This window comes from Dama dama, chromosome 11 (genome assembly GCF_033118175.1).
Source record: "Dama dama isolate Ldn47 chromosome 11, ASM3311817v1, whole genome shotgun sequence".
Lineage (NCBI taxonomy): Eukaryota > Metazoa > Chordata > Mammalia > Artiodactyla > Cervidae > Dama > Dama dama.
Window position 1 is genome coordinate 38801428 of NC_083691.1, and position 144179 is coordinate 38945606.

The window sequence follows — 144179 nt, forward strand, 5'->3', positions numbered from 1 at the left end:
TTCCATCCCCAAGGTCTAAGCTCAGTTCTAAAGGGCATGTTTTCTTTTCTGCAAATGTGGTTATCCCTATTAACAGTAATGGGTGTTATATGTGAATGTGCAGAAGACTCTGTACCCCTAAGTTTTTCCCAAATGTGAATTTCATGAGGCCAAATTAAACACAGTTTGGCTCTTTGGCTCTGTCCTCCTCTGTGTTCAGATAAATGTTGATACTCGAATAAGACTCTCGGTGATGAAATGCCAACACATGTGGCTTCTGCATCTGTCATCTAGAGGATGTGCCTTTAAAAATGGATTCCTTTCTTTGTTTAATTCTTGGCCTGGTAAACCATTGTAACCCTGCAAGGGAAGTGAGGTGAGGAGATATTTCTTAACAGTCTTTTTCTGCCCTGACATCAGACAACTTGTGCTAGTGATATTCTGAAATGCTTGCACCCTAGGCTACCTCCATTGATTCGATCAGTATCAGATACTCTGACGTCATGAAGTGAAAAATCGGCATTAAAAATAATCAACTGAAATACGAATAACAAACTGTTGAAGAGGAGACAGCCAGTTCTGGAGGACTTGACTCCACTCGCTTAGAAGTGTTAACCAATGCCAAATAAGCCGAAATAAGAGGCAGCCTTGTTTGTGTAGTAGTTAATAGGCCCCAGAGGGGAAAGGGACAGCTCAATGAAACAACCTTGCCTACTTTTTTTCTTAGGTTCTTTACTCTGTTTCACCTAACTCATGATTTAGAAAGGTCTCTAAAATGTGGTGGTTGTAAGAACATCAATGGGCCAAGGATCATAAAATACATGTTAACAACTTTGATCTTGTGGCCTATAAAGCTATCTATGGAAGCAATGGCATTTCACGTGTGTTTAAACTCAGTAATTTCTGCATAAGAAGGACTTTACTGACATTTGTAAACTCTTTGCCAGAAAAAGTGTGGAAAATAATAGGATTAATAGTGAGCCAAAGACTTCCATTTCTTCTGAAATTATTTTTAAGGATGTAAACAACTTACTCCCTTCTTTGCTGGTGCTAACCTACAAAACACAAAAAATCAACTGGTGGTTATTTTTTCCTGACTCTTGGCCTCAATCCCTGGATCAGGAGATAATACAAAGCAGTTCAACTGGTTTTGCCTTGTTTGAGAAACTAAAATGAAAATCTCAGGGGTTATTTATTTTAACCCGCAAATAGGAAAGAAAGTGGTCTGTCAGAAAAAGTCATAAAGAGAATTTTCCAAATGTGTGGACCTTTTTAACTTTGTACCAATCTTAAAAAAAAAATTTTTTTTTTAGAAAATATTTTTTATTGTGTTTGTTTTTTTGTTTTTTTTTTTAAATGGGTCTCTCTAGTTGCAACCGGACCCTTTAGGTTTTACTTCTCATCTTTCAGCTACTGGCATGTCATAATCTAGTCTAGGGAATGACTGCCTAAATTACTACATCCATAAATATATTCTAGTGGAAAACATTTGCAAGGCTTATTTTCAGAAGTACACTGAAGTACCTCGACATTGACTCCTAGCTCATAATACCAAATTCAATTCTATTTTTCTGTATCATAGTCAACAATTTCTAGGTGTTATTTTAAACATAGCAACTCCAAAAGTATGACAGAAAAGAGTTAAATGGGTGCTACATAAACCAATCTTGCGATTCATTATGGAAAAAGAAATACCTAGTGATGGTGACATCCATTTTTCGTACCAACCAATACTGATGACCAAGCAACCTCTGGTATCTACTCTTGGCTAAGATAAGTGATATTTTTGAAAACAAAATTTGGACAAATGTATGTTTTTCTGACTCGTGACACATTTGATCTCTTTCTGTTTTTTAAAAGTCATAAATCAGACTCTAGTTGTCAGAGTTTTAGCTTTTGAAGAAGAAATAGCATAAGGTATTTATTGATCAAAGCTAACTGAGTCAAAGCTATAATGGCTAATTTTGGCTCATTCCTCAGTTCAGTTCAGTTCAGTTGCTCAGTCGTGTCCAACTCTTTGCGACCCCATGAATCGCAGCATGCCAGGCCTCCCTCTCTATCACCAACTCCTGGAGTTTACTCAAACTCATGTCCATCGAGTCGGTAATGCCATCCAGCCATCTCACCCTCTGTCGTCCCCTTCTCCTCCTGTCCCCAATCCTTCCCAGCATCAGGGTCTTTTCCAGAGTCAACTCTTCTCATGAGGTGGCCAAAGTATTGGAGTTTTGGCTTCAGCATCAGTCATTCCAATGAACACCCAGGACTGATCTCCTTTAGGATGGACTGTTTGGATTTCCTTGCAGTCCAAGGGACTCTCAAGAGTCTTCTCCAACACCACAGTTCAAAAGCATCAATTCTTCAGCGCTCAGCTTTCTTCACAGTCCAGCTCTCACATCCATACATGACCACTGGAAAAACCATAGCCTTGACTAGACGGACCTTTGTTGGCTCATTCCTAGGACTCTTCTAACTACAAATTGCTTGGTTAAACCACTAAATGTGCTTTGTTAACTGAAAGTTTGAATAAGCAGTTGTGTATATATTGCATTATCAATTATAAAGCCTTCTAGTCTCGCTTCCCTGGTGGCTCAGAGGATAAAGAATTTGCCTGCAATGCAGGAGACCCAGGTTCGATCCCTGGATTGGGAAGATCTCCTGGAGTAACCCACTCCAGTATTCTTGCCTAGAGAATCCCATGGACAAAGGAGCCCAGCAGGTTACAGTCTATAGGGTTGCAAAAGAGTCGGACATGACTGAGTGACTTGACTTCACTTCTATACTAGTCACTGGTTGATCACTGAGAGGGGTATCTGTATTTCAGTCAATAAATCTTTACTGAGTGCCCTATAAACACTCACAGAAGAAATTATAAAATAATCTGTGAACTACCTTACAATGTTGAGACAAAATAAAAGTAAAAACACAATAAATGTATAAATCCCTTATCAGCTTAAGGAGAAAAATCTTTTATCTTCCTTGTTCCTTTTGATCTTTACTTTTTTTTATTAAATTCCATTTTAAATCCATTTATAGGAATAATTTGAAATTTACTAAGTAAATTTAGATCTCAGACTTGGAAGTGTTAGTACAACCAACACATGATTTGTGATTGCATGTCCTGGAAACAGCTAACATCTTTGAGAGTCTCAGGAGGACACCCAAACCACTCTCCCTCAACTCTATCAACCTAAATAGAAGCAGAAATGTTTGTATATATGACGAATGAGTCTCTTCTTAAGTTGTGACACATAAGGCTCTGATTCCAACCTCCTGGGTTCCCTTTTCTGGCTGGGTGACTTCTTCCACATATCCCCAGGATAAGTTGCTTGGTCTCATGGAATCTTCGTCTTCCTGCCTGTTAAAGGGGGAGGAAGCATGATAATGCTTTTACCACAGGGTGTTGGTAAAAATTAATGACTATTTATAATATACTCCATTAACGTCCTCAGGTAATTCATAACACAGAATTTATAAGGCACTTGATCACTGCTTAAAGTTTTAAAAACTGTCCTTGGTTTTTCAACTCAAGCAAAAAATGTAACAAATCTTTATACTTCAAACAGTAGGATTAAGCGTAGGAACATTTGGCTTCCCTAGGAACAATTATTTTCCTGAGGTGAAAAATATTAGCATGCTACAAAAGCTTATTTCCTCAGCTTTAGACTATGAATAGAGTAGCTTTCATCTGTAGTTGATAAAAGTCAAAGGAAGAAGGGGTTTTTTTGTTTTTTTTTTTTAATAAAACCCACTTTAATAGCTGCCATCTTTGGGGATGTTTTCCACTCCTCACTATTGAAAAGGAATTGGTTCATCTATTTTATAGTGATTTAATTTTAGCACTTAAAGGAAACCCGAGGGGTCATTTCCTGGTTGCCATCTCCTGCCTGGAAATAATGCTGTTGAACACCTACCCTGCACCTGCTTGGGGCTTCCCTGTAGCTCAGACGGTAAAGAATCCACCTGCAATGCAGGAGACCCCAGTTCAAGCCCTGGGCGGGAAAGATCCTCTGGAGAAAAGAATGGGAACACACTCCAGTACTCTTCTCTGGAGAAATCTATGGACAGAGGAGACTGGCAGGGTACAGCCCATGGGGTCGCAAAGAGTTGGACACAACTGAGAGACTAACACTACTACCTCTGCAAAGCCACATTCTCATATTACAGATGAGGAAACTGAGGCGTGGTGAACTTAAATAACAAGGCAGATTGAAACTCACGCCCCTGGACAGTCCATGCTCTTTCCACAACCCCAAAAAGCTGCCTCCATGAGGTTATACCTAAAGTTTGGCCCCCCAACCTATTCTGCACGATGTCTGTTTCTTCTCTTTTTCTCACCTCTCTCCAAACTTAAAAATTAACTAAGATATTCTAACAGAACTTCAATCTCATTCCTAGAGGGCTCAAAAGCATTCTTAAATCATTTGGTAAGTTATTTTGAAAGATAGGTAGTTTAAAATAACTTTTAAAAGACACTTTTATAAAGTTTTATGGAAGGGGGAAAAGTTACCTTTATCCCTTCTTGAGAATTTACTTAGTTCATTCAGTAATTTTCTTATGCCAAATCAAAATGCATGTTATATTATCAAAACCTTTAAACTTTCTACTGAAGCATAATATACATTTAGAAGTGAAGTACATTTAACTTCTGAAATGTTTAAAATCCATCCCATCTTTACCTAGTGAAGACAAGATGCCATTTAACATCTCAGAGAAATGTACCTAAGTAACAATGAACTCTAATAATATATAAATTAGCTCATATTCCTAAGAGTGCTTTGAAAGGTTAAGCTCATTATTTAAATTAAGGCATTACTGGTAAAGGATTATAATTATGATGATCATTTAAATGATAATGTATTTTCTGATGCCTTTAGACAGCAGGTAAGACAAGATTAAGATAATAAAAAAAATTATAGATACCCTACACACTATCACTATCTTTAATGACTAACAATAAATACAATGTATGAATATGTATGAAATCTACCTCCACAAAAATTGCTGATTATTGGAATGATAGGGCCTTAAAGTCCAGAAGTACCTAAGAATTTGAATAGCAATTGAACGAAGTTAATTTGAAGTAGATATTTATCTTTATCCTTTTATTTTGACTCATATTCCTATTTAACATTCACTGATAATTAAATGGATGGAGATCCCTTATCAAACTCACATTAATCACTATTCTAAGCTGGTAAATATGAGACTCCCGATTATGGAGGCTCAGTGATGCTCCTGGGCTGGGAACATATATTCATTGAAATATTACCAATAAACAGAGGTCTTTTATAGTAGTTGATTGCATTCCTCTTATCTCTAGACAATGAATCAACTCAGCCCTACCTTTAACTTAAATAGGAGGACATAGGCACCAGATATCCTGCCCTATGCCAAGCTCAAATTAAACAAAAACAAAATAGCCTTTTCCCCTACACCTTGGAAGATTGGCCTGGACTTAATCCCATTCTCAATGTCTGTTGTGGCAGGTACAACATCTGAGCAGCCCTCTGGGTACCAGTCTCAGCTGCACAGGTCCCTTCTGGTCCTGGGGCTCTGGCCCCATTAGTAGAAAACCCCCGAGGAGATCCCCTGAGGGCCTGAATTCAGCTTTTGTCTGCCTGGCGAAAAAACAAAATTCTTCTCTAACAATTCCCCTAAGATTTCCCCCAGGGAGTAACATATGACACTAAATCAACTCAATTTGAAGGACAAGTTAGCTAGATGAGAAAGAAAACAATGTTCCATAAATTTAGTGACTGAAACCTCCGAGTTTAACCTGCTATTAGAAGTTGATTAATTATACTCACAGCACTAAATTATGGCTACAATATTTCAGGAAAAAAAATCATATTTTTAAAAAGTTTCAAATGTAAATGCAGGTATTTAAAAGAAAATAAAACTTTTTTATTTAAGAGCTTTGTTGAGAGTAGCTTATTTATGAAATGAACAGTCCACTATAATGGCATTTAAATCATTTGATTTTCTAACTTCTCTTTAGAGTTGAAAATTTTACAGTTTCAGTTCTCCCCAAAATTTATTGAGATAGAAATAAATTTAAAGGTCTTCATTTTATAGACATTATATGGTCCCAGAACTTATAAAATAAAACAAATAACCAATTCAAAAGAGAAGTTGTAGGGTGAGGGGTAGAGAGAAATTAGAATTGATCCATTGGTCTCATAATACATTCTCCTGCTAAATCAGACAGGAATTCTAGGTCAGCAGATAAAAAGCTATTCCTATTTCCCTCATAAACGCTTGCTGTCACTTTAACAGATCCCATGGTGAGAAAGTGCTTTCAGGTATCCAAAATCAGTGATAAAGAACAAGGGGTCATTATCTACATAGAAACACTGTACTTTTGGTACAATTAACTCAAAAAATAAAATTCACAAAGCAACTAAAAACAGGTAAACAGAAAGTCTGTATGAATCCATTTCAGACATGAAGTCTCTTTACTAATTCAAAAAGTACTGGTCTTCTCTGTCCTTCCAACATTTACTTGATCTCTTTGACTTACCTAGTTACATAACTGATTCTGTGACTTGTAAACAAACAGCCGCATTGCTTGACAATTCTGGATCTGTGGGTTTGTACTGCTGTTTCCCTGTGGAGGTTGAGAGCTGCATAATGATTTATTCTTCCCCGCCCCTGCCTTCTTTTCCTATTTTGCTCCCCCCTCTTTTTTTTTTTTTTTTTTTGTCAAAGTAGGTTAAAAAAAAAATCCATGTGAACTGGGTGTAAGAACAAATCCTGGTGCTATAAGACTGAGGCCACCAATTTAAATACCCTAGGTGCAAGAAATGCAAAATGTGAGGGTCTCATACTCAGATGAGCTTCCCAGAAGGAGATTACTAATAGTCTTTTTCAGCATCTCCTGGACTCCAAACCATGTGCATTTGTACAAGGCAGCTTTGATTTCCCTAGTTTCCCACGCATGAAGCTCTCAAAGCTTCAAAGAGAGCTCTGCATGCAAGAGATACATGGGGGTGTAGTTCAGGAGGAGAATGTGGGTGAATTAACATTCGAGTCTGTTCTTTAATTCCTGTGCTATGTTCCAGTGGTGTGCCCCAGTTATAACATTGACTGCCAGCAAATTAGAAGCTTTCTATTTTGGTAATTAGACTTAATCAATTACCTGGAATTAAAACACACCTAAGTCCACCATAAAGAAGTGAAATTTTAGATTGGTTCCTAGGTCGTGGATTCAGTTTATTTTTGATAGTGTAGATTAAGTACAGTTTATACTAGAGTATGTGTGCCAGGCACACACTGGTACTTTGTGTCACTGATGGAATCGTCAGGAAACATTTTCATTGCATAATAATTTAATGCAGATAAAATAAATACAGAATAATTGAGAATTTTGTTTTTAAAAAATCTAGAAATTTATGCAGGTTGAAGTGAAGGAAGACAACAGAGCCTTTAACTACCTTAAGTGAGTACATGAAATTTTAACTAATTCTCCTTTTGTGTGTGCTATTTTTAGGAGACACAAAATATTTATTTCTAAATATTTTCAAACTGTTTTCTCTCCCATTTATCACCTGCTCTTCTAGTAGTATGGGCTTTGTAAATTATTTCTATGCCAAAGATTCTCTTGGGACATTAGAGTCTAATCTACTAGTAGACTTTCTTCCTTAAAAAAGCTTCAGGAAGTATTTTATTAGCTGAATCAGGGCAGAGATAAACATCTTTTGAAACTGCAAAAGCCTTCTTTGAATGCTGTCTTTGGAAGTTTAGTCTTTTTCCATGAATGTGATCAATGGATATTTAGTGATCAATGGATATTTGATGAGTTCTTCATTAATTTATTTTTAATTTTATACCATTTTCTATAGGTTACCTTCCAACAGTGTTCTTTATAAGAAATGTACCTTTACCCCTTTTAAAAATCATTTTGTCATAGGAACTTTTTTTTCTATCAGTATATTCTCAAGCTTTAGTTTTTAAATATATTTTCATGTGTGTATCCTGAGTAAGAATGCCTGGATTCTCTCTGACTTCAATTCATGTGATCCTGGTTGAAATGAAAGTGGCAGGTCTCAATTTTGCAGCCACTGAAATGAGATTCTAAGGAGAAATAGTTGCTGAGCCCAAGAAATGAAGAGGAGCCTCTTTGTTTCTCTCGGAGGCTGCAGTTGGAGCTTGCAGGGCTTTGTTCTGGCAGGTTCACAAGGTCTGTTAGGAACAATGGAAGCACAGACCTTTAGAACTGGAAGGAAAGATGAATAGCCCTCATCAAGTCTAAACTCTTCATGTTAGAGATGTGAAAATGCATCCCAGATGGGGATTGTGATGTTTTCTACTTTTCTTTTTCTGAAGCCATTTTTTTTTCCATTTATTTTTATTAGTTGCAGGCTAATTACTTTACATTATTGTAGTGGTTTTTGCCATACACTGACATGAATCAGCCACAGATTTACATGTGTTTCCCCATCCCGATCCCCCCTCCCGCCTCCCTCCCCATCCCATCCCTCTGGGTCTTCCCAGTGCACCAGCCCTGAGCACTTGTCTCATACATCCAACCTGGGCTGGTGATCTGTTTCACCCTTGATAGTATACTTGTTTCAATGCTGTTCTCTCAGAACATCCCACCCTCACCTTCTCCCACAGAGTCTAAAAGTCTGTTCTGTATACCTGTGTCTCTTTTTCTGTTTTGCATATAGGGTTATCGTTACCATCTTTTAAAACTCCATATATATGCGTTAGTATACTGTATTGGTGTTTATCTTTCTGGCTTACTTCACTCTGTATAATGGGCTCCAGTTTCATCCATTTCATTAGAACTGATTCAAATGAATTTTTTTAATGGCTGAGTAATATTCCATAGTATGTATGTACCACAGCTTCCTTATCCATTCATCTGCTGATGGGCATCTAGGTTGCTTCCATGTCCTGGCTATTATAAACAGTGCTGCGATGAACACTGGGGTGCACGTGTCTCTTTCAGATCTGGTTTCCTTGGTGTGTATGCCCAGGAGTGGGATTGCTGGGTCATTCATTTGAACAATATTTATACCCTGCTAAAGCACATGGAACCCAAAATTTGTTGTGATTACTCCATCCACATGATGGAGGAATTGGAGGGAAGGGGAATTTTGCTTTCCTGAAAAAATTAAGCAAATACCGAGCAAAATATAGGACAAAACTTAAGGACGTGGGTCTTATGGACACCAACTTCCATATTAATATGATTTAATAAATAATGAATCACTCTCTGATTTACTTTATATAATCACAAAATCCAAGGATGAAATATAAAAAATAAATCAGTATTATGGAGGACTGAAGCAAGGAAACCATGGCTGGGTCTAAAATGAAAACAAGATGGTTTAAAAATTCACTTTCTTTCTTCATATGTCTGCTTCCTGTGTATCTTAGAAACACATTTATTCAATTTATAAACAAGGTTGTAATTTTTTTAAGCTTGCTGTTACATATGATTATCTAATAAGTAGAAACACTAGTTGAGAAGACAAGGGAGAGGATTATATTTCTGCCATTTCTACACAATAACCTGAAGCATTCCAAATATGAAAAAAGTTATGAATATTTCCAAATGTCTCCATGATTTGACTATTTTTACAAAGTCAAAGAAATTAGATCATTGTCTTTTCCTTTACCTCAACTTCTGGGCTTGCTCTCTGACAGACTGGTGGCTCAAGTCATTGGTAGCTTTAGTATGTCCTCTGGGATGATTTTTTATGAATTGGGAATTGACTTTTGTTTAAATATGGTTCTTAGGCCTATGGTTGGGGCCCTGGAACCAATGTTATCAGAGCTCTCCAAAGCCTAGTGTGTTACATGAATATAAAGAGTCGGTGAGGCAGACTTAACCGTTGCCGGAGTTGGGGGAAAATTGGGGAAGAGATAGGGAGTTTGGGACGGACATATACATATTTCCATATCCAAAATGGATAACCAACAAGGTCCTACTGTATAGTGCAAGGAACTCTGCTCAATATTATATGGCAGCCTGGATAGCAAGGGAGTTTGGTGGAGGATGGAAACATGTTCTATATATGACTGCGTCCCTTTGCTGTCCACTTGAAACTATCACATTGTTAACAGCTACATGTGGAAGTTTCTCTGTTGTGTCTGACTTTGCCACGCCATGGACTACAGCCCACTGCAGCCCACTGTCGTCCACCATGCCCCTCTGTCTGTGGAATTCTCCAGGCTAGAATGCTGGAGTGGGTTGCCATTCTCTTCCCCAGGAGATCTTCCCCACCCAAAGATCAAATCTGTCTCCCACTTTGCAAGCAGATTCTTTACTGCCTGAGCCATCAGGAAGCCCATTAACAGCTATACCCCAATATACAATAAAAAGTTAAAAGAAAAGAGTTGGTGAGGGAACTAGTTACAAAAAAACTAGATGCCCATCAGCAGATGAATGGATAAGGAAGCTGTGGTACATATACACAATGGAATATTACTCAGCCATTAAAAAGAATTCATTTGAACCAGTCCTAATGAGATGGATGAAGCTGGAGCCCATTATACAGAGTGAAGTAAGCCAGAAAGATAAAGAACATTACAACATACTATCACATATATATGGAATTTAGAAAGGTGATAACGATAACCCTATATGCAAAACAGAAAAAGAGACACAGAAATACAGAACAGACTTTTGAACTTTGTGGGAGAATGTGAGGGTGGGATATTTCAAAAGAACAGCATGTATACTATCTATGGTGAAACAGATCACCAGCCCAGGTGGGATGCATGAGACAAGTGCTCCGGCCTGGTGCACTGGGAAGACCCAGAGGAATCGGGTGGAGAGGGAGGTGGGAGGGGGGATCGGGATTGGGAATACATGTAAATCCATGGCTGATTCATATCAATGTATGACAAAACCCACTGGAAAAAAAAAATAATAATAATAAAAAAAAACAGCATGATTCTATTTTAACTTTTATAGTAGTATAGTTGATTTACAATGTTGTGTTATTTTCTACTGTACAACAAAGTACATTATTTATATATATATATCACCACTAATTTTAGATTCTTTTTCCATATAGGTCATTACAGAGTACTGAGTAGAGTTCCCTGTGCTATATAGTAGGTCCTTATTAGTTACCTATATTATATAAAGTAGTATGTGTGCACATATACATATATATGTCAATCCTAATCTCCCAATTTAGCACCCCCTTTCCCCTCGGTAACCATAAGTTGGTGGCTCAAATGGTAAAGAAGCTGCCTGCAATGCACGAAACCCAGGTTCAATCCCTGTGTTGGGAAGATCCCTTGAAGAAGGGAAATTTGTTTTCTACATCTTTAACCCTATTTCTGTTTTGTAAATAAGTTCATTTGCATCATTTTTTTTTAGATTCCACATATAAGCAACATCATATATGTTTTTCTCTAATTTCACTAGTATGACAGCCTCTCGGTCCATCAATGGTGCTGCAAACAGCATTATTTCATTCTTTTTCGTGGCTGAGTAATATTCCATTCTCTCTTTCTTTCTCTCTCCCTTCCCCCCCACCCCATGTATATATGTATACAGGCTTCCCTGTTAGTTCAGTGGTAAAGAATCTGCTACCAATGCAGGAGACACAGGTTTAGTTCCCATGTTGGGAAGAGTCCCTGTAAAATAGAGTTTCAAGCCACTCCAGTATTCTTGCTGGAAAATGCCATGGACAGAGGAACCTGGTGGGCTACTGACCATGGGGTCACAAAGAGCTAGACACGACTGAGTGACTAACACACACACACACAAATATGTATATATATATCACATCTTCTTTATTCATTGGTTGATGGATTATTTCCATGTCTTGACTATTGTAAACAGTCCTGCAATGAACACTTCAGTGCATGTATCCTTTTGGATTATGGTTTTCTCCAGATATATGTCCAGGAGTGGGCTTGCTGGATCATATGGTAGTTCTATTTCTAGTTTTTTCAGGAACCTCCATACTGTTCTCCATAGTGATTGTACCAATTTACATTTCCACCAATATTGGAGGGTTTTCTTTTCTTGATGACACCGTCTCTAGCATCTAGATCCTATTTTATTTTAAAAAGAAAATCAAATATATAAAAATGATGCATGTGTTCATACACACACACACACACAGTCACACAGGAATACACCATGGTTATACACCAAACGGCAGTATAACACAGTGGTGAAAAGCTTGAGTTTGGAATCACACAGATCTGAGTTCTACTTCCAGGCCCAGCACTTAATCTCTACTCTTCTTAGATGCATGAAATAATTTTCAGTCAACTAAGAAGATTGAAAAATATGAGTTTCAAAGTGCTTAAATTTGAGTCTTTATGAATTGCTCATACCCATCCCCATGTTCCTCCAGTAATACCTTCGATTCTCTATGCCCTGCTAACCAGTCAAGCTCAGATCCCTCTTTGCTTCTCCAACAGCCAATACTGGAGCACTCTGTTGGGGTTCAAAGTTCTTAAACTAGTGTTTATAGTGCCTAATCCTTCCACCCACCACTGTGTAAACATCCTGAAGTCCCTGTCTATTTACTCTATCACAAGAACACGTGCATTTCAAACACTGGTTGATTTGGTTCTGCTGAGCCCCCTCTCTTGATCTCAACCCCCTAAGTTCTTTCTCTTACACACACACATTTGGAGCACCAGGATCACTTTGCCGTCATCCTTCAAAGACCAGTCTTTTCCTCAAAGCACCTGGTAAAGGCAAACAATGAATTTCAACATCTCTGGTGTCCAGGATTAATGAGGTTTTCTTCCACACTGAAAACATCCATTACTAATCAGATCTTGAACATGCACATATTTAGGTAACTTAAAATGACTACTACTGTACAAAAAGTTTTCATTTCATCCTTTATCCTATATCATTAAGAAGAGTTTCTTGTATTGCTGCAGAACTTAGGAAAGGTACAAATGAGAGATATAGTCACAGTTTAAAAAGACCATAGGGTTCCAGACTGCTCTGTTAGAAGGGAGCCTTTCTTCCACAGTGTCAAGATTGTTTGATAGTGAATAGCAGATTAAAACATATCCTGGTAATAGGGTTCCAGACTGCTCTGTTAGAAGGGAGCCTTTCTTCCACAGTGTCAAGATTGTTTGATAGTGAATAGCAGATTAAAACATATCCTGGTAATAGGGTTCCAGACTGCTCTGTTAGAAGGGAGCCTTTCTTCCACAGTGTCAAGATTGTTTGATAGTGAATAGCAGATTAAAACATATCCTGGTAATAGGGTTCCAGACTGCTCTGTTAGAAGGAAGCCTTTCTTCCACAGTGTCAAGATTGTTTGATAGTGAATAGCAGATTAAAACATATCCTGGTAGGTTGTGTTCTTACTTTGCAGTTTATTCAACTGCATGACAGACAGAAGGAGGTTCTGTTCAGTCATAGCCAAGTATTTACCCAGCATTTAGACATTGCCATCAATTACTTTCTGTAACCTGCTTTCTGCAAATAACACCACCCTTTGGCTCTGGGTGGATACATTCTAATTGCTAATCTTAGTGTTTTATAGAATCCTATAAAAGGAAACAAGGGGCATTAGGGACTGAGTGTGGGTTAGAAGAGAGTGTGAAATGAGTCTATCAAAGCTCAGAGCTTGAGATTAATGTAGAAGCAAGAAAAGAGGGGTGGTGATCAGAATGAGTACAGTTAGAAGGTGGATTTCTGGGTGGACCTGAGTGCAATTGTTGTGCTGGACCAAAGGCTCTACTGTTTGCTCATTGTGTCACTCTTCACTGTTCCCCATTGCTCTTTGCAGAGTCCTTTTGTTTCTAGGCAAACTATGTCTAAGGTTACTGATGCTGACACTGGAAAAGGATACAAGTTCTATTAATCGTAAATGCTTTGATAGTGAATGAGAGACTTCGCTTAAGTAATTAATAATTATAGTGGTGCCTCGGAACTAATATGAGCAGCTATTTAAGAAAAACAATGGAAAAAGCTACTTGAGACTAACTAAACCCAATCATCATTCACAAAATTTGTGTCTAAGGTAGAATGGGCCCTGAAACTCTATTGCTTCTGGGCAAAGGTTGTCTGCTTGTATGCTAACATTTCTCTTCCTTTTGATTTGTCACACAGAGTAGTTAGTATTTTATGATGACCTGAAGATGCTCTTTAGAATCACAGAAAACACAGGATTCACTGGATGGAACTTATTCCCCAAACATTTCAGCCTTACTCAAAAGTACAACTTTTTAACGAAAACACCTTCTTAGAAATACAGTCGACTTCCCCAATCTGACAAAATGCATAAAATACATCTACATTGCCATTTCCTGCTGTGATCTTGAGAACTTTAGCACTGGTGCAATTTGCTAATTTTATAGAACAAGTTCTATTTACAGTATTATAAATGTCATGTATCTCATACATGTTTATAAATTCTTTTCAAAGGAGGAAATTACTTTTTAAAAAGCATACTCATTTATTTTAGTGATACAACCTTGAATATGCAGGCATGGTTCATTTACTGAATATTATTTTAAATATTATAAATTTACAATATTATATTTTATATTTTTATTTGCACAAGTATATTTCTTTAAAATTTGCCTTTTGGTTAGTCTTACATTTTCTGGAAGAACAGCATTATAGAGAATATGCTAGTGAAAAATTCAAATTTGGTTCCAACCAATTTGCCCTGCAAAGACAAATTTCTATGAAGCTGGTATAACTAGTCAATTCTTTTTTTTTTAAAGATATTTCTATTTTAAAATATTGCACAAGAACTCATTCCAACAGAAAAACACAATGAGAATTAACTACCCAGCATGGATCTTGGGCTCATGACTATATTTAGTTATGATGTTACTTTTGTTGAAGCAAATCGTTTTCATGTATTCATGCAATTGTAAATGTAGAGGAGCTTTGTTACAGTTACCTATATGTATAAATAAAAGGCTGGTTTAATCTTCTGCCATTTATCTTACTTAGGATACCATGGAGAGAAAGAAAATGTGATATAAATTTTTGTAAAATGTTTTGAGTAGTGTGTACTTGATAGAGAAAAAACATAAAGCAATGTGTATCTCACATATACATTTTATAACCATATACACATAGATTTTATAACCATATACATTGTATAGGCTATGTGTGCAACTGATACATAATGCAAAATAATACAGTGGACCCTAGATCATTGACATATTCAGAAGATATCTTCAGTTGTTTTCAGCCTCTGAAGATTTCAGTTTTTGGTTGTGTATATAGTTCATTACGTGTCTTTGATGCAACATTTTCATATGCTACCTTCCTCTTCATTGAAGAATATGATTGAGAGATAAGGTCAAATAAAATTCTGAATGAATTGAATTTGCTATTCAATAGAAAACAGAGTTAAGTAGTTACTGTCAAGTCAGCATTAATTAACCTATTCTCTGTAAGTAAAGAGTGGTTGGTAATTTACTAGATAGTCTACCTTCCAATCTAACCATTGAATGTATACTCTATAATGTTTTGCATGGGAGGGATAGATTATATGAAAAAAGTTCTTAATTAACTAGAAGATATTTATATATTAAAGGTGCTAACTTTTAAATTATCATTCATATGTTATTTCTCTCCCATATTCAGAATGGGAAAATAATCTTTAAAAATGCCACAAACCTAGTCAAAACATGATAAGGGGATAATATCCTTCACATACAGAAAGTTTTTATAAATCACTAAAAATGACCAATTTCCCCAAGAAAAGTGAGCAATGAACAGGTAAGTCACAGGAATATATTCTCAGCATTTGAGTTAAAAGATCAAAATTTAAGAAAAATGTTCAATATTACTAGTAAACCAAGAAATACAAATTATAATGAGGCGCCAGTTTAAAAAAAAAAACTCTACATTTAAAAGAAATATCAATACAATTTATACTGCTGTTGAGAAATGTGCATTGCTGGTGGGAAATCTACAAAATTTCTTGAGAGTAATTGGAGTCTTTCTCTGTCTCTGTCTCTCTACGTACATGTAATATAAAGTCTTTAAAATGTTTATACCCTTTGGTTCTATAACTCCACTACTATGAATGTATCCTAAAAAAAAAAAAATCAGAAATGTGCACAAAGATTTTACAAAAGTGTTTAATATATAATGTAATAGGAAAAACTGAAAACAACCAAAATCAAAACTAAGTTATAGGAGATTCTTAGTTAAATAAATTATGGCATACATTAACATTACTGAACACATATAAGTTGAAAATCATATTCTTGAAGAATATGTACAGATGGGAGAAACATTTCCAAAATATTAAGTAGAAGATTATAAGACAGTAGGTCCCAATTATACACATATATTTTAGTATACATTATATATATTTATAATTATATATTTTATATTATATATACATAGAAAAAAGATTGGATACACATCCAAATATAAACAATAATTATCTTTTGCTGACATAACTACAGATCATTTTCCTGTTTTGAAATTTTCTGTATGTAAAACATTTTCCATAACCTTGCTACTGATCCAGTGGTTTTCCTCCAAGGGCCCTTTAGAATTAAGCTCTTCCATTTATGTCATTAAACAATTGCCCAGTGTCCAGAGTCAGACAAAAGAGAGAACCAGGCTTCCTCAAAAGTGAGACATTCAGAGTAGTTCCCTCTAGTGGAAACAATGGCAGTGAAGGACTGGTTACAAATGCCTAATACTGAGCTTCAGTGTTCCCCACTCTGCACACACCCATCTAGAAAATGCCAGGCTAAGCTAAGCACCAATTTATGGCTTACCATCATGAGGGTATGGCTTTCTCTTAATGGCACTGTAATGGCATCGCATTGCCTCTTCACTCCCCCAGAGAAGTCAGGGGGACCTCTGAGATCTGCCATCTTATAAACAACTAATTCCTAGTACCTGTAGTTATAATCTACAAAATATCGTTCCCTTTTCTTGGGGTTAGTCTGATCCTGGTGTGCATACCTTTTCATATATCAGATGGGTTAAGTCAATGAATGGATATTTTATGCCGAATCAATCTTTTTTTGTTTTGCTAGTTTATTTATTTCCTTTCCTTTGGAAGCCAAGGTTTGTCTTGAAAATTCCCTGAGAAAACCCCTGATGACTGAAAGAAGAGGATTCAGTTTGCTGCACTCTCAAACTCCTGATTCAGCACTAAGGAATGTTATTTTTAGATGGAATATAAAACTGAAACCCTGATCCCTTATTTATTAAAGATCTCTTAGGAATCTTTGTGAGATGACAGGCTTACTACTTTATCTCTTACACATTCTCTTTGCATTTTAAAACTTCTCTATAGTATCCTGAGTGCTACGTGAAGTCTACATTAATGTTGTGGGTAAAATACAGAAACCAGATTATAGTAAAAAATAAAACTCTTTAGTGAAAACAAAGTATATTAACTATTAGTTCTATGCAGTTGCTAAAAATATTTTTGTAACTTTAAAATTTTTAGTATGTTTGTTGCAATATAGTTAGATGTTGAAAAAGCTATATTAAACATTTTAATATAGAATACATGCATTTTAGTAAAAGTACTGACAATAAACTTTAAATGTTTTTATTTTTTAGTCTCTCTTTCTAATATATTCACATACACAGGGTTTTTTTTTTTTCCTGAGATTTGTCCATTCTCATTTGTTCCAATATACATTTTGGTTTTTTTTAGTGTCTATTACTTGTTTGTTCAAATGCCAAGGGCATCTAAACTAGCTTCAATTAACTTGTTGTATTTGAAATTTGCTTACCCTCATAACAAACAAACATATGTTAGTGGTTGGTGGTGCATATTCTCAGGTAAAGGACTTGATCAATAGAGAGCTGTTCAATAGTACTTCTGTGGTGTCAACACGGTAGCCACAAGTATACAGCTATCAACCACTTGAAATATAGCTAATGAGACAGAAGAACTAAATTTTAATTTTATTCAATTTTAATTAATTTAAATGTAAACAGCCACAAGTGGCTGGAGGCTACCAAACTACACAACACAAACTTAGGTTTAAACAACTATCCAAAATTCATCAACAGAAAACTCGTAAGTCATAGAAGTGGACTGGAGTCAGAGGTAGGATTAGAACTAGGGTCTCACTTGAGTGTTACACACAGTCTCCTGTGAAGCACATGTGGATTATGTGAGTGTATAAGTATATACGTGAGTCAACAAGTATGACAAACAGGTCTTCTCTAGTGTTATATCTGTTTTTCGTTTAAATCATTTTTTTCTGATACACTTAGTGTAAATACTGTTTGAAAAGTGAAGTCGCTCAGTCGTGTCCGACTCTCTGCGACCCCATGGACTGCAGTCCACCAGGCTCCTCTGTCCATGGGATTTTCCAGGTAAGAGTACTGGAGTGGGTTGCTATTTCCTTCTCCAGGGGATCTTCCCGACCCAGGGATCGAACCTGGGTCTCCCGCACTGTAGGCAGATGCTTTTACCGTCTGAGCCACCGGGGAAGTAAAAAATGCTATAATGTAAATACTCTTGTAAACTAGTAAAATGTAAAATACTGTAACAGCTTTTCCTTGGTTTTCATTTTTATGTGCAAGAGACCAAAGAAATGAGAATTCTAACTCAGAAAGACTATTTTAAGACACATTCTAGCACATCTCAATGGATATATATGAATGTAAACCAGCAGCCTGTGCTACTCCATCTGACTTGGTCCTCTCTGACAACACTGCTGAACCACTCCTTTCTCCTGAAAACCCGTCCTTTGGCTTCCTGAGCATCTGTGCTGGATCTCCTGCCCTTCGGTCTAGTTCATTTTTGTTTCTGTCATTACTTTCTCTTTTAGCCACTTAGATGTAGATGTTACCTTGATTCTGCCCTTGGTCTGGCCCTGTTGCTTCTATGCTGTTTTCTGACCTTTCTCTCATGGTTTCAACTGTTATCCTTATGCAGGTAATTACTCAATTATCATGTACTTACTCAATTATAATGTACTTATCATATAGAAAAATCATCAGTTTAGAAATATAATAAAGCTCATCATGTAAAAAGTGTTAATGCATTGCCTTCAAAAACACTGAATTTTTCCTTCAACACATGGAATTAGATGTGGATTTAAGAGGTTCAGGAATAAATCTCAGGAAGTTCCTTCACCAACCCCCCCCCCCCCTTTCCTTTTTGGTCCCGTATATAACACAAAAGTGATTTATATAGCCAATTTACTGAATAAGTTTTGGAAACTTTCCCAATTAAGGAATATTTCTAACCTGTGTTTCATCTGAAAAGTAAATTACAGATTTTGAACAGACTCAATATTATTAATTCTCTTATGGTAATTCGAAAAGTTGCATACAATTCCATAGTTTTAAAACTAGTTATGTGTAGAATTTTTAAAAAACATCCACCCAGCACTTGGTACACATTTCTCCCAAATTCATTAATTCACAAAGCTATATATATTTTAAGAGCATTGATTTCTATCATTGTGTTTTTAATAGCAAATACAGAGTTTCAGTTACATTATAAGTAGGCTTTTGTAGGAAGGCCATTGTTTACAGAATTCTTTATAAAATCATTTCTATGGAGAGATGAGTTTCCAAGATAGAACTTGGAATCCTTGGTTCCTACCTTCTCTGCTTAGCAAGAAGGGAACTAGCCACTACCCTGCCAACTCAGGTGCCAAAGAATCTTCCCTCAACCACACCATGGAGCAGGGGGCTACCTGGCATCCCTGCTTTCTTCTTGGTATAAAAAGAGATTCTAGGAAGGAAAGTGATTTTTTCCCCATGCAACCTCGGTGCTCACAGCAACGAGAATTTTATATGAAACTGGATGATGGAAAGGTACAAAATATTCTTAAATCTTGGCTTCTTGAGCTGGGACATGTATGGTTTTATTTAGGAGTGGAGGTAGATGTTTCCTCTGTGTTAACAGATGTGTACTAAAAAGGAACAGACATTATTTAAAAGTTGTTTTGATTTTTTTCAACTGGCATTTTCTTCCCATGTATGAGTATAAAGTTAAATGAGTATAAAAGTTAAACCATTTAACTTTATGTTGACCACACCGTCATTCAACATAATCGTGAATGGCAGTGCATATTTTGGGGTAATACTGCACAGGAATGTCTTAAACAACTATAGAAATGGTAATCAGCTCTTCTGCCACTCTTATATATGACATATAAGGAAATGACCACAATCAGACCTTTATCAGACCACAATCAGACCAGAAATCCAGGTAGATTTCTGGATATCATAATGACCTTGATGAAATTACCTGTGATATAGCTAACTTCGGAAAGATAACTGCAGAGACACTGAAGTCTAAACCTGTTGTGCAAATATGACTGCAAGCATTACTCTTTTTCTTAAAACCTCAAAAAAATTTTCTACTTAGCTTTATAAAATCCAAACTCATCTCTTTCCACTCAGTAATCAAACTTCTCCAGACTTCTCTGTTTCTCTCAATAGCACCACTATTTTCTGTCATCAAACTAAAACTATAATGGTCATCTTTAATTTCCCCTCTTCTTATTCCCTACATTGGTTAAATTGCATAGTTAGTCCATTTTTACTCCATGTCTTTCCTATTGATCCCTTCCTTTTCTCCACTATTGATACTTCTCCTGACCTCATGCTATCTTACCATTCCTGTAACTGGTATCTCTGTCTTAAGTGTCTCTCCCTCCGACTTACCTCCATAATATTCCCCAACAAATCATCTTTTAGATGCTAAGTTTTCTAGGAAATAATAATCCACTTATTAGATATGTCCTTTCCCCTGTGTGCTTTTGGCAGGACCACTAGGTACCTGTTCCCTTAGTAAAAAACAAGAAGACTGATTACAATACTTTCTATTTTGACCTCAGGGGAAAAACCTGGACGATAAAAGTGCATTTTGGCTTTACCTCTCTTAATGAATTCAGAATAATCTGTTTCAGAGTCAGAGATGCTACCAGTTTGTATATTACGCAGTATATACAAAACTGGGAGAATATAAGTGGTGAATTCCGGTAAATTTGCAAGATGCCAAGAAACAAGTGAACTGGCCTTGGTTTCTTGCTTTTGTTAGTCACAAAGCCTAGCCAATCTTTCACAGCTCTGAACTCTTAAATTTCTGATTTAAGTTCACAATAGATATTTGTTGAATGATTATAGCCTACATTGGTACAAATCATGACAAAATTATGGGTCACTTTGAATCTATTGCATCCCATATAGCTCAAATTCTTTCTCAGTATTTAATCCTCAGTCAAAATGATAATTTCATTTTCACTAAATGTATCCGAGGGACACACAAATGCAGTTACAGTGATGATCTCTGAGAGGCTGAGTTGAGGGGGAGGAATTTTTAAAATACTGTTCTTTTAAAAAGTGAGCTTGTCTTAATTTTATGATGAAAAACTAATTAAAATTAATATACCTAGCAAACATAAATGACAATATACCTCAGGGATTTCCCTCTGTTTTGGAATAGCAACACATCTAAGGCAAGAGTTATTAACAGATTAAACGGTGGAAGAAACAGGGTTATTTCTTGGCCCTTCCTTCATACATTTGCTATGTGATACAGCCTGTCATCAAAGTTACTTTTCCGTATTTACCCTGAAACGGAAACACAGTAGTTTTTAAAAGAAGAGGAGGGGACGAAGGGTGAGTCGCACATCTCCAGGGCACATCACTGAGGTTCTATTACAAATGATGAATGTTTATCACATAGAAAAATGATTAGCGCGTAAGAATAAAACCCATGTAAGGAGCTTTAGCAGACTGCCTTTAAAAATACTATAGCTTTTAATAAAACTATTGAAAAGAATTTGTTCATTAGGAGTTTCTGACCACTCAGTAAACATCTCTCTCTCTCTCTCTCACACACACACACACACACACACACACACACACACACACACGAGATTATCAAGAGTTGAAAAGGAGTAACTGGTTAAAACTGTTGCAAATTGCTTCCATCATTATCCTTAATCACACCTCTCCTGGCAGCTCTTTTTCTTTTTCCCTGAACATAACTTTCCTCCTTAGGCTTTTCTGGATTCCACGTCCCACCGCAGTCCGAATTTTCTGAGAACAGTAATTACCACTAAAGTGAATACAGCCCTACTAAAGGGACAAGTGGGCAATCGGTCTTTCAACGTTTCACCAAAACACTGCCGCGTCAAAAAGGTAGCCTGGAGGGTTTCAGGAAAAGCCAGAGCCCTTCCTGCCAGAAGGGCTTCGCGGCAGCCTCTCTACCGTCCGTTTCGTTGACTGCACGCCTCCTCCTGTCTTCCCAACCCGGCTCCTGACTGCCAACCTATATAGGAGTGTGGGCCTGCGGGCGTTGCACCTGGGTGACAAGTGTCTAGATGCGACATGCATTCTGAAGGGCATCCAAGCCACCACACTGATGCAAAGATACCTGTCTTCAGGCGCAAACTGGTTCCCTCTAGCCCCAGGGCCGGGGTTGGCCTCTTTTTGGTGAAGAGTCTGGGTGTTCCGACCTTAAGGCCGCTCATCTGTTCCTCCTCTCCTACGAGGTTTTCACGCCCGGGCCCAAGGCCCCCTGTGGCCAGGCTCGCGCACCCCTCGCACTTCCTCCCTCACAGGGAACCCTCGTATTTCCTCGTTTCCCCCTCTCGGCTCAGCCTCCCCTTCTTTCACCCCCTCCACCCCGCCCGCCTCCAGCCACATGACAGGAAGGGCTCCACCACGCGACGTCACTGACGTCCGCGCCCCCGCCCCCGCGCTCCCCCCGCCCTGCACGCAGGGGGCGGCCGGCGCGCTCCGCGCTCCCCAACCAGAGCTCGCCAGAGCGCCGCCGCGGCCGCCGCCGAGCGGGTGCGCGGGTTCCCGGATGTGCGGCGCTCGCGGAAGCCCCGCCCCCGCCGCCGGCTCCGCGCGCGCCCCCGCCCTCCGCCCCGCGCGCCGCTGCGCTCCGCTGCGCTCCGCTTTCCCCTCCCTCTCCTGCCCTCCCCCTTTTTCGTGCCTTGAGGTTGCGGGTCAGTGCGAGCCACTGCAGTGAGTCCGTCACGGCTCCGGTGCGGGCGCGAGCACGAGTGCGAGGCTGCAGCCCCAAAGCCGTTTGGCCCCCTTCTCCCCCGCCTCCCCCCCTGCTCGGTCTCTCCCCACTTCTCGCCGTGTCTCCTCCCGCGCTCTCCGTCTCTGAATCTCGACCTTAATTTCTCTTCTCCCCGCCAGCTCCCGCGTGTCCAGTCACCCCGGCCGGCGCGCTCCCCGCGGCGCCGCCTGCCCTCCCCCAGCCTGAACCCCCCCTTCCCCCGCGGGCGTCCCGAGGGCCGCAGCCGCCCCAGCCGAGCGTAGCTGGGCCGCCGCCGCCGCCGCCACTGCCGCCGCCGCTGCTTCCTGCGGGAGCCCGTCAGAGCGCCGACACTCTTCTCTGCGCGAGCGAGCCGCCGACCGCCCAGCAAAATGGTGAGCTCGCCGCTTCCCCACGCACCATCGCTCCCCGCCCGCCGCTTCCAGGGGCGAGGGCGGGGGCGAGCCCCGACGCCCCCGGGCGGCTTCCCCCGGTGGAAAATTCGAGAGACCCGAGAAAGCCCCAGCGGCCCGGGGGCGACGGGCGGCGGATTGACAGCCCGGCGGGGCCCCCGCGCCCGCCCCCGGGCCTCCGCGGGGCGCCCCTCCACCCCTCCCCCCCACCCCGCGCCCCTGGGATTCCGCCCGGGCCTCGACCCCCAGCCACCCCGGCCGTCCGCCCGGGACTGTCCCCAGATCGGCCCGCTTTCCCTCTCTCCGGACCCTCCTCCACGTGGAGCCCCCCCTCTCACCCCCAGACTCACTCTCCCAAGTTCGGGGAGATTCCGGAATCCTACGGCAATCATAGGTGGCGAATGGCTCTTTATATAAGACCCACTTTCTCTCCAGGGCCGCTCTCTATCCCACTCCCACTCTATTTTGAAGCAGCGAGTCTTGGCAGGAATCCTGCCACTTACTTCCCCCCTCTCTCGTTAGTGTTTATTTCACTGCTGTTTGCAACCTTACGAGGCTTTTTTTTTTTTTTTCCCTTCGCTGCTGGTTTTCTCTTTGCAGTGGCGAACCGGAAAGGTCCAAGGTGTAGATTCATGAACATAGTGTAGCTCGGATTGTGATAAACGGGTATACTTGTTTTTAACAGTGCTTACAGACTGCCAAGGGTTTCTCGTTTTCTTTGTTACCATCGTAAGTCTCTCCGGTGCTGGTTGTTTTTGAATCATGGCGATTTAAATTTGTCTTTCCTTACCCTCACATTAATCCCTAGGTAGAACTCGCTGCTGTAGTGTTTCCGACCGACGCTAGGGGTGTGTCTCCCGCCTCTGTCACTGTAGCCAAGAAATCAACGACGCCCTTTTAGCCTGTTACCCTACCGGTTCTCTCGCTCCGGCTAGCCCGTGGAGTTTTCTCTTTGTAATCAAGAATTGCATGCAGAGTAGAAAAAGTTTGCAGTGCTTTTTCATATAGATCAGATATCCGAACAGGTGATTTGGTCGTTAGGCTATTTCTAAAAGTTTTTGAACAGTTGTCCGAAGATTATTCCTACTGATTGCTAGGCGTTGAGTAATGTCTTACAGCTTTTAATTGTATTGTATTTCATCTTGTATGTAAAATTTAAGTATTTCAAAATAGCGTGGTGGGTGAGTGAAGAAATTCTGTGGACTGCAACTTGAGATAAGTTTAGTGTGATTGAGGGGGAAGAAAGTGACAGTAGTCGAGTAAGTCAGCTTTTATTTAAAAAACAGGACAAGTGATTAAGTGCACCTATTGTGTGTGTGCTTAGTCATGTGGGACTCTGCGACCTCATGGATTATAGCCCACCAGGCTCCCTCTGTTCATGGGATTTTCAGGGCAAGGATACTGGAGTGGGGTTGCCATTCTCTTCTCCAGAATCTTCCCAACACGGGGATCGAACCCTCGTCTTCTGCATTGGCAGGCGGATTTTTTACCACTGAGCCATCTGGGAAGCCGCAAGTGCACCTATTAGTGTCCTTAAAATTCAGATTAGGAGCAGACTTAAATGTTTGGTGATTTTGATATGTGGAGGAGGTTTTTCCTTGCCAACTTGGGAGGCAGCTTCGAGGCGATTTTGGCCTTCAAAGTCAAAACTTAGGTTTTTCCAGACTGCTACAAAAACAAGTTATATCAGACCCATTCATAGTACAGTCTTTTTTTTTTTTTTGGCATAATCTTTTGGAGTTATGAATTGTGCTTTAGTGCTTTAATACAGCTTCCTTATAGATGTGTTTTACCCGAGGGTCCAGATCTTGAAGATCTTTTTCAGTGTTTTTTTACCTCTATTTATAAACGATACGTTTTGAGGAACAAAGACCTAGTCTTGTTTATGTAGTGTATAGGAGAATGATCTGACTTCCAAATAGTTCTTTTCCCTTCTGTGGTGCATCCTCCCCCGCCTCCCCCCTCCTTTTTTTTTTCCTTGAACTACAGTCAGAATTTGGGAAATCCTCTTTTAGCTTTTAAATTTATCTTCAATGTTAGTGTTTCTTTATCTTTCAAAAGTGTTTTAAACTTCCCATAGGATATTTTTTTCTTCCAGGTCATTATTTCCCTCTTTCCAGTTTCCTTTTTAGTATTTATTTTCTGGTTCGCTCTTGGCTCTTTTTTCTGCCGTCCTCTTAATACCATTTCAGGGCATAATTTGTCATGACAGTGGCTCCTCAACTTTTAAGATTGTGTTGGTCTGCTGAGTATAGCACTGGTTCGAAAGTGTCAAGCCTGTACCTCAATTGTGCCTTACGGAGTATTGATTAGCTCAAATAAATAGGAGGTTTTGGAGTGATCTGGTTCATTTTCTTGTTAATTGAGCATGTAGTTCTGAAAACTTTCACTGTCTTTGGAAAATCTTTGTAATTTCTCTTGAGTATCATGGACATACTTGGATTTTTGTCAATAGATTTTAATTTGTGAGTTAGTGGTTAATTCAGGTAAGGGGAAAGCACAGAGGCTTAGAGATTGGATTGAACCTATCAAGACTCTCTTGACAGGTATTAATTTTAGTTGCTACCTTAAAAGTAGCCAACTTATTTTTTACCTGTTGTATCTTTCCCTCTCTTCATCATCTTTGTTTGACTCTTAAAATGTTGAGCAAGTGGGCTGAAAATTATGCATGTCTCCCATATAAAATAGTGGGTACTGAGCTCCTAAGAATTTTTCTTGAATCATAAATGATCAGTTTTCTGTGATTACATAAATGAATGTATATTTATTGAAATAACTGGATGTCATCACAATTTTTTCTGTAGGTAGTTATGTATAGTTTTAGAGTTACTGAAATGTATAGTTTAGTGTTACTGAAATGCTGAGGTAGAATAAGAATAAAATAATCAAATAGAATACTTGTTTGAGTGAGTGAAAGTTGCTCAGTCGTGTCCAACACTGCTTGTTTAGATGGGTATAATTGAAAACAGTCTCAGTTTTGAAGGAGTAAACTTTGTAAGGGCATTTTTAGAAACTAGTTAACTTTTCATTTATCAGAGGTGGTTTTTACTTGTTCTTAGTGTAATTCAGAAATATGACCAGGTTTTTGGTTGGGATAGGTAATACAGATTTTGTTTTAGATGCATAAATGAACATACTGTATAAATAATTAGCTATTCTTTTAAATTTTGTTTCTTAGGGTAAACTTATATTTCCTAAGTGACCTTTTTATATTTTTGTGTTTTTTAAACTTTTTATTAAAATTATCTCCACTATCTGTGATGAGAGCCTGAAGCATATTTATTGCTGTCTGCAATAACTGCAGTTGGGGTTGTACACAGGGTATTTTAGTTCGGATTCTCTGACCAAGAAAGGCTACTTGGAGAAAAAAGGCAAGCAACCTGCCTTATGGCCAGCAGAATTAAAATTCAAAACAATCATAAAGAGAAAATTTCTCCACTTGCTGTGTCCCATAGTTGTTTAAAAAAATAAAAAGGTTCAGAGTACAAGGTAAAGAAGCTGACTAAGGGTCAGTCAGCAATAAGAGGGACAGATAAGTGTGGGAGGATCAGGCGTCTGTCATAGGTAGTCAGGCAAGCAAAAAGGACAGAGCAGTGTAAGAAGTCAGCTTGGGCCAGGAGGATTAAGCGACTCAGACTGTGGGCTCAGAGTCTGGGCAGTCAGCGGGGATTCATTCACATCAACAAATGCTTGTCGATTTCATCTGCTCTTCACTGGTGACTGTGCTAGGTTGTGGAGAATATTAAAATGATTAAGGCAGCTTTCCTTCCATCGTTTAAATGGAGAGTGGAAGACAACTGCCAATAGGTGTGGAAAAAAAATTAGCATTCATTACCATATGAATCATGTACACAAGGCTGGATACAAATAAAGAGCAAGATCACTTTCTGTGGGATTAGGGAACGTTTTATGAAGAAGATGACAGTTGGGCTGGGTCTAAAAAGATTATTTGGGTTGCAGTAGTCAGAGATGGATGCAGCTGGGAAAAGGGTTTAAATTCTGGAGTGAGGAAGAGACAACATATATTTGGAGCTCTGACACTCAAGATGTGATTCCTGTATTAGCTGTATCAGCATCATCTGGAAAGTTGTTAGGTCCCACGCTGAACCAGCTGAATCTAGAACTCCGGGGTGGGGCCAAGTAGTCTAGATTTATATTGCCTTCTGGGTAATTCTGATCTATGCTAAATTTTGAGAGCCACCATTTAGAGAATGGTTCAGTGGTAAAGAATCTGCCTGCCAATGCAGGAGATATGGGTTCAGTCCCTGGGTTGAGAAGATCCTCTGGAGAAGAAATTGGCAACCCACTCCAGTATTCTTGCCTGGGAAATACCATGGACAGAGGAGCCTGGCGGGCTACAGTCCATGGGGTCACAGAAGAGTTGGACACGACTTAACAACAATTTAGAGAGTAATGTTGTTGTTGTTCAGTCTCTCAGTTGTGTCCGACTCTTTGCCACCCCATGGACTGCAGCATGCCAGGCCTCTTTGTCCCTCACCATCTCCAGGAGTTGACCCAAGTTCATGCCCATTGAATCAGTGATGCCATCCAATCATCTCATCCTCTGTCATCCCCCGCCCCTGCCTTCAACCTTTCCCAGCATCAGGGTCTTTTCCAGTGAGTCGGCTCTTAGCATCAAGTAGCCAAAGTAGTGGAGCTTCAACTTCAGCATCAGTCCTTCTAGGACTGGAGCTTGAAGTCAAGTGGGCCTTATGAAGCACTACTACCAATAATGCTAGTGGAAGTGATAGAATTCCAGCTGAGCTATTTAAAATATTAAAGATGATGGTGTTAAAGAGCTGCACTCAATATGTCAGCAAATTTGGAAAACCCGCCAGTGGCCACAGAACTGGAAAAGGTCAGTTTTCATCCCAGTTCTAAAGAAGAGTCGTGCTAAAGAATGTTCAGACTACCAGACAGTTGCACTCACTTCCCATGCTGGTAAGGTTATGCTCAAAATCCTTCAAGCTAGTCCTCAGCAGTACTTGAATCAAGAACTTCCAGATGTGCAAGCTGGGTTTAGAAAAGGCAGAGGAATCAGAGAACAACTTGGAATGTATTTATTTGACTTTTAGCTGGGTATCTGTTAATATTTCTAACATTGACTATATAAACAGAAGACATAATTGTAGTTTTGGGAACTTAATCAACTGGGTGAACAAGACAAGTGTTACACAGTGTAATGTGTGTTAACAGATTAAACACAGGGTGCTGTAAGAGCACGTGGTAGGACAGAGGTGTAATCCAAACTATTGGGGACTGAGTGGAGAGATGAATGTCACTCAGAGAAAGCTTCTTGAAAGAGATGGTGCCTGAGCTGAGTCTTAAAAGAATGAACATCTAGCCAGTGGAAAAGGCACTCTAGGTAGAAAGCTTTATGGTTAAAGACACCGAGGTATGACTATCCAGGCCTGAAGTTCAGCATGGCTGTTAGGGTGGCATGGAGAAAGAGGGTGGTCAGGCAGCCGGAGGCAGGGTTATTGAAGGGTTTGCTTAACACATGCAGGAGGTAAGTTTTTTTTTTTTTTTTTTTTCTTAAAGCCTGTGGAAGCTATTGTTTTTAAGTAGGAGAATAACATTATCTCATTCACATTTTTAGAAAGATGAATTTGATGGTCTGGGGATAAAATAGGAAAGATGAAAGTAGACATGGTGACCAGTTAAAAAGTTAACTGCAGTCACATGAGAAATAAGGACCTCAAAGAATGTAGTAGCAGTGTAGGTGGAGAGACGAGACCAGGTATGAGACACATTTAGAGGGTAGAAGGTATTACTTGGTGTCTTAGTTTATGGGGAAGGAAAGGGGTGAATCCTGCTGGGGCTTCTGGCTTGGGTGACTGGGTAGATAATAGTGCCAGCCACTCTGCGGTATTTATCAAGCCTCTGTGTACTTGATTAAGATTTGATTCTAAGGATATACTAGAATGCTATCCCATCCTAAAGAAACTTCCAATTTGCTGTAATGACCGTTGTTTCATCTCTAGTCTTCTTTTATTGTTTGGTAAATAATGCTTAGAATGCTGTGTTGCAAGATTCTAAGTTCAGTAGAATAGAGTGCTGTGAAATATTAACAGTGCTTGCTGCAGAGATACCATGGCCTAGGAGATAGCAGAATGAACTTGACAGCCTGGAGGCAGAAAGAGGTAGCATATGTGTGAGCAGTGATTCTCAAAATAAGGATCCTGAACCAGCAGCATGGGCATCATCTGGGACCTTGTTAGAAATGTGGATTTTCTGTCTAGGAGAAACAGGAGAAGGAGATTGGGAGGAGTGATGATGATTTCTACTTAGGACACAGTGAATTTAAAGTAGTCATGGGTCACCTGGGTGGATATGGCTAACAGGCTATATTGGGATGTAGAAAAGAAATTGGGCTTTTATTAAAGATTTGAGTGTTAGTTGTATTTGTTTTAGGTAGTAGTTGAAGTCATGAAGCTGAATGATAGCCTATAGATCTTTTTGTGTAGTCGCTAAGTTGTGTCTGACTCTTTATGACCCCCATGGACTACAGCCCACCAGACTCCTCTGTCCATGGGATTTCCCAGGCAAGAATACTGGAGTGGATTCCCATTTCCTTCTCCAGGGGATCGTCCCGACCCAGGGATTGAACCTGGATCTCCCACATTGGCAGGCAGATTCTTCACCACTGAGCCACCAGGGAAGCCTAATCCTATAGAGAAAGAATATAAAACGATGAAGAGGACAGACCCTAAAGAACACTGCATTTAATAGCAGATGAACCTGTGGATGTTGTCTGAGAATAAATAAGGCAGAGAGATAGTTGGAAAATGAGAGTATTGATGTCACATTTGAAGGAGTCAGCAGTGTGTAGATTTTGCAGAGATCAGGAAAGAGAAGAACTGAGAAGTATCTTTTGGAGGGAGCCGGCAAGTTCTGGTGACTTTGGCAATAGTATTAGAAAAAAACAACGTTTTGTGCTGGTGGCGAGGAAAACTAGGATGCTGTGAGTTGAGGAATAAATGGGTAGCCAGAGACTGAAAATAGACTATTCTTTAATGCTTGATTTATGGGGAAACGATGAAAGTCAGAAAATTTAGGTTTGAGGAAGAATTTATTTTTAGGGTTAAGGGAATGAACCAGGAAAGAAGGAGCAGTTAAAGATTCAAAGGGAAAAGTTGGAATTCTTAATGTTTTGAGGGCCCCAGGGAGGTAGGAGGAAATATGAGTCTCCTTAGACAGTAAGAGAGATTTTTCTCAACCATTAACATGGGAGAGAGGGAGCTAAAAATGAAAACTATTATAGAAGTTATAATCTTTAAGACAGTAACTTCAATTAAGCCCTAGGTAATGAAAATAAGATTGCAAAGAATGTAAACTGAGAATGCAGAGGCCTTGTCTTTGTCTTTTCATTGTTATAATCCAAATGCTTGATATATGATAGAGACTAAGTAGTGTTTGAAGAAGGAATATGTGGATGAATAAGTGGAATAAAGGAGTAAATCTTGATGACAGAGTTGAGGGCAGTGAGTGTCAGTTCACTTTTGAGCCATTTATGGAAAATGGACAAAGAAAGATTACCTTGAGTGGTTTGCAGTGGGGGTAATTCTTGATGTTCTTTCGAGTTAGAAGAAAGCCAGGAGAGGGAGCTGTGAGAAAAAGGATGATTAATGGAATGAGATCCAACCAGTCCACCCTAAAGGAGATCAGTCCTGGGTGTTCACTGAAAGGACTGATGTTGAAGCTGAAACTCCAATACTTCGGCCACCTGATGGGAAGAGCTGACTCACTGGAAAAGACCCTGATGCTGGGAAAGATTGAGGGCAGGAGGAGAAGGGGACGACAGAGGATGAGATGGTTGGATGGCATCACCGACTCAATGGACATGAGTTTGGGTGAACTCTGGGAGTTGGTGATGGACAGGGAGGCCTGGTGTGCTGTGGTTCGTGGGGTCGCAAAGAGTCGGACACGACTGAGTGACTGAACTGAACTGAATGGAATGAGCCCAAGAAGTGGTAGGAAAAAAAGATCGATAAAAGGAAAAGAGGGACATGGAAAGAGAGGGAAAGAAAAGAAGATGAAGAGAGTAAGTCATGATGACAGGTATGTTTTAATAATGGAATTCAAACCATGTGACCCCATATCATCTCAGCAACTGGAGATAGTTTGAGGCAAGATCTGCTGAAGTTGAGACTGATGCTGAGGTGAATGGGATGGGTTGAGGATGAGAAGTAGGGACACAATTATAATTTCGATTTTGAAAGATTTGATAGGTGGTTAACAGGGTATTAGGTAAATATTAAATAATAGATAGATCCAAGATCTAGAAAGTTCATCTAGGAAAAAGGGGTTTTAACAGGAAAAGAGGTTAATTGTCAGTTTTTGTGTTAGTAACTTCTAATCAAATTACCTAGTTCTAAGAGGAACTGTTTTCTGAGTTTAGATTTTATGATAAGGGGAACATCTAGTTGTAGATTAATGTTCTTAAAACATTTTTAAAGTTCTAAACACACCATTGATACATTTACTTAAAACATAAAACCATACTGAAAGTTATGAAGTGGAAAATAAGTCTTTCCTGGTCATTCCTTCTTCTTGTGTTGATTATTGTTAAGTGTCTTGTATGTTCTTACAAGGAGTTTGTGTGTGTGTCCCTTTCTTAAAGCTATGCCAGTGTGTGGATTTATTAATTTTTTTGGTAATTTATCTCTTATTAAGGTAAGACTTAAAGAGATTTTTAATGATGCCATGCTCTAGTTTTCTCATTGCAATCAGTTTTATTCCAAGGTTTTTAGTGATATTTCAAATGTAAGCATTGAGTCAGAAACAATTCAGCATACTTTAAGTTAGGTAGCAATTTCATAATGGTTGAGATTGGTACTTCAGCATGAACTATGACAGTATTCTTATAAAAATTTCTCTTAGGGAAAATAATATTTCACTAGAACATTTTTTGTACTTATTTTTCCCACTTAGCATCTTATTAAGTGGTAACAACATCGATAGCCATTTTCTAAATTAAAAAGAGAAAATGATCTTCAAAGTGTAGTAGAGAAAGCTTTCATTTTATTTCAGGCTTGCCAAGTTAAATTTCTTCCTCTTTTACCCTTCCAAATAAAACTGTTTATTCAGCAGTCCATCTTCACTCTCTCCCTTTCTGAGTTTTCTCCTTAGAGTCCCATACCTCCTTTGTGGTCTCGGGTTGACAGTAATTATAACTAATGTATGGGCTTTCCTGGTGACTCAGACGGTAAAGAATCCACCTGCGGTGTGGGAGACCTGGGTTCGATCCCTTGGTTGGGAAGATCCCGTGGAGCAGGGCATGGTAACCCACTCCAGTATTCTTGCCTGGAGAATCCACATGAACTGAGGAGCCTGGTGGTCTACAGTCCATGAGACAGCAGAGTTGGACATGACCCAGCGACTAAACACACAGCACATAGCTAATGTATAGATCTGGTGCAGGAATAAAAATTTGAAATGAAATGTGACTAATTCATGTTTTCGGATTTGTCTTTGGTTTATATAGATGTGTGCTATAAAAAATGTTTAAAACTTTAGACGATTTTGATAGGAAATCCTTTAAAATTTAGCGCAGGTGCTTCAGCAAGTCATAGGTTCTTAGAGGTTACTTTCACAGAGTTCTGTTTTGGTAGTTAAAGCTCTTTCTTACCAGTATCAACGGCAGGGTCATATGGTAACCCCACTGCTATTCTAGAAGCATTTCTGTAAATAAGATAGCACTTTGACTTGTGTTCCAGGAGCGTTATTAAGCTCATCTGTGCCCTAGCCAGGTCTCTCAACTTTCGTGAACAATTACAGAGAATTCATTTTTACTTGTATGTCAGAACTAGGTATACAGTTTCAAACCTAGAGACGAGAGTGTGATGCACAACTCCCTACAAATAGAGCCCAGCCTTTACCATTGGCATTGTTAGAGCTGTCTGTCAGCACTTCCACGAACTTTTCCTCACTGTCTGTAATTTTCAGGGTGAGTTTTCGTTCATATCCTCCTGAGCGCAGTGCCACATGCATCCTCCTGTTATAGGCAGGCAGTAAGCTGCAGCCTGTAGTGTTATTTGCTTGTAACACAATTTTTAATAACTAGAATATCAGGTAAAACCAGTGCTAATAAGTAATAAGGGAAACCTGTGATTTAATGTGTGCTTATGTTGCATCTATTTTCCTAACAAACAGAATTTCATGAATTATAAACTAGTTCATAATAATCTTTCTCAAATAGTGAATTTATGAATGTACAGGTATACTTCAGGTCTGCCCTCAGTATCTAGCTGTGACTCTTGACCATCATACTTTTGACTTTTATCTATATTTGCTTATTTTCTTGTTTTTTCAGTCTACTGCCGTCTAGATCTGTGATGTCCAGTTCAGTAGCTGCTAGCTACATGTGGCTATTTAAAAAAAATTTAATGAAATAAAATTGTAAATTCAGTTCTTTGGTCATAATATCTGTAAGTGCCCAGGGGCTGCTTGTAGCTTGTGGTTACAGTATTGCTGCAGATACAGAAGACCCTCATCATTGCATAATGCCGGTTAGATAGTGCTGAGCTGGAATGATTATGCTATGTTGGCAGTAATCTTCTAATTATCAACATGAGATTGGGGGTTGAAAAGATTTGACTTTAGACTCTAGTTCTGCCATTTTCTAGCTAAGTTGCTGTTAAGTTGCTCAATCGTGTCCGACTCCTTGCGACCCCATGGACTGCAGCGTGCCAGGCTTCCGTGTCCTTGACCATCTCCTGGAGCTTGCTCAAACTGATGTCTGTTGAGTCAGTGATGCCATCCAACCATCTTGTTCTCTGTTGCCCTCTTCTGCCTTCAGTCTTTCCCAGCATCAGGGTCTTTTCCAGTGAGTTGGATCTTCATATCAGGTGGCCAAAGTATTGCATCACGTGGCCACATTCTAGCTAAGTGACCTTGAACAAATGCCGTAAACTCTGTAGACCTTGTTTAGTATGTGTGTAAAGTGGGAATAACTGCACCTGAGAGACAGGTGACCCTAGATAGTCTGGAAATCACTGCCAGCCTAGGCTCCTACATATTATAGGAATTCAGTAAATACTTGTTGAGTGAGTAAATTGAGTGAGTTCATGAATTCTTTATTTATTCTCAGAGTTTCACTGTCTTCTATGTACTGATGATTCATATTTTTGGCCCACATTATTCTCTTCTTCTCTAGTCCATAATTGCTTACTGGATATATACTAAATGAGGATGTCTGTAAAATGCCTCAAACTCAACGTAACTAAAACCACACATTATATTATCTTCATATTCATGCTTCATTATTCCTTAATTTTTCTTAATGGAAACAGTATCTGTCCATTTGCTCCTTTCTGGAAACCTGGTATCCTTTTATTTAGCTGGTAAAGAATCTGCCTGCAATGCAGGAGACCCTGGTTCAATTCCTGGGCCAGGAAGATCGCCTGGAAAAGGGATAGGCCACCCGTTCCCATGTTCTTGGGCTTCCCTGGTGGCTCAGATGGTAAAGAATCCATCTTCGATTCAGGAGACCTGGGTTCGATCCCTAGGTTGAGAAGATCGCCACCCATTCCAGTGTTGGGGCCTCGGGAGTTCCATGTACAGAGGAGCCTGGCAGGCTGTTCAGTCCATGGGGTCGCAAAGAGTTGGACACGACTGAGCAACTCGCATTTTCACTACTACCTAAGTCTTAAGCAGTCGTCCGTTAGAGTCTGTACTAAGAGTGTGACATGGGAACATCCCCTGATGTGGTTTGGGGATGGGAAACTCACTCACTCACCTGAGGGACTTCTGAGGCATTCCAGACTGGCTCACCTCCTATCCATATAGAGGAAAATGGACTGTTTTCCCAGCATGTTAATGCTTCCTGCCATGAGTAGTGGCAGCTGAATCTAAAACACAGTAACACAGCTGAAAGCAGCATTCTGCTAAGCAAAGAGTTGTGTATACTCTGTCCATATACTGCGTTCTTCCTCTTGACTGATACTTGCAGTTTTATCTGTGTTGAAAGATTTTATTGCACATTTCCCTCAGGGTTTTTTTTTTTAGTTCTACCAGTTTATTGTTATCAACCTATGTCCCTCCACCCGCATGCACACGTTGCTCAGACATGTAACCCCATGGACCAGAGCCTGCCAGACTCCCCTGTCCATGGCCTTTGCCAGGCATGAATACTGGAATGGGGTTGCCATTTCCTTCTCCATGCCCCAGTTTTTTCTGCATTGTTTTTTCTTTGTTTCTGTAACTTAGCTTCAGATACCTTTTACACTTTTTTCTATTACAGTTGACCCTTGAACAACATGGGTTTGAACTTGGTATGTCTATTTACACGCAAGTTTTTTTCAGTAAATACAGTACTGCAAGAGAGCGGGGGTTGGTTGAATCTGTAGGTGTGAATTGCATATGCAGAGGACTGAACTATGGAACTTGAGCATCTGCAGATTTTGGTGTCTGGCAGGTTCTGGAAGCACTCCTGTACTTTGAGCTGTACTTTTAGAAAGTGCATGCTTGTTAGTTATTTAGCACGTCTTTAACTATGTTACTTTGCTTATTAGGATTCTTGTTGGTTTTGTTAGCAGTCTGGTTAAAAGTTGCCACGATTTTGAGTGTCTTGCTTCCAGCTGTTTTCCTTAAGCCATGTTATTTTTAAACTGTGATTGATTGTATCTTTGTTTTAAGGTGTAGTTTTTAGACCATGAAGATTTTTCAGGAACATTAAGTATCATGTTATAGTAAATGTATCCTGTCATTTAGATCCCAAATTATCTCCTGAATCAACTTTATCCCTATGCTTCTGGCATCATTGCAATTCCATTTATTTCTTACCTGGACTATTTCTGTAGCCTATTTGATGCTTTGCTCTTTTTGCCTCTAGGTTCTTTGTTCTGTCTTCCACACTACCACTAGAATTTGTCTTCTGAAAAAAAAAAATCTAGTGTTACTACCTTATTTAAAAGTTGATGTCACATCTTCCAGAATTCAACATTTAAATTCTTTTGCATGGCACTTATGTTCTGATCCTTATTTCTAGCCAGGGTTATGCTATAACCAAGTCAAACTTCTTGGTTCTTAAATGCTTCATTTTTCACTTAACGGTGCCTTTGTATATACGTTTATTCCTTCTGCAATGTCCTTCCATATGCTTTTTCTGTCTGGCAAACTTCAGGATCCTATTCCAGTTGCATTTCCCAACTCCTCAAGGTAATTAATGGCCGTTTGTAAGTAACTTTCATTACAGTACATCCCATATTTCATTGTGTTTCATTGCCTCCCCTCTTAAGTGCTGTGAAATCTCTAGGGTGGGGGGATGCATTTTTGTTCATCTTTGTTTATCCAGTTGCCTTTGTGGTATGCTCATGGAATATAAATGCTAATGCTGGGTGTGCAGGTAGGTACTTGGGAAGCCAGCAGAGATGCAACAGAGTGAGTTATATCTATCTTCTAGGGGCGGGGGTGGGGGGAGGTCTTCGAAAGTCCTGTGAATAAACAGTTAGAAAGCATGAGGAGTTTAGGCACAACTGGAAAGCTGCCAAAGTGGAAACTGCTGTTGATTCTAAAAGTTACAGAATTCTTTTATTCTTTAAGGTTCTTTTTACATATATGAGTAAAGTGTCAGTTATATGTCATTTGTTAAACAGAAAATTTTTTCACAAATAACATTCAAAATTTATAAATAATGTTTAGTTTTGTTTACTTAAACTGATTTACCTCAACATTTTCTAGATGTACTCTAGAACAACTGGTAAAGAGGAACTGCAGCTCTAGATCTTTGATTTCTTAATTTAGCAAGCATCTATCTTCACCTACTACATATGTTGAAATATCAAGTATAGTGTTAGATGCAGAGATGACAGGAAAAAAATATATAGCCCCAAAGACTTCACAGCATAAATTGAGCCAGGCATGCAGAGGGAAAGATTTTAATACAGTGTAAGTACTTCAGTAGAGCCATTAGAAAGTGCTGGACTTCTCTGGTCACTCTGCTTGCCCAGTGCAAACTTAACATATAGCAGGTTTTGGACATTTTAAAAATTCATTTTAGCCACATTACTTATCTAATAGAGTTGTATAATGTCAAGTAATTATTTAAGTGCTGAAAGAACATTGTAATGGTTTTGTTGTTGACTGTATTGCTTTTTTTTGTAAGTATAGTTGATTGCACTGTTGTGCCAGTCTGTGCTGCATAGACTCAGTTACACTCACGGACATTCTTTACTTTTTCCATTACGGTTTATCAATTATGTTGTTTTTAGTGCATTTTATTTGATACTATGAGACATACTATGATGTGGTATGTGGGCTATAGAATTGGAAGACCTATACTGGACATATATATCTGTAAAATGGCCTTAGGACTGCTTGATTTAGAGTTCTGGTGGGTATTGGGTAAGGTAGTTACATAGGATGCTTGATATAGTGCAAAGTACTGTTCACGTTTTTTAAAATCAGACTACTGAAAACTAGTATGTAGCATTCTAGGCAGGTCTAGATTTCATAATTACTTCATCCTTATTTTTGTAATAGCTCTGTCCAGTAATTTGCTTATTGACAAAGTAGAAAATGTATCAGAATGTTTTGAAATACAAGTAACAAGACCCTCCCAACTAAGAAGGAATGTTTTATTTCACAGAATAAGAAGCCCAGAGCCAGAGTTACAGGGTAGTTCAGCAGTTTTCATCAGTTTCACCAGAGACATAGGCCCAGTGCACTTTAAAGCTCTGCACGTCAGGAGAGGGCTGTCGTAGTTTTAGACACTGAGATCTGACTGAAGAAGAGCAGGTAACACTTCAAGTGTCTCTCTGTTAGGGAGGAAAAACTTTCTTGCAAGTCTCACAGCAGGGTTCTTTCTTGGGTCTCCTTGTGTTTTTCATGTTTCTTACGTACCAGAAAAAGACCAGATTCCTTACTCAGGCAGCTAAGTTCTTACTAGTTGGCTAGCTTACTTTACATGACCAGAGGATAGGCCTTATTGTCTTAAAAACAACCTCATCAATATTTTATTTGGTACTCTAAACAGAAGTCACAGATTTTTGATGGGAATTTTGGCAGTGAGAATTATATCTGGCTTCTGATAGTTTATACTATACCTTTTCCCTCATCAGTGTATAACTGTCACCCTACTATTGTCAGCCTCTTAACACAGATATTTTCTGGACCTAGTTTTCCATAACCAAAACCATAGATTTCTACCCAGAATTTATAACAAGTTCTTAAAACTAGACAATAAAAAGACAGCCCAACTAAAAAATGGGCAAAAGATCTGAATAGATATTTCTCCAGAGAATATAAATAGATGTCCCGTAAGCACATGAAAAGATGGGCAACATCATTAGTCATTAGGGCAATGCAAATCAAAACCACAGTGAGATACCACTTAACACCCCACTAGCATGGCTGTAATAAAGAAGACCAGGTACGTGTGGAGGATGTGGAGAAGTTGGAACCCCCATAACACTGCTGGTGGGGATGTAGATGTTGTACCCGCCCTAGAAAATAGTTCCTCAGAGTGTTTAACATAGGGTTACCTGGGTGTGTGCATGAGTGTCAGTGTGAGTCGCTCAGTTGTGTCTGACTCTTTGCAACTCCATGGACTGTAGCTCACCAGACTGTTCTGGGCATGGAAGTCTCCAGGCAAGAATACTGGAGTGGGTAGCCATTCCTTTCTCCACAGAGCTACTGTAAGACTTGGTAATTCCATTCCTAAGTATATACTCATAAGACATAAAATGAAAAACATTTATTAAAGTTCATAACAGCCTTATTTATAATAACCCCCAAAATGGGAATAGTCTGCATGTCCATTAACTGAAGAATGGATAAATAAATAAAATGTGGTATATACCATACAACAAAGCATTATTTGGCAGTAAAAAGAAATTTTTTGCTTAACCATGGATGAATCTAGAAAATATCTGCTAAGTAAGAAAAAAACAAAAACAGTTACAAAGGAATACTTATCCTATGATTCTACTGACATGTATTCTGGATACAGAAGAGACAAGCATGTAGAAACAGGAAGTTATACGCTAGTGGTTGTCTGTGGCTGGGGTGAAGCTGGGAGATGGGAGTGACTGCCAGTGGATACAGACTTTCTTTTTAGGGTGATGAAAATGCTCCATAGTTAATTGTGGTAATGTCTACACAGCTCTGCCAGTGTGCTAAAAACCACTGAATTGTATGCTTTAGTCAAATTATGTGGTTTGTTAATTTTATCTGAATAAAGCTATTGTTAAAAAGAAATCCTTGGGACTTCCTCAGTTGCCTAGTGGCTAAGACTTTGTGCTCCCAGCCCAGAGGGCACAGGTTCAGTTCCTGGTCAGGGAACTGAGATCCCACATGCCACAGGGTGTGACCAAAAAACTCCCAAATATCCAACCAGCCAAACAAAAAACCCTCACAAAGCTATAGTAATCAAAACAGTGTGATGATGGCATAAAACCAGGCACAGATCAATGGAACATAATAGAGAGCCCAGAAATAAACCTGTTTATCTTTGGTCAGTTAATTTATGATAGAAAAGCCAAGAATATAAAACTGGGGAAAGGACAGACTCTTCAGTGGTGGTGGGAAAACTGGGCCACTGTCTTACACCATACACAAAAATTGACTCAATTGTTTAAAGACTGGAACATAAGGCCTGAAACCATAACATTTCTAGAAGAAAACAGGCGATAAAGCTACTTGACATGCATCTTGGCTATGATATTTTTGGATATGGCACTGAAAGCAAAGGCAACAAAAATAAGTTGGGACTGCTTTAAAAAACTTCTGCATAGCAAAGGAAACCATCAGCAAAATGAAAGAGACATACCAAACAGAAGAAAATATTTTCAAATTATGTATCCTGATGAGTTAATATCCAAAATATATAAAGAACTCATATAGCTCAATTGAATAAAAAATCTGACTGAAAAATAGGCAGAGAATCCAAACACACATTTCTCCAAAGAAGACATACAGATAGCCAGTAGGTACATGGAAGGATGTTCAACATCACTAATCATCAGGGAAACACACATTAAAGCCACAAGATATGGTTCTCACACCTGTTAGAATGACATATATATATAAAAACGAGACAACAAATGTTGACAGAGATACAGAGAAAAAGGAATCCTTGTGCACTGCTCGGAGGAATGTAAACTGATATAGCCACTTTGGAAAAAAGTATGGTGGTTCCTTAAAAAATTAAAAATAGAACTAACTATATGATCCAGGAATCTCACTTTGGGTTATTTATTCAAAAGAAATGAAAAAAAAAAAAAAAAAACTTTCTGAGAAAGATACATGCATCCCCATCCATTGCAGCATTTACAGTAATTAGGACGTGCAGCAGCCTAAGTGTCCGTGGATGGATGGTTAGAGAAATTGTGGTATATATATTTGCATATACAATGTAATATTGGCCATAAAAAAGAAGAATGTCTTGCTATTGGCAGCAGTATGGACAGACCTTGAGGGCATTTTGCTAATTGAAATAAGCCAGAACAAAACAAATACCTTGTGATCTCACTTATATGTAGAATCCTAGAAACAGAAACAAAAACCACAAACCAAGCTTACACATAGCAGATTAAGAGTTAGTGTTTGCCAGAGGCAAGGGGTGGTAGGGGGCGGAAATGGGTAAAGGTGTCAATAGCTATAAACTTCCAGTTATAAAATAAATTAGTCATGGAAGTGTACAGCATGGCGACTATAGTTAATACTGTGTTGTGTATTTGAAAATTGTTAGGAGAGTAGCTCTGAAAAATTCCTGTTACGGCATTTTTCACAGACCTAGGACAAAAAATTTCACAATTCTTATGGAAACTCAAAAGACCCTGAATAGTCAAAGCAGTCTTGAGAAAGAAGAATGGAACTGGAAGAATGAATTTTCCTGACTTCAGATTAAACTAAAATGTCATCAAGACAGTATGGTAGTGGCACAAAAACAGAAATGTAGACCAGTGGAACAAGATAGAAAGCCCAGATAAACCCATAAGCCCATGGGCACCTTCTCTTTGACAAAAGTGGCAAGAATATACAATGGGGAAAAGATAGTCTCTTCAGTAAGTGGTACTGGAAAAACTGGACAGCTACATGTAAAAGAATGAAATCAGAACACTCCTTAACACCATATACAAAGATAAAATGGATTAAAGACCTAAATGTAAGACCAGAAACCATAAAACTCTTGGAGGAAAACATGGGCAGAACACTGTATGACCTGAATCACAGCAGGATCCTCTTTGACCCACCTCCTAGAGTAATGGGAATAACGACCAAAATAAACAAGTGGGATCTAATTAAAAACTTTTGCACAGCAAAGGAAACTATAAATGAGGTGAAAAGACAATGCTCAGAATGGGAAAAAATAATAGCAAATAAAATGACTGTCAAAGGATTACTATCCAAAATTCACAAGCAGCTCATGCAACTCAATATCAGAAAAACAAACAACCCAATGAGAAAGTGGGCAGAAGCCCTATACAAACATTTCTCCAAAGATACAGATGACTAATACAGACATGGAAAGAAGATCAACATCACTCATTATTAGAGAAATGCAAATCACAACTACAATGAGATATCCCCTCACACACATCAAAAAATCCACAAGCAACAGATGCTGGGGAGGGCGTGTGGAGGAAAGAGAACCCTTGTGTACTGTTGGTGGAAATGTAAATTGATAACAGTCGCTAAGGAAGACAGTATGGAGAGAGATTCCTTAAAAAGGTAGGCGTAAATCTCACATGACCCAGCAATCCCACTACTAGGCATGTACCCTGAAAGAAAGAAAAGTGAAAGTAAAGTCACTCATTCGTGTCCAACTATTTGCGACCCCATGGACTGTAGCCTACGAGGCTCCTCTGTCCATGGGATTTTCCAGGCAAGAGTACAGGAGTGGGTTGCCATTTCCTTCTCCAGAGGATCTTCCCAACCCAGGGATCAAACCCAGGTCTCCCGCATTGCAGGTAGACGCTTTACTGTCTGAGCTACCAAGGAAACCCTATACCCTGAAGAAACCATAATTGAAAAAGACGCGTGTACCCCAATTTTCATTGCAGCACTATTTACAGTAGCTAGGAGATGGAAGCAACTTAGATATCCATTGAAAGATGAATGGACAAAGAAGCTGTGGTACATATATACAGTGGAGTATTACTCATAAAAAGGAACACATTGAAGTCAGTTTTAATGAGGTAGAGGAACCTAGAGCCTATTTTACAGAGTGAAGTAAGTCAGAAAGAGCAAAATACATATTAACGTATGTATATGGAATCTAGAAAGATGGTACTGATGAACCTGTTTGCAGGGGAGCAGTGGAGAGGCAAACATAGAAAACAGACTTTTGGACGTGGAGAGGTGAGGAAGGAGTGGAATGAATGGAGATAGTAGCATGGAAACGTGCACACTGCCATATGTAAAGTAGATAGCCAGTGGGCATTTGCTACATGACTTAGCTCAGACCAGTGCTCTGTGAAAACTTAGAGGGGTGGGATGGGGTGGGAGGTGGGAGGCAGGTTGAAGAGGTAGGGGGCATATGTATACCTATGGCTGATCCATGTGGATGTGTGACAGAAACCAACAAAATATTGTAAAATAATTAAGTTTCCATTATAAGAAAAAGAATTGTTAACTATGTAAGGTGTTGAGTTTTGGCTTTTTGTGGTAATTATTTTGCAATATGTATAAATATTGAATCATTGTGTTATACACCTGAAATTAATACAATGTTATGTCTAAATTGTATCTCAATTAAAAAAAGAATACCTGAGGTGGTAGACTTGATTTGGCTACCTTACAGATTATTACTTCTGATTTCTCCTGCAAAATCATTTCCTTCTGTCTGACTGAACGTTCCTTTATTTCTTCTCATTGTTATCATCTAACATTTATCTGGATAAAACAGTTTTCATTCAGAATTTAAGTACCTGTGTCCTATTGCCCCTCTTGGTTCCACTGTTGTGTTGTCTTCATTTTCACCCTTGCTTTAGTGTTCCTTGGCCTTCTCCATAATCACCATACATTGTCTCTACTAAAACTATATCTTGTAGCCGCTATATCCTGTGGTCTCTTACCATAGTCCATAACTCTTCCACTACTGGGACTTTATTTCCTCTGGAGATTATTTTCTCAGTTATAATTATTGAACATGCTGTGACTTTAGAGTTTTCTGTTTTGTTTTGGGATTGTGTATGTTTTTAAAGTAAAATATAGTACCAATTAGTACTGTTCCCTACAAGAATTTGTTGGACCATTTCCATTTATTTTATACTTTCCATTCCTTTACCCCTCTTCTCAGCTGTCTCCACCTATCTCACACCCTCTCATTGTCATGTTTCTGCAATTGTTACCATTGTGTTAGATATATGAGCAACATATTTTAAATTGCTTTGCTAGTATGAGTTGTCAGCAACAAGCCTCTTTGAACTTAAGTGTTCTAAGACGTGATGAAAATGGTTTCACTGACTTCTTTCTCTTGTATAATGCAGAAAGGGTGTGGCTTTATGATATATTGATAAGAATACTATAGAAATTACATTAGTTTGGGTTCAAATTTGATCTCCACTACCACCAGCTGTGTGACCTTGTACAAACTGTTTAACCTTGCCGCTTCGTTTACCCGGAAGTTTTTTTGGAAGATAAATGAGATAAGATACGTGAAGTTGCTAATGGAGTGCACAGCACATAGTATTTCTTCTTATTTTTTTGTATTCCATAGAGTTAACTTTTCTTTTTCCATCCCCGTTTATATTCACAAAGCTAACTTTTAAAGATTATGTTCTAGATCCATCAGTTTTTGCCTTAAAAAAGGTCCGTTAGAACTTGACAAAGTAACAACATTTATTGTACTGCATAGTCTTTTTTTTTTCCCCCCATTGAAAGGCATTTTATTTTAAATACAGCGGTGTGTACATGTCAGTCCCTACTGCGTGCTTAGTTCGAACTAATTACTGAAATTTAGGTGAATACATTTAAAGTATCTGGAGGGTTTAAGACTTTCTATTGATCAAATTAAAGTTATATCTTATTTTTAATAGTATGAGTTTTGAAGTCTGGACTTAACCCCTGCCATGGAAATAATTGTAATTTGTCCCCTTTGTGACTCTTAACTCCTTCATACTTAAAATTTTTCCTTGTACAATTTTTAGAACTGTATTAGATTATGATCCCTAATAGAATGAAAATACTATGTATGTTCTATTATGGTCTAAGAAAACATCATGAAATAATATAGATTATGATAAAACCATGAAGGAATATTAAACTATTTGCATAGGACCATATTCTACTGACTCCCTGTTTTTAATAATTTTTGTCCTTAGTGAATTTCTCATCTAATTTTTTAAGTGTGGGTATTTTGCTATTTTTTATTTTGTTTTCCTTTTTAAATGAACTCCCCTTTGAGTGGTGAAGGTTACTATCTGTATGCTGATAATGTCCAAGACCATATCTCTAGTTAAGATCTTTCCTCTAAGTGCAGGTTCTGTACTTGGTGGATATATCTACCTTCATGTCCATAGCTCCCCTGCAGTTTCAAATTGTGTGTTTAGGGGACTTGAGAAACTGCAGTGTTTATACTTTGATCATGCCTCACATATTGTATTGCACATGGATGGGCATTTTTCCCTCTCCTCACTCACGGCTCTGTTAAAGGGTATAAATGGGAGGCTCTTTACATGCAGAAAAATACCTTGGAATGTTAATAAAGCAGTATAAACAGCTACAAATTCATATAGCAAAGTTATACTTAGATTCAGACAGCTCAGTGAAAAAGTAATCAGGTGTGTTATGAATTCGTCATAGTGTAAAATGAGATGAATAAGCTAGGCTGCTTTAAAATTAAGAACTTTTCTTCATAAAGTGTTACCGTTAACCATTCTCCACCAAAAGGATCTTGAGCTCCTTGGAGAAAAAGCTGATTTCAGGACTGGGGCAGGCAAAGTGCAGTGTATGCTTGCAACATCTTGTGCCCGAAGGTAAGGAAGGCTCATAAAATGATGGGAATATATTAAAAGAACACAGGAACTAGCCTAAAGGGGAAGGTTCCCACTAGTCACATGTGGGACAATTTAAACATTGAGTTAGATAATGATGACAAAAGATTATAACCCATTGAAATAAACCGATTAAGTCCATGCTGAAATACATAAGTACTTGTGGATATGGAGGAAAAAGAAATCTTTCCTACAGGAGGAAACCAAATAAGAAATGTTGAAGGATTGATGAAATTAGAAAAATACCATATGGCAATTGTGTCTGTCATCTATTACTTCAGAACAAATTACCCGACAGTGTAGTAGCCTAAAATAACACACATTATTTCACAGTTTCCCTGAGTTTAGCTGTGTTTTCTACTTCATGGAAACTCGAAAGACTGACATGAAGGTGCTAGTCTGTGGGTTGTGGTCTCATCTGAATGCTTGATTGGGGAAGACTCTGATTTCCACACTTCCACAATGTTGTTGGCAACATTTAGTTCTTTGTGGGCTGTTGACTAGAGGTCATCTTGCTATGTGAGCTTCATTAAAGCATGCAAGATGAGGTTATAGAAAGAGACTTGTTGGCAAGGTTTGGAAGTCACAGTCTTTTGTAACCTAATCACAAAAGTGATATCCCCTTAATATTGTCCTACTCGGTTGGTTAAAGGCAAGTCACCGCAAGGCAAGGGGATTATACAAGTCACACAAGGCAAGGGGGATATCAGGAGGTGAAAATCATCTTGGAGGGTGGCTAACTCAGCAGCCATCATGATATAATTGACTCAGACAAGAATCATCAGTTGATGTTAAAATGAATGGATGAAAATTTGAGGAGTAACTTAGATATTTACATAGACCAAAAAATATCTTCCCATAAGATGCTTATTAAGTACAAAGGGAAAAATATAACTTTATGAAGGAGAAATCTATCCAGTCAAAGTGATCAGTCAAAGTGAAAGTCGCTCAATCATGTCCGCTCTTGGCTACACCATGGAGTATATAGTCCGTGGAATTCTCCAGACCAGAATACTGGAGTGGGTAGCCTATCTGGGGTTTCTTGCATTGCAGGCATTTCTTTATCAACTGAGCTATCAGGGAAGCCCCTAAGTGATCAGAGTTACCAGTAATGAGAAAAACCAACATTACCTTTCCCCCACTATCTGGCAAGAACATATTACCACTTCTTTAGTATTTTACCCAAATCAAATCATGAGGAAGCATTAGGTAAACCCTTTGAAGGAGAGTCTACAGAATAACTGGCAAATATTCTTTATAAATATCAGAGTTACAAAAGAGATAAACAGACTGAAGAATTGTTCCAGTTTAAAGTACTCTTAATTAAGAGCGACATGGCTGTTAATCACAATACATGATCCAAGACTTTTTTTTTCATAAAGAATGCTATTGGGACACACTTATGTATTATAGAATAATATATAGACTGTTATTATGAAACCATAATAGAATATTAGAAAAAGTAGAACAGGTGCATAGTCTACTGGTTTTGTTGCTATGTTAGATTTTCTTTTTCACTGGTGAATTTCTCTTCAAATGCCGCTTTTCTCAGTTGGCAAAATTTAAATAAGATCTTTGGATCATTAGTTTTCAGAGTGGTTCATGATAACTGGGAAATCTCCAGGACCCTTTCATGGGGTCCACCAGCAAAAGCTGTTTTCATTATAACACAGAAATAATATTTGTTTTATTCACTCTGTTTACATTTGCATTGATGGTGCAAAAGCAGTGACAGGTAAAACTGCTGATACCTTAGCATGAATGAAACAGTGACACTGTACTGTATCAGTAGTCATTATATTCACTGCCATGCAGTTGCAATTTAAAAAAAACACCAGTTTCTCTCAATATCGTTGGTAAAGCAGTAAAAAGTATTAATTTTATTAAATCTAACCAAGAAGCAAATGGCAGTTTTAGAACTAAAAAACAGTAATTGATACAGTAATGCAGTGGGTAAACTCAACAGAAGAGAGCAGAGGAGTCAGTAAACTGGCAGATAGAGGAAAAGAAATTACCTAGTCTGAAGAAGAGAAAGAAAACAGAATGATAAAAATAATCCACAGAGCCTCAGGAAACTGTGGGACTATAAAAAAAGATTTAACACTTGTGTCATTGGATTCCTAGGAGAGAAAGAAAAAAGGCTCCCTCCTCAAGAACTGAAGAAAGAGAAAAATCTACCCAAAGGAAAGAAATAAAAACAGAAATCAGGATAATTGAAAACAGAAGGACAGTAAAGGAAATCAGTGAAAGAAAGAGCTGGTTCTTCAAAAAGATCACTAAACCAATAAACTTCTAGCCACACTGAGAGAAATTAAAGCAGCAGCAAAGTAACAGTATCGGGAATAAAACACAATAGTATTATCATAGACCCTGAAGATGTGAACAAGATAATAAATACTATGAACAGCTCTGCACACCTAAATTTGACAGCTTTGATGTAATGGACCAGTTTCTTGAAAAATACAAACCACCACACCTCACCCGGCATGAAATAGTTTAAATAGTCCTATTGCCTTGATACCAAAAAAAAGAATTTTTAAAAGATGCAAAGAAGAAAACTATAGGTCAGTATTTCTGTATCAGTGTAGATGCAAAAATCCTTAACAAAATATAAGCAAACAGAATTAAACATTAGGTGAAAAAAAATTTTTTTAAATATCATAACCGTGTATGGCTCATTGCATGGATGCAGCAGGGCTGCTTTATTATTTGAAAATCAACTGACATTAGTGGTGTCAGTCACTCAGTCGTGTCTGACCCTTTGTGACCCCGTGGACTATAGCCAACCAGGCTTCAATGTCCATGGATTCTCCAGGCAAGAATACTGGAGTGGGTCGCCATTTCCTTCTCCAGAGGATCTTCCTGACCCAGGGATTGAGCCAGGGTCTCCTACATTGCAGGCAGATTCTTTACCATCTACAGGGAAGTCCCCCAGTTAGGTAGTATAGTAATATCAAATCTTGTTTAATAATGTAAATGTCTATTTTATTTATCCCATTCTAAATAACCATCCAGAGATTTATTCATTTGAGGTTGCTGTTGTTCAGTTGCCCAGTTGTGTCTGACTCTTTGTGACCCTGTGGACTGCAGCATGCCAGGCTTCCCTGTCCTTCACCATCTCCTGGAGCTTGCTTAAACTCATGTCCATTGAGTCTGTGATGCTGTCCAATCATCTCATCCTGTCATCCCCTTCTCCTCCTGCCTTCAATCTTTCCCTGCATCAGGGTCTTTTCTAATGAATCGATTCTTCGCATCAGGTGGCCAAAGTATTGGAGTTTCAGCTTCAGCATCAGTCCTTCCAATGAATATTCAGGACTGATTTCTTTTAGGAGTGACTGGTTTGATCTCCTTGCAGTCCAAGGGACTCTCGAGTTTTCTCCAGTACTACAGTTCGAAGGCATCAGTTCTTCAGGACTCAGCCTTTTTTATTGTCCAGCTCTCACATCTGTTCATGACTACTGGAAAAACCTTAGCTTTTACTGTACAGACATTTTTGCAGGCAAAGTCATGTCTCTGCTTTTTAATATACTGTCTAGGTGTGTCATTGCTTTTCTTCCAACGAGCAAACGTTTTTAATTTCATCGCTGCAGTCACCATCCACAGTGATTTTGAAGCCCAAGAAAATAAAGTCTGTCACTATTTCCATTGTTTTCCCATCTATTTGCCATGAAGTGATAGGACTGGATGCCATGATCTTCATTTTTTTGAATGTTGAGTTTTCAGCCAGCTGTTTCATTCTCCTCTTAACTCCCTTTGAAAAGAAAAAAAAAATTTTAATATTAATATAGTCTATCATATTAACATTCTGAAGAACAAAAGTCACATGATTGTATCAGTTGATGAAGAAAGTGCATTTGATAAAATTGGAGACCCATTCGTAATTGTTTAAAAAGTATTAGTTAATTTATTTGGCCGCCTCAGGCCTTAAGCTTGAGACCCTGGGGACTGGTGTCGCGTCACGCAGAGTCCTCTGTTGCTGGCCGTGGGCTCGGGCTGAGTCTCACGGGCCCAGTGGTTGCCGTGTGTGGGCTTAGTTGTCCTGTGGCACGGGGGTCTCAGTTCCCCGATCAAACCCACGTCACCTGCATTTGCAAGGTGGTTTGTTAACCACTGGACCACTGGGGAAGTCCCACCCATTCATAATTTGGAAAATAAAAAAGCAAAACTTCAGAAAAATATACTTTGGGGAAACTAACTCAGTTGGGTAAGGAACATTTATGAAGACCTACTTCATCTTTGACTGAATATTGGGAGAATCAAATTCTTAAAAGTTCAGTTATTAAAAAAACTTTAGAGTTCTACTTTCCTTGATGCACACTTTTCATACGGCTATCTTTTAAGCATTTATATGTACTTTAGATAAACAAGCATGTATTCTTACTACTGAAATAATATTTATAGTTCACAAGGAGAGCCTGTAACCAAATAAGACAATGTTGTCACGTTTTAAAGTCTACTAGATAAAAATGAATGTCTAAATATTCTGACAGCATGCCCTTTGAAAATATTCTGAACTTTATAGTATGCATCTATAAAATTTATTTTTGTTCTCTCACATCTTGACACTTTAAGATCAAAGTAACTCTAAACAAAGTGAGGTAAAAGAGATCCAAATATATTTGCATTTCTTTGCTAGAAAATTTCTTTAGAAAATATTTTAGTGTTCTTACTGATTTTTATGTGTACCAAAATTGTAATCATAATAAATTTTTTTAAAATGGTGAGTAGCACAGACTTGAGGGGAAAGTTAGAATCAGTCCAAGTGTCTATATCTGTTGAAAAACAAATTTGTCAATTTCTCACAAATCAGTTTTTTTCTAGGATAAAGTCAGACCATTTTAATAACTTCTAAAACATACTCCTCATCTCAGAAGTATGGCAGGTGTTAAACCTTTTTTATAATCCCTCAGTTTGTAATTCCCCGAGGCTCTGTAGACTAATTTTTTTAGTTTGTTTTCTTTCTGTTGTCCAGACTGGATAATTTCTTTTCCTGTATCTACCAGTTTACTGACTCTTGCCTCTGTCTGCTCTGTTCTGTTGCGTTTACTCACTGCATTACTGTATCAGTTACTGGTTTTCAGTTCTAAAGTTGCTGTTTGGTGGTTCTTTATATCTTTTATTTTCTTATTGCGGTTTTCTCTTTTTCATGTTTCATGTATCAGTTGCTTTCCTTGAAGCGACAGGCTCACTGTTAACACACTGATGCTTAAAAGTCCACTTAAACCAAATTCCTTAAGCTATGTAGATTTTTATATGTACCTATAAAACTCTTCCTTAAATAAAGTTAGTGAGTGAAAGTGAAGTCGCTCAGTTGTGTCCGACACTTTGCGACCCCATGGACTGTAGCCTACCAGGCTCCTCTGTCCATGAAATTTTCCAGGCAAGAATACTGGAGTGGGTTGCCATTTCCTTCTCCAGGGGATCTTCTGAACCCAGGGATCAAACCCAGGTCTCCTGCATTGTAGGCAGACACTTGTACCATCTGAGCCACCAGGGAAGTCAATAAAGTTAGGATAATGTTAAACCTGGCAAGGAATATCAAAACATAATAAGATAATTGTTGTCTTCATGGACTTTAAAATCTGAAAGTGAAGTGAAAGTAAAAGTTGCTCAGCCGTGTCCGACTCTTTGCGACCCCATGGACTGCAGCACGCTGGGCTTTCCTGTTCTTCACCAACTCCCAGAGCTTGTTCGAACTCATGTCCATTGACTTGGTGATGCCATCCAACCATCTCATCCTCTGTCATCCCCTTCTCCTCCCACCTTCAGTCTTTCCCAGCATCAGGGTTTTTTCCAATGAGTCACTTTTTCCCATCAGGTGGCCAAAGTATTGGAGTTTCAGCTTTAGCATCAGTCCTTCCAATGAATATTCAGGACTGATTTCCTTGAGGATTGACTGGTTTGATCTTTTTGCAGTCCATGGGACTCTGAAGAGTCTTCTCCAACACCACAGTGCAAATATTGTTAAGGAGTTTTGTGTGCATGGACATGAAATACTGGAGAATAGTTTTCTTTTTTGTAATGTAGTTGTCTGATTTTGCTATCAAGGCAATGCTGGCCCCATAAAATGAGTTAGGAATTATTTCTTCTGCTTTCTAAATGAATTTGTATGTTTTTGGACTTTGAATATGCAATAGAATTGACCAGTGAAGGCATCAGGTCTTTAGTTTTTTTGTTAAAGGTATTTTTTTCCCCCTCAAATTCTATTTAATAGCAATAGATCTGTTCAACTTACCTCTTTTTTCCTCTTGAGTCAGTTTTGGTAGATTCAATTTTTCAAGAAACTTGTCCATTTCATCTGAGTTAAACATTTTATTTTCATACTTTTTAAAATATACACTTACTTTTCTTTTAATGTCTCTAGGATCTATAGTGATTTGCTTGGGGTGTTATTTATTGACCTTTCCCAAACAATGAAGTTTTGATTTTACTGATTTTTCTTTCCATTTGTCTACTTCCTAGTTCATTAATTTCTGTTTTAGTTTTCTCTTTCTCCCCTTGCCTTGGGTTTAATTTATTCTTTTTCTGGCTTTTAAAGGTGGGAGCAATTTTTGCATTTTAGACTTATCTTCCAGTAGTACTTTCCTCAAAAGACTACTTAACCTGCAGCCTTTAAATTCTGATCGGTTCAGCTTTCACTCTGTTCAAAATATTTTGATTTCTCTCTTCATTTCTTCTGTGACTTTTGGGTTATTTAGAATTGTGTTGTTTATTTTCAGATATTTTAATGTTTCCAGATATCTTTGTTTAATTCCATTGTAATGAGAAAATATATTCTGTATGATTTCAATCCTCTATTAAGACTTTTGTTTTTAGGCTCAGAATAATGTCTATCTTCATGAATGTTCATGTGCACTAGAATAGAGTCTTTTGTTGTTTTAGGACATCTTGGTTGATACTGTGTTATTCTGATCTTCCATAATTCTGTTTACTTTATCCTTTGGTCTCCTTGTGTTCTGTCAGTTACTGTGAGAGAAATGTTAAAATCTCCAGATATGACTGTCTCATTCCTTTCAGTTCTCTGTGTTTGACACATTTAATTTTGAAGCTGTTATTAAGCATACAGTTGGCTCTTAAACATGTGTTTGAACTGTGCGAGTCCACTAATACAGGGATTTTTTTTTTCTAACGAATACTGTAGTACTCCATGACTGAAGTGAATCCATGGACTAGGCTATCTGGGAGGGTCCTGGAACCAATCCCCTGTGATTACTGTGGGATACCTGTATATGAAAGGGTTCTGGGGGCCCAGTTAAAATGAATTTTTCCCTACACAGCCACAGAATTCCTGGATTCCAGGTGTCCTACAATTCAACTCAGTTCTGACACTGTATATCTAGATATAGCATGAGATTCCATAAGTTAAGGGCTCAGACCTACAAGATTGCCTCCACCCCTCCCCCCAGCCCTTAGATGGGAATTCTAAGTCCTGGTTGTTCCTTGAGGTTCTGACCAACCAGTTATAGATGGGAGGTTCCAGCAACCCCCACCTTGAGTTTGATTAGTTTGCTAGTGCATCTCAGAACTCAAACATTTTACTTACTGGACCACTGGCTAATTATGAAAGGATGTAACTCAGGAACAGCCAGATGGAAGAGGTACATGGGAAGGCACCTGGAGCTTCCATGCTGTTTCCAGGTGCTCCCAAACCCAGAAGGGGTCTCCAACCCATATTTTTGGTTTTTTTTTCCCCTGGAGGCTTCATTACATAGGCATGATTTGTTAAACCACTCACCAATGGTGGTTGAGTTCAGTCTCCAGCCCATATTAAATCATCAGCCATTGGTGAGTGGTTTTTTAAATCTTTATTTTAATTTTGGCTCTGCTAGGTCTTCACTGCTTTGTGCGAGTTTTCTCTAGTTATGGCGAGCAAGGGCTACTCTTTGCTGTGGTATGCCACTTTCCCATCGGGGTGGCTTCAAGATTGTTACCTCTTTCTAAATGAATTGACTCTTTTAAGGTTATGAAATAATTCTCTTTACCACTGGTAATATTCCTTGCTCTGAACTAATTCTACATTGTTCATTATTGCTAGCCACTATATCTTTCTTTTGATTATTGCTTGTATGGTATATCTCTTTCCTTCAACCTATCTGTAAAGTAGGCTTCTTGTAGATAGCATATATTTATATATTCTTTTAATTAGAGTTATTAGGCCATTTATATCAAACATAATTCTCAGAATGCTTGGATTTAAATCTAAATTGCTAGTTGCTATTTTTTTTCTCATTTGATTTTTGATCCTTGCTTCCTATTTATCTGCCTTTCTTTGGATTGTTTTTATGATTCCATTATATATTTTTTATTATAAAGTATTGATCTAGGGTTTACAATATGCGTCTTCAGCATCATGCTCTACCTTCAAATAATGTAATGTTTTCCTTGTAGTATAAGATCTTGACAAATATATTAATTTTTTACATTTTTTTTGGTTACACATTTTACTTCTACACATTATATACTCTACAGTACATTGTTATGTTTGTGTTAAATAGTGAAAGTTGTATTTGGAAGATATTTAAAAATGAGGGAAATGTATATTTTTCTTAATTTGGGGGTATCTTGGAAAGACATTTTACCTTAATATTAAATATTTGGAATATTTTCTGGGTATAAAGTTAGACAGGTTGAGGTTGAAATAAGTTTTAGGAGAGAGATGAAGCATTCACTGTTGTTGGAAAAGCCCCGAGAACCCCAGCCAGATTGATCTTGGGTCTTGTGATTGCTTAGAAGGAAGTGGTACAGGCAGAGGATGGATGGTATCATTTATAAAGAATTGATAACACTGTGAAGGTCAGTGGGCTGCAGAAACAAGGACCTGGTTTCTAAGTCCTCCCTGAAACTACTACATAACCCTTTTGCCTTCACTTATGAAACAGTTACATTTTAACATTTAAACAACATTTTTAAAAAATTCAGTTCGGTCGCTCAGTCGTGTCTCTTTGCGACGCCATGAATCGCAGCACGCCAGGCCTCCCTGTCCATCACCAACTCCCGGAGTTTACTCAAACTCGTGTCCATCGAGTCGGTGATGCCATCCAGCCATCTCATCCTCTGTCGTCCCCTCGTCCTCCTGCCCCCAGTCCCTGTCAGCATCAGGGTCTTCTCCAGTGAGTCAACTCTTCGCATGAGGTGGCCAAAGTATTGGAGTTTCAGCTACAGCATCAGTCCTTCCAATGAGCACCCAGGACTGATCTCCTTTAGGATGGAATGTTTGGATCTCCTTGCAGTCCAAGGGACTCTCAAGAGTCTTCTCCAACACCACAGTTCAAAAGCATCAATTTTTCAGCGCTCAGCTTTCTTCACAGTCCAACTCTCACATCCATACATGACCACTGGAAAAACCATAGCCTTGACCAGATGGACCTTTGTTGGCAAAGTAATGTCTCTGCTTTTTAATATGCTGTCTAGGTTGGTCATAACTTTCTTTCCAAGGAGTAAGCGTCTTTTAATTTCATGGCTGCAGTCACCATCTGCATTTTAAAAACACCTTATAGTAAAAAAAAAAAAACACCTTATAGTGACAGTATAAGAATCACTGTACTTTTTTGAGAGCCTCATAAGAAACATACTTAATTGTAAGGTAGAGTGGAATTTTTAAATATGTGAGACAGTAAAAGATAAGTAAGAATCATGGTAAGAATCGTAAGGTTAATTGAATAAGATGCAAAATAAGTGGAACTCTTATCTCTGCTCATTAATAATGTCATTTTTTAAATCAATGTTTGCTACTTCTGTCTCTGTTTAATATATATTTGATGTTTAAATTGACCTAAAATTAGACTATCCAGTTAAATTATCTGCTATAATTTGCAAGATAAGAATTGTTGGCAAGATAAGAATTACAGATGCTAATTTACTTTTCTTAGACCTTACGTTTACTCAGAATACTTCTAAGAGTTTGAAAGCTAACTTGCCAGATTAAAATATTTCTCATTTCAGACTGTATTGAGTAGCTTCCTGGAACATTTTGGTATATTCCAATATTTAAGTGTTAATCCTGTTGTACACTTCCTGCTAGACACGGTCACAATTAGATAGCTGGGATATAGGATGCAAGGTATACTAAACTTTAAAAATTCAATTTGTATTACTTTTAAGTTCTGTTGACTTTTTCAAAAATTTTCTTCATCATTTTTACTTCATATGAGCCTGTTATACTTGAAATTTTTACTGTTTTAGATTTAGAGCTACTCCAGGTGGCACTAGTGATAAAGAACCTGCCTGCTAATGTGGGGGGCATGAGAGATGCGGGTTCGGTGCATGGGTCAGGACGATCCCTTGGAGTAGCAAATGGCAACCCACTCCAGTATTCTTGCCTGGGGAATCCCATGGACAAGAGGACCCAGGAGGGCTACTGTCCACAGGGTCACAAAGAGTTGGACACGACGGAAGCAACTTAGCACTCACACACACACGTACCTGATTCTATTATTAATCAAATGGTCTGATTTTTACCAACTTACTTGACCTCCATGTACCAAGTCATCAAAAATTGTTAAATGTAAGCCTTGGATCAGGTCTGTAGTTTTTCTTCAGCACTTTTTTCCTTAAGTAAAATTTTAAGTTAGGAATCCAGGTAAATTGTATTAACTTAGAGTTTATCCATGAGATAAGACTTCTCATGAAAAAAAAAAAAAAACAAAAAACTGGAGTTCAAGTGGCTGGCTGTCTTACATTGGACCTACCTTCCTATTATTTTTCTTATTTTAGTTGCATAGCATATAGAAAATTCAGTTTCAATGCAGGTATAAAAGGTAACAGATTTTTCTTAACAGCTTTGAAGTCTCAGTAAGCTCTTCAATTAAAGAGAGATGGCAGGAGAAGCTTTATTCTGAACTCTACCCAAAAATGAGTTCATCCAGCAAGACAGGTTATAGCATTGACAGTCTGTAGTGTGTTAAAATTTGGTATACAGTATGTTTAGGGTGTTAAGAATATGTAAAATAAATTTTAATCAAATGTTTGTGTCTTAAGTGACAGAGCTACAGCTCAGGCCTGTTTGATGCAAGAGCTCTTTCTATCATATTGTATAATTTTTTTAAATAAAAAAATGTTTATAGTCTAGCTACATTTGTTCATGGCTATTGCTCAATGTTTCATGACTCAAAATACTCGAGTTCAATCTTCTAAAACATTTGTGTCAGTTTTGTGACTAATTATTATTATTTCTTTTCTCCAGGGAAATGAGGCAAGTTATCCTTTGGAAATGTGCTCACACTGTAAGTGAAATATTCTTATCAAGAATTTCATTTATTTTCACATCTTTGTATATGTACGTGTATAAATCATACACCTTTGTGTATTTGTATGGCAAAGTTAGTTCTTAGCAGTTTTAAATGGGTAGTGAATTTGACTTAGAGTCTTTCTGAGTTACCAGAATAGTGAAAGATTTTTTTTTATAGATCTCTTTACTATTAGTGTCTGCACTGTGTTGTAATTACAAGTTGACCCTCAAATTTCAATGGCTTAACCCAACAGAAGTTTTTCAGATTAACAAAACTTCAAGTAAACAATTAATTTATTTAGCCTGTGGCTATGTAAAATCAATGCTTATTGGAGGCACAACTCTGGTAGACTAAGCAGCTATTGCATAAGACCTTTCTGGGCAGAATGAGGAGTATAAGTGTGAGTGGGCTGGTTATTTCTGACTATACTGGAGAATATAAAGAACATGGCAGTCTTACAAATTCTTGATTCAAGGATCAGAGGACCAGGGAGCTTAAATAAAAATCATAAGGTCTCTTGTGTGGAAGTACAATGACTAGGGAAGAAGGGAGATCATGGAAATTGGCATGGGGACCCTTGGTAGATTTAGATACAATCCTGAGGTTCCAGAATTCCCAAACTCTTCTGAAACTTCCTTGCCTTTTCTGCCATCCCTGTGTGATGAAGCTGGTTGTACCTTGTTTGGAGACAACTTACTTTGCAATGAGGTTTGTCTTATTAAAACTGTTTTTCCATCGTTCATCGTTTCTTTAGTCTACTTTGTTTTCTCAGAACAGTTGTTGGTCCTTGGGGTTGCAAAGACTTAGACACGACTGAGCGACTAACACTTTTCACTTTCTTTTCTCATCGACACCTTTGCTTTCTTTTGCTTTCTGATTAAATGCTCTTACATCAGCTCTTTTCTTGACCGACTTTATTGTCTTTCAGATCTCAGCATAAATGTCCCCTCTTTGGAGATGTTTTCTCTTTCTCTACTCTCTTCAGATTGTAACAAGGATAGTACCCTGTTTATTTTCTTTATAGCAGTTACCATAAGCCTAAATTACTAAATTGTTTATTGTTTATTAATAATTGTTTATTAATACATTGTAATCCATTTTATTTTCTATTTTGTAACTAATAAAATTAAAAAATTTTTTGTGGTGATACTCTGACCACTTACCCATAATTTGGCCATCTTTACTGCTATTTACATTTTATTTTACTTTATTTGTTTGCTCCCAAGCTTTCCCTTATGAATTTCTTATATAACTTTGATCATACATAGCTGTATATTTCTGTTTTAAGCGTGAAGGTAAAATGTTGTATCCAGTGTATTGTTAGAATGGACCAAAACCATAACTAATCATGACTGTCTAGGCCAGAGGTTGGTAAACTACTACTTGCCAGCAGTTTTATTGATAAAGTTTTATTGGAACACTGCCATGCCCATTAGTTCACATATTGTCTATGGCTATTTTCGTCTGACCTGTGAAATGTGTTCAAGGTAGAGTAACTTAACAGACTAGTGCTCCCAAGTGTTACCTCGATCTATAATTCTTGTCCGTGCTATAGTTAATGTGTCAGTTACACAGTTTCTTTAGAATTGAAAGGGCTCTGCTCAGAATTGTACCTTGCTGCTTACTGTTCAGCTTGAGCCTGTGGTGTGAGCATTCCTTCTGTTGCCCGTGGGCTAAGAATGGGTTGTAGAAGCCTGTAATTAACTAGGATTCAGGCTGCAAATAGAGTTGGGGTGGGCTGTGGGGAGCACAACTCTGAAAGGTATGAGGTACTGGGAGGTTAGTTTTTGTTTCTTGATCAGGGAGCAGAGGTCCTAAGGGGACAGTACATCCCAGGTTCTGACCTTCTGCTCTCCCTGTGAGTCTGGGACTGAGGGTCATTTACCTGATGGTGGAGAAAAATGTACCAGAGCGAAAGGCAAGATGGTGTTCGCTTCAGTGTATCCAAGATGTTGAAAGCCAAGTTTTTTAAAATAGTAAGTATTTGAAATAGATTTCATACGCTGTTAAAGCTGTTTCTTTCAGTTTTATCCTCAGAACTAAGTCATCTTTCTTCTGACTTCATCTGCTTTGAGGAGGCTTGAGCCTTGTCGCTAAAGATCTGTACTTGTTAGTGACTGTTCAGCTAGGTATGAGTCTGTCTGAATTCTCCTGTCATCCAGTAAAAATGAAGTCTTCCTCTGTCCTAAGTGGTCCACTAGAATATATTTTATGCATGATTTGGATGTATTTGAATTTATCCACATTAAAACCACAACTTTTCCCCCCACCCACACATTGTAGTCTTTTTTGCTCATTTGCAAAACTTTGTTAATGAGAGAGCTGAGTGTTATTTGTAAACGGCTCTTACCATGTGTAGTGTTAGCACCAATCCTTGGGGCACTTGACTGTACACTGTTCCCTGTTCAGCTTGTGCCTTTTTTTCCCTTTTAAGACCTAGCTCAGGTCTGTGTTCTCTGGGAGACCTTCTGTAGTCCTCTCACATCATCAGTAGTTACTGTCTCTTTTGCTCTTTTAGTATTTAAATTGTACTGTTTTGTAAAAGGTAATAAGATTCTAAATATATACTGTAAAGTACTGTTTATCATCTTGTGTGTGACACACAGGTAAGTACCCACAGAGTGCTTACAGTCTAGCTACTGGGAGAAAGAGAAATGCATTTTTTTCCCAGTGGAAATAAACCACTATGAGCAATAAAAACAAAGGCTCCAAGAGGGGAAATTACCATTGGTTAAGAAAATTAAGAAAAGCTTCATGGAAAGGGTAATGTTTGAAATTGTTTTTTGAAATCTGCGTAAGATTTGAATGCTGATTAATTCTTACATCTGTCTGGTCATTTGCCTCTTTCAGTCTCTAAATTCCATCCTGATCTTTGACGTTTTATCTAACCCCATGCATTATTCTTTCTGGCACCCTACTTTTAATCAGTGACTTAATTCTAATGCTTTAAGAAATGCTCAAGGAAACTTGAGGCCATTTCAAAGTGTTAACCTCATTACCTCCTCACTCCATCACCCCGCTGCCTGCCACACACAGAAATTTTCCCATTCTCTTAGTCAGGCTTAATAGCTCTTTGCTTTCAATGTCAAAGTTTGGGTTATCTCCCTTATTCAAGGTCAGCCTCTGCACTTGTGCTTTTAGTCTCATCCCCTCTCACCTCTCGGACCTTAATTTTTAGTTTCTTTCCATTTTTACCTATGTCTGCAGCTTCTTCATTTTTCTTCAGTTTACATAGTCAGCTCCCCTTTGATCCTGATCCTGAATGTATCTTCCAGTTTTTCTCCCTTCTCTGTCATATTTGAGTTTTGCAAGAGCATATACAGTGATCTCCATTTCCTTATTTCTGTTAATTTCTTTGCCTGCTCAACTCTGGCTTTCATCTCCTACTTTTATTGAAACTGTTACTGTTAAGGTCACCTTCATTTTATTGACACAGTGCCCAACTGCTAAATCCGATGGAGTAAAAAAAACCTGTAAAATCATTTGTGGTATTTGGGGAAGTTTGAACACTGATTATTTACTATCAAGGAATTAATTAGTAATAATTACTGTTTTAGTTAGAATAATATTGTGTTTAAAAGAATATTTTAGAGATGTATGTTAAATACTGAACAGTTACATGGACATGGTCCTACTGTGTCTGGGATTTTCTCTAAAATACTTGAAGTGGATTATAAATACAATTTTTAATGTGTTAATAATTGAAACTGGGTGATGGGTATGTGGGATTCATTATGAGTTTGTCAACCTTTACATTTGTCTAAAGTTTCCTTTATATGTATTTTTTAATAAGGGAAAAAAGTGGAAAATAACTGAGTAATATAAAGGAGAAATTATTATTTAAGTATACTTCACTATGGCATGCAACACAGCCAGCTTTAATAATAATAATAATAAGAGGTGGTTAAGCTCATTGTCACCACTGAAAGAATTGAGGTGTTGACAGTAGAAGTGGAAGTGTGATGCCTGGCATAGAGCAGATGCTGAATAAGTATCTGTTGACTGAATAAGTTAGTATGAGCTCAGTGCTGGATTGTATAGACCGCTAGTTGGATAATTTTAAAGGCTGTATCTTTAGAAAAACCCAGTAGTTAGCAATCACTCCATTTGTTTTCATAAATAATAACAAATACTTACATGGCATTTAACACATACCAGGCACTGTTCTAAGTATATCACATAGATTTACTTTTTAACCTTTGCAGTAGTCTCATGAAAGAGGTATTGTTACTTTTCCCATTGTATAGATGAAAAAGCAGAGATGTCAGTAATTGACCTAAGATGACGCAGCAGCAGGTAAAATAAAAAGGCTGTGATTTGTATCAAGCAGTCATGTTCCAGAGTTGTATCTTTGATCAATACTGTACAGCCTCTCTTATAGTAACTCTTATCAGATTAATGTTATGTTTGTCTACATGAATGATTTTATGGAAAATTGGACTTGTCTAAGATATATTTACGTATTCTGATTTTGTGTGTGTGTGTATCTTAATGTCTCTTAATTCAGTATTTGGTTTTTGTTGAATTAAATTATTCCCGGCCATTGTGACTTTGTTTTTTCTATTGGCTAACCTGTCTGGAGAAGGAAATGTATACTCTGTTGGGGTGATTTGCTCAGACTGTGGTTGTAACTTGGCATGATAACTTGGAAAAATGGCCGAGTAAAAGATACTAGGTTAGATAGTTTAGCAGAGGGCTAGATTGGAGCACAGGTGGAAGTGTGTAGAAAGTCAGATTCTGCTAATTTTTTTACTGTTGATAAAGCCAGTATAACTGAATAATTTTAATAAAGTTGGTAAACATAGGGCCTGTTTTGTAGATTGAATGCAGATGAAGGACTAAAAAAAGTCTTTTATCTGAAGAGATTTCTCAGTTTTCTTTTGTTAGAAGATGACCCAAGAGGAGCTTGGCAGGCTCTGAAGGAACATTTCCCTTTGCATAATGAACTATCTGTAGAAACCTTAAAGACAGCTTTAGCCACTAGAACACTGCTCTCATTTTAAGTCAACAGTCTCATATTTAAGTAGTTTTGTTTCTGGTTTGAATATTTCTGCTCACAGTCAGATTGTCTCAGGGAAGTTTACATGTTCATATTCTTTACTTATACTCGGATGTTTCTTTGTTTTGAAAACAAAACTTTTTCACAGAGAAAGTTAATCTAAAGTTCATTTGATTTCCTCTTTCACTTCTGCATTCCTTTATGTTTCCTTTCTTATATGGACTAGTTAACTCACTATAATTTTTCAGTGTTGTGTATTTTAAAGAGTAATATCTGGTTTACTCCCAAATCATTCATCATCTCAAAAATTATTGGAAGAGACTTTATCAACAAAAATTTTGTTACTAACTTTGATACACTTGTTATTTTAGATTAAAATCTTCATAAAGGTATTCAATAATTCATGCTTTTAAAGAGTCCATCAACCATGATTATCAGTTGCTTAGTGATCCTGAACTCTACCATATTTCACCTAGTCCACTGAGAGTTGCATACATTCTCTTTTCTTTCAGTAAAGCTTTATTGGTGAGTAATAAAGTATAGTGCATGAACCTGAACACCTAGGCTTGAATTTGCTACCTTGTTTTGTAGTTACAGTACCTTAAAAAAAAAAAAAAAAATCCCTGGATGGTCTGCTATATTCTAAATATTTCAGATTTTTAGGTGAGTAGTCTTAAGAAAAATGAAGTGCTGCCTCTGTTTTCTTTATCCATACTGTCAGATTTTGGCATCGTGGTAGCACTTAGACATTTTTAGTTTTAGCAGTGAAAAGTCTAGTAGTAATTTGTAGTAATTTGAGAGTCTACCACAAATTTGAATCGTTTTGTAGCTGGTATGTAGAAGACAGTTGCATCAGCTGGTGAGAAAGCCTATCTAGGCATTTAACAAAACTATAAATTCTTGGATCTTTCTCAGAATATTAGAGCAAAAGATATGGAAAAATATGCAAGGAACTTGGGGAACAATACAGAATGTAATAGCATCTGCCTAAAAGACATCTCGAAACATGTAGTAGATAAAACAGAAGCAAAAATAACCAGTGCATTAGTAGGAGAAAATTTTCTTCACCTGAAAAATCGTATCTTCTGATTGGAAAAGCATTATGATACTTGGGAAGTTTAGATGAAAAGAGGTCTATATTTGGTGTTAACCTCTTTTGTAATTTTAGAAGTCCAAAAGCAAAAAAGAAAATCCTAGAAGCTGCTCGACAGGGAAGCGTTTGGCCTCGAATAAGAGTCTGCTGACATTGGAATTCTTAGCAGCAGCAATAGGTATTAGAAAGCAACAGGGCAGTTAATTCAAAGTTCTGAGTTCCTAAATCCAGAATTTGATATCAACCAAATGATTATTTAGGTGAGAGATCAAATTAAAGACATTTCCAGAAATTTAAGGACCTCCAAAATTTACCTTTCATGAGTTCTTGAATATGCACCCAGAAAAGTGAAATAGAAGTTAGAGAAAAAAGGAAGAAACAAGATCCAAGAAACTAAATCTCGAAGACACCAGTGAAAATCCCAGGATAACAGCTCTGCCAGGGGGCCTGAAAAGCAGGTGGTTCAAATTAGAGCAAAAAGCCGGAACTGTCTGTGGAAGACATCATCAAGAAGAAAGTAAAAGCCATTACATAAATTGTATGCTGGAATTTCCTAGTGTTAAGATAAAAAGCAAGTCAATAAGAAAAAGAAAAGCAGAGACTGTGGTTGCAGTATTACATTCTTGGTGATAAACCAGATTGAGCTCTGGAGCAGCCACAAATAAGTCTTTTAACTAATTGGTCCTGAAAGTTAAAGAAGACTCTTGAAAATGCTTAATTTTGTGAAAATACCGTATTTTGGGGGGACTTGATGGTGGGGAGTGATACAGTGCTAAAGAAAAGGGCAACTAGCATATTCAAGCACAACATATAGAAATAGATAAAAGGAAAGCTTGGAAATGTGGTGTAATGAATTAGGGTTGGATTTGGTTTACAAAACAATGGAAATCATTGAGAGCCACATCTTTTGAATAAGGTATGTTACTGACCTACGTAGTATACTTAGGTTAAAAGAAAAAAGAATATGACTTAAAAAATCAATTATTTTTAATTGGAGGATAATTACCTTACAGTGTTGTTGTTGGTTTCTGCCATACATCAACATGAATCAGCCATAGGTATATGTATGTCCTCTTCCCTCTTGAACCTCCCTCCCAAGAGTATGACATAAGGCAAGTTATTAATAACTTAGAAAACTTGAAGATATGTTATCTGACCTTATAAATGTATGCTTTTTCATTAACTTATTGCATATTTTGATTTGAACCACAGTGTAAATAAACCAAAAGGAGAAAACAGCAGTACAAACACCTTCAGCAGGAAAACCAGTTGGAGAACATCTTAGAAATAGGTTTTTTGGTTTTTATCTACCTGCAGTGTGGAAATACTGTCATTACTCCCTTTTCTCCACACTTGGCCCAAGAGTACAGGTTGAGTTGAGGAACAACAATATTTAGTATCTATTAGCCCAGTGTTCCATGTTAAGTCTTCTGGTGGAACTAACAAGGAAAAGAAATTATAAAGTATTTCAAGAAATCCCTTTATCCAGCTTTTACCATCAAGCTTTTCGGATTAAGCAGTTTTACTTAACTTTCTGGGTCTTTTTTTCTCATCTGGAGTTTTTCATTTCCAAGGTTTCTTCCAGCTTTTTGCATTACATGGCTTTTCTATGACAGATTTTCTTCTGAAACTCAGTGAGCTCTGAAAATTCTAAGAATGTTTTTTTAGGATTAAGTGTGTAGCTTCTTTTGTGACATCTTTGGACAGTATTCATTTGCTTTGTGAATTTTGATGTGGTGGACCATTTTTGACTATGTCTTTTATGTAAAGTAGAAGAAGTTAGTGTTGCATAGCGTTCACATTTTGAAGGAGCATTCTAGAAGAAAGAAAGGAAACAGTTTCCGGTATTAGTAATGAAAAAGCTGAAGTCACTTACAGTCCCTATACATGTTAAAAGAATAACAAAGCAATTTTATAAACAGTCTTACTCCAGTAAGTTCTACACCTTGGATGAAACAGACAAATTCCTTGAAAAATAAATACTACAGGCAGACCTCTTTTTATTGTATTTCACTTTCATCATGCTTGCAACATTGCATACTTTTTCATTATTATTGTTAATATTTGTTATGGTGATTGTGATCAGTGATCTTTGATGTTTCTGTAATGACTTGCCAAAGGCTCAGATAATAGCAATAAAGTATTTGTAGATTTTTTTTTTACATAATTCTGTTGTATACTTAATAGAATACAGAATAGTGTAAATATATTGATAACTTTTATATATGCATTGGAAAACCAAAAAATCATGTGACTTGCTCTTTTTGCAATAGTCTAGAACCAAATCTTGGAGAAGGCAACGGCAACCCACTCCAGTACTCTTGCCTGGGAAATCCCATGGACGGAGGAGTCTGGTAGGCTACGGTCCATGGAGTCACGAAGAGTCAGACACGACTGAGCGACATCACTTTCACTTTTCACTTTCATGCACTGGAGAAGGACATGGCAACCCACTCCAGTGTTCTTGCTGGAGAATCCCAGGGGCAGTGGAGCCTGGTGGGCTGCCGTCTATGGGGTCACACAGAGTCAGACACAACTGACGTGACTTAGCAGCAGCAGCAGCAGAACCAAATCTGTGATATCTTCAAGGTATACCTGTTCCTAAAACCTGACCCAAAAGGGAATAGAAAATCTTAATACCATTTTATCTATTCATGAAATTGAATTTTTTCCCACAAGGAAATCTCCAGGGCCCAGATGGCTTTACTGGTAAATTCTAGCAAACATTTAATGGGTGGGGGGAACAGAACATTAGTCATAATCTAGAATCCTTCAGGAAATAGAAGCTGGCATTACACCAGTAGCAATACCAAAGATGAAGAACAAGCTGGAATCAAGATTGCCAGGAGAAATATCAGTAACCTCAGATGTGCAGATGACACCACCCGTACAGCAGAAAGTGAAGAACTAAAGAGCTTCTTGATGAAAGTGAAAGAGGAGAGTGAAAAAGTTGACTTAAAGCTCAACATTCAGAAAACTGAGATCATGGCATCCAGTCCCATCACTTCATGGCAAATAGATGGGGAAACAGTGGCTGACTTTATTTTTGGGGCCTCCAAAATCACTGCAGATGGTGACTGCAGCCATGAAATTAAGACGCTTACTCCTTAGAAGGAAAGTTATGACCAACCTAGATAGCATATTAAAAAGCAGAGACATTACTTTGTCAACAAAGGTCTGTCTAGTCAAGGCTATGGTTTTTCTAGTGGTCATGTATGGATCTGAGAGTTGGACTATAAAGAAAGCTGAGCACAGAAGAATTGATGCCTTTGAACTGTGGTGTTGGAGAAGATGCTTGAGAGTCCCTCTGACTGCAAGGAAATCCAACCAGTCCATCCTAAAGGAGATCAGTCCTGGGTGTTCACTGGAAGGACTAGTGTTGAAGCTGAAACTCCAATATTTTGGCCACCCTATGTGAATAGCTGACTCATTTGAAAAGACCCTGATGTTGGGAAAGATTGAAGGCGGAGAAGGGGATGATAGAAGTTGAGATGGTTAGATGGCATCACCGACTCAATGGACATGAGTTTGGGTAAACTTCAGGAGTTGGTGATGGACAGGGAGGCCTGGCGTGCTGCAGTTGATGGGGTCACAGAGTCGGACACGACTGAGCGACTGAACTGAACTAAATACCAAAGATATTATAGAAAACTGTAGACCTGTATTCACCATGAACATAGATGCAAAAATCCTTAAATATTTTTAAGTCACATAAATAATATGTAAAAAGGACAGTAAAATATGATCAAGTGGAGTTTATCCCAGGAGTATGATTTTAACTTATGAAAGTCAATGTGATTCACTCTATTGACATAATAAAAGAGGAAAAAAATCTGAGTAGGTGCAGCAGAGTATTTGTTTGAAGAGTTCAGTACCCATTAATGATAAATACTTTTGGTAAATTAAGAACAGAAAGGAATTTTCTCAACCTGATAAAGGGCACCTACAAAAAAAACCTACAGTTAACGTCATACTTATTCCATGATAAAAGACTGAATGCTTTCCATTTAAGATTGGGGGGGAAAAAGCAGTTTTTCACTCTAATTGTAGTCAAACTTGTACTAGAAGTTCTAGCCAGTACATTAAGTCCAGAAGAAGAAATAGAATATGAAAGTGAAAGTCGCTCAGTCATGTCCAACTCTTTATGACACTATAGGCTATACAGTCCATAGAATGCTCCAGGCCACCATGCTGGAGTGGGTAGCCTTTCCCTTCTCCAGGGGAACTTCCCAACCCAAGGATCGAGCCTCGGTCTCATGCATTGCAGGCAGATTCTTTACCAGCAGAGCCACAAGGGAAGCCCGAAATAAAATGTATTCAGATTGAAAAGGCAGGAGTAAAATTGTCTTTATTCTTAGATGACATGGTTGTGTTTGTAGTAAATCTTGTTTCTGTTACCAGAAATAAGTGAATTTAGCAAGATTGTAGGCTATAAGGACAGTATACAAAAACCAGTGGAATTTCTATACAATAGCAGTGAGCAATTAAGAAAATGAAATTAACAAGGATACTATTTATAGTAGAATAAAAACATTGGGATAGTCAAGTGTGAATTTAACCAACTGGATGTTAAGATCTGTACACTGAAGTATGAAACATCACTGAAAAGAAACGTAAAAAGACCTAAATAAATGGAGGTACCATATTCCTAGATTGGAAGACTTTGATACTCTCAAGGTATTGGTTTGACTCCGATTGATCTACAGAGTTAAGACAATCTCAATCAAATTTTCAGCAGGGTTTTAACAAAAACTACCAAATAATTATTAATTCTATATAGAAAAATCACAGGCCTTAGGAGAGCCAGCACAGTTTTGGAAAGGGACAAGAAAGTGTGAGGACAGTGTCCCCTGATTTAGAGACTTACTATGAAACATAAAACTATGGTGTTGACATAAGATAGATAAGCAAATCAGTAGAGGGTATAAATCCCTGTATGTTTTTATTCAATTGATTTTTTAAAACATTTTTTAATTGGATATTTTACTTGTAACATTTTGTGAATTTAAGGTACAGCTTGTTGATTTGTATAGTTAATTGGTTTTTGACAAAAACATCAAAGATAGCATTGTAAGGGGAGCCTTTTAAACAAATAGCTGGAATGAAAGTTTAACTTACATACAGAAAAATTTTGGTTATAAATTTAAACCATAAAAGCTACAGCTATGGAACTTCTAGAAGAAAACATCAGCCAAAATCATCTTATAGGCAGAGATTTTTAGTTGATCTGCGAAACATGAATCATTAAAGAAAAAAATGGGTCTCATCAAAATTGAAAGGTTTTGCTCAAAGAAGATACTTGAACTACCTCCGCCTGACAAAGGACTTGTGCCAGTCTAAAAAGAGAATCACGCAACTTTTAAAAGACAGCCAGACAGTGACGAATCCGCCTGCAATGCAGGAGACCCAGGTTCAGTCCCTGGGTTCCGAAGATCCCCTGGAGAAGGGAATGGCTACCCACTCCAGTATTCTTACCTGGAGAATTCCACGGATGGAGGAGCCTGGCAGGCTCATGGGGTTGCAGAGTCAGACATCACCGAGCAACTAACATTTTCCCTTTCACATTTAAAGAGAAAGGATTTGAAGTCACGTAACACATGAAGATATATGAGGTGTCAATAATCACATGAAAAAGATCCTCAAGATCATTAATCCTCAGAGAAATGCAGGTTAAAACTACAATCACATACTGCTGCCATCCACCAGAATGGCTCAACTTAAAAAGACTCACAATACCATGATCTGGCAAGGAGGTAGAGAGGGCCCTTAGAGTTCTCAGGTGGTGCTGCTGGAGTGTAAAATGCCACACCCACTTTGGAAAACTTAAGTTTCTGAAAGTCAGACATGTGCTTATCCTATGATCCAGCAATTCCAGGAAAACATTTGTTTTCCTGGAAAACATACAAAGATTAGGTATAATGTTCTTAGAAGCTTTATTACTAATATTTTCAGATAGGAAATAATAGGAATGTCTGTTAAAGATGAATGCTTAAACTAATTGGGAAGTATTCATACAATGGAATGTATATACTACTCAGCCATAAAAAGGGAGAAACTACTGACATATGAACCAACCCGATTAATGTCAGAAACTTGATGAGGAAAAGAAGACGTCAAAAACTTAATGAGAAAAAGAAGAGTACATACATATGATTCCATTTACATGAAAGTCTAGACAGAATTTAGTTACAGAAAGCAAATCAGTGGTTGCCTAGAGTTGTGGTGGGGAGGTAAGTGGGATATGTTTGTGACTGATTGAAAGGGACCCAAGGAAACATTTGGAATGACAGACATGTACTTTTGTCTCAATTGCAGCGCTATTTCCATAGGTGTATAAATTTGTCAAAACCTGTAGAACTATATGATGATGTGTTTTTGGAATATCATTTATTTCCCAAAGTTGGTTTAAAATTTCTTTTTAGCATTTTATTTACAACTTCATAATCCTTTTGTTGGTGTTGATGTCTTGTTTTTGTATATTTGATAATTAATATTTTAAAGTGGGCTTCCCTCATAGCTCAGTCGGTAAAGAATCTGCCTGCAATGCAGGAGACCCAGGTTTGATTCCTGGGTTAGGAAGATCCTCAGGAGAAGGAAATGGCAACCTAGTCCAGTACTCTTTCCTGGAGAATTCCATGGACAGAGGAGCCTGACAGGCTATATAGTTCATGGGGTCACAAGAGTAGGACACAACTTAGCGACTAAACCACCACCACCATTTTAAAGTGTGTAATAATTTAGAAACACCAAAAGCACATACTTCATCTTGCTTTAGAAAATTGTGATACACCCCATAAAATCTAGATATTTTAAAAGTGGTTGAAAGTTTTTCATTTAGAAGAAAAAGGCACAGTACAAATGTCCATATTTCATAATACACCTTTTTTATTCTCTTTCAATATTAATAGGGAATTTTCTCTTGTTTTGTTTCATTGTCAAACTGTTCTGTGCAGAATATAAATATTAGACTGTTAGTCTATAGAGAAGGTTATTATAAAATTAGGTGTGTATTTTGAAGCTGCTTCAGTTCAGTTCCAGTTGCTCAGTTGTGTCCGACTCTTTGTGACCCCATGGACTGCAGTATACCAGGCCTCCCTGTCCATGACCAACTCCCGGAGCTTACTCAGACTCATGTCCATTGAGTCAGTGATGGCAGCCAACCATCTCATCATCTGTTGTTCCCTCTCCTCCCGCCTTCAATCTTTCTCAGCATCAGGGTCTTTTCAAATGAGTCAGTTCCTCGAATCTGGTGGCCAAAATATTGGAGTTTCAGCTTCATCATCAGTTCTTCCAGTGAATTTTCAGGACTGATTTCCAAGATGGACTGGTTGGATCTCCTTGCAATCCAAGGGACTCTCAAGAGTCTTATCCAACAAAGCAGTTCGAAAGCAGCAACTCTTTGGTGTTCAGCTTTCTTTATAGTCATGGAGCTGCTTAGTGAAAAGTGAAAGTGAAGTTGCTCAGTTGTGTCCAACTCTTAGCAACCCCTTGGACTGCAGCCTACCAGGCTCCTCTGTCCATGGGATTTTCCAGGCAAAAGTACTGGAGCTGCTTATGAAGGTTTTTATCTGTGATGGTCCCTTCTGCGCCCCCTGGTGGTTTTGATTTCTTATTTGGGATAACATTGGAAATATAACCATTACTTTTGTAGATTGAATTTTACAGAAGACTTTAAAACTTTTAAACTAGTCTTTATGTTGAAAACGTACCCAATAGCTTCTGATGACAATAGTATAAAGCTTTAATCATATGGTAGTCTTTACAAGAATTACTTTTTAAAAAAAAAAGAGTTGTTTTTTTTAAACAGTAACAATCTAGTTAATAATGAGGGAAAAAATTATTAGGCAATACCACAGAAATAAAATTTTACAAACAAGACCTACCTAAGATGATGCTAAATTTAGATCAGAGTTTGAGGAGAAGATAGGATATGAATAGTCTCAAAGTACTCCTCCCAGTATTTTTCGATGCAAAGGGAAAGATAGTAGATTTATAGTGGAGAAATCTGACAGAAACCCCTTTGGCCACCCTTGACAATGATGAAATGAGAAGGGCACATTATTTCTACGGTATTCTTGCCCCAAATGCATTCTAATCATAAAAAAAAAAAAAAAAAAAATCAGCAATTCTTGCTGAAGGACATTTTACAAAATACTGGACCAAAAGTTTCAAAGTCATGAAAGACAAGATAAAAATTGAGTTGTCACAAATTGGAGGAGACGTAAGGAAAAATTACCAAGAAGTTGCAAAAATAATAGAAGTCTCAGTTACCACACACCCAGCTTCTTTGATGTTAACATTTCACAGACTTGAAATGCAGTTATTGTTATCAAAATGGAGAAATTAATCATTGTTACAACATTGTAAGCTCTATATTTTAGTGGGGAAAAAGGTGACTTTGAAAGGTTTTTTCTTTTCCCAGATTCTGTTCAGGATACCGCATCACATTTAGTTGGTTCTTTGAAAATACTATTATTGCTCAAAGGATTTGATAGACTTGCTTTGTTTTTAAATCATTAACAAACCAATAGGTAATAAATTATTGATAAAGTGGCTGTTAGAATTTTTTGAAGGAATAGTTTTTTGTTTTTTATTACTATTATACAAATTTTGGGAATTGGCTAAAATTTGAGGAAAGTTTGTTTTTCTACCATTCTGCTTATTTCTTTTCCTTTACATTCTGAGAAACCTCAAAACCACGTAACAGTGGAGTAGCAGCTGTGTGTGTGTGCGTGCACGCGCGTATGTGTATAGTAATAACAGTGCTTGAAGGCCTACATCTCTTTGCTACTGTTGGTAACTCATATTCTTTTTTCTAAATGAGAAAAAAATATATATATATAATAAATTGTTGGTGTTTCTTTATCTGAGATGATGAATAGATAAGCAACCTTCTATGTATTAATATTATATATTCTTTAGTGTTATGTCCTATTAGAAATACTTATTTAAACTTAGAGTAGCATCATGAGATCTCTGAAAGCAACTTCTTAATTATTTTATGTGTTAATACTAATAAGATTCTTGAAATCACTTCTTTATATAAGTAACCATCTAGATTGCACATTTATTCCTGAGTCTATTCAAGGGTGTGTTAATCTGGGTAAGGTCTCAGTAATTTAATTTGGTTTTCTGTGTTAACATCCCATAGTAATAGCTGTATTTTAGAAACTCAGACTAAAAGATCTGTTTTTAATATCTTAATTTTTAGAGGCATACATATATGTATGATTATAAGATTATCTATTATAATACTTTGTATAGTATAGTTTAATTGAATATGTAGGAACTTTCAACTGCTAGAAAAGATAGTCCCTCCCAGAGGTATCCTTACAAAAAGTGGAAAAATAGCATGAGTCTCAACTTGGCAAAACATGAAAAACAGTATCTCTGAGTCACAAGATGAGTCAAAAGGGTGAGGTTTGTTTGTTTTTCCTTGTTTATCTCTTTTAAAGGGAGTGTGATTCCAAGTAGCAGAAAAAACCTTCGATGAAAGATGGTACCAAAAGTTGGAATTCTTTATATTTAGAAGTACAGATCTGAAACATTCAGTGGTGTTGCCAGGATAGATTTGATCTGTGCCTAATTTTTAGGAGATTGGTAATAACTGTAAATGAAAAGTAACCTTTAAAAATATTTAACTTTTATTAAATTTTTTTCTTAAAATTTAATTAAAAACTAAAAAGTGCTGGGTTTTATTTGTTCATACTTGCGAAGAATGATCTTTAGATGAATATTCAAGAAGCTGGCAGCATTGGAGAGAGACTTTGAATATTGAACTGTATTCAAACCTTGTTCAGATTTTGAACCATGAACTGTTAGAAATAACTTAATTAAAATTTTAAAAGAGAAATGAAAAATCAGAGTGCCTGGTGTACATAGCAGAGATTGATTTAGTCCGCCTGATATGAACCACGTGACTGCCATGATCAGCTTAGCATTGTCAATCCTGTAATATCTTGGTACTCAGCATACAGTTGGTTGTATGTTATGGCGGGTACAGACAAGCAAAGAGGTAACGAAAAAAATTTCATGATATATTTTCTTTGTTATAAAAAGTTAATCCATAGTATGTTCAACTCTAAATTGAAAATTAAACTATTGGATAACTGCTGAATTTTTTCTTGTAGTTATCATACAATCATTTGGTAAATCATGCCGCTTCTTTTTGTTTGCTTTTAGTTGATGCTGATGAAATTAAAAGGCTAGGAAAGAGATTTAAGAAGCTCGATTTGGACAATTCTGGTTCTTTGAGTGTGGAAGAGTTCATGTCTCTACCTGAGTTACAACAGAATCCCTTAGTACAGCGAGTAATAGATATATTCGACACAGATGGGAATGGAGAAGTAGACTTTAAAGGTAAGAAAGTAGTTTTAGTTAAACTGCAAGTTAAATAATCTATGAATAGTCTTACATTTCTATGTACAGAAATGTCTGAAAAGTTGACTTTTTCTTGAATGTCCTTGAGTACTGGTTTTCTTATAATAATAGATTGTTAAAACTCAAAAGTCTGTGATATATGAACCTTAATCAACTAATAAGACCTTGCACTTTTTGGGACATAAATTATCGAAGTGTCCTTTTAGGTAATCTGAAAAATGGGATTTAGTATTTCTTTTGTTGTTAGAAAATTTTAGAGAAACTTAAAATACTAGAAGCCACATTTTTTTAAAACTTTTTTTTTAAAGAATGAGACTTTAACAATAAGTCAGCAATAAAAAATAAGCTGAAGTCAGAAGGATAGGAGTATTATCATAGAAGGGATTAATTTAGTTAATCTACACTTTACAGAGACAGTAGTGCTTTTGCTGATGTCAACCATTTGATTCTACACTTTAAATAAACCTGTCATTTCATCAGGAAATCAACAGTTTTTGTTATTTTTTTTTTTTTTTCTTTTTTAGTTTTTGTTATTTTCACTTGAACAATTGAATTGTCCAAGTGAAGGGCTCTAAACTGGTTGGGATTTAGTGTTCAGCAGCAGTGGAGAAAAATGACCATTTGTTATGAAACTTCAAACAGTTTATGTAAATGATTCTGAATTTTGGAACCAGAAACCTCCCAATTTTTTCTGCCAAACAATGTAAATATTTTTTTAAAGCCTTCTTGTATAGTCATATTCTAAGAATATAGAGTTAAATAGTTTAAGGAATATGTTTTTTGAGTGTTATGCTCTGTAGCAACTGATAAATAATAATAATAAATAATAAATCAGCTTCTTCAAGTTGATTTGATTTTAGAGAGTTCCAGGTTCAAATTATATATGCAACCTTGTTTGTTGAAGTTTCAAATTTGGCTTTTTCAGTTGTAAATGCCACTAGTAATATTTTCTTTTGGAACAGGAAGATACTCTGTTGTGAGCATGTAGGGTTTGTGTCCATGCGCGCGTGTGTTCTTTGTAAAAAATGGAAACTTCTGATTTGTGAATGTTTTTTACTCTTGCTCAGAATTCATTGAGGGGGTCTCTCAGTTCAGCGTCAAAGGAGATAAGGAACAGAAGTTGAGGTGTAAGTATTTTTCTTAACTGAGCTCGTTCTTCCTCTTAGATCATGGCCCCATGCTGCATTATAACCTCCTTTTAAAATATTCTAAAAGGTATCTTTTATTCTAGATCCTTAGTAGACATAACAGAAATTTTACATCTTGGAGAAAATTCTTTTTGGACATTTGCAATTTGTATTTTTTAATGATGTGTCATTGTTCCTTATACGTTACAGGTGTACAGTACACAAAATTGATTCACAATTTTTAGGATTATATTCCATTTGTGGTTAAATAATATAAAATACTGGCATGAAAGTGAGAAGAAATGCTTTAATATGATTAGCCTAACTTCATTTATACTTGTATTCAGAATTATTTAGCCAGAAGTTTACTCTTTTGGTTTATGTAGGCTTGCCTCTCTTTCAGGGAACATCTGGTATCTTTTTAAAATATTCAGCTCTTAACTGGAGAGACATTATGTTCAATAACAATTCTCTGAGGCACAGGCTATATGCTAACATCCTTTGCAAATGAACTCTTGATATAAATGAGAATAATATTTATAATAATAACAGTTGCTGTCTTTGTATATTATCTTACTCAGTACTGTAAAGCAGCAGTCCCCAACCTTTTCAGTACCAGGAACCGGTTTTGTCAAAGACAGTTCTTCCATGGACTGGGGTAGGGAGTGGGTCTGGGATGATTCAACTGCATTACATTTATTGTGCACTTTATTTCTATTATTATTACATCAGCTCCACCTCAGATCATCAGGCATTAGATCCTGGAGTTTTAGGGACCCCTGCTGTAAAGAACCTGCGAGGTTAGAACTATGATTAGCCCCAATTTTATATGTGCAGAAACTGAAGCTTAGGAAAGGGTAAATGACTTAAACTCTAGGCTGCAGGCAGTCTTAACTCCATAGCCCATATACTTGTAACCACCTAGTTTCACCTAAAAACAACATCTCTATGTGGGAGGGAGCTGTCCTCATAGTAGAGTTCTAAATGCTGGGCAACTTACTATCTTCTCTCTCTTTGAAAGTGTTCGTGATTACCATGTAATTGCCATTGATTTTTCCTTACTCTTTTTTTTAGTTGCTTTCCGTATCTATGACATGGATAAAGACGGCTATATTTCCAATGGGGAACTCTTCCAGGTGCTAAAGATGATGGTGGGGAACAATCTGAAAGATACACAGTTACAGCAAATCGTAGACAAAACCATAATAAATGCAGATAAGGATGGGGATGGAAGAATATCCTTTGAAGAATTCTGTGCTGTAAGTACAAAAAAGCTAGTTCTTCATTAGTTATGTTTCATAAAAACATTTTTAATATCACTTAGTAGAGAATTCCTCATAGTTATATTTTTCCCTAGAAATTTCTGTGTTTGATTTTGCCCAGTAGCCCCAGATTCAAAGTTTTGAAATGTTCTTTGTTGTAACTGTTACTAATTACTAATTATTCTCAAGAATTAATATTCTCAGTGATTGTCTGATAAAATGCCACAAGAATGGTACTAGTCACTTTTACTTATTATTGGTAGCCTCCCAAGTGAACAGCTAGGTTATTTGAAAATACTTCGTAGGAAATAAGAGTTCATGAATTTAAGCTAGGAATTCAGAGGCTTGGTCACAGGATGAAAGAAATGGAGTCCCCATCTGTCATAAACTCAGCAGTGAGGCAGTGTAAAAAGGTGATTTGTTTTCCCCTCTCCTTTTTTTCTAAGCTACTAATGGGTAGTTTTTGTGATCTGGGGCAAGGGCTCCACAGAGGCATAGCCTACAGTTGTGAGAAGCCCTGGAGGACTTGCTCTTGGTGGGAACTGGGGCACTGGCTCAGCTTCCTGTTTATTGCTTCTCTTCTGTGGCTGATGCCCCTAAAACAGAGATAGTAACTTTCTGATGCATCATAAGCAGTTTTAATGGTAAACTGAAGATGCTGGACAATCCAAAGGAAATGCAAAGAAAATAAAACATTTTGAAAATTCTCAGTCTTTACTGGATGCTTCTATGGAAGGTTTTCCTTCTCTTCATTTTTTACTTAGAGGACACCAGGGAAAACAGATTAATTTGTCATGTGTTACATAAGGACTTAAGAAGCTACTTTGGCTTTTAAGTAGAAGTTTGCATTATACCTCAAGGATCTTTTTTCATCTCAAGGGAATGAGATCTTTGCATTTTGTTTCAAAAAAGTAGGGTGGTGCTCTAGTTTAAAGAACAGGCTGGTTCTTCTTGGAAGAGAGTTAGATAGGATGAACTCTTGAGCTTTGGAACCAGTGCCGGGTGGTGCTGTTGCAAGTGCGTCCTGTTCCTCCGCCGTGTCTACCCCACTGTTGCCAGCACGTGTTGAAGGACTCCCGTGGCTGGGCATCGGGTTGTGCGTGACATGAGACCAGCCTCGTAGTGGCATCATAGGTAGCAGCCAGTTTTCAAAAGTAGGAACAAAAAAAAGATTCCGAAACTTGAGGGAACAAAACAAAAATGAGGAACTTGGCTGGAGTGATATGAAGGGATATGTATAAGTGAAGACTACTTGCATTTAGTAAATATAAGCTGTAACTTAAAATTATATGTAAATCACTTTACTAGTGGAAGTAAATACATCCTTAGGTAGAGAAATTATGGTCTGTACACTGAAGGCGTAAGCTAAGGTTTGAGTTTATTTTTCAGCCTTTGTGATAAATTGCCCTTACTTGTATTTTTGGAGGGCATAGTTCAGGAATGAACGAAAATGTTTGTATATTAAGCCAACTTTGGGAACATTTATCAGGCCCATAACTTGGGCTTCATTGGGTTCTCTTTATTTTGTTTTCTTGAGCTGTAACAGAAAGAGAGAGTTATCTTAAAAGATCACATACTACATACCTGTTTTAACATTTTCAGAATGCTTTACCATGCACAAATCTTAGAAATGATTAGTGACAGGGTTAACATTGATGGATTGAATGCATGTATTTAGTTTTGTTTCCTTTGAAAACTTCACTGAAATTAAATGGGTTAAAAAGAAAAGGTTATAAACCCACAAGGACCAGGTGAATAGCAGAGAGGATAGTAACTCAGTTTGGTAATTTATAAAGTTGAGTGGTTAGCAGACAAGAATGAAAATTCTAAGCTATCAACTAGGAAAGCGGAGAAGCAGTTTGGTTTATAATGTGGAACCCCTAAAAGACTCAGAAAGTGGAGACATGACTGAAAGGTTGGGCTAACAGGAGAATTGCTTAAGTCTGTGTAAGAAGCAAGTGGAACACAAGGTCTCCTTCCTGACTCTGTTCAATCTCTCCTACACTGTAATGGGAGATTGGCAAGAGTGAAATAGGGCTGTGTGTGTGCACGCGCGCGCGTGTTGGGGAAATTAAGTGAAGAACAGCATGTTTGCATTTTGACACCTCCAGCCTTTTTCTCTGACTTGATTCCCTGGCAGCTACACTTGTATCCTCTAGTCAAGAGGTGGGAAAAGCCCTGTTTGGGAAAGCTGACTTCTAGAAATGGTGTTTACCCAGTTGTTCAAAGCGCAGTGCGCAGTCAGCAGCCCTGCCCTGTGCACAGAGGCTCTGGGGCGGACTTTCCGTAGGAGGAGAGAGCCCAGGATCACCAGATCTGATACGGATTACAGAGATGAAATCAAACCTGAAAAAGAAGCATGCTGAAGCAGGCCTATGCAAGGCCAATAAACACTTTAAAAGTAGAACAGAGATCTGTCATTATTACCTTTAGGGGTATAATATATTAGATCTTTGAAACAAAAATTGGACAATGGATAAAAGAGCTCTAGGAAATTTAAATGTTGGGATTCATTCCAGGAGGTCTAACATCCTCCTATGTTAGGACCTCCAAATGTTAGGTCCCAGAAAGAAATTGGAGGGAAGGAAATCATCAAAAATGAATCAGAAAATTATCTCAGAATCAAAAGTTTCCTTGACTGAAAGGACTTACCAAGTACCCAGCATAGTATATAAAATAATCTGGGCCTTGGTACACCGTCATGAAATTTTAAAACAAACAGATGGTTTACAAGCTTCCAAAGAGCTCAGGTAGAGGGACAGGGGAAGGGCTTCATACAAAGAGTCAAGAATCGCGATGGTGACAACTGTCTCAACTTAGCGACTTGGAAGATAGAGGACAAAACAAGAATTCTCAGTAAACTCAAACTGGATGGTAGAATCAGACATTTTCAGGTATGCAAGTGCTCCTCCCTTTTTTGGAAACTACTAGAAGATGTACTCCCACTATGAAAAGGTTATAAATCAAAAAAAGAAGTCAGTGTGGGGGATCCAGGAAGCTCAGACGGTCAGGCAGAAGTGAAAGCCTCTAGGAGGATCCATGGATGCCAAGCCTGGATGGGAGTAAGTCCAAAAGCTCTGGGAGTGATTTGAAAATAATAAAATTGATAGCTTGATATAATACATCTGAGTGCCTATAGGGCAAAGTTTAGTGTTGAATTAATGATAAATGCATAGAACACCCAGTGAAGAAAAAGATCAGTTATTAACTGTAGCAAAACAGATCTGCAGGGAAGCAAAAGTAATCATAGTACACAGTTCTCTTCTGCTGTAAGTAGTATTTTATATAGGCATAAATAAAACACTGAATTTCTATCTAATAAACAAAAACAAACATGCAGCTCTTTGATGCATGGGAGAGGTGGGAGGTGTGTGGGGTAGGAGATGATGTAGGATAGGAGAAGGATAGGAGATAATGTAGGAAAGAAAGAGGTGTGTGTGTGGAAGTGAAAGCTGCATCTCCTGTGATGGGAAGTTGATGGATAATGCCTAAAACTTTAAATCCAAGAAGAAGCAACGTAGGAATGTTACTTGGAGTCTTGTAGGCAAATATTGAACATCAGCTGAAAATTCTAAATGATTGCTGCTAAAGTAAAAAGACAGGATAGCAAACGGCTGTTTTCATGACAGGAGTTGTAGAACTAGCTGGCTGTTTAAGCTTTATTTTTCAAATAAAAATTAAAAAGTTCAAAAATAGTAGCAGATGCAACTATGTACAACATGGATGAGTCTCACAAACATAATGTTGAGTGAAACAAGACAGACTTGAAAGATTTCATTTGTAAAGTGTGTAAAAACAGATCAACCTGATGCATGATGTTGTCGTAGTGACTAGTTATGTGTAGGTGGTGGCTTGGGAGGAGGGAGATAGGGTGCGAGGGGGGTCGCAGAAGAGCCGTGGTGATGCCCTGGGTGCTAGTTAGTTGGGTCTTCACTCTGAAAATTCACCAAGCTGTTACCCTTTATTTTATGTAGGTTTTGCTTAATAAAAGTTACCTGCAAATAATGCTACAGATAATCTCATTTCGACATTGCCGTGTCAGTATTCACGGAGGTGTCTATAACAACTCTATGTGTATTTGACTCCATGGAAGAGCAATGTGCAGAAAATTTTATTCATTACTTTTTGATATATTCTAGAACAGAGTGACAGTGAAGCCTGTATTTGGTTTTTGAGTTTTTATGGTAACACCTAGTTAACATTTGATATTAAACTACTGAAGTCCATGTCGAAATGCAAAGGAAAGAGTGGGCCAAATCCTACCGGTAGCCTATTTTTTATGTTTTTGAGCTAAAAAAGCTTTCTACACTTGAAAGTGCTGTTTAAAAAAAAAATGGAGGAAGAAAATTTAAGAGAAACTATACATGGCCTATGAAGCTTAAAATATTTCCTGCCTAGTCCTTTACGGAAAAATTTGCCATTTCTTGTGTTAGAGCACAAGAAAATGCTTGTTATGCTGGGAGAAAGAAGCCATGAAAATTCTAACAAAAGGCAATTCGAGTTTTAAAAAAAGAACAGCAGCTTCTGGAAATGGCTAAAGTAGTGTGCTTTTTTAAACCGCAGTTTTCGTAGGGTGGTTAGACTGGTACTCCAGAGTCCCTCACACCTGGTCAAGTGTGGTCTGTTCTGTCTGTTGCAGGTTGTAGGCGGCCTAGATATCCACAAAAAGATGGTGGTAGACGTGTGACTCTTGTGTAAAGAGCACCACCCAACACTTTTGCTTTCTTCTCCATCTCTGAAGATCTGCTCAAGACGTCCAGCAATGCTCTTTGTGTATTTAAATGGAAGTATTTTTCTCTGTGAAGCCACATTTTCCAACATGAGCCTCATGAAGCCCAACTAAGTGTTATTGAACTCTTCTTCTCTCAATAACTCAGTGTAGCACTTTAAAGCTGAAGGACAGCAGCATGAAAAGAGCATATCAATGTGGCGAAGAAAGGGAAGGGGTTGGCTTTTTAATTTATTTTTCTTCATCTTTTATAACAAGAAAGTATCTATATATACATATGTAAATATTTATATATAGATATATGTAGCTTTCTATATGTGTAGTAGGTTGGCTTTAATTTAATATACTTGATTCAGAAACAAAAATGATAAAAGAGTACAAAAGTGCCAAGCAGAACATTCAACATCCTTCCTTTTATTTCACACAGTTTTATATATAGATCAGAGATTGTACAGTTTGAGCCGGGTGTTAGGCCAGCTGTTTTCCTTTGCCTGCTCTTTCTCCTTTGAGAGATTGACAAAGCATTTGTTAACATCTTCTTATTTACCTTGATTGCATTTTTGTAACAAAGGCGTGTGTACCTTAATTTCTACCTATGATATATTTCCAGGGACTGGTCTCATTGCTGAGCAGCTTTGATGACGTCTCTGCTTGAGGAGAAAGTAGAGTCCAGCGCTGCTGCCATGAGCTCGTTCTTGTGTTCATGCAGTCACTGCACAGAGCTCACGCCTCATTCTGTTACTTCATAACTAGGAGCCATTGCGTTCATTAGGTGTCCCCGCGTCAGTGTCAGTTCGTCGTGATTTTATTCGTAAAGGACAGAAGCTATGTGAGGCAATCCTGATTTGATCTCAGACATGACTTAATGAAGAGTTCTAGAAATAATCATGTAATAGCTCAGGATATCCGTTTATGTTTCATTACATGGGTGGTCAATTCTCATTAAACTTACCTTTAAACCATAAATTTTCCCTTCTCTGTTTCAGAAGACTTGCAGCTAATCTAAAAACTGGTGATGTTTAATGTGCATGTGTGTATCTATACACCCACATATACTTATATATGACTTACCTGGGAGAAACCTTATTAAACTGTTTGTCACAGAAGAGCAAAATTATATCCAAATTTATACCTCTTTAATTTCTTTACCACAAGGCATAGAGAGTGCATGATGGTGTTCTTCCTTTGCCCGAAGACGTCTCGGGTAACTTAATACTTTGTGTGATTTAAAAGTAGTGTACCACGCTCCGCCAATTGATGTTATTATCATCCCTTCCCTTTTCTGCAAAGGTACTATTGGCTGGAAGAAAACATTCTGGTTAGCTTTGTAGGGCTGTAGTCTTTCCCTGTAATAGATTTTGTAGGAAATTGGTTTTATACTCTTGAGTGGGGAAGGGCAGGTTGAATCAAGGTTGAAAGCATCTTAATTTGGGCACAGCCGCCTGCCACCGCTGTTCCTTCAGCTGAGTGCTGCATGCCATGGGCTCTGTCTGTGAGAGAAATCCCGGTGCTTGGTGTCCTTGCATGACATGGAGTTTTGCATGTAGATCAATTTAAAATGTACCTCTTGTTTACATAATTTGCATAATTTTAAAACATAATGTTGCCAAACTTTGGAAATGTTAATGTTCAAACTGAAAATCTCCACATGTAACTTTCTTCCTCTGGATCAGTACGTGGCTTGTCATCCCAGCCAGTGGTTTGATCTGTCCCAGTGTCAACTGCCATGTGCTCTGCTTCAAGAGGGGAACTCGTCTTTTGTGAATTTTTTGTACATAAGTATTTGTTACAGATATTTTAGCAAATGCTTTCTATTTCTCTTGCTTGTGCATATCTTGGCTGGCGTTACAGAAAAATAGTGCAAACATTATTTCCTTACAGGGGAATGAGGGTTTTTTCTCTTTTTTTTTTTTAGTGTGTGTGGGTGGGTGGGTGGGTGGGGGGTGGTTTATGTTGAATGTTTAGTTTTTCTTCTGCATGAAACATCATGTTGTGGGATCTTTAGGAAACTTCATACTGTATGAATAAGAAAATAAAATATTTGAACCTTGATTGAGTGTATTTGTGGTGGTCTTTAGGCTTCCCCAGCCATTGTGTGAGTGTGTGCTTGTGCTCAGTTGCATTGGACTCTTTTGTGACCCCATGGACTGTTTGCCCAACGGGCTCTTCTGTCCATGGAATTTTCCAGGCAGGAATACTGGAGTGGGTTGCCATTTCATTGTCCAGGGGATCTTCCTGACCCAGGGATCAAACCTGCTTCTCTTGTGTCTCCTGCATTGGCAAGTGGATTCTTTACCACTAGCACCATTGGATAGTCTTTGTTCATTCTTTTAGGTCTTTTAAAAACCTTGTAGGTTGATGTTTGATCTTTGACTCTAAGCCATAAGTCAGTCTGCTTTGTCACTGGGTGAAAACAGGTGAGTATGACCTGTAGGACGCAGTCTGTCACCCTTCCTCTACTTGCAGGTTCCCTGCTCCTCTGGAGGCCTTGACACCCTCTTTCCCGACAAGGAACGCTTCTAAGGGGTTTAGCCACGACGTGATTCAACAGGAACTCTCCCGGCCACCATTTAAACACACTAATAACACCTGATTCTCCTTTTACCCCAGTCTTCTTCCATAACATTTAACCCCTTCTTATCTGATTCATTCTATATTTGTCTTCCCTGGTTATTCAAGTAACATGAATGAAAGCTCCCTAAGGGTAGGGATTTCTGTCCCTTGTTCACTGATAGACCTGGTTGTCTATAGATTCTGCCTAGCTCTTAGTGTTTACTCAATAAATACTTAATGAATTAGGAAACACCTTGTTTCTACAGGTTGTGATATTAAGTTCTATTCAGTACTTTTGTTACTCTTCGTAAGCATTAGTATTGGGACTTTTATTCATTCAACAACTTTGTAGGGTTCCTATGCCATGCCTGCACTATAATGAGCACTTGAGAGTCTTGTGACAGGTAAATGATGTACCTGGCCCAGATGAAATATAGGCTCTTGGTGTTTTATACCCAGAACACCTATATTGTCAGGCATGCACTAGTTATGAGATACTAAACACTGGGTTCCCTGACTCTCCATGGATTAGATAAGCTTAAATCAATAGGTTACATCTAAGCTCTAGGTCTCCCTTTCTTTCCTTAGTTCTGATGGTCTTAAGTGTAGAAAAGATGACTTAAAAGTGAAACAGCAATCTACAGAATGGGAGAAAAGACTTGTAAATCACCTATCAGCTAAGAGATTGTTAGCTGGACTATGTGAAGAGCTACACTCTTGAAACAAAGAACCTGATTAACAGATGGGCGACTTACTTGGATACTTCTCCAGAGGACATAACATAGTGCCACAAGAAAAGATGTTTAGTATCGATAGTCATTATGGAAATGCAAGTAAAAACAAGATACTACTTCATTATAATTGCCATTAGCAAAATAAAGGTGTTGGTAAGGATATGGAGTAGCTGGAATGCTTGTGCATTGCTAGTGTGGATATCAAATGGTGAAGTCATCAAATGGTGGAAAATGGTATAATGGTTCAAAAAATTCAAACAATTAACCGTGTGTGTTAGTCGCTCAGTCATGTCTGACCTTGCGATCCCATGGACTGTAGCTCGCCAGGTTCCTCTGTCCAGGCAAGAATAGTGGTTTGCCATTCCCTTCTCTAGGGGATCTTCTCAACCCAGGGATTGAACCTGGTATGACCCAGCAATACCACTTCTAGATACTTAACCCAAGAAGTTCTAGGGACTAGCAGAGGTATTTGCGCACCCACATTCATAGCAGTATTATTCACAATAGCCAAAACTTGAAAGCAACCAAAACATCAATGACGAATGGATAAGAAAAATGTGGGATATTATTCAGTTATAAAGGGAAGGAAATTTTGACACATGCTATGTAATATGGATGAATTTTGAAGACATGCTAAGATAAAAGAGCCAGTTCCGAAAGAACAAATACTGTATTCTATTTATGCAAGTTCCTGGAGTCATCAAATTCATGAAGACAGAAGGTACAATGGTGGTTGCCAAGGACTGGGAGGAGGTGAGGATAGGGAGTTGGGTGTTGAATGGGTAGTGTCAGATGGCGAAGATAAATGTTCTGGAAGTGAAAGGTGGTTGATGGTTGGAGGAGAAGGAACTTAAATGTCACTGAGCTGTACAAATGGTTAAATGGTGAATCATGTATAATTTACCACAGTTTAAAAGAGTAGACAAGATGGTAGAAAAAGAATCTTGGTTTTTCTGGATGCTCTCCAGGACTTAGAAAGAAATGGTGTTCAAGCTCATCATATATGTCTTGAAACAATTCTTAATCTTCAAAGATTCCCATATACTCAAAAATTTCTCATTACATTAGCTCACATATTAAGCTAAGGTCCATTGCCACTTCAAGCTTTAGCTAACCCTGTTGGTTTAGTCACTTAAGGTGTGCCTCAGTCTTGTGAACCAATGAACTGTTTACCTTTCCATGGGATTGCCCAGGCAAGAATGCTAGAGTGGTTGCTATTTCCTTCTCTGGGGGAGCTTCCTCACCCAAGGATCAAACACACATCTCCTGCATTGCAAGCAGATTCTTTCCTGGTAAGCCACCAGAGAATCCCTTGAGCATCATAAATCTGACAGCTAAGTGGATCACAATAGTGAATCCTTGTTCTCCCAAACCGCCTCAAGATTACTGGTGTTCCAGAATAATACTGGATTCTTTCACCAAATTAAGTCATTGACATTTGCAGAATACAAGCATTTTGCAAGTTATAGGATGGTTATGTTCATCATCACTCAGTACCATCTAACATTAAGCATGCTGTCCCATGGTTCTGAAATCAGGAAAGTTACATCTCTTCCCCAGGGCTCAATGAACATAGCTTTCTTCTGTAAATAGGATGAGAACTGGTGTCCAAATCTGCTGGAACAATAGGAGGAAACACCAAGGTCTCTTCCCTTATCAGCCACTGAGTAAGAAAATACTCCTAGCCACTGCAGCAGTTAATATGTTAATAAACTGTTACATGATGTTATCAGAAATTGTACTACATACTGAGAATTGAAAGATCAGAGGCTTTAGGGTGGGAGGCAGACACTAAACTAATAGCAGGATAGCATGATAGATACCATAGAAATATGGATCAGCATGGCTAAGGTTTTCAGTATTAGTCTCCAGGCCTTAGAGAATTTCAAGAAATGGTTTGAACTGCCAGATCACCACCATCATGTAGTCAAATTGATTACATTTCTTCACTGTTCCATTCTAAGAATGGGTAAGGTGGTGATGGTGGTACAGAGGTAAAGAATCCACCTGCCAGTGCAGGAGACGTGGATTGGGAAGAGGCCTCGGCAGAAAGTGAAGGACTAATAAAGAGCCTCTTGATGAAACTGAAAGAGTGAAAAAGTTGGCTTAAGGCTCAACATTCAGAAAACTTAGTATCATGGCATCCGGTCCCACCACTTTATGGCAAATAGATGGGGAAACAGTGGCTATTTTTTTGGGTGCCAAAATCACTGTAGATGGTGATTGCAGCCATGAAATTGAAAGATGCTTACTCCTTGGAAGGAAAGTTATGACCAACCTAAACAGCATATTAAAAAGCAGAGACATTACTTTGTCAACAAAAGTCCATCTAGTCAAGGCTACGGGTTTTTCCACTGGTCATGTATGGATGTGAGAGTTGGACTGTGAAGAAAGCTGAGCGCCAGAGAATTGATGCTTTTGAACTGTGGTGTTGGAGAAGACTCTTGAGAGTCCCTTGACTGCAAGGAGATCCAACCAGTCCATCCTAAAGGAAATCAGCCCTGAATATTCATTGGAAGGACTGATGTTGAAGCTGAAACTCCAATACTTTGGCCACCGGATGTGAAGAGCTGACTCATTTGAGAAGACCCTGATGTTGGAAAAGATTGAAGGCAGAAGGGGACGACAGAGGATGAGATGGTTGGATGGCATCACTGACTCAATGGACATGGGTTTGGGTTGACTCGCGGCAGTTGGTGATGGACAGGGATGCCTGGTGTGCTGCAGTTCATGGGGTCAAGAGTCGGACATGACTGAGCAACTGAACTGAACTGAGCTTGGAGTAGGAAATAGCAACCTGCTCCAGTATTCTTGCCTGGAAAATTCCAGGAACAGGAGTCTGGCGGGCTATAGTCCAAGCCCATGAGGTCACAGAGTCCAACACAACTTGAGCACACATGCCTCTAACATTTTGTTTCTCTTTAAAGCCCCAAGCAGTACTAATTCCCCATTGGGCAGGGATGCTTGATCAGGGAAGGTTCAACAGTATCGCAGATTTTAGCAACTGCCAGAGAAATACATTTGCTCTCTTATTACTGATAATTCTAACTATGTAAGAAACCTTCAAAAGGAAATGCAAATACCAAAAGATCACTTTAGCATAGAGAACCTGTGTTTTCCCAATCAAAATTATGCTTTTTTAAAAAATTCAACATAAAATGTTTATGGTTACCAAGCAATGGTTCATTTCAGTCCAAGCGCTCTGAAAACTGGACCCATACCTCAGAAAAGTACACCCTCAGTGGTCACAGTTTTGTATCTGATTTCCTAGACAAGGCATGGGGAGTAGGCAAGTACCTGCTGGAGTCTGTGTAGACTAGAATAATTAAGTGCCAAATTCCGACTTTTCAAAAACATAGGAGTAATATGGCATCACACATACTCTGTCCATGCTGCTGTGCTGCCAAAGGGTAAAAAAAAATATTGCTGGGACATTTCTAGTCATCTCCCACTGGATTCCCACCGTTAATACTAAGTACATCTAATCCCAATGCAGTGTACAGGCTAGTTCGGGACAGTGGCATATATAACAGAACTCTTAATAACAATACTTAATACTTTTTCTAGTTCTTACATGTACTTTCTAATTAAAGTTTTGGTCAAGGGTTGTGGAGATAATATACAAGAGAATACTATCACAGTCACAATTTAATGAAGTGAGTTCCTTTCATTAAAAAAAATGCATAACATGAATCAAAAAACACACAGGTAGATGCTTGTTAAAACTTTATTACATTTGCAGAATATAGTTGTTTTCTTAGGGGTAAAAATTCTCTTTTATTACATTTCACCTTACTCCTTAGAAGAAACATAGCCAATACTGGTAAGGTCTGACTGCTTTTATTGAACACTTATTTTTACAAACTGCAAAAATAGGTACAAAGATTAGTCTTTTCTTATTTCACAGGGTATATTCAAACTGCTGTTTATGACCTGGGTCGAAAATATTCACACACCACTCACTATTTAAGGGTCACAACTCAGATTTTCTGAGATAATTCTTTTAATTACAACTGACAGAGAAGAAATGTTTACAAATTTAGAAAACATTATAAATTTATAAATAAAAAACTCAGAAAATAAAGAACTGTTGCTTAAAATAAGAGGTGCCCCCCCAAATAAGAGGATTATAAACTATGCAAACCTGCTACATGTGATTTAAAATGGAAACAATGATAAATTATACTTAATGTGCTAGTGTAATAATGGTACCCATGACTGAAAAGTTCTTCATATGGTGTCCAGTGACCACATGTAGAAGTAAACGTGGAGAAGTAAAGTCTTTTTCTCTATAGAGATCAAAGATTAAAAGTCCTTGATGCGAAATCAGAATCGGTCTGCTGCTCTGCTAGCCACAGCTCGAATATTGCCATAAACCTTTGATGGAGGATTTCCTGCAGGAGAAAATAGAAATGCTTGCCTTCACAAATATACATATAGATGCTACATGGACAACCACCTGCAACACTGCATAGGACATTTTCCCACTGGATCCTCCTTATAAAACAAAAGAGCCATAAAGGAAACCATATAAATACTCTCCCAAAACTTTTTAAATCCTAAGTGCCAAAGATACCAGGTTGTCAAAGTATTTCAAAAAGCAGCTGGTCAGTCAGACCTGGGCATGCGTACTAAGTCACTTCATTTGTGACTCCATGGACTGTAGCCCACCAGGCTCCTCTGTCCATGGGATTCTCCAGGCTAGAATACTGGAGTGGGCTACCATGCCCTCCTCCAGGGGATCTTCCAAACCCAGGGACTAAACCCGCATCGCTACTATCTCCTGCATTGGGAGGCGGGTTCTTTACCACTAGCTCCACCTGGGAAGCCCCAGATCTGGACACCGGAGTGAATTCCATGTGAATCCCCAGCAAGCTCTACAGCCTGCATCTCTGACCACAAGCGACAGTACTTCGTGGTCTGAAGATGGAACCAAGTGGGTAATTAAGACGACTGATGCTAATCAGCAGCTCCCTTTTGGCTGAACCGAAAACACTGCCCCCTGCTACTCTGCAAGGGTTCCCAGTGCATCTCCTCAGGGGGACACAGCCATGATGTAAGCAACGTGATCCAATAAGCCCTTTCTCTTGGGCTCACAGATGGAATCCAAGCAAAAATATTCCCGCTTCCTCTCTGGGCCAACACTTGCCAACCCCCAAGAGTTTCTGCCTGCTACCTTTATCAACTGGACCCTAAAGTGAGATGCAATGTGATCTGAGTTTCTAAATTCTCTATTCCTTCAGAGAAAACAGCAGAGGAAGAGACTGTGGTTACCCAGAATGAGGTTGCAAATGGCGGTTCTTGCCATCTTGATGTTTTGAAAAGAACCAAGGATGTGAACTTTCCTGCAAGAGATAAAGTGAGACAGGTTAGCCACAAAAAGCACTTCCTTAACTAAGTTCCATGATACAGAAACTCTGGAAAGATGACAGATGGATTCCTAAATAAAGGTGGTGGTGATGGTTGCCCAACACTGTAAATATACTACCATCCACTCTGAAAGGAAGGATTTTATGGTAAGTGAATTAAAACCTAAGTTCTTCAAGATTCTTGGTGAATAATGGCTTCCCTCCATTCAGTACTCTGCACACACTAATGCTTTATATACATGTTCTCATCATTTAATCCTCACACAAGCTTTATTAGACAGAAGTTATTCCCACATTACAGATGAGAAAGAAGTTTGTGAGAAATCACAACACCTGTCCAAGATGACACCCTGGCAGAACTGAGATCAGATGCAGAGACTACACTTAGTTAAAATATATTTGGATTTCAAATGCAAATATTTCTAAAAATGATCTAAATTTCTTCATCACTGAGGATTATCCAGACCCCTTTTACTGTGGATTCCTTGCTGAATGGCTCCAATTAGACTGATATTATAGCATTTTACTTTTTTGAGCTCATCTTCCAAAATACCAGTAAATTTAGGAAACTGATGCCAAAATCTACAGGGGAAGAACCCTCTCCCAAAGCAGAACCCTCTTCACACCACAGGCTCAGGCATTTCTGAAACTTGAGTAAAATGGAGGCTAAAAACAAGAGAACAAGTTAAAGTCAGTTCAAGATGCTCCCCAGGTTTTCTTCCCCACTCTAGGCAACAGGCAACCACCCAATTACCTTTTCTTTTACCCCAGTAAAATGAAGGTGGTAAGCTGCTCATAGAAGTCGAGAGACTTGGGGTCTCGACCAGGGGCACCGGGCCCAGCAGAAGTAGGAAGACTGTGAGCAGAGCGGAGGCAAGGCCATGTGAACGTCGGCACAGTGAACGACAACTGGCTTCCGTAACTGGGCTCCAGACCTTTGTCTCAGAGGGACTGGAGGATACTTCTCAGGGGAAACTGGCCTCCATGGGAAAGACTAAGGATACCGACATCAGGGCTTCCCCAAAGGAACAACCTGGCAATCACCCAAGTGAAGCCAACAGTCCACCAGTCTCCCCCACCCCCACTCCCAAGCACGCCGAGCTCAAGGTTTCTAGTCTGTTCTTTATGGTCCCACTTTTACACAGGACGCTCTCACTACAAGGAATCAGAACCCGAGGAAAGCATCTAATACAAAAGAGTAGGTGGCATGATCAGCAGGCGAAGAAAGAGGTACAGAAACTTCTGCAGGGAGAAAAGAAAACTAGTGAGATGAGAAAAGCACTTTTCACTCACTCATGAATCAAGGACAGGATATTAAGAAAATACTGAATACAAAGATTAGAAGATGAAGTTACTAGAAGCAGCTCTGCATGAAAATGATTCACAGCAGAGTGGAAGACATCTTCAAAACCAGGTCTCACCAGATGTCCTTCCTAGGCTAAGCCAGCTCCAGGACCATCTGTGCCACCAAAACAAAGCAGGACAAAGAATCCCAGAACCGAGGGGCTCAAACACCAGAGGCGCCAAGGGGCAATGGTGAACGGAGCCAGGATGGCAGCTGTGTGCCAGGCAGAAGGGAACAGTGCTTTGGGAACAGAAATCTCCAGAAGAGACTTCTAGAATGTCTGATGTGTCTGAGTCCACTAAGAGGAGATACAAGGATAGCTTTCTAGTCACGACGACACTGAGGAAGCATAGAGACACATTAAGAATTATTTCTTCATGTGACAACAGAGGTGCAAAGGACAGATAAACACAGTATACTGTCTGGTCAGCTGTTAACACCCCAGTACCAACTTCATCCTCAGACAGTACTGAGCATGAACTGAACAAAAGCCACAGGATACAGGGGGAGGCAAGCACTGGCCTGCTAAAAGGCTGACAGGGTGGAGACGAGGTGGGGGATGAAAAAGTACAAGTCTCGTCTTTCACAGAAGATCAACAGTGAATCTGGGGAAAAAAAAATGAAGCTGGTATATAGAGATATTTGGAAATACAGAGATAAATAACATTTAAAATTTAGCTAAAAGAGCTCTATCTGAAGACTTCAAATTTCCTTCCTCAGAGGAGGTGGAAATGGAAGTAGACAGTGGCAAGTTTAAGTATGTGCATATATAACTTTGATAAAAATAAAATTCTATAAAAGTCAGGCATGAAAGATGAGGAAACAGAGAAGCAAAAACACATAAAGGGTGAGTAGTTTAGCTACTAAAACAGCCAAAGCTTCAGGGCAGTAGTTGGAATGGGATGTATGTAGGTCTCCAGACATAGGCAACATTCTTTCCCATTCGATATACCGAATGTATCTAGAACAAATGGATGTTAGTTTTATATCGTGTTTACATTCTACTCTGCCAGGTTTTCAGCAACTCATGAAAAAGAACATTTACGGGTGCTAACAGTCCATCTTATGGCTATTATCATAATTAACATGAGTTGCTGAACACATGGGTTTCCAATTAGCCTACCTACAGTAAAAACTGCAGGACAAGACATCTCTTTGCTGGTAATTGGCACTGGAAAAAAACCTACTGCTAACCACCAACAAACTTGAGAAACTTGAAACCACATGCTATCTAAAAGAAATCATGCACTAAAGATTACATACTGTGTACTTTTACCTATGTGAATTTCAAGAAAAGGCAAAACCCTAGTGACAGAAAGGAGATGAGTGACCGCCTGGGAAGTGGGAGGGGCTGAAAAGATGCACAGGGAACTTTTGGGGTGACACAGCTGAGTGTGGAGGGATCACAGGACTATATAGAGTATTTGCCAGAATCTCACTGAATTACATACCTAAAACAAGTGACTTTAACTGAATGAAAATCATACTGTAATACAGCTGTTTAAAAAATGAATTTGACAAGGAAATTTTAAACCAAGCCTTAAAAGGCTCCTCTGTCCAAGGGATTCTCTAGGCAAGAATACTGTAGTGGGTTGCCATTTCCTCCTCCAGGGAATCTTCCCAGCCCAGGAAGCAAACCGAGGTCTCCTGCATTGCAGGCAAATTCTTTACCGACTAAGTTTTGAGGGAAGCTTAAACATTTATAAACTATAAACTCAATATAATGTACTAAAAATAATTAGAATTACAGCAAATCAGTTACATTTTAAAACTTCTAAATTAAGAAACTATTAGGACTGTATATGATATTTTAAAGTATGAAACACATTTCAAAATTATTGAAATTTCTAGTTCAAGAGAGCTTTTCCCATGACTGGAGCCCCATTTCCAGGCTCAAATCATGAAAGGTCAACGCTGTAACACACTTACCTTCAGGTAAACAGGGCCCCAGTGCGGTGTTAAGTTTTCTATTTAAGTATAAAAAAGTCTAAAATTTAGATTTGAAAATAATAGTAAGCCCCTCAGCTCAGAGCAAAGATGAGATGAGTTTAAATAAAATTATTTCTGGGTTTAATAGCAGGCAGGTCCCTCCTCCTCACAGTCAACTGCTCCGTCTCCCAACTTCTCGGCACTGTATAATCTCTGCGCCATCTGCCAGTAACCCCAAGCTGGTAACGGAGCGGCTGCACCCGCAGGCAGAGACGGGTAATCCCAGCTTGACTTCCTGCACCCTTATTTTAAGCCCATATCATCTTATTGATGTTCATATATAACTGCTCTGTAGTTTTCCCAACAATGTGCAACACTCATCTTCCCTTTATGAAAGGCCTTTATATATTCATGCATGCACATGTGTATATGTACATTTATGTTTTTCTTTATTTTTTTATTGAAGGATAATTGCCTTACAGAATTTTGTTGTTTTCTGTCAAACCTCAACAGCAATCAGCCACAGGTATATATATATCCCCTCCCTTTTAAACCTCCCCCCCGTCTCACACCTCTAGGATGATACAGAGCCCCTGTTAGTCTCCTGAGCCATACAGCAAATTCCCATTGGCTATCGCTTTTACATATGGCAATGTAAGTTTCCCTGTTACTTTTTCCATACATCTCACCCTCTCCTCCCCTCTCCCCATGTCCATAAGCCTATTCTCTTTTTTTAAAGACTCATGATGGCACTGAACACGAATACTTCTTGCTCTCCTCTACTGATTTAATAGGCTCCCGTGATACTATTTAAATATTCCTGTCATGTAACTTAACAGTGATTCTCAACATTTCCTTCATTGCAAATTGAGAAAAAAGCTATAACATCTAAGATTTTTCTCAACTAAATCTGCTCTCAGAGTAGGTAACTGTTCAGTCAAAAGCATATCCTCACAAGGATTTAGGGGTTACGTCATGCATAAATACAATCTTAATCACTTCTTGAAACCAGCAAAAGACCAAATGTAAATTATGACAATAGTTTTCTCAAGATCACATACTTACACGTCAGCTAAAACTATCCGCGTCCGGGTCACGTTCTCAATGGTGAATTTGGTTTTTCCTCCTTTGCCAGCAATTCTGCCTATTGCCCTGGACAGGTGGTCTCCCTTTAAAGGTTTAACTAAATGAGAAAAGCAAGACCTCAGGAAGGAAGCCATTCCAGCATTACCCACTTCCATAGGAAGTTTAATCATTAACCAAATTTCCCTCCTAAAAGACACAAAACAAGCATTTTTTAAAAAGCTGCTAAGAATATGGCTCAATTGATGCCACTGGAAAGCTGAGAGTCATGCAGAATACAAAGTCCGCAGTACAAAAGTACCATCCCGGAGTTCATACAAAAAGACCACCAGACACTCACCATCTGTAATTTCAAAGGACTCCAGAAAGAGGTCATCCAGTCTAATAAGGGCAAGTGCGTCCTACAATACAGAAATACATACTGTGAAATGCTTCCAATCCATTACCTGTGTGAGTGAGTGAGTGTTAAGCTAACTCATAAACTGTAAAACTTAGAACACTCAAGTTAAAAAAGAAAAAAATGCCCAAATCTATCAAAACATTCATGTGGAGTATTTTCTGAGCCCCCATTTCGGATATCATGAAATTACTCACCTCCACCTGAAACCCAAGAATGAAGGCTTTTACAAAATCAGCTGCTTTTGTCAGAGCGCTAACATCTTTGGTTTCTTTACAAGTCTGTTTAAAAAAAAAAAGGTTGGGTAAGAGGCACAAATTATAGCTGGATATAAAAAGAGCAACATTCTAGCAAACTACTAGGACTGACCTTTCCCATTATTGTAATTTCCTTCATTCTCTATCACCCTTCCCAATATATTCTCTGCGACCCAGTTTTTGGTGATGTAAATACCGTGTTTAGTTTTCAAAACAAAACTTTGCTAGCTCCAGGGCTGGGCAGTTCCCCCCAAACACTGTCGAAAGACCGACTGCACTTCATGGCTGATCTGACTCTGGAGCTACTGGCAAGATTCCTCCAATCACTCCCATTCTGAAGGACCTCCATCCTTAGTTCATTTCCATCCAAGCTGGTCCTCTTCTTCAGTGCCATCTCCCTGGGAGTCCAGATCTAACCTCCTGACTTCAACCACCCACCATTCCTGTGCTGATGTTTCCCTCCCAAAGCAACAACTCTAGTACTAACTACAAAGAATGGTTTAAGCAATGATCCTGCCCTCAAAGATTTTATTCGATAATCATAGAAATAGGCGCTCTTCATAAAATGCCCACCCCTGGAAGAGATGCACTGCACAGGTGCTTGACACACTATAGCTCTGATCTTCATGTCAACCTAAATTTAAGCAAGATAAATACTTTTACATTAGAGGAAACTCAAGGACCAAAATGAAAAAGTAAAATCTGATCATGGATCTGATTCCAAAACCATGAGTTCTACTCTCCCACACAGACTCACAATTGAGTTGAGGCGACTGCCTATTTGACAACTTTGAAACCATGCACGGTTGTGTAACATCACATTTAAAACTATAGATCCCAGTCCCAATTCCATATGTGACCTTAGGCAAGTCTCATGAATGCTCTAAGTCTTAAGTTTCCTCATCTGTAAAATAAATTGGAACAGAAGAGCCTGAGAGGTCCCTACGAGCACTGATGACTTTGCCCAAGACACTCCTTGGCCAGTTATCTATTAGATGGGGTATGTTATCTACCTCACAGGGCTGTTCTCAAGACCAAAATGATGTAGTACCTGGCAAAGCACCACTATGTGTCTGGCACAAAGCAGTATCGACAAATGTCAGAGGAGTCCAAACTGATGGTGCTGCAATACATAATCAAGAGATTCTGACAACTTCTTTACTAAGCCTTTTATCAATCAGCAAAACATAAGTTTAAGCCCTGAAGACTAGACTGAAAACTGGACTGACGGTAAAGGAGAAAGAACTTGAGCTAGACTCTAAAAGATGATGAAATTGATGTAGGGAGGAAAAGGAAGTAGGGAGGAGAAGGTCTTCACAGAGCAAATCCATCCAAAAGGAGGGACAAGAAAAATGTTCAAAGCAATGGTAAGAGGACTTGGGAATGAGACTCCTACTTCAAAGGCAAATTCAAATACTTCTATCTTTCAGAAATAACTGAAGATATCAAGATGTCAATAAAAGCAGTGTGATCTGAGAAAATTAATCTGGCTCTGGCAAAGAGAATAGAGAAGCGAAATGAGATTTGAAGAGATTAAAGAAAGCAAACTTATAAGCAAACAAGAAGTTCTGGCAGAAAACCATAAAAACCTAAATGAAACTGACAGTGAGAACAAAGAGAAATTCTGTCAAGTTCTGTATTTTAAACTCTGCCAACTATTTAAGACAGTGCCTCACTGCTTTGCTTCATTATTCTAATCCCTCAACAGAGATGAGTCTATAACAGCCCTGATAATGAATCCTTAAAATGGAAGATATAATTAATTTTGGTCACTGATTCTGATGCAAAATTGGAACCCATAGGAAAAAACCCCAAAGTCTACTAATTTTAATTGTCCACCTCCTAGACTGACATCATGGAATAAATAAATATTTTTACATAATTTACACTTACTCTCAAAACTTGTTTTTTCCTAAAAAAGTAACACTAAAATATAGTGTACAGCAGCGAGTACTTCGGCTGCTCATTTACATACTTCTGTTTACGATAACCTCTTTATTATTAACTCTTTAATCAATCAACACAGAACACTGAAAAATGTGCTGAGACGCAGCTGGTATTTTAGTATAATTTCAGGTTAAACCGAAAGAAACTCATTCAACAAGGTAAGTCCCATCAAGAATTCCTAGAAAGTCTGTTCTTTCTTTCTAGGACAGAAAAACCTCAGCATATTTTAAAGTGGTTAATATTCTCCTTACTCTGATTTCAACATTCCTCGATTTCAAGTTAAAGCGTATCTGAAGTCCCAAATGCTCCACAATAGGAGTAAATATCTTCAGCCAGTTCTCTTTTAATGGCGTGTATCTGTTAGCTGGGACTGGAATTTTCCTGGTTTCTTCTTTCCCACTCTATGACAAAAGAAAACACAACTCAGCAGTTGTCTAAAAGAATGAGGGTAAAGCTGTAAAACGACAACTGATCCTCAAAAAGACTCCTTTAACTGGACAGATTAAACACCAGGAGAGTCGCCCCTCTGAGATTCACTCCAGAAGAAGCGTCAACATCACCCACAGGCCACCGGCCCGACCCGTCTCTGGTCCCAGCCCCGTTCCTGTTCCTCGGTCCCCGCCAGTACCAGGAACCCGTCCCCGGAGAGGGGCGGGAAGACGGGCCTCTTTGCGGGTCGGGCCTCCTCGGTGTCCATGGAGGTCGCGTCGCCTCCCTCCTCCAGCGTGGACGGCTGCCCGGCCTGCCGTTTCTTCGCCCGCCGGCCACCTTTGCGGGTGACCTGGCTGAAGCCGTCCTCGGCCAACGGGCTCTGAGCCTCCATCACGGCTTCCATTCTCCAGAACCTCCAGCCCCAACCTCGGCTTCCAGCTCCGACACGTGCGGGGCTGTGCCGCGCAGGCGCGCCTCGCAGGCCCCAACCTCAGCCAACCAGCCCCAGGGCTCCGCCCTCTTTCCTAAGACGTCCCATGCGGGGGACCTAAGGCGGGAGTCTGTGCGCGTTTGGTGGGGTGGGGGGGAAGGCTGTCCTAAAATATGCCTGATTCTCAGGTTCTTCCTCTGCCCCCACCTCTCGCAGTCAGCACGCTTTATAACCCATAATCTGTATCTGTACGAAAGGCACTAGGTAAAGCCATAAACAAGTTTGTGTTGTTGGGGAAGGAAACTCTTGTGTGCCTGCACTAGAGTATCCGGCATTATCTGAGAAACCTAAAACTACTTGTTAGGTTTCTAGGGGCGCCTACGGCAAGCGGGACGGACAAACTAGCCTTAACGTTTGGACTCTGGTTTCCAGGTTAGTTTCTCAGGGTTTGTCGGCTGTGTCCCGCTTGGCGAAGGCGAAATCTCCCGGCTGGACCATGTCGGCCTTCGAGAAGCCTCAGATCATCTCCCATATCCAGAAGGGCCTCAATTACACCGTGTTTGACTGTAAGTGGATGCCCTGCAGTGCCAAATTTGTGACCATGGGCAACTTCGCACGGGGCACCGGCGTCATTCAGCTGTACGAGATCCAGCAAGGGGACCTAAAGCTGCTGCGGGAGGTGGGTGCTGCGTCGAGACCTCCCAGTTCCAAGATCTGGGACTGCTGCTGGAGGGGAGTGCGGATCTTGGGGGCGGGAGTTCTGCGTTCCTTTTTGCCAAAGCCTTTGTCCAGAGTCCCCCCAAAGCGCTGCTGAAGCTGCGCGGGAGTAGCGAAGCTGACCGCAGATTGAGGAATGCTTCGGACGTAAACGCTTTGGTTCGAGACCTGAATTCTCATCGGGCTAATTCATTCGTGCCTTGCTGGTCCCTTCCTCCAGTCATCCCCATCCCCCTCCCAGTCCAGTGCGAGGTCCCTGGAGGTGACGTTATGACTTCACATTTAAATTCGAGGCGTTTCTGGGCAGTGCGCAGTTGTTTGTGTAGTCTTTTAATAGGTACAAGATAGTAAAATACTTGGTCATACAAGCAGAGCCAAAGCAGGCACTAGGATGCCTGCTATGTAATTGGAGGAGGCAATCCAAAACAGTTCTTCTTTCAACAAGTGTCGATTGATTGCCTGGTATTCTCCAGCTAGTAAATGACAATGTCTCTGATTATTATGGAGTTTTTTTTCTAGGGGTTAGAGAATCAACTAAATAATCAAACCAGCAATACATAAAATACAAACTGAGATGAATTCTCTAATGTAAAGGCACGTGGTTCTATGAGAATAAAAACAAAACCAGAAAACCAGATTTGCATTGAGTAAAAGCTAACTAGGTAAAATTAGGAGTTGAGATTTCCAAGAGGAAACAGCTCAGCAATGAGGGAGAGAAATTATCTCCTTTTGAAACAAAACATCAGAGAGGAGGCCTTGTAAATGCTGTAGATCATTTAAAAGATTTATGCCTGTTTTTGTACGAAAAATGGGACATCAGTGAAGGGTTTTAAGCAGGGTGTGGCAAGGTTAGGTTTACAAGTTTTGTAAAGGTTATACTAATGGAATAATTGGAGTATAACAATATTCACTTTTTTATATCTGTTTACCAGTTTTTAAATGCATTTATTTGGGTTGCCTAGGAAAAAAAAAAAGATCAGTTATACTCAGATGTTAGCATTGTCATAGATTACAGGGAAGTTTGTAACTCCAGGGACCAAAAACTATGGAGAGAATCTTTTTGGAGGAGTTAGGGCCTCAACTGATAGGCAAAGGATGCATACACTTTCTCTAGGAAAGCTTAGATTAGAAAGTATGTAAGGCCTCATCCCATTTTAAATTTCTATGAATGCCACTTTTCTTGTTCAGATTGTCTTTGCTAGCCAGGCACTCTGCTCCTAAACGTGGCTGCTGCTTTCCTCCCTTTCCTTATGTTTTTCATCCCTTGCCCCCAGTCACCTGTTGCTATTCTAAGATCCAGTTCAGATTATTTGACTATTGACATCTCGCTCCTGATCCCCGCATAAAGTAACTTTTCTTTATTGCTTTCCTATGGTACTTATTATCTGTGCTAGGAATATATCCTTCTGTCCCATGTATCTCTAATTAGATTGTAAACTTCCAGAGAGTAAGGACAGTTCTTTAGTGTGGTATAAAAGGAGCAGCTCCTCAATAAATGATGTGTTAAAAGAATGAGTGAATTTATGTCTGTAAAAGGATATAACTTGGAACATTTAAATATTGATTTATGAATCATTAATTGATTGAGGCCAGGAGTTTGAACACATAGGAAACATTGAAATTGAAGAAAGAAAATGGTGAACTATCAGGAATAAATACTAGTGACATTTTTTTGGTAAGGCTTTATGACTTGTGTACATTTCATGAATACACTTGTTCTGTGAAGAGAAATAGTGTATTTTGTTCTAGAGTTCTAGAAGATTCTAGCAGTATTTTTTTTAATAATTTTGCTTTTTAACTAAAGTAATGTATGTTCATGATAGAATATACCAAAAATATAGATAGGGAAAAGAAGTAAATTGATGTCACCCACCTCAACACTAGGAATATCCACTTTTTATATTTTCACCTGTATCCTTTGACTTTTTTCTTTTTCTGCCATAAATTTTCCATTGAGAACCTATCATTTCAAGGTACTATAATAAAGAAGGATCAAAGATATTTGAAAGATGAGTCCTTCCTCCTAAACAGCCTACTGCCTAAAGTGAGGGTAATACAAATGCACAGATTTGAGAGCTTACATTGTGTTTGGCTGTGATAATGCTGTGGAAGAGAACATAGGTTAAGAACAGTCCCAGTGATTCTCAGCTCTTACCGTGCGCCAGGAACATCTGAATGTGTATCGTTACTGTTGTTTTGTGTGTACTTGTGTGTACGTGTTTTAAAATATTCATGCCTTGGTTCCACCCCTGGAAACTGATGCACTGGGACTCTTTCTTGCCTCTAGACTAGTTTGAGTCCCAGCATCAGTATTTTTTAAACTTCCACCAAATGATTATAATGAGTAAGTAGGGTTGACTATCTTCATTGTTTAGTCCCAAAGTTGTATCTTTTGCCACTCCATGAACTGCAGCCTGCCAGGCTCCTTCTGTCCATGGGGTTTCCCAGGCAAGAATACCAGAGTGGAATGCCATTTCCTCCTCCAGGGGGTCTTCCTCACCCAGGGATCAAACCTGAGTCTCCTGCATTGGCAGGCGGGTTCTTTACTACTGAGCCACTTAGGTACCTTTGGGGCTTCCCAAATGCATTTTCCTTTATTTCCCCTCTTTTTCCCTCTTCTAGAGCAAAGTTAGTTTCTAGCTATCATTGTGCTAGTTGAATTATTGGTTAAAAAATTAGGAAACATAAAATATTAGGAAACTTGATTTTATCCCTAGAGAACTACCTCAAGCCTTGTGCTCCAGAGTCCATGGGTGCAGGATAAAAAGGAAGGAAGAAAATGGGTCTTTGCTGGTGCCTTCTTATTACTAATCAGATAGATAGCGGATGAAGGCAGGGTCTTCGTATACAATTGAGTAGTTTGTTAAACTGCACACAGGTTTCTGGCCAAGGGTTCAAGGGAAGGCTGAAATCCATCTCTCTCCAGCTTTTCCCCTCTTGTGTGAGACTTCCATCAGCCTGTAGAGGGCGCCTTCCACCCCCGCCCCCCAACCCTCCCTACTTGGCCCAAAGGACTAGGGGTGGCCCTGAAAAGTGCTGCAGTCGGGGATGTTTACACTTTAAAAATTAGTGATAATCTAATAAAGTTCTGCTTTCTTAGCCCTTGTGCCACTGAATTCACTGCTTGTTAACATTTGGTTGACTAAACCTTTTAATGTTAATTAAGTAGTGCCAGGATGTGGAGGAGGAAATACTGACAAGCTGTACTAGACCCACCCACAGATAGAACAAAAATAGCTCTGCTGGGAATTATCGATCATGGGCTTCTTTAATCACATTAACGTATTAGAGCAAAGAGAACCAACAATTGGGGGTCAAATATGTCTGTCATCAATGGTCATTTTCAGTATCATAGCAAAAGTTAATATATTCTAATTTACTTTGTGGAACACATTTTGCAAAATAGATCTCCATTTTTTTAAACCAGTTTTCTAGCAGGAAAAGTTAAGTGTCCTCTGAATTCTTTTCATCTTTTCTTTTCCAAAGGTAAAACATTTAGCAGGGACAAGGAGGGGGTCCCTTTTATGAACTATTAAAAAGAAAAATTAACTTTACTCCAATGTCCTTTCTTAATTTAGCTGATGTTATCATTTCCATGAACGTCTAAGGAAAGAGCAAACATTTCTGCTTTTTTAAGTCCACTTGCCAACCTAGCTCAGCCTTTCTGAGCAAAGAGCAGCCCTCCCTGCTGTGCAGATAACAAGATGTTTATACATTTGAGTTTATTTTTCAGTATGTTTCTGTATTTTGAGTTTAATTTGATTCTTGATCTTTAATCTGATTCTTAAAACATCATTTGCAACAGACCACTAGTTAAATCTTTGATATAAGAATATATGGCTATCCTTTGATAAAAGGATACAAGGATAAAAAAATAACAGGAAGCATAAATATCATGTTTACATTTTATAAAGACATAAAATGAAGGTAAAAACCAAAGGGCACAAATCTGAAAGTAGGTTTAAGTCAGGCCTGCCTTACCTCACCAATCTAGTTCAGGATTGGAGCATTTCTTTGGGACTTCTAAGGGCTCGAGTTTACAGAATGGGGACTACATAGGAAATGTTTATTTAACTGATTTACATATAGTCCTGGAGACAGCCTATGGTAGTAGAAAGAGCTTGGAATCTACCTGACTGTAGGAACCTTGGGTGAGTTTCTTCATCTTTTGAACCTGCTTGTCATCTGGAAAGGGGTGTCCCAAACAGTTTGCAGTGGCATGTGTTAGAAGGGATGGACTAGTACAGAAGGACATCTAGAACAGTTATCTGATGCATTGGTATTCCATATATGGATGCTGTTTTTATTATTACATATAAAGTGACACCGAAAACCATGGTCTGTCAGGTGAAAATATGACGGGAGAAAAGGGAACATGACCTCCAGCAGTGGTTTCCCTCTCTCCAGCACTGGGACTGAGAAGTTAAGCCATATTCATTTATACTTTCATTTAACAAATGTTGAACACCAATTAGGTGTTGAACAAGTTGCTGAGGGCCCTGTTCCTGTGGTATTCATTCTAGGAAGGGAGGAAATAGATAATTGAGTGAATAAAAGAATTTTGTTGATAAGTGAAAGAAGATTAAACAGGGCAAGTGATTGGGATTTGGGGGTTTCACTTAAGATTGGAGGGGTGGGGAGGATCTCTTAGAGGCGTTGACATTTAAGCTGAAATCGGAGTTGGTAGAAGACATGATGATATGGGGGAAGACCAGTCCAGGCTGTGGGAACAGCAAATGCAAATACCCTGAGGCAGCTTGACTGGTGAGTCTGAAGAACAAAAATGCAGCCGCAGGTGTGGAGAGAAGGTGTGAAAGGAGAGAAGCCAGAAATGAAGTCGGAGAGACCAGCATGTTCAGCCTTCAAAGGGCTTTGTACATTTATATGCCACAAGCCTTGGTGCCACTCCTGTGGGTCTATGCCTTTAAGTGTAGATACATTTTTATCTCATTCCATTCATTATTTGCAATAAACCCCTCTTTTAGAATCCCTGCAATGACACATGTTAAATTATCGAGTATAGGCCCCACGATGTACTAATATTAGAGTAGTTCTCAGGTTGTTTTCTCCTAAGGTCGGAATTCTCAGATGTGTTCAGATGTCAGTACATCTGGACATTGTGGTATGGTTTTTAGAACAACGTGAAATATTGTAATAATCAGTTCCACCTCTGCACAAGGACACGTTTTCCCAGTAGAAAAAAATACATATACTCTGAGTATATTTATTATATATACTTTGATATTTGCATCACAGGAAGTAACCATGCATAAAAATTTTAATGCTGATTTCAAGGTTTTCTTATTGTTGTTTATTAGCTAGTATTTCCTAGCAGACAAACTAAAAAAATTATTGAAGAAAACTTAAACCTGAGAAAAAATATCCATTAGCTCTGTGTGTGTGTGTGTGTGTGTGTATCTGTCTGTGTATCTGTGAATTTATGTTGGCTCTGGAAGGTCAGTGGTTGCAGTTTTCTGGTTTCTCTATTCCACACGGTCTAAAGGCAAAAGTTAGGTAAAGCCATAATAGAGGAAAACTTTGGCTTCCCAGTTTTTTAATTAGTAGCAGTAAACACTTGGAAGTGTGTGCTTCCTACAGGAACTGAAAAGTAGGAGTCAGCTTTTTTCTCTTCCATGACCTAGGAGGAAGCGAGACCCCATCAGAGACTCCTGGGGAAAGCAGTGGAATTATGGGAAGCAGAATCTTTAGCTGGTGGAAGAGAAGACGGTGGGTGACCAATCTTCCCAAGGCGATTTGGGGAAGAATTTTCCCAGAGAGTTTCATCAATATATGGTGCAAGCCCTCCTGTAGTTCTTAATACCCAAGTCCCTGAAAGCATATTCCTGTCCCTCAGGGCCCACCTGTTTCTTAGCCAAGAGGTTTGTTCATATCCTCTGCTTTAGACTGAGGGAATCATTAGCAGTGACCTGGACTCTGGGGGGACTCAGGCCCTGCTTGAGACAAATGAGAGGAAGGGGTGGGGAGCTGTTTCTTCAGTTGGTCCAAGTTGGAAATCTGAATTAGTTTAGCTATAGAAATTGTGTTCTAATAGTGTGATTAAGTGATTTGCTACAATGATTAATTAGTTAATTGAGTGATTAGCTATGTCAGTATTAACATATTGTTTCAGGTATTTTATTTGGGAGAAGGGGATGGTGGGGAGAATGTAAATGATTTGGAATTGGAAACTGCTTTATTAAATTGACAAAATTGTGATCCTCCATGGTGTCCCATTGTAAGATAAGTTTCCCATAAAATTGGAAAAATAGCTGAAATAGATGAATATCAGTTTTCTGATATCAGATATTAACTGATGCTATCTCAGATCACCAGTGTGTTAAAAAGGAGAAGAAATTAACATTCTGTGTTCTAGTCTCATCAGTACAGTCTTTTACCACCATGTTATTGCAGGTGTCTGAGTAAACAAAATTTAATCAAAAGGTCCTGGACAGTTCCAAAGAGTCCCAGCTTTATTTTAGGCCAGGCCACCTAGTAACTGCTAGTTCATCCAGATCCCAGGCAGAAAGCTCAGCAGGCTGGGAGTTTCCAAAGCCCCAGAGCATATGATGATTTGTTTTGAATCATGAAAGAGAAGTTCAGTTATAGTTTGTGTTACGTGAATTTTATTTTCTTCTTTGAAAATTGCTACATGTATTCTATGTGGAAATCCCCAACCAAACATTGAAAGTGGTAGGAAAATTGCTTTCACAAAGGACATGAAATACGCCAACCCTAGTGGTAGGGTTGAAGATTGGCCCAGCAACTCAAAGATTACAGGGGAAGTGCCCTAGAAACTGGGGAACTCTGTAGAGGGAAAAAAATTCATCCAGATATATCTCTAAGTGAAAAAAATCAAGTCAGTGGACAATATATTGATATTATGATGCTCTCTCTATTAAGCCAAATCTATATGTAGTTGTAAATAGGCTACAGGATAGTTTAAACATAACTTTTACATTCACTGAGAAATAAAAATTCATCTGACTCAGTTTATTGCAAATGTTTGCTTTATTTTGGAGGTCTAGAACCAAACTTGCAAAATCTCCCAAGGTCTGCCTGTACTTTTCAGTTCAGTTCAGTTCTGTCACTTAGTCGTGTCCGACTCTTTGCAACCCCATGGACTGCAGCACGCCAGGCTTCCCTGTCCATCAGCAACTTCTGGAGCTTGCTCAAACTCATGTCCATTGAGTCAGTGATGCCATCCAACCACCTCATCCTCTTGTCATCCCCTTCTCCTCCTGGCTTCAATTGTTCCCAGCATCAGGATCTTTTCCAGTGAGTCAGTTCTTCACATCAAGTGTCCAGAGTACTGGAGCTTCAGCTTCAGTATCAGTCCTTCCAATGGATATTCAAGACTGATCTTTAGGATGGACTGGTTGGATCTCCTTGCAGTCCAAGGGACTCTAAAGAATCTTCTCCAACTCCACAGTTCAAATGCATCAATTTGGTGTTCAGCTTTCTTTATTGTCTAATTCTCACATCCATACATGACTACTGGAAAAACCGTAGCTTTGACTAGACGGACCTTTGTTGGCAAAGTAATGTCTCTGCTTTTTAATATGCTGTCTAGGTTGGTCATAGCTTTTCTTCCAAGGAGCAAGCTGCTTTTAATTTCATGGCTGCATTGCAGGTAGATTCTTTATCAGCTAAGCCACCAGGGAAGCCCGCCTGTACTTTTAGACTATACAAAAATTACTGAAGGAAAAGCATGATAATTTTTTATCAGAAAACATTTTAATTGCTTTTTAAAATTGTGTGCCTTATTTAATTCCCATAATAGAGCCATGAATATGGATTACAAATAGGTGCTTACCTAAATAACATATCCTCTCTCCCTCCCTTCTATCAAGATTGAAAAGGCCAAACCCATTAAATGTGGAACATTTGGCGCAACATCTTTACAGCAGAGATATCTAGCCACTGGAGATTTTGCTGGAAACCTTCATATATGGTAAGATTATTTCATCAGTGTGAAGACATAAGCAATTTCTTTGATAGTTGGGTTACGCTTCCACTGAAAGAATTTTAAGATGCTTTTTGTTAAATTTTAACTATTTATAAGAATATTGCAATTACTTTTTAATGTATATTTTTAGATTTCACATTTCAAATCTATTTTAAAATACTAACATTTTTCTTTAGCTTTTTCAAATAACATTAATATTTATTTCCACACATGCTGTTTAGTGCTAGCATTTAGCACCCATATTTGTAATAAAGGGCTATTCCCTCCACCATGAAGGATACAGTATATAACAAGGCTCATGTATAACACTGAAAAATTAGATGTTTACATTTTAAGAAGATATTTGGCGTTACACAATAATATATTTTTGTATGTTTTAATTTTTTTAACATAGAACTCCCAGTTCATTAAACTTTTTTCTTTTTATGCTTTAACTTACATCTGAGCACAACTTTTTAGGAACACATCTGTTGAGTAAATCAAGACAAACCTGTTTTGAATAAGCAAAATCTCAATAGTACCAAATGCTTTTAATTTTCATGTTTTACTTAGAGTTATTTGCTCATATTTAGAGTTGAATGAATTGAAATTCCTCTGTAAAAACTTTTTAAGGCTATCTCTTAATCATGTAAAATATACAGTAATGTTCTAGAGGAACTGTCTTCCCTACCTTGTGATCTTTTTTGATTCTAATTTAGAATCTGCTATTTTTTAACTGAATTACTTTGGCATATTTATTTGTCTTAGAATCATAATATAACATAGAATGAAGCTATTCTAATTCCATTTGCTTTAACTTCTTAATAATTAGCAGGCTTCCCAGGTGGAGCAGTGGTACAGAATCTGCCTGCCAATGCAGGAGATGCAAGAGGTGCAGGTTTGATCCCTGGGTCGGGAAGATTCCCTAGAGTAGGAAATAGCAACCCCCTCCAGTTTTCTTGCCTGGAAAATTCCACGGACAGAGGAGCCTGGCAGGCTACAGTCCATAGGGTTGCAAAGAGTCGGACACAACTGAGCGATTGAGCACACATGCAAATAAGTTGGCGTTTACTAGAATGCAGAATGCATTAATTTTTACCTGCTGTGTCATATACTTTCAAAGAACTTGAGAGAGAGACCAGTCTGAGTGTTATTTTTTAAAATAGATACATTTCAGCACAAAAGTGTGCAACAAATATAACAGTTGACTGTCTTCCTAACAGCTTCCTTGTATAGATATTACTGCTCTATTTTCACTGGTAAGTCATAATTTCATGTTAAAAGACCTGATGTTTCAAAGTCTATGAAAAGAGTAAACCAGTTCTTTTAAACAGAACCTCAGTCCTCTTTAGTCTCTTGACACTTTCACAATTAATGCCACAAAGATAAACATCACCTCTGAATCAGGTGAACTTCTCAAATTTTATTTGCAAGATTTTACTGATAAATCTAGGCCTAGTAGTAAGTTGAGATTACATGTCATGAAGAACTAAGTTCATTAAAAAGAAAAAGTACAAGTATTATTGAAAACTAACTTGCTGAAAAGAAATGTGGATAGAGGCTCCAGTACAAAAGCAGAAGGAGGAGTGTGGAATGGAGAGAGACAAGAGAAGGGTGTATTAGCATAACCTGTTTGAGCCACTCACCCAGCCATAGGTTCAGACACATAGAAGAGGTGCTTTCCAGTCTTCCCTTCACTTAACTAACCTAGAATTAGAGACTTCAGCTAGTTTGCCTGTAATATTTATTGTGGTCAGCATGACGGCGAACTGAAAATGTAACTAGATGAAAATCAGTGTGGAACTCAGAAAATAATATTAAGAGAGAAATGTATACAAAGCAAATGCTGCTCATGTTTTATCTCTCAAAAGATCTCAAGATCAAACTACCAAGGCCCACTTTGGAAACATTCTAAATCACTTTGAATTTACTCTGTATTTAAAGCAGTATTATCAGCCTCCATGTACTAGAGAGTCAACAGGTTTGGGGCCCCACCCTAGAGATACTTACTGACTATGTCTGGGGAGGAGCCTATAAATCTGTATTTGTTTAGAAACATCCCTGGTGGATTCATGTGCAGAGGTCCTGGATCAATCGTCTTTGAGGACCATTGATAAAGTGGGCTCAGGAGTTAGAATTCCAAGTTGAATGATGACAACTCTCACGGAGGCCTTGAAAGAAGCTAAAATATAGAGGAAAATTTGGAAGTAAATGTATAAATTACCTTAATTGAAAAACCCTTTTTTTTTAAAATAAAAAATCTCAATATGGCCTGCATTCTTAGATTTGAGTAGTGAACTAAACGTTTGGGGTGTGTGTAAGTAAGAAGCTGTGTTCTGTTGTTCAGGAATTTGGAAGCTCCAGAGGTCCCTGTGTATTCTGTAAAGGGCCATAAAGAAATTATAAATACTATAGATGGTGTTGGTGGACTTGGAATCGGGGAAGGGGCCCCTGAAATTGTGACTGGCAGCCGAGATGGTAAGTCAGAATATTCTGTGTACGTTAATTGTTTTTTATTAAATCTCTGTGCAGCAATATATTCTATGTGGAAGTCTTCCTCAATCCTTGACCCCCTAAATCTAACTCTCTATTTTTTTTAATGGGCAAGTTTGATTGTGTATCCCTCAATTGTCTCAGGCTTTCGGGAGATTTCGAGATAGAGGCATAGCACTTACTATTTTAGTCTTGAGCTAGTTCAACTATTAACAACCATAGTTTCCTCTGAACCTTGAGGATTTAAAAAGTCTCTAGAAATTTTTGAGGTAGCTGACGATATACTGTGGGTGGCAGCTTTTCATTTTCTTTTTTTAAAAAGCAGAATTAGTACTTGTGAAAATTGTCATATTGACAGCTGGTTGAACACTGCAGTCTGTGGTCTTTCCGATGAGCTTTGCAGGAAGCTTCCGGAGCTCCAACTCTGCTTTTCCCCCGCAGTGATTAACAAGCGACAGGCCTTTTGGGGTCCTGAGCTGTTATGAATTTAACAGTCAGAATTTTTGTTGCTGCAGAAGGGGGACCTAAGTGATCAGTACCTTTATTAGTTTGGCTAGTTTTTTTTAATGCTCAAGACCATGAAGAAATTATTTTCACAGAAAAGTGGAATTTAATTTTCTAACAGTTTCTCAAGAGCAGCTGTGTTTTAGAAAAAATCAAATATTTTTTCCAATCATAGAAGCAGTATGGAATATAGAAGGAAAAATTACAGTCTATCACACTAGCATAAATATCAGGTTGGTTTTCCTTTCTAGTCTAAGATACAATTTATTAACACTGTATTATCAGGGTTAACATGATTTAGTTTTGTTCTTTCTTAGTCTTTTTGTTTTTTGTCACTTCATCAGGGCATGCGGAATCTCAGTGTCCGGACTAGAAATTGAACCTGTGTCTTTAGTAGTGGAAGTAGGGGGTGCAAACCACTGGACCGCCAGGGAATTCCCAATTCCCTCAATTTTGTATCTTAATCTTTTTATAGTTAATGTTTTGTCATATGACATTGCTGTTTTGGTGTGGTCTTCATAATTATCATTTTGATGCTTTATAATATTCCATCCTATGAATGTATTACAGTTCCTTAGCCGTGTCCCTGTTAATGAACATTCGATTTGCATTAAGGTTTTAATTGTTGTTTTGGGAGAATGACAATGAAATGAGTATCATCATGTATGTAACTCTTTTGGAATAATCATATTTTATCACTTAAGAAACTTGTCAAACTTCCCAAAGTACATATTTACCATATCAACTATGGTAGATGAGGTAGACTGCCAGTTTGCCCACCAGCATTGATTCCTTTTTCCCCCTAATTTTAGAGATAAAAATGCTATCTAGTCCTGACTTGTGTTAACATCTCTCTGTATTTGGTTTTTAGTTAATTTTGCTTTGCAGATTTTCTATTTATGTTGTTTTTTCATTTAACTATTACAAACTTAATGTTACCAATTTTTATGAGTTCTGTCATGTATAACATGCGTGCTCAGGCATGTCCAACTCTTTGTGACCCCCATGGACTGTAGCCCTCCAGGCTCCTCAGTCCATGGGATTTTTCAGGCAAGAATACTGGAGTGGGTTGCCATTTCCTGTTCCAGGGGGTCTTCCCAACCCAGGGATTGAACCTGTGTCTCCTGCATTGGCAGACAGATTCTTTACCACTGAGCCACCAAGGAAGTCCATAGAGAAATGATAATAACTTGTCACATTTATAGGAAGTTTATTTTTCCTTGAAGCAGCCTTTATAATGACCAGCTTTATCCTTGGCCATAAATCTAGTGAAATATCTCCCCTTTTCCTGCATTTATAATCCTTTTCAAGGATTTTTTTACCTTTTTTTCTGATCTCACTTGGGTACTTGCCTTATAACCATTTTGTTACATGTCTTTGTGTTTCTTAAAATCAGTGACCCTAGTTAATTTCCCCATAATTTACATTAAAATGAGGGAGTTAAAATTAAATTGAGAAGAATTACTGGTTACTTTTATTAACTTCTTTTCTCTTCTTTACTGCCATGGGGAAATTAAACTGAATTGTATATGAAATGGTATTCTAAAGCCTCATATACGAAATCATAGATATAAAAATTAGTTTATTTATATGTATAAGAAAAATGCCAATGATTATATGGGTACTAAGGAGAAAACATTAAAATGACACTTGCTTTATTCTAAATAAATAGTACATTTGTTTTGGGCTTAAATCAAGAAAGTAAGGCATGGTTTAAATTATATAACATTTGTGTTTGCCTCGTCAGTCATACCTTGTTGATGACTTAAGAACAGTTGTTGGCTTTGTTGTGTATCTGCTAGTTGGAAATCAAGTCAGGTGGTATAACATGTGGGTTATATATCTCTTATATTAAGTACAACTTGCCCAATAACAAGTCAGAAAAACGTGACTATTTCTCAGATATTGTAACATCGATAATATCTCCATGTGCATAGGAAGCCATGTGAAGAGAATGCAGAAAGAAATGCCATCATTCACTATTGAATTTTGCCAACTCCTTTTTTTTTCATGTCAGGAACTGTAAAGGTGTGGGACCCAAGGCAGAAAGATGATCCTGTTGCTAATATGGAACCTGTACAAGGAGAAAACAAGAGAGACTGTTGGACTGTGGCATTTGGTAAGTTACTGAAGGACTCTTACACCTGAAATACCAGATTATAAAAAGCACAGTGCTTCAGGAGAGTCCTGATGGTCGGTTTAGAATCTCTTCTGTACCTTATTCTGGCAGTTTATCGAGGCAAATAGACATGGTAATTGGGCCTGGGTTTGAATTCTCACTGTGCTACTTACTGGCTTTGTGACCCAGGGCAAGTTACCAGGCTTCTCTGATCTTTGCTTGCTTCATTTATAAAATGGAAGTCATAATAGAATTTACCTAAGTATTGTTATGAGAATTCAGAGTTAATACACGTAAAATGCTTAGAATTGTGCTTAGATATCAACTGTTCAAAAATACAGACTATTATTATTTATTTCTGTTTAACTTGGTAATATTGACCTAGTTTAGAACCACAGGCCATTAGTGAAATTAAGTAGAGCCTTAGATGGTAACCTGACCAAGCTTACATTGTACGCTACACAGTGTGTGTGTATTTTCTAAAACTAATTATACTATTACAAAATTGTATCTTAAAAATTTTATAATCATGTTCCCCTATTAATATACTTAAAATGAATATTGATGTTTGCCCTTGTATCTTTCACTGAGCACCAAAATTACAATCATTTTTGTTACTAATAATAAAGATAAGAGCCATATTTAGTTTTTTTGTTTTTTTTTTTTTAGTTGGAGGCTAATTACTTTACAATATTGTAGTGGTTTTTGTCATACATTGACATGAATCAGCCATGGATTTACATGTATTCCCCATCCCAATCCCCCCTCCCACCTCCCTCTCTACCCGATACCTCTGGGTCTTCCCAGTGCACAAGGCCCGAGCACTTGTCTCATGCATCCAACCTGGGCTGGTGATCTGTCCATATTTAGTTTTAAACCATTATTTTCTTTCCCCTTTTTCTTAGTATAATCAGTGTAGATTAACAGACATTAAAAATGAGATTTAACAATGTATGTGGCCTGTCTAGTTATGTTAGTTTTAAATTGGATTGTTTTATTGGATTGTTGCTTCATCAGAGGGAAGTTTTAAATTTCCCATTTTAAAACTAAATTACCACTGAAATTGAGAGATTTCTATGTGTATATGTTATAATTACTGTGTGTTTGTGTATAAGTAACAATATAAACCAAAAACATGCACACTTGGGAAGAAATTTCAGAATTAGTGTTTAGAATCATCATATAAAATTTATGTAATAATTAAAAAATGATTAACTTTGGGTCCATTAAAGGCTTTTTAATCATTGTTCTAAGGGATGTAAGTGCAGTTTTAAATATAGGACATTAAATTTAAAGAAAGGACATTTATCTGAAGCAGACTTTTATTTTAACTTCAAGAAGCTGGTAATTTTAATAAAAAGTGGTATTTACATTAATTGTATCACTCATACAAGGTCAGAGTGATAAAAGGTCACAGAGGCATGGATCAATACAGAAGGAATCCCGAGGGAGCCAAAAGAACATATTGACCTCAGTCCAAGGATATGTAGGATTTGAAACACTGAAATTGGGAGGAGATTTCAAGCATTGGAAGAAGAGTATGTAGAAGGAATGTAGGGAGGAATAGCCTTAAAGATGGCACATGGCCACAGCCAGAGGTGTTTAGATGGTCTGGAGGTAGCGGTAAACCTTTGAAGGCTTTTGCAAGGATGAGATATGATCAGAGCTTTAGCTTTACACTGTGGTCGTGTAGGCAGGAGAGCTGAGTGGCAGAGGAAATGTGAGTTCTGAAGCTCTTTGCAGTATTCCAGGAAATATGTAGGTTTAAGAAGCAGTGAGAATGGAACAGAGGAGTAAATTCAGAAGATAACAATGTGGCAAAATAAATACAGTTTGGCAATTTTTTTGGACATGAGGAACAAAGGAAAGGATTATGTCCAAGGTAACTGAATTTTGAGGTTGACTATGAAGTGAATGATGTTAATTGAAAAAGTTCCACAGAGTATATAATAGTTTTTAAAGGAAGACGATGACATCAGTTTTAGACATCATGAGTTTCAGCTGCTGTCATGTCATCTCGGTGAACCCTCCAGTGGAAATGCAGGGCTTGAGTTTATAAGAAAAGGGAGTAATCCAAAAAATTCCTGGATCTGAGCAAGATGAATTCAACTGCAGATTGTAGATTTACTTCAACTGTGAACATCTGATAAGATAACACCAGAACAACATTTTGCAAAATAAATAAGTTTAAAGTAGTTTCCATTTGCATTCAAAGAAAGCAATGGAAGTGTAACTGTATTTATTCTACCAAATCCTGCTATGCTTGAATTGTTAGTCTTTGCAAATAGAGTATAGAAAGAATATTTGTTTTCAATTTAAAATCCAGTAAACACTTTCATATATCTCTTGAGCACAGAATCTCAGTAAAGAGCTTTTTTGATAAACAATATCAGACACTAAATTAATAATGCTGGTGTCCTATAGGATTAGTAAAATGAGATTCTACCCAATGTGACTTCTTCACCTGATTTGGTGCAAGTGACCTGTGTAGTTTTGTAAGGTTATTGTTTTGATTTGTTTTTTATTTTTATTGGAGTATAGTTGATTTACAATGTTATGTTAGTTTCAGATGTCCATAAGTTTTTTTAAGCAGCCTTCAAATCAGCGTTTAAAAAGATCTGAAATGCCATGTCCTGATTTCCAGGCAACGCTTATAATCAAGAGGAACGTGTCGTGTGTGCCGGCTACGACAACGGAGACATCAAGCTGTTTGATCTCAGAAATATGTCCTTACGGTGGGAGACAAATATAAAAAATGGGGTAATGTGCATTTGCATTCTTTGCAGTTTCTCTGAATGTCTTTTCCATGCACCTCTGAACTACAAAAGGAAAGCACCCCTAATAACTCGTCTCAGTAAAACTCCTTTATGAATGGATGGTTCTTAACCTTTAGGGTCTGTGAAGTCCTTTGAGGATCTGGTTAAAAATCAGGGACTCTCTCTGCAGAAGGAGAACACACACCCAGGTGTGGTGTGACAGTACCTGGTGGGTCACCGCCCCTACAGCCCATCTCTGGATGCCTGTGGGCTACGCAGTGTGATGTTAAAGTGAGCTGGTAATATCAGGAAGCCCGAGATGTAATTGACTCCCAGGTACTTGCAGGTGTTTGGTTCCTGGGTTGTACATCTTTAGTGAAGAATGTGGTTCCTTCCTGTTTCCTCTAGTCAGCCTTGACTTAACTTTATAAAATCATTATGTAATAATGGTAAAATGTTAAATTATGGCTTTCCAAATGTACCTCAGTGCATTAGATGATTATGGGACCTTACTAACCGAGAAGAAAATTTTCTAGTTACAAGTATTTGGTATACAGATTCAAAAGATAAAATGATTGTTTTTTAAGTGCTTTCACATGAGCCAATAATGTGAAAGTTGTTTTACTTGGTTTGAAAGAAACTCTTGGATATTATCATTGGAGCATCACTCATAAATATTCTCTATTTTCAGGTGTGTAGCTTGGAGTTTGACAGAAAAGACATAAGTATGAATAAGTTAGTAGCTACATCTCTGGAAGGAAAGTTTCATGTTTTTGACATGAGAACACAGCATCCAACCAAAGGTTTTGCTTCTGTTTCAGAAAAGGTAAAGAGGAGGGAAATACCTTTCTATGAAGAAGAATGTTCATATTAATAGCTTGCTTTAGACTGATAAATAGAATGAGTCACCAAGTTCCTTCCAGGTTTTTTGCATGAAGGGAGCTATTTTTAATATATTCTTGTAGGATCTTGATAAGTTTTTCTGTGCAAAGAATACTTTTCCCAAAGTTTGTCAGTTTCATATTTCTTGATTATATTCATAATAAAGGCCTTCGCTGGTAGTGACTCTTATTTTGTAGTTTAAGAGCAATCACAAGAAAACTAGCTGGTTTAAGAAATTAGTCAACGATAAGTGGGAAGGAAATCCAAAAAAGAGAGTATGTCTGTCTATGTGTGGCTGATTCACTTTGTACAGCAGAAACTAACATAACATTGTAAAGCAACTGTCAGAATTTTCTTTAAAAAATTAAGAAAAAAAAAAGAATTTGGTTAACAAAACATAGTCTGGTGTTTCCTAATAAATATATTTGTATTACTACCCAATTATATACTTTTAGGTATATGCCAGTATCCCAGCCCAGGGATCAAACCCAGCCTCCTGCATTGCAGGCAGATTGTTTACCATGTGAGCCACCGTGGAAGCCCAATATATACCTTAACATAATACTAATTATATACTTTTCAAAAATGTATCAACATTTATCCACGTGTGCTCAGCCGTGTCCAACTCTTTGCGACCCTACAGACTGTAGCCCACCAGGCTCCTCCAGGGGATCTTCCCAACCCAGAGATCAAACCCGCCTCTCCTGCGTTACGGGCAGATTCTGTACTGCTGAGCCATCAGAGAAGCCTCATAGATATACTTTGCCTTGTTCCAAATAGTATTTGAGGTAACTTAGAGGGAGACATTTGGTATTACAACATTAGAAAAATTGATGAAGGAAGCAGCACAAGTGGAAAGCACTGGTTTAAAAAAATGAAATTGCCGTCTGGAGTAAGGGGATGGCATAAAGTTCCTGCTGAAACATCCCATCATTTGCGAGAGATGAGTTGGAAATGTGACTCTGAGCTTCCTCGAGTATAAAAGAAAAGAAAAATCAGTCTCAGATTTGTAGTTTCCATAATATTAAATTATGTAAGTTGCTCAGGAAATAAAAATTCACTCCCTTGCTCCTTTTCCCTCTATCATGGAGTCAGTAGTACTTCTCAGACCTTCATATTTTGTCTTAATATTATTAAACTAATTATTATTGCATACAAATTACTGTTACTGCTCAGTGAACTGTAATCTTAAGGTAACTAGCTATCCACTGTAATTTTGTTTTGCCTTTGTCATTCAAGGGTATATAAAGTATCTATCTGCAACATAAGTGAAGTAAAAGTCAGTCAGTCATGTCTGACTCTTTGTGACCCCATGGACTATACAGTCCATGGAATTCTCTAGGCCAGAATACTGGAGTGGGTAGCCTTTCCCTTCTCCAGGGGATCTTCCCCACACAGGGATCGAACCCAGGTCTCCGGCATCGCAGTTGGTTTCTTTACCAGCTGAGCCACAAGGGAAGCCCATCTGCAACATAAAGCACTTACTAAATTGTTCCAAATACAATTGTTAACACGTTTCTCCTTAACTGGAAATTACAGTGTCTCCAAAAAAAATTTTTTTTGTTACATTTAGTTAATCCAGTAATTGCTAAATCTGTCAAATAAAAGACTGGTGTATTTTAGTCATTTCCCCTCTTACTTTTTGCTTTTTATCAGCTTCTAGGAGAAAAAGAGAAGTTTAAGCTACAAAACAAATTAAGATTTAACAGCTTGAACCTAGTCACTTGAGGACTCTAACATACTTAAAGTGTATCTTTTGAGATATGTGTTTTTCTCTGCTAATGGTAATTCTCTTAAAAGGCTATTAAAATCATATGTCAAGACTGATCATTAACTGAAATGCAGATGTCTTATGTGTGGCTTAAATCAAGTTCGCTGGTCTCACTACTTCTACGAAGCAGAAGTCTTTTCTCCCTCCCCCATCCTCCTGTCTCCCCCTCCCCCCTCCCTCTCTCAAGTTCCACACAGTAAATGTAGCACTATAAGGATTGATTTACAAGCTGTTACCATTCATCCAGTTGCTATTTCTATCTTTAATATGACTGATAAAGGACCGGGCTTGTTATAACCATAAACACTGTCTGTAAGTCCTCCTGACCCTTGTTTTGAAGACTAGACAAGTCCAGTGGTGTAAATTACAGATAAGACTTGGAGCTTTACATTAAATTCATTCTATTTATGGTGATTCTTGGTATCTTGGTACTTACCAGTCAGTTTTGTTGTGAACATAAAACTGCTCTAAAAAAGTAAAGTTGTTAAAAAGAAGTTCAGTCTATCCTTTATTCTCCTTAGAAAATATTTTTCTTTTTTTGTATTTTAAGGTTTTTTTTCTCCTTAGAGTGAGCTAGAGATATTTAAATGTATAAAATCTATTTGCATAATTTGTATGATACTATCAAGCTAAATGTTAAGACTTTTAATCTGATAAGTTTTTTTTTTTTAAGTTCAGCAGAACTTTGCTTTATAAAACAAGAAAAATGATTCTTTTCCTAATTTCTGTTGGGCCCTTATAAATCTCTGTAGCCATTATAAAGAGAAGTGCCAGGGGACTTGGTACTTTCACTGCCCAGGGCCCAGGTTCAATCCCTGGTTGGGGAACTAAGATCCCACAAGCCATGCAGTATAGCCAAAAAAAATTTTTTAATTTAAAAATAAATAAGAAAGCTTAAAAAGAGAGACATGCCAGAAAATAATTACTTTTATAACAGTGACTGAAATGATCAAAGTTACTAAAATTGTCGTTGATAGAGGTAAAAATTGTTTTTTTTTACAGGTTTCTCTTCTAGGACAGTCTTTTTTTCCTAATTTGTTTTATTGAAGTATAGTTGATTTACAATGTTGTATAAATTTCTGCTCTACAGCAAAGTATTTCAGTTATAATAGTTTGCATCTGCTAATTCCAAACTACCAGTCCTTCCCATCCCCACCCCTTCTCTCCCCTGGCAACCATGTCTGTTCTCTATGTAGGGTAGTCTTTCTTTATCCTAAAAACTTATACACTGCTTGTGTGCCTCTTGTTCCGTTCAGGCTCATAAATCTACTGTGTGGCAGGTCCGACACCTGCCCCAGAACCGGGAGGTCTTCCTGACAGCGGGGGGCGCCGGCAGCCTGCACCTCTGGAAGTAGTAAGTCTCTCCCAGGGCACTGTGCTCGTTTTAGGTGACTTGTGGGCGTAAAGTAGGATTCGATTGAACTCTCTGTTTTTCCTCCTTTGACTTAGTTCACTTTGATATGATTTTAAATTTCATGGTATTACATAAGAATTACTTTCTAACCTTTTTTTTTTTTTTTTTTACCAATATACTTATTTATATTTTATAAATAGCAATATAAACTTTTTAACACAACAAATAGGTTTTCTAGTGGTATGTTCCATACTTTAGAGTAGCTCATGAACACTTCATTTCATAAATTTGAAATCATGGTTTTCGCTAGGTTTTTGTTTTTTTTTTTCTAATAGGAACACTTTGACTGAAGGTTTTTGTGAAATGTTATTATTCGGTCATCAGAGCAGAACCTTTGGAAGAAAGGAAAGGGGCTGAAATTCTTAGTTTTAGATCCTGATAATTGACTGGCCCAAGTTCAGGCGACGTCACTGTGATAGGACAGGAACAGAGCTTGAAGACGCTGCCCGGCCTCCAGGAAGAACCTTGTCATTGCGTTCGCGTGTCTGCTCTTACTCTCTGTTTGCCTTTGCAAGTGGGCTTTCCCCTTTCCTGTAGATTCTTCTTGTCCACATGGAGAAGACCCTTTAACATTTCTTTTAGGGTAGGTTTAGTGTTGGTGAGTTTCTGCTTGTCTGAGAAGTTGTTTTATGTCTCCTTTTATTCTAAATGATCATCTTTTCCGGGCAAAACATCCTGGGTTGCAGATTTTTCCCTTTCAGCACTCTTGAGTGTGTTGTGCCATTCCCTTCCAACCTGCAAAGTTTCTGCAGAAAAATGAGCTGATAGCCTTCTGGAGAGTCCTTTGTATGTGACTTTCTGTTTTTCTCTTACTCCCTTTAGAATATTTGTACACTTAATGTCATCCCAGAGATCTTTTAAACTGTTTTCATTTTTTTAAATTTGTTTTTCTTTTTGCTCCTCTGATTGGGTGATTTTGATCATCCTGTTTTCTAGGTCATTTATATATTCTTCAGCATCACTGTCTGTTATTTGTTTCTTTTAGTATTTTTTTTTCCACCTATTGAGTTCTTAATGGTCTTTGTATATTTTCTAGTTCTTTGTTAAAATTTTCACTGTGTACATCTGGTTTTTTCCCCTAATTCAGTTAACATTTTTCTTACCAGTGCTTTAAATTCTTTATCTGGTAAATTGTTTATTTCTGTTTCATTATTCTTTTTTAGAGATTTTCTCTCTTTGAATTGCGTGCAGTTTTGTTTTGCTTAACTTTCTCTGCCTCTGTGCCTATGTAAGTCTTAAAGGGGGTTCTTATGTGGAAGACTGCGTGTGCGTGGTAGCTTTGGTGAGCGAGCTGCATCTGACGTGGACACAAGTTGCATCTTTCCTCTGGGTAGCTGGCAGCCGTCACTCTGGTAGGGGGTGTGACTGGAGGTGGAGGGGCTCGGGCTGGAGCCGGGGATGTGGTGGGACCTCCCCTCTGTTCAGTGGCCATTACTGCCCTATTAGGGTAGGGGTCTGATCCCAAGTTGCTGAACAGAAGCCAGGGAGGTGGGACCAGGCTGCAGCCTTCCTGTGAGTCCCAGTGGCCCTCCAAGCAGCCAAGGGGACTTGTCTCCCCAACACAGAACCTGGAGGCACCCACTCGGTAGCTCGCATCACCTACCCCCCAGGGCGGGTGTCTGCCTATGTATCTCCCCTTTTCCTCTGAGTCCCTTCCCAGGGGCCCATCCTACCCGATCATTTTTCTTTTCTTTTCTTCCCTTCCCAATTCCATGTGTTTCTCCTCACAGCCTTGGTTGTACAGAAATCCCTGTGCCAGTTTCTAGTTAGTTTTCAGTGAGAATTGTTCCTGTTTTTGATGTGTTTGTGGGGAGAGGTAAGCTCCACATCCTATTCTCAGCCATCTTGATCAGTTTCCACTGATTTAGGGAAAGAAAAAAAAAGATCTTTGTTATCTTTTAAATACTAAACAACTGCAGGCTTTGCCAACAAGAGACATGGAAAATGTTCTGTAATGTCTGTTCATCTGAATGTTGTATTCTTTTTAAAAATCAAAAGGAGGTGTAGGGTCTGGGAGGAAGAAAGGATAGGCGGTTATCTGCTTATCATTTCTTTGTTTCTGTTCTGCTTCTGAATTGCTTCATGCCTCTTGAAAGTCTTGGCCTTTATTACTACTTTTGAAATAAGGGTAGTCATAGTTGATACCTAACAGGCTTTAAAAGACCTTTGGAGGAATACCCCTGTGTTTCACTAGGAACACATCTCCATGGGGGACAGGTGTTTCATTTCTCACTTTCTCAAATCTAGACCAAATCGTATTTATGAGTTGTTAACCTTCAGCTCTTTTTATGTTATAATTTTATATTTTTAGCTGATAGAAGATCAAATGTTTTAGAACTCACTGTTTTCTTTTTTGAGGCAATGATGTCCAGGTCTAAAATCTCCTCCCAATGGCACTTTCCCTTAGAAATGGTACATAGAAGGTCCTTCAGCTTGGAGGAGCTCTGGGCTTAGAAACCAGCGTCAGTGTCTCTTCTGGAAGTGTTAAGATGAGGTTCTGCAAATGTTACTTATAAGACAGAAGGTTACTTGTGGCATCTTAACAATCCATATCTAGAGAATTATAGTAAAAGATTATTAAGAGCACCAGATCAATTTTATTAAAGATGCTAGATCAATCTAGAGCTTTCATAGTAAAATAAAAAATACTCATGCTGAACAGAAATGATGTTTCAACGTTTTTAGTAGAAATAATGGCTTTTTATGAGATTTGTGGGGTTTGGGCTTGAGGTTGAAATACTGTCTCCTTATTGCAATACAACTCAACATTAGAAAGATGTCTTGTGTTAGTCAGACAGTCGTGTCCGACTCTTTGCAACCCTGTGGACGATAGACTGCCAGCCTCCCCCTGTCCATGGAATTCTCCAGGCAAGAATACCAGAGTGTGTATTTACTTCCTTCTCCAAGAAAGATGCCTTAGTATTTATCAGTTCCAGTAGTCAAGTGAGAAATAAAAATAGCTATTGGAGCACATGTGTAAGAATAAAATGACAAATACTAAGGTGTATCTCCTCATACACTTTGATCTTATTTTCAGCGAATACCCGATTCAGCGATCAAAGAAAGATTCCGAGGGTGTAGAGATGGGAGTTGCAGGTTCCGTCAGCCTTCTGCAGAATGTTACGTTGTCTACTCAGCCCATTTCAAGTTTGGACTGGAGTCCAGATAAGAGAGGTCTGTGCATCTGTAGTTCATTTGACCAAACGGTGAGAGTACTGATCGTTACAAAACTCCACAGAATTTGATCTTTGAACTTGAAACCCTCCAAAGCAAATACTCAGAGACTGTAGAATACGTTCTGGGATCCTCTAACCCTCACTGAACAAAGTGCGGTTTGACTGATGGGAAAAGGCCCCAGACAAACCTCTGGACCAGCCTCTTTCTGGCTGTGAAAGGTCACACGGCCTGACCAGCGTCCTGACTGGGTGGTGATTTGCTGTTGCACATGGGGTACCAAGGTCTCCAGAGCCAACTCTCTTCCTCCCCCCTCCATTTCTAATAAAAAGTTGCAACTTTTCTATAATTAATTATTTTAAATTTGTTCTATGTCCTCAGAGTTTCATATTCTGTAATTTGCATTTTAGTCTTTACAAGTTTGTAGTAGTGATTTAATTTGTTTTAAAATAGTTTACCTTGGTAAGACTATTGTGAATTAACCTTCATAAATAAATACACTTTGAGATATTTCAGTGTCAGTAAATCTCCATGAAGAACATTACTCTATGAAATACCAAAGTGACATGGTCATCAGTTTTCAGCAATTTAACTCAGAATGAAATGCTGTGATTGACAAAGACTTTTCTTTTTTAAATTTTTTTAATTTTAAAAAACAAGTTGAATACTGGAGACTTTTCAGTTGCTGACTGTGATGATGTTGAGATGTATAAGACTGTGGGGCTTTTGTAGTCTTGTTTTTTGTCAAACTTTTTAATATATTCTGTGAATAAATTTTGTTTTTGAAGTCTGTAGAAGTTTTGATTCTTAATAAGCATCTCTTAAGTCGCTTTGTTTCTCCAATGCTCATGTCTGCAACTAAGCTCAGAGACATTGACTTCATCACCACTCCCCCTCCTTCAAGAGACAGAACCAGAACACTCATAAAATTCTTATGATTTCAGGGGTTCTTGGAAAGTCACTTGTTTGAATAATATTAAATTCAGAAAATTAAACTTTTAAAAATTCCCTAAATGTTTATAGAGCCAAGCTACGGACATAATTATTAAAGTAAAAATTAAATTGAACTTTAAAAAAACCTATCTTTGATGTGTTTTGTTTTTGTTCTTAATTTTCAAAGGAAAAAAAATGAAAAATTTGTGAAATTTCTTAGAACACTTATATTTGGTGGTATAATTAGATTTAAGTCAAGAATGATAAAACATATTTTTAAAAACTTTATTTACTTTTGAGTATGCTGGGTCTTTATTGCTCACGGGCTTTTCTTTAGTGGCAAGTGAGTGTGCAGGCTTCTCATTGTGGTGACTTCTCTTGTTGCAGAGTATGGGCTCTAGGGCATGTGGGCTTCAGTAGTTCTGGTTCCTGGGCTCTAGAGCACAGGCTAAATAGTTGTGGCTCATGGACTTGGTTGCTCCACGCCATGTGGGATCTTCCTGGACCAGGGATCAAACCAGTGTCTCCTGCATTGGCAGATGGATTCTTTACTACTGAGCCACCAAGGATGCCCTAAGATGTCCTTGATTGTAAGATTATCTTATACCACTGAGAAAGAAAAATGTTGCCAATGAAACTGATACAATGCATTCTTATCATTTAGTGTTTCTTTCATATTCATTGAACGCTTTTTCAAACTTATTTAGATATAGTTTTTTTCATTATATTGTCACTCTTGTATGTCCTTTAAAAGGAAAATATATTCAAAATAAATTTGGTGTGATATTCCTCAGATTTCTTCCTATTCAGAGTCTGATCCTTCTGAGTCATTTTTTGAATTGAGTCACTACTATTCTTTTTCTTGGAAAAGACCCTGATGCTGGGAGGGACTGGGGGCAGGCAGAGAAGGGGACGACAGAGGATGAGATGGCTGGATGGCATCACCAACTCAATGGACATGAGTTTGAGTAAACTCCGGGAGTTGGTGATGGACAGGGAGGCCTGGCATGCTGTGATTCATGGGGTTGCAAAGAGTCAGACATCACTGAGTGACTGAACTGAACTGATTCTTTTTCTCCTTACAATATTGTCCTTTGTAAGGACCTATCATAAACATCGTTGATGATGCAATGTTTCTTTAAAACATGCTTCTCTATTGTCTTCAAGGTTTTCCTTCAGTTGACTGACACTCGCCCTACAAGTTTTGGTGTGCACTTGCAGGCCATGACAACTGTTAACATTGCTGCCTGGCGGCTGCTGTGTGAAGACCACTGCTGACCTTAGTATCTTAGACAGCAGCAGCATCTACTGTGTTTAAGGTCTCTTGTTTGGGCAGGGCTTCGTAGGGAGGTTCATCTGTGCTCCACACAGAGTCCATCAGGCAGTCTTGCTCAAGGCTGGAGCACCTGCTTCCAAGGCAGCACTCAGACGGCTTGCAAGGTGGTGCTGACTGTCCCCTGGGACTTCAGCTAGGCCTGAGAACCAGGGGCCTCTCCACATGGCATGGGCTTCCTCAGAGCATGGTGGCTGGTTTCCAAGAATGAGCACCCCCAAAGAGAAGGCCAGGTAGAAGCAATAACATTTTTAGTGGCCTACCTTCATAATTCACTCAGCATCACTTTTACCTCACTATTATATCAGCTAAGACAGTCATACCCACTCCCTCCAACCGTCCCACCAATGCAAGGGAAGGGGACACACATTCCATTTTCTGATGGGAGCTTGGCTAGGTTCTGGAAGAACATGTGAGAGACTGAAATACTGTGTTCATTTTTGGAAATACAATCTGGCACAGTGATTAAAAGAGGCATCCCAATTTCAAAGATGGAAGAATGGAGGGTGGGGGTGATGTGCTTGTTAAAAGAGATGAAACACATTACTTGCTATGTGGGTACCCCCTGCCACTCTTCTGTCTACACCCCTCCTTGCCCTTATCACAAACATTGTTAATCAATCATGGTACTTGTTTTCTCTTGAGCTTCACAAGCTTTATCACACTCTATTACTAGCCACTCCCTACTGTTGGCAGGTGAGCCCTAACTTACTTACTATCCTGAGTCTAGAGAGGATTGCCCCATGAAGCCAGCTAGCCTCCCGGACCAGGATCATTACCTTAGTGTGGACCCCACCTTGATTCTCAGCTTTGTCAGTATCCCCACCTGAAATGATGAGGCCCTCCTGCACTAGATAGTAGAAACTGACCATGCAAAAACCAGGATGGCACTTCCCTTATGATACAGTGAGGGTTGAGTCTCTTAAGTACCACAGTGCTTAAGATTGCCAACTGGTGCACCTTCCTCTTTTCGTGTCAACTTCTCTGAGGTGCTGTGTTGTTCTGGAGGCTTCCTGTGAGTGTGGAATTAGAGGCAGACATTCTTGAAAGCATTTAGAAAGAATTCATACAGGCCTTGTTCAGTCGCTCAGTTGTGTCTGAATTTTTGTGACCCCCTGGATTGCAGCATACTAGGCTTCCCTGTCCTTCACTATCTCCCAAAGTTAGCTCATTGAGTTGGTGATGCCATCCAACCATCTCATCCTCTGTCATGCACTTCTCCTCTTGCCTTCAGTCTTTCCCAATATCAGAGTCTTTTTCCAATGAGTTGGCTCTTCACATCAGGCAGGTGGCCAAAGTATTGGAGCTTCAGCATCAATCCTTCAAATGAATATTCAGAGTTGATTTCCTTTAGGATTGACTGGTTTGACCTCCTTGCAGTCCAAGGGACTCTTTGAGTCTTCTCCAGCACCACAGTTCAAAAGCATCAATTCTTGGCCTTAATGAAGCCTGAAATAATCAGAGCATCACAGAGCAGTGAGTCCCTTGAATACTGGGCACATTTTTACTGCCAGTTCCTCTCTGCTTTTGTGTTAACATATGGCTCTTTGCTAGGTATGGTAAATTGTGGACTGTTTTGATAAGGGATCCAGGAATAGTTCTCATCGTGGGGCCTAGGCCCTTCAGGCAAGGGCTGCTACATAGAGAGAGAGATGCTTTCCTTTTGGTCACCAGATGGTCCCCTGAAGTAGGTGACGCCCGTAGGCTTTGCATTGTACAAAACTGCCTTGTGCAACATGAGTAGAATATCACCATCTGCATCAGATGCTATGTCTAATTTGGAAAATAAATCAGCCATTGGCTTTTAGTTATGTTTCTAAAAAGGATCGGCTTTGCCCAGAAAGCCCCCGTCGCTCAAGGCCTAGCTGCCCTCCTTACTCTGGATGAGATTAGGTTGCCAGGTGTCTCTTTCCACAGAACTCTTCCTTAGAGCTGGGCTCTACCCTGCAGGCCTTACAGGCTATATAATAAGTCCCTAGAAGGGCCTGATGCTGCTCCTGAGAGAACCTGGGGCACTGGGCACATGCTGCTCTCAGATCCGTTGGGACTTGCTGACAGCAGTCCTGTCCCTCATCCATCCAGGTGAGGACTCAGGGCTGCCAGAAAATGTCCCCTACCCCTCGGCCCCACACCCTGAGTCCTGCCTGGAGTGGTGAGAAGTCCTTTGGCCTGTGGACTCCCCTTTCATTTTCCCTATGGGACTGGGCAGACAAGGGATGGTGTGAAAACATATTTTTCTAGAATCTGTGACACTGTGTAGGGATCTAGAGGGAAAGGAGCCTGCCTCTGCTCAACCTTGAACCAGAAAAGTGGTGGGTTGTTGTTGTTTTTTTTCTGTACATCACAGGTTTCAGGATCTTCGTTCCCTGATCAGGGATTGAACCTGGGCAATGCCAGTGAAAGCGCCAAGTCCTAATCACTGGACCGCCTGGGAACTCCCACTAAAGCGTTCTTAATCAGAAGGAGCAGATGCAGGTTAGCCTCTCAACACCATGGCCATCAACACAGTGTCCACGGACTTTGCATGTTTTGCATCAAACTTCAGGTTTGAAGGGATGAATAGGATTTTGACTTTGTGTTCTTGCATCACAAAGGGAAATTCAAGATAAATACCACCTCTGCTCCCAGGAGGGAAAGCATACATGTCAGAAGTGGCTATGGCTCTGATCAAATACTGCTGCATTTATACAGTAGTGCTGGAGCAAATTTTCCTGAAGGATTTTTTTAACAATTGAACTTTGCTTATGGTGTCTTGATCCAACTCTATCCTTAAGGATAATACTAGATCACCCAGCGCTGTCCTTCATACAGTTTTCAATTAAATGTTTGGTGATTAAAAAAAAATACGAAACAATGACAAAATGAGTAAAAATTCCATCTTACTACCTCTCACCTGTTTTCTCAAGATACCTCTATTGATATACAGATTCAGCTGCAGGTAACTGAGAACACAAAATATTTATATTTTTCTTTCTTAGAGCAGTCCAGGGAGGTAATGCAGGCTGCTGTGATGGCTCATAATGATGAGAGACCTGGTTCTCTCTGTCTTGTTTCTCCACCCTCCTCATGATCCATCTTTCTCCACAACACCCGATGTGGCTGCTCCAACTCCAACCATCACATCCACATTTTGGCCATCAGGAAAGTAATGTCCTGCCACTTTAAAGAACACCACTTTTGCTTTCATCCCATTGAAAGGGGATCTTTATAGGCCATGGTTTGGTGATACCTAAAAGTAAGTCTGAGCAACATAGACTTTATTCTGTGCAGTGATATACTCAGGTGACAGCTGGCAGCTTTGGTACAAAGAAAGACAGGGAAATGAGTATCAGAAGACATACGTGGATCTGCCACATAGTCAAGCATAAACTCCCCTTGGCTAAGTTTTCCCATGAAGTGAAAACTATGGAGTGATCAGTTCATGTGCTGCTTTTGGCCGGATCTGGGACCTGGAACCAACAGGACCATTGATTTGTCCTTTAGCTGGTATAGACAAGACAGAGTAGAATCGCTTGGTTTCCTGACATGTTTGATCACCTTTATAATATTTAAATACATTCAGTGGAAATCTAGTCCATTACAAAAATATCAAAGGAAAATTTTCCCTAAAACAAAACAAAACGAAAACACCTCTAATTTTCTATCCTAAATTTCTTGGGAACTTATTTTTACTCAGTAATTGCAGGCAAATTCTTTACCATCTGAGCCACTGGGGAAGCCCTTACTCCATGATAATTTACTATAAACCCTAAGCATTATTTCCATCCAGAGACAGTCCAAAGACATGATCAGTAGAACATGAATGAATTATTTTACTTCATGCATTTCTAGGGTTTCCCTGCTGGCTCAGCAGTAAAGAAACCACCTGCAATGCAGGAGTCACGTGTTCAATCCCTGGGTCGGGAAGATCCCCTGGAGGAGGAAATGGCACCTCCCACTCCAGTATTCTTGCCTGAAACATCCCCTGAACGGAAGAGTCTGGCGGGCTACAGTCCAAAGGGTCACAAAGAGTCAGACACGGCTGAGTGACAGCATGAGTGAGAGAGCATGCACTTCTATAAGCTCATGAAAGGAACTTGAAGGGAAAATAGTATGTTTACGATTCGGTGTGTATTGGTACCTGCTTAAAATCACATTTGTTGATGATGTCGGTGGACAAATTTTGTGTTTATATAGGAAACATTGTTTCTGTCAATGTTTAAGTTTTGTCCATCACACAAAATGATTGCATCCTTTCTCTGCAGGAGAAGGCTGTTCTGGCAAACAGGAGGTTTCTGGCAAATACTTAGGGCTTTCGGTTGTGCCATCAGATCTGCCTCTTCACAACTGTAAATGATTTGTCCCCCCACCCGCTACCCCCGTCCCGTCCCGGGAACGAGGCAGTCTCGCCCAAGGCTGTGCATTCCCAATCGCGGGTTTTGCTGTTAACTACCCTGTGGTGCGCTGCCCCCTTGTGGTAACATGTTAGTATTACAGACCTTTCATCACAGAAAATGAATTTCACCTTCAAAGGCAACTGACAAGCCTTCTCTATTCAATTCACAGTAGGCACACACGTTACATTGGACCTTGAGAAAGACATTATCTTATAGAATTTTTTTTGACCTGACTTTATTTTCTTTTTTTAAATTAATTTTTATTGGAGTATGATTGCTTTGTTGTTTTTTGTTGTTGTTCAGTCGCTAAGTCGTGTCCCACTCTTTGTGACCCCATGAACTGCAGCACACTAGGCTTCCCTCTCTTTCACTGTCTCCCAGAGTTTGTTCAAACTCAGGTCCATTGAGTCAGTAATGCCATCCAACCATCTCACCTTCTGCTGCCCCTTCTCCTCCTGCCCTCAATCTTTCCCAGCATCAGGGTCTTTTCCAATGAGTCGGCTCTTTGCCTCAGGTGGCCAAAGTATTGGAGCTTCAGCTTCAGCATTAGCATCAGTCCTTCCAATGAATATTCAGAGTTGATTTCCTTTAGGATTGACTGGTTGATCTCTTTGCTGTCCAAGGGACCCTATATGCAAAACAGGAAAAGAGTCACAGAAATACAGAACAGACTTTTGAACTCTGTGTAATGTGAAGTGTTTTTTAAGTAAGGACTTCTTTATGTCATTACTTAACTTCCTGCAAATATTCTAGAGTTTTCCCCCACCTTTCTTGCTCGGGATTTGCATGGGATAGTCATTGCTCTCACAAGCTGTCTCTGCATGAACAAGCTGATGAGCAAGAGGCTTCCACCCGCCCACTGTGGGCACCGTAGACCGCATAGCCACACAAGCAACATCAACAGTGCAGTCAAGAAAGACTCACTGTTCTCCTTCACCAGAAGGCTGAAGACGTACTTCCTGCTCCTCATTTTAAATCTCCTTCAACTTCTCTCCTTTGGTCTGTCTGTAGACTGAAAAAAAAAAAAAAATACACAGTTGAGAATTATGTTTTATTTGGTGGATTGCTGTGGACTCAGGCCGGAGGGGCAGCCTCTGAGATAGCTCTGAGGGATTGCTCTGAAGAAGCAGTAAGGGAGGAGCCAGGATACATAGAAGTTTTACAACAAAAACCAGGTTGTCGCACTTCCCCGGTGATCCAGCGCTTAAGAATTCTCCTGCCAATGCATAGGACGTGGGTTCGGTCCTTGGTCTGGGAAGATCCCACTTGCTCTGTAGCCCCTAGGCCAGGGCACCATGACTCCTGAGCCTTTGCCTTGAGCCCTCCAGCTGCACCTGCTGAAGCCCACGTGCTCCAGCGCCTGCGTGCTGCATCTGAGTCCACTCACCACAACTACTGTGCCCGAGTGCTGCAACTGCTGAAGCGCCCGTGCCTACAGCTTGTGCTCTGCAAAAAGGGAAGCCACTGCAGTGAGAAGCCTGCGCACCACAACCAGAGTAGTCCCTGCTTGCCACAACTAGAGAAAGTCTGTGGGCAGCAACCAAGACCTAGCTCAGCCAAACATTAAAAAAACAAAGCAAAAACTCAGTTGTTGGAGCATCAAAAGATTGCTGTTAAGAAAACCAGACATCTTAAATTAATGAATTTAGCACTATTTTTTTTTTTTTTTAATGAGAGGATGCAGTGGTCACTAAAATCATCCCTTTGATATGAACCTTAACTATCTAGGGCCAGTATCCTATTCTTCTCCACCCTGAATTCGCTCAGGGTGCACTCTAGGGGCAGCTGCAGTAGCTGATGGCCACAACCCCCTCTGTTTCCTGATATGGCAGGCGACATTCTTCATCCACAGGCCCTAAGAATGCTCACTCAGGGGCCTTTCGTAGCAAATGAGAATTGTCAGCTCTGGAAGAGGCGTCAGAAACGGCTGAGACCAACGGGTTCATTTGGAGACAGGCGGGGTGCTGCGTCCCCTGACCCTGGCCTAGGGCTCTTCTCCGTGCAGTGTCCAAGGAGGCCGCTCTACACTCCAGTCCCCCGGAACCAGGACACCTCTCAGGCCTCAAGCCAGAAGCTGAGATCAGGTGCGCAAACCACACCGTGCTCAGAGGCGATAAGAGTGATCGAAGAAGTGACTGGAGGAAGAAAGGCAGAGGCTTGGCGCTTAGCACCTGCAGATAAGTGAGTGTTTGACCTGGGCTGAACACACTGCTTATCTGGTGAGAGATAGCAGTCACACTCCTGTGCTGTGGTAAGAAGCTGGCCTGGTTCTCAAGGCCACTGAACAGCAGGCTAAGAAGGATAGACAAGGGGAGGCTGTTAGCACCCACCCGGGGGGCCCTGAGCTCCTGGGAGGGCTCAGGAGGGGAGTCCTGGCAGCTAGGCTTCTTACTCATCTGTGCAGAGCAATTGGGCGTGCACTTCCCAAATCTGCTCAGTAAAACTTCTTAGGGGAAACGTCCTAAGCCTCATCCTATTTCTCACTGTTCAGGCTCCCGAAGCTGAAGAAAGCTGTGAAGAATGAACCCAGAGGGAAAAAAACACCATGAGTTTGTCTCTGGAGAGACTTGACCAAGGTAACATAAAAATAATCACATTGACAATAATCACAGCTAATATTTACTGCTTAGTAACTATGTGGCAGGCACTATACTGTCTCCCCTTCCGCAGTAACTTTTTCACTCTTCACCACAAAACTTTGAGGTCAGCACTATTGCTGTGGACATTTGCAATTGAGCAACAGTCTTCAAGAGGTTAGGAGGTTTACCTAAAGCCCTGTGGCTAGGAAGCAGGAGATCCAGAAGTATAGAAACGTGGTTCAGGGTGGGGATGGGATGAATTGGGTGATTGGGATCAACACATATACACTATTAATGCTATGTATAAAATAGACAATTAATGAGAATATACTGGAACTCTACTCAATGGTCTGTGGTGACCTAAATGAGGAGGAAATCCACAAAGAGGGGAATTATGTGTGTGTATAGCTGATTCCCTGGTGGCTCAGATGGCAAAGAACCGCTGGCAATGTGGGAGACCTGGGTTCTATTCCTGGGGTTGGGAAGATCCCCTGGAGAAGGGAACGGCTACCCACTCCAGTATTCCTGCCTGGAAAATTCCATGGACAGAGGAGCCTGTCAGTCCCCACTCCATGGGATCGCAGAGTCGGACACAACTGAACAAGTTTCACTTTCACAGCTGATTCACTTTTTTGTACAACAGAAAGTAACATGACATTGTAAAGCAATTATACTCCAATAAAAATTAATTTAACAAATTACGATGTGATTTACCTACTTTTAAAGAGGTTCTCTCTACACTACAATGGAAATGAATCAGAAAAAAAAAAGAATATGGACATAGACATATATATAATTGAATCACTTTTCTGTACAGTTGAAACTAACACAATATTGTAAATCAACTATCCTTCAATTTAAAAAAAGGATTTAAAAAAGAAAGAAATGTAGCTTGTCCATCTCTGGAACCCAGACTCTGAACTTCATCTTTCTGATGTATCGGTGGAAGCTGCTGATGCATTTGGGAGGAGTTCTGGTGGGGGGGAGGAGAGAGCAAGGAGCACTGTAAGGGGCGGAGGGGAGAAGGAAAAGCGTGGTTCACAGGTGGGCTGGGCAGCACCTTCCACCACACACAACAACAGTCCATGCCCAGGGTTACCTCCTTCATCAGTAACAGAAGCCCAGTCTTTATCACAACCCATAATGAAGATTATATTTGCCGGCTTCCCCTTCAGGTAGTGGGGGGCAACATAGGGTAGGGGTGGGGGATGCTGAGGAAGAGGGTAGAGTCTAGAGGGTGAGGAGCCTGGGTCTTGATGACCTCGGAGCCTCCAGGCGCACACAGTCTGTTTACCTCGACTGCTTCTACCTGAAAACTAATGAACGTGCTTCTTGTTTAAGCCAGGAACAGCTTGGGATTCTCTTGCATGCAGGGATACTAGCGCTAACTGCTAACTTTCACCCACTTTTTACAAAGGGGGACTCAGGCTCAGAATGAGTAAGTATCTTAATCCAAAGTTGTATGAGTATTACCTGGTAGAGTTCAGATTTGCCTCTGTCCATCTGACCCTAGAGTTTCTGTCTTTCTAGCACAGTCTATACTAGCAAAAGAAACAGTGACATGCATGTATTTAGTGCTTTATAATTTGAAGACATTTTAAAAAATATTTTGAAAACATTTAAAAATACGTTAGGCAATGTGTATGGTTTGGGATTTAGGATCTGCAAGCAACAGAAATTGATTCTCCATCAGGAGTCCCCAGCCTCTGGGGTCTGAGATGCCTGATGATCTGAGGTGAATCTGATGTAATAATAATAGAAATAAAGTGTACAATAAATATAATGTGTTTGAATCACCCCAAATCCACCCACCACCCACCACCCACCCCCCGGCCCTGCTGACTGTGGTCTCTGGTGCCAAAACAGCTGGGGACTGCTGCTCTAGATAACTTATACTAAAGAGCACTCTATTGGGAGGATTTGGGGTGGGTATCAGTAAGTGTTCAACCAGAGAAGCAGAGTGACTGTGGGCTTATTACAGGGGTTTGACATGCAATTGTGGGAACTGGTTAAGCTGGTTAAGTAGAGTCTGTAAGGCTGCTGTCCTCAGGTCTGATGCTGGAGCTTGGTGTCCACAGGGCAGACAGGGACCAAAAAAACCTGTCTACATGCATCTGCAGTCTTGGTTGCCCAGTTGCTGGCCTACTTCTCTGCCAACATAGCCTGACTTCAATGTGGGAACTACTGCAACCTTCATCTTGCTTGGAATTTTGGGCCTTGTTGATGAAAATAATAAATCAATAAATAATAATTCTATAATAGAAATGCAAGAGTTTTATTTGAGCTAACTGAGGACTATATGCTTGTGCTCCGTCGTGTCCGACTCTTTGTGCACCTTTGGATTGTGGCTCACCAGGCTCCTCTGTCCACGGGACTTTTCAGGTAAGGATACTGCAGTGGGTTGCCATTTCCTGCTCCAGAGGATCTTCCCAACCCAGGGACTGAACCTGCATCTCCTTTCCTGGATTGCAGGCAGATTCTTTACCAGCTGAGCCATCAGGGAAGCCCAAGGATTATAGTCTGGAGACAGCTCTCAGATGACTGAGGAACTCCTCCAGAGAAGCACGATTTCCAGCACCATTCTATATCTTGTCAGAACAAAGAACTTAAATAAGTCAGGTACACATTCCATCAAGATGTCAAAAAAGCCAGATCAGCACGTACACTGTGAGTCACCACTATATTTTACATGAACATTCTTTACTTTTGGTCAAGGTGCTCTTTTCTCTAATAATTGAGGCAGATGTACAGTGCATGCTTCAGTTCAGTTCAGTCATTCAATCATGTCCCACTCTTTGCGACCCCATGGCCTGCAGCACACCAGGCTTCCCTGTTCATCACCAGCTCCCAGACCTTGCTCAAACTCATGTCCGTCGCATCGGTGATGCCATCCAACCATCTCATCCTCTGTTGTCTCCTTCTTCTCCTGCCTTCAATCTTTCCCAGCAACAGGGTCTTTTCCAATGAGTCAGTTCTTTGCATCAGTGGCCAAAGTATTAGAGTTTCAGCTACAGCATCAGTCCTTCCAATGAATATTCAGGACTGATTTCCTTGAGGATTGACTGGTTTGATTTCCTTGCAGTCCAAGGGACTCTCAAGAGTCTTCTCCAACACCACAGTTCAAAAGCATCAATTCTTCGGCGCTCAGCTTTCTTTATAGTCCAACTCTCACATCCATACATGACTACTGGAAAAACCATAGCTTTGACTAGATAGACCTTTGTTGGCAAAGTAATGTCTCTGCTTTTTAATATTCTGTCTAGGTTTGTCATAGCTTTTCTTCCAAGGAGCAAGCGTCTTTTAATTTCATGGCTGTAGTCACCATCTGCAGTGATTTTGGAGCCCCCCCCAGCCCCGCAAATAAAGTCTGTCACTGTTTCCACTGTTTCTCCATCTATTTGCCATGAAGTGATGGGACCCAATGCCATGATCTTAGTTTTCTGAATGTTGAGTTTTAAGCCAACTTTTTCACCCTCCTCTTTCACTTTCATCAAGAGGCTCCTTAGTTCTTTGCTTTCTGCCATAAGGGTGGTGTCATCTGCGTATCTGAGGTTATTGATATTTCTCCTGGCAGTCTTGATTCCAGCTTGTGCTTCATCCAGCCCGGCATTTCGAATGATGTACTCTGCATTTAAGTTACATAAGCAGGGTGACAACATACAGCCTTGACGTACTCCCTTCCCTATTGGGAACCAGTCTGTTGTTCCATGTCCGATTCTAACTGTTGCTTCTTGACCTGCATACAGATTTCTCAGGAGGCAGGTCAGGTGGTCTGGTATTCCCATCTCTTTAAGAATTTTCCACACTTTGTTGCTTGAAAGGCCACAAACAGGCTGTTTTAGTTGACATGAAATTCAAGTGAGCTCATTGATAAGCCAGAATAACTTTCTCAGACCTCAGTATGTGAACTTTTCTTTTACCAGCCTGAGTCCTAAGATGGGAGCACTCCTGCTCCCTGATCATCCTGGTTAGTTCAGGAGGGCCTGGGCCCAGCCAGGCCAGTGAGCCTTGGTCCCCAGACATCTGGCTCCAAATCCCATGTTCCTTCTCCTACAAGCAGGCTAAATGACTCAGTGACAATGAATCATGACTTAGAGCAGAGAGATCCCCTGGGTTTAACTGAGCTTTTGTCACACTTGATTCCAAATTGATAGGTTCTACAGGTCCCCATGGAGATTAAAAAGGAATTTTATTTACTGTCTTTATTTACTAGGAAAAGTGGGATTTGGTTGGGTACTCAGCTTACTTGTCAGACACTGTATATAACATCTGTCACCAAAAGGGCTCAAGCCCCAGCCAGGATCCCTCCAGGAAATGTGAAGAGAGTCACTCCTAGTTTTGTATTGAAACTCTAACTAAAAACCTTTATTTATCTACTTAAAAAATAATTGTAATATATAGTGGAACTATATGTAGCCTTGTTCTGTATTTTCCAAGTCTCCTGTAAATATGTTATCATATTTTCATAATTTAAAAAATTTTTAAAAAGGGAAAAAAAGAAAGTCACTCCTGCTTGATCCTCACCAGGGATGGGAGAGGCTCAGCTGCTGATAAAGGTCTATCAATCTGCAGAGGGCTACAGACACCACATTTATTCAAGAGCAAATATGGATCGTTAGGCGAAGCCGACCATAAGTTAGAACAGTGGTCTCTTAATTTTGCTGTTGATATTCATCACTGTAATAAAATTGTCTAATTGAAAAAGTCCATATTGACAAACCAAAAAGAAGTGCATTGATTTAATAGTAGTTTTGAATTATTAACTCTACAAATTTTTATTCCATGGACCTGTCATATTTTTCATCAGGCAGGTTATCTCTTAAAGGGGGCCAAAAGGTTATCCTGGAAAATTCCTGAGACTGGAAGATAAGAAAGTTTTGTGGACCCCAAGAAAAGCTGATTTGTTTTTTGTATGCACTGGTGTGTGTGTGTGTGTGTCCACAGACTGATTTCCTTAGATGATCAGAGCCAAAGAGATGGGAATGTCAAGTTTGCTTGATCAGTCCTGTGGACTGAGATCAGTTATGGGGAGGAAAGGATGGGGAGTCAATGTATTAATACAAGGTCACATACCTGGTGGCACTGACCCCTGTAAGAAGGAAAGCCCAATTTGGGGATGGGTAAGGCCATTGTGGTGATTATCCATAGCACTTGACTGGGCTCATCATAGTAAGTACTCAGTAAAGACTGGCTTATTGATTAAATGTTTGGAAGCAATGAAGTCATTTAGAGATTGCTTTCAGCTGCATGTAACAAAGACCCAGAAAGTCCTGGGTTTATTCTCAACACAATGGCAGTCAAGGTGAAGGCAGTCTAGGATTGCAGGGCAGTGCTCCATGATTCTGTCTCCTTTCTCCTCCACAGTGCCTGTATATGGTCTCTCTTCTAATCACTTCGTGGTCCAAGACGGCTACTGGGATGCTAGCCATCTAACCACTATGCAGGTTGGAGGGAGAAATAAAGGCAGAAGAACCAAAAGAGGCATAACTTCCAGGAAGCAGTATTTCAGAATGCTCCACACAACACTTGCATTCACAGTTCTGTGGCCAGAAGGTAGCCCTGTGATGATATTTAACTGAAAGCGGGGCTGTGAAATGCAGTGTTTTGTTAGGTTTACCACCACTGTGAAACTAAAAAGGGAATCCCTTACTAAGAAATTAGAGGGAAATGGATATTGTGCTGGTGTTAGTGTCAACAGGTTCTGTCACAAACACTGTTATATTAGCATGGTTTTGGGGAAAGACAAATTGGTGACATCCATTAAAATGTGAAATATTCATACTCTTTAGACCCCCAAATTTATTTTATAAATCCTTTCTATAGGTTACTCTCACATATGTACACACCTATACACATGATTATTATATCACTACACTATTTATATAAGCAAATTGGAAATAACCTAAATGTCCATTGACTACTAAATTGTTAAAAAAAAAAAAACACTGCGATAATATTATGGAGTGGTATGCAGCTCTGAAAAACAATGAGGCAACTGTAAGTATTGAGATGGATTATGTGTGTGCTAAGTTGCTTCAGTTGTGACTGACTGTGATCCTATGGACCATAGCCCGCCAGGCTCCTCTGTCCATGGGATGCTCCAGGCAAGAATACTGGAGTGAGTTGCCATGCCCTCCTCCAGGAGAGCTTCCAGACCCGGGGACTGAACCCACATCTCTTATGTCTCCTGCATTGGCAGGTGGGTTCTTCACCACTAGTGCCACCGGGGAGGCTCCCTGGGTTGGACTATGATATGTTCTTAAACCAAAAAGCAAGCTGCAGGATATTATACACCTTGTAACATGTATAATATGACTCCATTAGTAACACTGTGTTATATATGTTCCTGGAAATGTATCAGAGTCTTTGAAGACAGAGAAATGAGCCTGTGTAATTTGAAAGAGCTGCCAGAAATGCTAAAAATCAGTTAATAACTGTGAGCTGAACTCCTCATAAAAATAAAAGAATGAAGTCTGTGGTCAAAGTAGGTGGAACCAATCTGGTTTCCAGAAGAATTCTGCTGGGACCAAGTCTGCACCAAAATATTGGATGGGCCAATCAGATGTGAAGTCTTTGCAGCACATTTTAAGGGTGAAACTGGAATGCTGCTGGCAGAACGGTGAACAGATGCCCTGATGTGATGTTCCAGTGGCATTAGCGCAGGATAATAATAGGCTTTGTAATACACTGAACTCTCACAAGAAACAGAGGGAGGGAATTCCCTGGCAGTCCAGTGGTTAGGACACTGTATTTCCACTGTAGGGGGCACGGGTTTGATCCCTAGTTGGGGAACTAAGATCTCGAACACCTCGAGGCAAGGTCAGAAAAATACAGAAACAGAAGGAAATTTCCAGCAATAACAAAATAATAGGGCATACATATACATGCACAGTGAGCTAAAACTAGAATCAAGGGAGAAAAGCAAGGCTTGGAGGATCAATGTCAGTGTCAGCCTCAAATTCAGGGATTGGAAGCTAAGCCCTGAGCCTGCTACCAGGGCCCATACCTCGTTATGAAGTTTAAAAGCATTCCCTGTTGGTAGGAAACACGACTCCAGGAAAAAGTAAATGCAAATCCCTTTGGGAGGAGAGCTCAGTAGTTCAGTTGTGTCTATCTGCGACCCATGGACTCTAGCCCAGCAGGCTCCTCTGTCCATGGGATTCACTAGGCAAGAATACTGGCGTGGGTTGCCATTTCCTTCTCCAGGGGATCTTCCTGATCCAAGGATAGAACCTATGTGTCTTGCATCTCCCACATCTGCAGGAAGGTTCTTTACCACTGTGCCAGGAAGATGTCAATAATTCAGGATTTCAAGATTCCTACAGACTAAAGACAACTAAATAAAAGATCAAAATAAGAAATTACCAAACAGTTTCAGTCATGCCACTGCTACTTAATTGCTTGTATGACCTTGGGTAAATCACTTAGCCTCTTCAAGCCTCAGTATTCCCACCTTTCAAATAGGGGCAATAAGTTCTTATCCCTTAGAGGTTTATAAAAGATATCAAACTTGTAAAGCACTTAGTAAATGCTCAGTAAATGCAAGAAGTAATTATTATAATTACTTTTATTCCTGGATATCCCTTCCTTCTGGTCACTGTGTGCAATCAAGTCCACTGATTAGCATGTGTCTGGGTATAATCCATTCACTTTCATCTCTAGGTCCCCAGTGCATCTCAGCTTTGATACCAGGACCCCGACCCTCTCCCTTCCACCCCCCTCTCACAAATATAAGCATGAACCATATCCACATGTGGTGTGGTGTGACCAAATATTTTTTTAAAAAATAAATAAAAGCACATATATGGATGCTAAGAAGAGAATCCTAAGTATAAAGGGCCAGAATCTTTATGTTAGGGCCCAACAGATGTGGCATATTCTTCAGAATGTTTTTGGATGGTTCTCTCTGACCTTTGGGGGCCTCCCAAGTGGCTCAGTGGTAAAGAATTCTCCTGCAAATACAGGAGATTTGGGTTCCATCACTGGGTCGGGAAGATCCTCTGGAGAAACAAGTGGTAACCCACTCCAGTATTCTTGCCTGGGAAATCCCAAGGACAGAGGAGACTGGCGGGCTATAGTCCATGTGGTCACAAAGAGTCAGACACGACTTAGCAACACAACAAACATGAAAAAGTTGACACTGAGAGTCTGGCTTGTCTTCAGCCATCAGTCAGGTATTTGCTTTCACATCCAGGGCACTTACTGTTCTGTGCCCCCAGCGCTGTTCACCTAGGCAACCAACCCCTGGCCCCCCTGCCACACACATCTGGGCATCTCATGCCTCTTATAGAGACTCACCCTCCTCAGTCACAATCTTGGGTGATTTAAAACTGCTTCACCATGGTCCCAGAACACTTTTCCTTTTATAAAAACCTGGCCCATTAACCCTGTCTATGGGCCTATGCTTTAGCCAGCAAGCACATATGAGTATCTTTCAGGATAAGGACAGTAAAGCGTCTTCCTACAATGCGGGAGACCCAGGTTCGATCCCTGGGTTTGGAAGATCACCTGGAGAAGGAAATGGCAACCCACTCCAGTATTCTTGCCTGGAAAACCCCATGGATGGAGGAGCCTGGTAGGCTATAGTACACGGGGTCGCAAAGAGTCAGACAGGACTGAGCGACTTCACTTTCACTTTCACTTTCCAGGGTAAGGCCCTCTATGTGTCCCATATGTTAGTGTTTAGTTGTTGGTTTACAATGAGTCTAGAGCTGAAAACAACACAGACGGTGTCTTGGGTAAAATTTCGTGGAAGCAGAGCTTGACACAGGGATCTGAGTGCATATGAGTCACTGATGGAGTGGCCATCAGAAAATAAATAAAAAAATAAAAAGGAGACAAGAAAGTCAGATAGGGAAGCAAGACAGGACTTTGAGATCCCTAGGGGTAGACTCTGGAGCAGTGCTGTCCAGGAGAAGTTTTTGCAGAGGGGAATGGTCTATATAACTGGCACAATACAATAGAGTTACCACTGTCTACATAGGGCCACTGAGCATTTGAAATATGACTACTGTAACTGGCATATAATTTTTAATTAAATTACATGTGTACTTTAAATAAATCACCTAACTTTAAATAAATTACATAATTTTAAATAAATTATACAATTATGTGTGACTGATGGCTACTATCGGACAATGCAGTTCTGGAGTATGAACCTCAAGTCAGAATTGAGAAGAGGGAGTGAGCTTCTTGTGGTCTCATTGATGGCGGGCTGCCCTGGCTTTGGTGGGGCACAGCTTTCCAGGCAAAACTGTCAGCAGTGCTTTTCTCTCTACCTTTCTCCTCTTAATCAACAGATGCTCTTCTGTGTCTGTGAATCTATTTATGTTTTTGTAAATAAGTTACAGAAAACAAACATGGTTACCAAGGGGGAAGAGGAGGAGGGATATACTTGGAGTTTGGGATTAAAATATGCACATTACTGTATATAAGATAGGTAACTGACAAGGACCTACTGTATAGCATGGGGAGCTATACTCAATATCGTGTAATAATCTACAATGGAAGAGAATGTTAAAAAAAAAATATATATATATATATATATGCATGTAAATACTTGGCTACCTGATGTGAAGCGCCGACTCATTGAAAAACACCCTGATGCTAGGCAAGGTTAAGGGCAGGAGGAGGAGAGGGTGGCAGGGAATGGGTTGGTTGGATAGCATCACTGAATCAATGCACACGAGTCTGAGTAAACGCCAGGAAACAGTGGAGGACAGGGAAGCCTGGCCTGCGGTCCATGGGGTGGCGAAGAGTCGGACTTGATCGGCAACTGAACAACAGCAACAATGACGGAGCCACTTTGCTGTACATGTGCAACTAATACAACACTGTGAATCAACTATATTTGTATAGAAATTAAAAAAAAAAAAAAAAAACTATTAGCAGTGGACATTCAGACAGTTGGGAGCGTCCCTGGTGGCTCAGATAGTAAAGCGTCTGCCTGCAATGAGGGAGACCCAGGTTTGATCCCCGGGTCGGGAAGATCCCCTGGAGAAGGAAATGGCAACCCATTCCAGTGTTCTTGCCTGGGAAATGCCATGAACGGAGGAGTCTGGTAGGCTGCAGTCCATGGGGTCACAAAGAGTTGGACATGACTGAGTGACTTCACTTTATTCAGACAGTTGAGAGGGTGTGTGAGTGTGTACTGGTCAAGTAGAGAGGATCAGACACTAGCACGCCCCCTACAGATCACAGAATGATCAACTGGGTCACCCTGACACCCTATTTTCTTCCCATCTTACAGATTCTTCGAGAACTGAATTATAGCCATAGAATAACCTGAAGACAACACCTGGCCACTGGCTTCATGGAGCAGAACAAGTTTCCTGGTCTCCAGAGCTCCTGGTTTCTCTCCCACCTCATTCTCAAATTGTCCCTGGCAATTCTACTGGTTTGCTGGTTCCCAGAGGAGCGTCATGATATATTGCACAAATACACAGAGGAAATTTTTCTGTGGGTTTCTGATTGTTAATTGTTTCAGCCACAGAGAGGAAATACATTTAATTTTACACTGTCTACTACAACCTTTGAGATGGCTAGCCTAACAGCTCTAAAAAAAGAAAAAAAAAAATAACTCTGCCCTTTCTACACTGAAGTATCATAGATATGAAGTTATAAATGAGGAAACCTAGGTTCATGTTTTATTTATACCTATTACCTTTGATTTATGGTGTTGAAAAACACATTCAACCTAATTTATGCAGGAATTAACTTTGGTAGAGATTAATTTTGGATCTATGGCCCCTTCCTAAAATATATCATCTCTATTCATAATCTTGGCTTGCAGACAGAGATGGTAGTGAGGAAAAGAAAAAAAAAAAAAAACCTTCCAAAAGGGAAACACTTTTAAGTCCTTAAATGAGGATAACAGAATGTTTTTAAAATTAGGATCCCTTTCAGTTCAGAGCCAGAATTTAGAATTAACCAAATGGTGTTTTCCACTGAGTTTGGACATTTGGTAGAGCATTTTAAATGAAGATACATAAAATAGAAGAAAATAAAAAACAAGACCGTGGCATACATTAATGCTTAATAATAAATCATTAGTAACTCTGAAATATTTAACCAGTAACTCTTGTGTTACCTATGTCCTATCTTATAGACTACTAAGCATATGTGTGTTTTAGTGTGTGTCTTGGAAGAGGAAAAGGATAGGAAGGAGAGGGGGAAAAGCAAAGGGAAAATTTTTAAAAATCAAAAAGAAGTACAAAATATAGCTCTGAGCCTCAGGACAGTCAAGGGAAAAAGGCTACAATGTCATGCCTAATACAAGAAAGCATATTAGTTTGCCAAGAGGAATTAATTTTCAGAAAGTCGCCTCTGTTTTTAAAAAAAAAATAGTAGATGGTGTCTCTTTTGCTTTTCTTTTCTTAGACCCCAACTATCTTTACAGTTTCACACCTCACTGGCTGAGGTGAGTCACTCACTGACGTGACCTGCCTGACCCCAGTGCACACTTGGGCTTGTGACCCCTCGTCCTGAGGGTACCGTTCAAAGCTCATCACGCCTCTTCCCATGGAAGCCTCGGGCCAAATAGCCACCAGGTGAGTAGAGGAGGAGACAAGTGAGTGGTCTCCCACCCTTCCTACGGCGGGTGACCCCTCTCTCCACAGCCGTTAGTGCTTCTGGAACTCTTCTCTCCCGAGTCCCCTGCCCAGTTGCCATCCCCGCCTCCAGCCAGCACTCACATATCCAGGCCCTTGCTGGTTATGGGATGGTGTACCCCAGGAGAGATCTGGGGAGAGGGCCCCCAGAGAGCCTCCCTCATCGGTGGGGTTGTGTCTATTAGTTTTCACTTGTACGGGAATACAGGGGCATTCCCCTTGGCTATGTGTCTTATTGGACCAAAACAGAGAGTATATAATATTAAGTCATTGTCCTGGAGATTATCTGACCAAGGGAGTGATTCCGGTTGGCTTCAAGACTGTGTCCTTGGCAATGGCATGCTTTAGTTCTGAAAAGGAAAACAAATCTCTCTCCTCTACCAGCCTGCCACAAAAAGCATTGTGCAAAGCTTAGTCAAGTGCGCAAATCTCTACTGTGAACTTTCCTGCCGTATCTGGGGGAATTACTGGGCCTTGAAAGCTCTCACCAACAGATAAGAAGCAAGGTTATAACACGATTTGACACGCAGTTTTGAAGACCCCACTCGGAAAAGTGGAGAGGGCAGCTTTCAAGGCACCATTTCAGGAGATTAAGATTCGAAATCGTGTTGCTTTATCTTACTGTTTTCTTTCACAGGCTTTTCCTTAGGTCTTTCTGGGGAGTCTTTTTTTTTTCCTTCATTTTTTCTTTCCCCGGTGTACATATGAAGGTTTGTAACGCTTCACGCTTGAAGACTAAAGGAAAACTGAGTAAATTCAATATGACCGACTTCAGAGTCACTGGCTTCACATGCATTTACTTGCTGTGAAGAGAAAAGCATGTGAGGAAAATACACTGCCACTGCAGGAACGGATCTGTCCCACGTATAATAGCTCATTTTTATCCACCCCTCATGTCTTACCAGAATAGGTTACTGAAGAGGCGGGCCCTGCAGCACGGAGGCCTCTCCGCCTCAGCACTGTGGGAGGGGCCTCATCCCCAGGCCTCCTTGCCTCCCCCGGGCAGACCCCACCTCCCTGACATTCTGGAGCTTCTCTCAGATCCTTTTTGGTTTGGGGTTGCACAGGGTCTTAGCTGCAGCGCTCAGCACCTTTGTTGCGGCACTCGTGATCTAGTCGTGACCAGGAATCCAACCTAGGCCCCCTGCATTGGGACTGCAGAGTTTTAACCACTGGGGCATCAGGGAAGTCCCTTCTCACAGGCCTTGAGCCCCTGTGCTGTTGGCAGCTGAAACAAAAGCTGAAAGAAATCCACTCAGATCTGTGATCGGTGTACTGTAGCCCCATCCACCGCAAGGGGCCAAATCCTTCCATTTTTCATCCTGCAGAGGCTGGAGCTGCTGGGCTCAGATCCCTGGGTGAATGGGCTTGGAGAAGTGGAGACCAAACTCCAGGTCTAGAGGGAAAGAGAAGATTCAGCCCCAACATAAAGCTGCCTCTATTTCCTGAGAAAAAAGAGGAAGCAACCACTCACCTCTGATTTTCTGGAGCAACCATGTCTTGAGCATCCTTATTTTGTGATCAATAAAAGTTCTTCTGTCTGATGAGAGCACATATTCTAACTGTGGAAGGGGTGAGGGGTGGAGAGGTTGGGAAAAATATACGGCTAGGAGCAAACAGAAATTGATGTCGGAAAACTTTGTTCACAGTGAAGGGACTCCCTGCAACCATTAACGTACTGTGTTACTAAGAAGGGCCATGGACTGGCGAGGCGGCAGAGGCTGGTCTATCTGTTTGGCCCATTCTCAGTTTCATCCTAAGTAGAAACTGGGGCTCTGATGAATGGTGGGGGCAGAAGAATGGCAAAGTATGGAGCTGGAAACACAAGTGAGGGCCTGAAGCCCCTAGCTGTATACCATTTGGTGTCTTGTACAGGTAGAGGCTTCCAGAGGGCCCTGGAGACCCTGGTTGGGGGTGGGGTGGGGAGACTCAACAACATGAAGGAACAAGCTTTCCCTGTTCCCTTTTTTCACTTAAGTCGACGTTAACTCCTGGGGGTTGTGGTGGAAAAATGCCACTTGCCATATCAGTAAACAGAGGATGATGTGGCCCTCAAGCCGTCAGCCACTGCAGTTGCCCCAGACTGAACCTTGAGGGGATTCAGAATGGAGAAAAAGGGATACTGGCCCCACATAGCTGAGGAGCATATCAAAGGAATGATTTTACTGAGCCCAGACTCTTACATAGAAAACATTAAGTTCATTACCTTGAAACGGCTGCTTTTTCCTTTAACAGCTCTCTATTAATGTTTTGACAAGCTGGCTTTTTTGCAAAACCTCGTATATATCCTGGCTCCTCCCTTCTCTTTGGAACAGCCCCTCAGAGCTATCTATGAGTCTGGATCTCAAGTTTAAGTCCCTGATGAGTTTGCTGAATAAAATAAAATTCTCAACTTTTAGGTTGTGCTTTTTTTTTTCCAGTTGACTGATTGAACATCTGAATAATGAATTAAAAATTTTGCGAGGAGTAAATAGTGACCTAAGATAGTAGTATCAGTGACGAGACACATTGCTGGGGCTATTGATCAGTTCTTAGCAGTCTTGCCGGCATGTGTGTTAGCAGAGGAAGAGACATCAGTCTGGTGTGACCCTAGGATTTTGATCATCCAGCTCCAGTTTCTGTTTCCCAGTTCATCTTTCCACCTTCACACCAATTCCTTGCTTTTGTCTTTCTGAACTCTTCCCTATTCCCGGGCACAACCTATACTTACATGGCTGTGCTGAGAGGATTCTGTCTGGTAGAAGTCCTTCCCTTTCTGTTCTCTGGAAAAGTCTTATCAACTGTTTATGTTCCCAGTCAAGTTGCTTCTATAATGGTTTTCTTAGCTCCTCAGAGGAAATTAATCCTATCCGCTGAAATTTTTTTGATGTGGACCATCTTTAAAAGTCTTTATTGAATTTGTTACAATATTGCTTCTATCTCATGTTTTGTGTTTTTTTGGCCTTGAATCATGTGGAATCTTAGCTCCCCAACTGGAGATTGAACCCGCAGTCCCCTGCATTGCAAGGCAAAGTCTCAACCACTG

General features: G+C 39.2%; 3 protein-coding genes across 3 annotated transcripts; 2 read left to right on the forward strand and 1 right to left on the reverse strand.

The window, feature by feature from the left end:
• The first annotated feature begins 22789 nt into the window (after positions 1-22789).
• Positions 22790-80735, forward strand: PPP3R1 (protein phosphatase 3 regulatory subunit B, alpha). Its single transcript, XM_061155168.1, has 6 exons — positions 22790-23296; positions 56438-56477; positions 72758-72934; positions 74023-74082; positions 75157-75341; positions 79984-80735. The coding sequence occupies exons 1-6, from the start codon at positions 23294-23296 to the stop codon at positions 80029-80031; spliced, it is 513 nt and encodes a 170-aa protein (XP_061011151.1). The 5' UTR covers positions 22790-23293; the 3' UTR covers positions 80032-80735.
• A 6338-nt stretch (positions 80736-87073) lies between these two features.
• PNO1 (partner of NOB1 homolog) lies at positions 87074-96609 on the reverse strand. The gene is made up of 7 exons (XM_061155169.1): positions 96316-96609; positions 95939-96088; positions 93681-93764; positions 93427-93487; positions 93069-93186; positions 88635-88705; positions 87074-87754 (listed from the first exon to the last, which is right to left on the reverse strand). The coding sequence occupies exons 1-7, from the start codon at positions 96520-96522 to the stop codon at positions 87687-87689; spliced, it is 759 nt and encodes a 252-aa protein (XP_061011152.1). The 5' UTR covers positions 96523-96609; the 3' UTR covers positions 87074-87686.
• A 320-nt stretch (positions 96610-96929) lies between these two features.
• DNAAF10 (dynein axonemal assembly factor 10) lies at positions 96930-121111 on the forward strand. The gene is made up of 8 exons (XM_061155170.1): positions 96930-97228; positions 105117-105217; positions 107559-107689; positions 110226-110327; positions 112972-113087; positions 113775-113909; positions 116993-117090; positions 120188-121111. Exons 1-8 carry the CDS (start codon positions 97046-97048, stop codon positions 120393-120395), a joined length of 1074 nt encoding a protein of 357 aa, XP_061011153.1. The 5' UTR covers positions 96930-97045; the 3' UTR covers positions 120396-121111.
• The last annotated feature ends 23068 nt before the right edge of the window (positions 121112-144179 follow it).

Excerpts from the sequence above, each read along its gene's own strand:
- PPP3R1 (XM_061155168.1), top strand. Across the intron at positions 72,935-74,022 it reads TGGAGAAGTAGACTTTAAAG|AATTCATTGAGGGGGTCTCT; the intron begins GTAAGAAAGTAG and ends ACTCTTGCTCAG. Across the intron at positions 74,083-75,156 it reads TAAGGAACAGAAGTTGAGGT|TTGCTTTCCGTATCTATGAC; the intron begins GTAAGTATTTTT and ends TCTTTTTTTTAG.
- PNO1 (XM_061155169.1), bottom strand. The coding sequence starts at position 96,522 with ATGGAAGCCGTGATGGAGGCTCAGAGCCCGTTGGCCGAGGACGGCTTC. Across the intron at positions 93,488-93,680 it reads TTCTTGGGTTTCAGGTGGAG|GACGCACTTGCCCTTATTAG; the intron begins GTGAGTAATTTC and ends TCTGTATTGTAG. Across the intron at positions 88,706-93,068 it reads CGGATAGTTTTAGCTGACGT|GAAAGTTCACATCCTTGGTT; the intron begins GTAAGTATGTGA and ends TATCTCTTGCAG.
- DNAAF10 (XM_061155170.1), top strand. The coding sequence starts at position 97,046 with ATGTCGGCCTTCGAGAAGCCTCAGATCATCTCCCATATCCAGAAGGGC. Across the intron at positions 110,328-112,971 it reads CTGTTGGACTGTGGCATTTG|GCAACGCTTATAATCAAGAG; the intron begins GTAAGTTACTGA and ends CCTGATTTCCAG. Across the intron at positions 117,091-120,187 it reads AGCCTGCACCTCTGGAAGTA|CGAATACCCGATTCAGCGAT; the intron begins GTAAGTCTCTCC and ends TCTTATTTTCAG.